The 116,905-nt window shown below is 42.8% G+C and overlaps 4 protein-coding genes and 1 pseudogene across 4 annotated transcripts; 4 read left to right on the top strand and 1 right to left on the bottom strand.

The window, feature by feature from the left end:
* Positions 1-42,975: 42,975 nt before the first annotated feature.
* Positions 42,976-45,260, top strand: LOC139378510 (parathyroid hormone-related protein-like). Its single transcript, XM_071120738.1, has 2 exons — positions 42,976-43,127; positions 44,807-45,260. Exons 1-2 carry the CDS (start codon positions 42,976-42,978, stop codon positions 45,258-45,260), a joined length of 606 nt encoding a protein of 201 aa, XP_070976839.1.
* A 2,259-nt stretch (positions 45,261-47,519) lies between these two features.
* LOC139378501 (melanin-concentrating hormone receptor 1-like) lies at positions 47,520-50,779 on the top strand (annotated as a pseudogene).
* A 4,780-nt stretch (positions 50,780-55,559) lies between these two features.
* Positions 55,560-64,401, bottom strand: LOC139383096 (cytosolic carboxypeptidase 2-like). The gene is made up of 16 exons (XM_071127410.1): positions 64,303-64,401; positions 64,016-64,171; positions 63,540-63,722; positions 63,201-63,308; positions 62,809-62,956; positions 62,470-62,602; positions 62,137-62,316; positions 61,190-61,428; positions 60,268-60,495; positions 59,973-60,132; positions 59,527-59,653; positions 58,808-58,908; positions 58,528-58,695; positions 58,337-58,420; positions 58,149-58,199; positions 55,560-55,786 (listed from the first exon to the last, which is right to left on the bottom strand). Exons 1-16 carry the CDS (start codon positions 64,331-64,333, stop codon positions 55,673-55,675), a joined length of 2,211 nt encoding a protein of 736 aa, XP_070983511.1. The 5' UTR covers positions 64,334-64,401; the 3' UTR covers positions 55,560-55,672.
* A 21,321-nt stretch (positions 64,402-85,722) lies between these two features.
* LOC139383089 (shaker-related potassium channel tsha2) lies at positions 85,723-89,312 on the top strand. The gene is made up of 2 exons (XM_071127400.1): positions 85,723-88,085; positions 88,661-89,312. Exon 1 carries the CDS (start codon positions 86,591-86,593, stop codon positions 88,040-88,042), a length of 1,452 nt encoding a protein of 483 aa, XP_070983501.1. The 5' UTR covers positions 85,723-86,590; the 3' UTR covers positions 88,043-88,085; positions 88,661-89,312.
* Positions 89,313-93,551: 4,239 nt separating this feature from the next.
* Positions 93,552-96,862, top strand: LOC139383078 (potassium voltage-gated channel subfamily A member 1-like). The gene is made up of 2 exons (XM_071127389.1): positions 93,552-93,602; positions 94,034-96,862. The coding sequence occupies exon 2, from the start codon at positions 94,290-94,292 to the stop codon at positions 95,766-95,768; it is 1,479 nt and encodes a 492-aa protein (XP_070983490.1). The 5' UTR covers positions 93,552-93,602; positions 94,034-94,289; the 3' UTR covers positions 95,769-96,862.
* The last annotated feature ends 20,043 nt before the right edge of the window (positions 96,863-116,905 follow it).

Raw genomic sequence — 116,905 nt, 5'->3', positions numbered from 1 at the left:
GATCCTGGACTTCCTGACGGGCCACCCCTAGGTGGTAAGGATAGGCAACAACACATCCGCCATGCTGATCCTCAACACTGGGGCCCCTCAAAGGTGTGTGCTTAGTCCCAAGCACGACTCCAACAACATCATTAAGTTTGCTGATGACACAACAGTTGTAGGCCTGATCACTGACAACTATGAGACAGCCTAGAAGGAGGCGGTCAGATATCTGGCAATGTGGTGCCTTTCCCTCAATGTGAGCAAGACAAAGAAGCTGATTGTGGACTACAGGAAAAGGGCCAAACACACCCCATTCACATCGACGGGGGTGTAGTGGAGCAGGTCGAGAGTTTCAAGTTCCTTGGTGTCCACTTCACCAACAAACTATCATGGTCCAAACACACCAAGACAGTTGTGAAGAGGGCACAACAAAACCTTTTCCACCTCATGAGACTGAAGAGATTTGGCATGGGTCCCCAGATCCTCAAAAAGTTATACAGCTGCACCATCGAGAGCATCCTGACCGGTTGCAGCACCGCCTGGTATGGCAATTGCTCGGCATCTGACCGTAAGGCGCCACAGAGGGTAGTCCATCACTGGGGCCAAGCTTCCTGACATACAGGACCTATATACTAGGCGGTGTCAGAGGAAGGCCCCAAAAAATTGTCATAGACTCCAGTAACCCAAATCATAGACTGTTTTCTCTGCTACCGCACTGCAAGCGGTACCGGCGCGCCAAGTCTAGGATCAAAAGGCTCCTTAACAGCTTCTACCCCCAAGCCATCAGACTGCTGAACAACTAATCAAATGGCCATCCTGACTATTTACATTTGTTTCTGTACTGCTGCTACTAGCTGTTTATTATCCATGCGTAGTCACTTTACAAATTACCTGGACTAACTGTACCCCTGCACGGTACCCCCGTATATATAGCCTCGTTAATGTTATGTCATTTTCTTGTGTTACTTTTAGATTTAAAAAATAATAATTTAACTGTAGTTTATTTAGTAAATATTTTCTTAACTCCATTTCATGAACTGCATTTGTCAGTTAAGGGCTTGTAAGAAAGCATTTCACGGTGAGGTCTACACCTGCTGTATTCAGTGAATACAATGCACACGATAACATATGCACTATACACACACATACACATGGATTTAGTACTGTAGATATGTGGTAGTGGTGGAGTAGGGGCCTGATTGCACACAGTGTGTTGTGAAATATGTGAATATATTGTAATGTTTTTAAAATGGTATAAACTGCCTTCATTTTGCTGGACCACAGGAAGAGTAGTTGCTTCTCTGGCAGCAGCTTATGGGGATCCATAATAAATACAAATACAAATTGTGTGTGTGGTCATCGGGGTAAACCTCTCTATTAGAGCAAGCACATCCACAATCATAATCTAACTTACTTGGTTGATTTCTTCACTGTCTTTCAGATGTCTCTAATTCACTGACCGAGCCCTTCAATGAGGATAATAGGTCCTCTCTTGTTATGATCGTTGTTCTCTCTCTACATCAACAGTTTAATAGTAAGAATCTCTATTTTAAACCTGCACCTCATTGCCCTCTGAGACTCTTAACACAACATCACAGATCATATGATCAAAAACATTTCTGTAATATTCATATTTTTAAAACGCAATACTAAACCTGTACTCACACACTCAAACAGTGTTGACTTTGTCCACAGAAAAAAAATAACAGCGTCTAAGAGACATCGCAATAAATATTTGCACATTAAAAAAACCTTTGGGACTTCACTTGAAATTTCCAATCGTTATAATGCACGGAGTGAGCCAAGTGTACTTCAGCAGCTCCAGGCTGATCCGTTTACTGTAAATGAGCTTTGCCTGCGAACGGCTTCCTGACCAATTACTGTACAGTGAACTTAGAGCTCTGTATTTAATTATCCATAGGTTATTTTAAATGGCCGCCTTTCAACGCACATACAGGCCATGTTGAGCTGAGCTGCCGAGCTGTGCGGCCGCCGGCCTTGTCCTTCCAGCCTTCCAGGTGTGCGTCCCAAAAAGCACCCTACGGGCCCTAGTCAAAAGTAGTGCACTACAAAGGGAATAGTGTAATTTGGGACGCATTCCCAGCCTGCCCTGGGACATGCAAGGTGAGCAGCGTTTGGCAGACAGAGACGGATGCTGAAGCTTGAAGGGAACGCAGGGATAGGGAGACTCTGAACAGCTTTACCACGCAGGGCCAATGGGAAAGGTCACCTGCGAGCCTCCCAGACCGGGGAACCAGTGTTCTGACTGGTAGAGCTCTGTCCCAGACCGGGAGCCCAGGGTACTGACTGGCAGACCTCTGTCCCAGACCGGGGAACCAGTGTTCTGACTGGCAGGGCTCTCTCCCAGACCGGGGAACCAGTGTTCTGACTGGTAGAGCTCTGTCCCAGACTGGGGAACCAGGGTTCTGACAGAGCTCTCTCCCAGACTGGGGAACTAGGGTTCTGACAGAGCTCTCTCCCAGACTGGGGAACCAGGGTTCTGACAGAGCTCTCTCCCAGACTGGGGAACCAGGGTTCTGACAGAGCTCTCTCCCAGACTGGGGAACTAGGGTTCTGACAGAGCTCTCTCCCAGACTGGGGAACCAGGGTTCTGACAGAGCTCTCTCCCAGACTGGGGAACCAGGGTTCTGACAGAGCTCTCTCCCAGACCGGGGAACCAGTGTTCTGACTGGTAGAGCTCTGTCCCAGACTGGGGAACTAGGGTTCTGACAGAGCTCTCTCCCAGACTGGGGAACTAGGGTTCTGACAGAGCTCTCTCCCAGACTGGGGAACCAGGGTTCTGACAGAGCTCTCTCCCAGACTGGGGAACCAGGGTTCTGACAGAGCTCTCTCCCAGACTGGGGAACCAGGATTCTGACAGAGCTCTCTCCCAGACCGGGGAACTAGGGTTCTGACTGGCAGAGCTCTCTCCCAGACTGGGGAACTAGGGTTCTGACAGAGCTCTCTCCCAGACTGGGGAACTAGGGTTCTGACAGAGCTCTCTCCCAGACTGGGGAACTAGGGTTCTGGCAGAGCTCTCTCCCAGACTGGGGAACTAGGGTTCTGACAGAGCTCTCTCCCAGACTGGGGAACTAGGGTTCTGACAGAGCTCTCTTCTTGAACCACTTCAGTTTTCACCTCTCACGTTACTTCTACATTTACAGTGTAATGGCATAACACAACAGATTAGATAAATTGGAATGACACTTTCACTCACACACATACGCACGCACGCACGCACGCACGCACGCACGCACGCACGCACGCACACACACTCACACTCACTCATTCACTCACTCATTCACTCACTCACGGTTGCACAAAAAGAGCTGTGAGCAAGCCACACCCCAAAATATTCTACTGAGCTACCGCCCCTACATTTGAACTATCAGAGAGGAAAGAGCACTTTTCTGAACTACATACTGTACAACCATCACCTTTCCCAAAAAAACTATTTTCCTACTGTCTGCTGTTATCTTTCTCTTCTTCTTCTTCTTCTTCTACAATAAACTGTACTGTACCTGCACTGAAGCTATATTACAGAGGTGTCCAGTCATGCCCAAAAGAAAGGAATTTGCTTGAGCTTAATTGTAGCCTAGTTAAAAAGCACTTAACCAAGGAATAACCCACTGCTTGATTGAGGAACTTTGCTGGACTTGTGTGATTGATTACCTAGGCCTCCATTTTCCATGTACTAAAGTGCAGTTCACTGTTAAGTCCCCTGTTGGAATAACAACGCTCAATAAGACTGACATGAGAAGGACGTTTTGAGGGCAAAGGCTAATAAACTCATTTTTATAAATCAACAAGTAAAAACAATATAATAATTGTACCCTGCCTTACGGAGGTCTTGGACATATTAAAGGCGGTATAAATATGATGCATATTGCTGTTACTCATTTGAGGTAACTATGGCAACATTTTGTTTTGATACACTGTTGACAAATGCATTTTGTGTCAACTACAGGGCAGTCCCCCAATACTCAATACAATGAAGAGTCTGTTGAGGAAAGAAAAAATGTAAATCTTGGCTCTTTGGATAGATGAGTAGTATGCTATACTTAAGAGGTGTAACACAATTCCAATAATCGTATTAGGCTTCAGGGTGGTTATTAGGAAAGAGAAGTGGAAGACAAGATGAGCACAATGCTTGACAACAGTTCATGACAGAACCTGTCCATTACAAACAACAGTGTGCCTTGTCAAGACAACAACATTTGTATGGGAGAGATTCTGAGAAAAATCCCCCCACCCCCTTTTAAGGATCATAGCATAATTATTTACAAATGATAGGTGGTGTAAAACTGTACTTATCCTCAGGTACTGTATAACTTATCCATATTGAGCAATAAATAGATACAGTTCAACGGAATCTATTATTCCCTGTGTATTATATTATTCCCTGTGTATTATACCCTGTGTATTATACCCTGTGTATTATACCCTGTGTATTATATTATTCCCTGTGTATTATACCCTGTGTATTATACCCTGTGTATTATACCCTGTGTATTATTCCCTGTGTATTATATTATTCCCTGTGTATTATATTATACCCTGTGTATTATACCCTGTGTATTATTCCCTGTGTATTATACCCTGTGTATTATACCCTGTGTATTATACCCTGTGTATTATACCCTGTATATTATACCCTGTGTATTATTCCCTGTGTATTATATTATTCCCTGTGTATTATATTATTCCCTGTGTATTATTCCCTGTTTATTATACCCTGTGTATTATTCCCTGTGTATTATATTATACCCTGTGTATTATACCCTGTGTATTATTCCCTGTGTATTATATTATTCCCTGTGTATTATTCCCTGTGTATTATTCCCTGTGTATTATCCCCTGTGTATTATACCCTGTGTATTATACCCTGTGTATTATACCCTGTGTATTATTCCCTGTGTATTATTCCCTGTGTATTATATAATTCAGTGTGTATTATACCCTGTGTATTATTCCCTGTGTATTATTCCCTGTGTATTATACCCTGTGTATTACTCCCTGTGTATTATATCCTGTGGATTATATTATTCCCTGTGTATTATACCCTGTGTATTATTCCCTGTATATTATACTCTGTGTATTATTCCCTGTGTATTATTCCCTGTGTATTATACCCTGTGTATTATATCCTGTGTATTATATTATTCCCTGTGCATTATACCCTGTGTATTATTCCTTGTATATTATTCCCTGTGTATTATTCCCAGTGTATTATTCCCTGTGTATTATTCCCTGCGTATTATACCCTGTGTATTATTCCCTGTGTATTATATTATACCCTGTGTATTATTCCCTGTGTATTATACCCTGTGTATTATTCCCTGTGTATTATATTATTCCCTGTGTATTATTCCCTGTGTATTATTCCCTGTGTATTATCCCCTGTGTATTATACCCTGTGTATTATACCCTGTGTATTATACCCTGTGTATTATTCCCTGTGTATTATACCCTGTGTATTATACCCTGTGTATTATATAATTCAGTGTGTATTATACCCTGTGTATTATTCCCTGTGTATTATTCCCTGTGTATTATACCCTGTGTATTACTCCCTGTGTATTATATCCTGTGGATTATATTATTCCCTGTGTATTATACCCTGTGTATTATTCCCTGTATATTATACTCTGTGTATTATTCCCTGTGTATTATTCCCTGTGTATTATACCCTGTGTATTATATCCTGTGTATTATATTATTCCATGTGCATTATACCCTGTGTATTATTCCTTGTATATTATTCCCTGTGTATTATTCCCAGTGTATTATTCCCTGTGTATTATTCCCTGCGTATTATTCCCTGTGTATTATTCCCTGTGTATTATATTGTTCCCTGTATAGTATTCCCTGTGTATTATTCCCAGTGTATTATTCCCTGTGTATTATTCCCTGTGTATTATTCCCTGTGTATTATACCTTGTGTATTATTCCCTGTGTATTATATTATTCCCTGTGTATTATTCCCTGTGTATTATATTATTCCCTGTGCATTATATTATTCCCTGTATATTATTCCCTGTGTATTATTCCCAGTGTATTATTCCCTGTGTATTATATTATTCCCTGTGTATTACTCCCTGTGTATTATATTATTCCCTGTGTATTATTCCCTGTGTATTATATTATTCCCTGTGTATTATTCCCTGTATATTATTCCCTGTGTATTATTCCCAGTGTATTATTCCCTGTGTATTATATTATTCCCTGTGCATTATATTATTCCCTGTGTATTATTCCCTGTATATTATTCCCTGTGTATTATTCCCAGTGTATTATTCCCTGTGTATTATATTATTCCCCGTGTATTATATTATTCCCTGTGTATTATACCCTGTGTATTATACCCTGTGTATTACTCCCTGTGTATTATTCCCTGTGTATTATTCCCTGTGTATTATACCCTGTGTATTGTTCCCTGTGTATTATTCCCTGTGTATTATCCCATGTGTATTATACCCTGAGTATTATTCGCTGTGTATTATACCCTGTGTATTATATTATTCCCTGTGTATTATACCCTGTGTATTATACCCTGTGTATTATTCCCTGTGTATTACTCCCTGTGTATTATTCCCTGAGTATTATTCGCTGTGTATTATACCCTGTGTATTATATCCTGTGTATTATATTATTCCCTGTGCATTATACTCTGTGTAATATTCCCTGTATATTATACTCTGTGTATTATTCCCTGTGTATTATTCCCTGTGTATTATTCCCTGTATATTATTCCCTGTGTATTATTCCCAGTGTATTATTCCCTGTGTATTATTCCCTGTGTATTATATTATTCCCTGTGTATTATATTATTCCCTGTGTATTATACCCTGTGTATTATTCCCAGAGTATTATTCCCTGTGAATTATTCCCAGTGTATTATTCCCTGTGTATTATTCCCTGTGTATTATATTATTCCCTGTGTATTATACCCTGTGTATTATTCCCAGTGTATTATTCCCTGTGTATTATTCCCAGTGTATTATTCCCTGTGTATTATTCCCTGTGTATTATATTATTCCCTGTGTATTATTCCCTGTGTATTATACCCTGTGTATTATTCCCTGTGTATTACTCCCTGTGTATTATATTATTCCCTGTGTATTATACCCTGTGTATTATTCCCTGTGTATTATTCCCTGTGTATTATACTCTGTGTATTATACCCTGTGTATTATCCCATGTGTATTATACCCTGTGTATTATTCCCTGTGTATTATACCCTGTGTATTATACCCTGTGTATAATACTCTGTTTATTATACCCTGTGTATTATTCCCTGTGTATTATCCCATGTGTATTATATCCCGTGTATTATTCCCTGTGTATTATACTCTGTGTATTATACCCTGTGTATTATTCCCTGTGTATTATACTCTGTGTTTTATACCCTGTGTATTATTCCCTGTGTATTATACTCTGTGTATTATACCCTGTGTATTATTCCCTGTGTATTATACCCTGTGTATTATTCCCTATGTATTATACCCTGTGTATTATACCCTGTGTATTATACCCTGTGTATTATACCCTGTATATTATACCCTGTGTATTATTCCCTGTGTATTATATTATTCCCTGTGTATTATATTATTCCCTGTGTATTATTCCCTGTTTATTATACCCTGTGTATTATTCCCTGTGTATTATATTATACCCTGTGTATTATACCCTGTGTATTATTCCCTGTGTATTATATTATTCCCTGTGTATTATTCCCTGTGTATTATTCCCTGTGTATTATCCCCTGTGTATTATACCCTGTGTATTATACCCTGTGTATTATACCCTGTGTATTATTCCCTGTGTATTATATAATTCAGTGTGTATTATACCCTGTGTATTATTCCCTGTGTATTATTCCCTGTGTATTATACCCTGTGTATTACTCCCTGTGTATTATATCCTGTGGATTATATTATTCCCTGTGTATTATACCCTGTGTATTATTCCCTGTATATTATACTCTGTGTATTATTCCCTGTGTATTATTCCCTGTGTATTATACCCTGTGTATTATATCCTGTGTATTATATTATTCCCTGTGCATTATACCCTGTGTATTATTCCTTGTATATTATTCCCTGTGTATTATTCCCAGTGTATTATTCCCTGTGTATTATATTATTCCCTGTGTATTATTCCCTGTGTATTATACCCTGTGTATTATTCCCTGCGTATTATACCCTGTGTATTATTCCCTGTGTATTATATTATACCCTGTGTATTATTCCCTGTGTATTATTCCCTGTGTATTATATTATTCCCTGTGTATTATTCCCTGTGTATTATTCCCTGTGTATTATCCCCTGTGTATTATACCCTGTGTATTATAACCTGTGTATTATACCCTGTGTATTATTCCCTGTGTATTATTCCCTGTGTATTATATAATTCAGTATGTATTATACCCTGTGTATTATTCCCTGTGTATTATTCCCTGTGTATTATACCCTGTGTATTACTCCCTGTGTATTATATCCTGTGGATTATATTATTCCCTGTGTATTATACCCTGTGTATTATTCCCTGTATATTATACTCTGTGTATTATTCCCTGTGTATTATTCCCTGTGTATTATACCCTGTGTATTATATCCTGTGTATTATATTATTCCCTGTGCATTATACCCTGTGTATTATTCCTTGTATATTATTCCCTGTGTATTATTCCCAGTGTATTATTCCCTGTGTATTATTCCCTGCGTATTATTCCCTGTGTATTATTCCCTGTGTATTATATTGTTCCCTGTATATTATTCCCTGTGTATTATTCCCAGTGTATTATTCCCTGTGTATTATTCCCTGTGTATTATTCCCTGTGTATTATACCTTGTGTATTATTCCCTGTGTATTATATTATTCCCTGTGTATTATTCCCTGTGTATTATATTATTCCCTGTGCATTATATTATTCCCTGTATATTATTCCCTGTGTATTATTCCCAGTGTATTATTCCCTGTGTATTATATTATTCCCTGTGTATTACTCCCTGTGTATTATATTATTCCCTGTGTATTATTCCCTGTGTATTATATTATTCCCTGTGTATTATTCCCTGTATATTATTCCCTGTGTATTATTCCCAGTGTATTATTCCCTGTGTATTATATTATTCCCTGTGCATTATATTATTCCCTGTGTATTATTCCCTGTATATTATTCCCTGTGTATTATTCCCAGTGTATTATTCCCTGTGAATTATATTATTCCCCGTGTATTATATTATTCCCTGTGTATTATACCCTGTGTATTATACCCTGTGTATTACTCCCTGTGTATTATTCCCTGTGTATTATTCCCTGTGTATTATACCCTGTGTATTATACCCTGTGTATTATTCCCTGTGTATTATATTATTCCCTGTGTATTATACCCTGTGTATTATACCCTGTGTATAATACTCTGTTTATTATACCCTGTGTATTATTCCCTGTGTATTATCCCATGTGTATTATATCCCGTGTATTATTCCCTGTGTATTATACTCTGTGTATTATACCCTGTGTATTATTCCCTGTGTATTATACTCTGTGTTTTATACCCTGTGTATTATTCCCTGTGTATTATACTCTGTGTATTATACCCTGTGTATTATTCCCTGTGTATTATACCCTGTGTATTATTCCCTATGTATTATACCCTGTGTATTATACCCTGTGTATTATACCCTGTGTATTATACCCTGTATATTATACCCTGTGTATTATTCCCTGTGTATTATATTATTCCCTGTGTATTATATTATTCCCTGTGTATTATTCCCTGTTTATTATACCCTGTGTATTATTCCCTGTGTATTATATTATACCCTGTGTATTATACCCTGTGTATTATTCCCTGTGTATTATATTATTCCCTGTGTATTATTCCCTGTGTATTATTCCCTGTGTATTATCCCCTGTGTATTATACCCTGTGTATTATACCCTGTGTATTATACCCTGTGTATTATTCCCTGTGTATTATATAATTCAGTGTGTATTATACCCTGTGTATTATTCCCTGTGTATTATTCCCTGTGTATTATACCCTGTGTATTACTCCCTGTGTATTATATCCTGTGGATTATATTATTCCCTGTGTATTATACCCTGTGTATTATTCCCTGTATATTATACTCTGTGTATTATTCCCTGTGTATTATTCCCTGTGTATTATACCCTGTGTATTATATCCTGTGTATTATATTATTCCCTGTGCATTATACCCTGTGTATTATTCCTTGTATATTATTCCCTGTGTATTATTCCCAGTGTATTATTCCCTGTGTATTATTCCCTGCGTATTATACCCTGTGTATTATTCCCTGTGTATTATATTATACCCTGTGTATTATTCCCTGTGTATTATTCCCTGTGTATTATATTATTCCCTGTGTATTATTCCCTGTGTATTATTCCCTGTGTATTATCCCCTGTGTATTATACCCTGTGTATTATAACCTGTGTATTATACCCTGTGTATTATTCCCTGTGTATTATTCCCTGTGTATTATATAATTCAGTGTGTATTATACCCTGTGTATTATTCCCTGTGTATTATTCCCTGTGTATTATACCCTGTGTATTACTCCCTGTGTATTATATCCTGTGGATTATATTATTCCCTGTGTATTATACCCTGTGTATTATTCCCTGTATATTATACTCTGTGTATTATTCCCTGTGTATTATTCCCTGTGTATTATACCCTGTGTATTATATCCTGTGTATTATATTATTCCCTGTGCATTATACCCTGTGTATTATTCCTTGTATATTATTCCCTGTGTATTATTCCCAGTGTATTATTCCCTGTGTATTATTCCCTGCGTATTATTCCCTGTGTATTATTCCCTGTGTATTATATTGTTCCCTGTATATTATTCCCTGTGTATTATTCCCAGTGTATTATTCCCTGTGTATTATTCCCTGTGTATTATTCCCTGTGTATTATACCTTGTGTATTATTCCCTGTGTATTATATTATTCCCTGTGTATTATTCCCTGTGTATTATATTATTCCCTGTGCATTATATTATTCCCTGTATATTATTCCCTGTGTATTATTCCCAGTGTATTATTCCCTGTGTATTATATTATTCCCTGTGTATTACTCCCTGTGTATTATATTATTCCCTGTGTATTATTCCCTGTGTATTATATTATTCCCTGTGTATTATTCCCTGTATATTATTCCCTGTGTATTATTCCCAGTGTATTATTCCCTGTGTATTATATTATTCCCTGTGCATTATATTATTCCCTGTGTATTATTCCCTGTATATTATTCCCTGTGTATTATTCCCAGTGTATTATTCCCTGTGTATTATATTATTCCCTGTGTATTATATTATTCCCTGTGTATTATACCCTGTGTATTATACCCTGTGTATTACTCCCTGTGTATTATTCCCTGTGTATTATTCCCTGTGTATTATACCCTGTGTATTATTCCCTGTGTATTATTCCCTGTGTATTATACCCTGTGTATTATACCCTGTGTATTATCCCATGTGTATTATACCCTGAGTATTATTCGCTGTGTATTATACCCTGTGTATTATATTATTCCCTGTGTATTATACCCTGTGTATTATACCCTGTGTATTATTATTATTATTACCAGCATCACCACCCTGGATGGTTCCGACCTTGAATATGTGGACATCTATAAGTACCTAGGTGTCTGGCTAGACTCTAAACTCTCCTTCCAGACCCATATCAAACATCTCCAATCGAAAATCAAATCAAGAGTCGGCTTTCTATTCCGCAACAAAGCCTCCTTCACTCACGCCGCCAAACTTACCCTAGTAAAACTGACTATCCTACCGATCCTCGACTTCGGCGACGTCATCTACAAAATTGCTTCCAACACTCTACTCAGCAAACTGGATGCAGTTTATCACAGTGCCATCCGTTTTGTCACTAAAGCACCTTATACCACCCACCACTGCGACTTGTATGCTCTAGTCGGCTGGCCCTCGCTACATATTCGTCGCCAGACCCACTGGCTCCAGGTCATCTACAAGTCCATGCTAGGTAAAGCTCCGCCTTATCTCAGTTCACTGGTTACGATGGCAACACCCATCCGTAGCACGCGCTCCAGCAGGTGTATCTCACTGATCATCCCTAAAGCCAACACCTCATTTGGCCGCCTTTCGTTCCAGTTCTCTGCTGCCTGTGACTGGAACGAATTGCAAAAATCGCTGAAGTTGGAGACTTTTATCTCCCTCACCAACTTCAAACATCTGCTATCTGAGCAGCTAACCGATCGCTGCAGCTGTACATAGTCTATTGGTAAATAGCCCACCCATTTTCACCTACCTCATCCCCATACTGTTTTTATTTATTTATTTTTATTTTTCTGCTCTTTTGCACACCAATATCTCTACCTGTACATAACCATCTGATCATTTATCACTCCAGTGTTAATCTGCATAATTGTAATTATTTGCCTACCTTCTCATGCCTTTTGCACACAATGTATATATAGACTCCCCTTTTTTCTACTGTGTTATTGACTTGTTAATTGTTTACTCCATGTGTAACTCTGTGTTGTCTGTTCACACTGCTATGCCTTATCTTGGCCAGGTCGCAGTTGCAAATGAGAACTTGTTCTCAACTAGCCTACCTGGTTAAATAAAGGTGAAATAAAAAAATAAAAAAAAATAAAATAAATATTGCTCCCTGTGTATTATTCCCTGAGTATTATTCGCTGTGTATTATACCCTGTGTATTACCCCCTGTGTATTACTCCCTGTGTATTATATCCTGTGTATTATATTATTCCCTGTGCATTATACTCTGTGTATTATTCCCTGTATATTATACTCTGTGTATTATTCCCTGTGTATTATTCCCTGTGTATTATTCCCTGTATATTATTCCCTGTGTATTATTCCCAGTGTATTATTCCCTGTGTATTATTCCCTGTGTATTATATTATTCCCTGTGTATTATACCCTGTGTATTATTCCCAGTGTATTATTCCCTGTGTATTATTCCCAGTGTATTATTCCCTGTGTATTATTCCCTGTGTATTATATTATTCCCTGTGTATTATACCCTGTGTATTATTCCCAGTGTATTATTCCCTGTGTATTATTCCCAGTGTATTATTCCCTGTGTATTATTCCCTGTGTATTATATTATTCCCTGTGTATTATTCCCTGTGTATTATACCCTGTGTATTATACCCTGTGTATTACTCCCTGTGTATTATATTATTCCCTGTGTATTATACCCTGTGTATTATTCCCTGTGTATTATTCCCTGTGTATTATACTCTGTGTATTATACCCTGTGTATTATCCCATGTGTATTATACCCTGTGTATTATTCCCTGTGTATTATACCCTGTGTATTATACCCTGTGTATAATACTCTGTTTATTATACCCTGTGTATTATTCCCTGTGTATTATCCCATGTGTATTATATCCTGTGTATTATTCCCTGTGTATTATACTCTGTGTATTATACCCTGTGTATTATTCCCTGTGTATTATACTCTGTGTTTTATACCCTGTGTATTATTCCCTGTGTATTATACTCTGTGTATTATACCCTGTGTATTATTCCCTGTGTATTATCCCATGTGTATTATTCCCTGTGTATTATACCCTGCGTATTATACTCTGTGTATTATTCGCTGTGTATTATACCCTGTGTATTATACTCTGTGTATTATACCCTGTGTATTATCCCCTGTGTATTATACCCTGTGTATTATTCCCTGTGTATTATACCCTGTGTATTATCCCCTGTGTATTATACCCTGTGTATTATACCCTGTGTATTATTCCCTGCGTATTATTCCCCATCTTTAAAAGCACAACTCCAATCTTTGGGGATACATGTTTTGCACGTCTTCGTGTCTCCCTAGTGTCAGTGATTGATGAGTGAAATCTCTAGCTTGTCATGTTTGAACTTTTCTTCCGATTCAATTAGACTTTATTAATTCCCAAATTGAAATTAGAAAGGAATTGTCGGTGCATGACTTGAAACTTGAACTTGATTATCCAGTGATGTCCCTCACCTGGTTAATCATGCAGGCTACAATTCAGTCTCTGATCAAAAGTCAAGCACACTGCAGCACTACTCTCTATAGAATGGTGCATGACACACCTCTACTTCAGAGCAGAAATATATGAGTCAGATGACTAAATCTAATAAAAATACCCATTGTGGTGAACAATGACTTAATGTTATTTTACCCTAGGCCATAAGGCCATATATCATTTTGTTACTGAAGACTTTCTTCACATTTAACAAAGACAGGGAGAAAACCACAGTCTCCTTTTCAGTTTTTCATACATTTTTCATAAATCCCATGTTCAATCAAAACAACAACACTGTTAGACAGAGGAGGTAAATACAACATAAACAGAGAAGAAACGTTCAAATTGAAAGGTTATCTTTTTATCTTTTTACATTTTGGGAGTGCTCTGTTTGCAAGTGGTTTGAAAGTTTTTCAGTCAAACTGTGGTCTGTTATTTGACATGACAGTTTCATGTCTGTGTGATTGTGCTGGATGGGGACAAAGTGCTGTGGCTTCAGGTAGTCTTTCTATAGAAACATGGTTGGCTTGAGCATACTGTACTGTATGCTTTTAAAAAACACGTCCACTACGGAAAATGTCCATTGGGGAAAATGACATGATTCAAACAGTGAAATCATCCAGCTAATTTGAGTTGGAGTACCAATCATCCCCCCCTAGATTAGAATCTCACATACAGTGGGGAGAACAAGTATTTGATACACTGCCGATTTTGCAGGTTTTCCTACTTACAAAGCATGTAGAGGTCTGTAATTTTTATCATAGGTACACTTCAACTGTGAGAGACGGAATCTAAAACAAAAATCCAGAAAATCACATTGTATGATTTTTTAGTAATTCATTTGCATTTTATTGCATGACATAAGTATTTGATACATCAGAGAAGCAGAACTTAATATTTGGTACAGAAACCTTTGTTTGCAATTACAGAGATCATACTTTTCCTGTAGTTCTTTAACAGGTTTGTACACACTGCAGCAGGGATTTTGGCCCACTCCTCCATACATACCTTCTCCAGATCCTTCAGGTTTCGGGGCTGTCGCTGGGCAATACGGACTTTCAGCTCCCTCCAAAGATTTTCTATTGGGTTCAGGTCTGGAGACTGGCTAGACCACTCCAGGACCTTGAGATGCTTCTTACGGAGCCACTTCTTAGTTGCCCTGGGTGTGTTTCGGGTCGTTGTCATGCTGGAAGACCCAGCCACGACCCATCTTCAATACTCTTACTGAGGGAAGGAGGTTGTTGGCCAAGATCTCGCGATACATGGCCCCATCCATCCTCCCCTCAATACGGTGCAGTCGTCCTGTCCCCTTTGCAGAAAAGCATCCCAAAAGAATGATGTTTCCACCTCCATGCTTCACGGTTGGGATGGTGTTCTTGGGGTTGTACTCATCCTTCTTCTTCCTCCAAACACAGCGAGTGTGGTTTAGACCAAAAAGCTCTATTTTTGTCTCATCAGACCACATGACCTTCTCCCATTCCTCCTCTGGATCATCCAGATGGTCATTGGCAAACCTCAGACGGGCCTGGACATGTGCTGGCTTGAGCAGGGGGACCTTGCGTGCACTGCAGGATTTTAATCCAGGACGGCGTAGTGTGTTACTAATGGTTTTCTTTGAGACTGTGATCCCAGCTCTCTTCAGGTCATTGACCAGGTCCTGCAGTGTAGTTCTGGGCTGATCCCTCACCTTCCTGATGATCATTGATGCCCCACGAGGTGAGATCTTGCATGGAGCCCCAGACCGAGGGTGATTGACCATCATCTTGAACTTCTTCCATTTTCTAATAATTGCGCCAACAGTTGTTGCCTTCTCACCAAGCTGCTTGCCTATTGTCCTGTAGCCCATCCCAGCCTTGTGCAGGTCTACAATTTTAGCCCTGATGTCCTTACACAGCTCTCTGGTCTTGGTCATTGTGGAGAGGTTGGAGTCTGTTTGATTGAGTGTGTGGACAGGTGTCTTTTATACAGGTAACGAGTTCAAACAGGTGTAGTTAATACAGGTAATGAGTGGAGAACAGGAGGGCTTCTTAAAGAAAAACTAACAGGTCTGTGAGAGCCGGAATTCTTACTGGTTGGTAGGTGATCAAATACTTATGTCATGCAATAAAATGCAAATTAATTACTTAAAAATCATACAATGTGATTTTCTGGATTTTTGTTTTAGATTTTTGTTTTAGATTCCTTAAGCTCCACTGAATCCAGTAACATTGATGTGAAATTTATCCAGTAACACGGATGTGAAATTTATCCAGTAACACTGATGTGAAGGATAATTTCCTTCATACTTTGCAGCGCCCTTTAAAGGTGCAATCTGCAGTTGAAACAACAACAAAGTGGCCACCCCGTCACTTGTTTTTGTAAACAGCTGAGGGATGGGGTTGGAGAAATTGAACCAATCTCAAAGTGAATGTAGCAATCACAGATTGCCCCTGTAATGCCTTCTAGTGCTTCTCTTCTGTTCTATATGGCTCGTTGTTTTACCATTAAGCTAATTGGGTCTTTCAGCATGTTTCAAATACAGTTACATTGCAAGACTGGTAATATTGTTTTTAAAAGTTAGATCGATTTCTCATAACCTGTCAACAGTTTTCTCATTCTAACAGAGGGCCAAGGGTTGGAGTTAAGTCGGTTTGTGTTGGCCTTTGGTGGAGTGAATACTGGATATAGAATAGAATCCTTGTCAAGATGTCACACACAGTCAGAGAAAAATTCCACACCTCACTGCCCCAAAAACAAAAATAACGTATTAGTACTAGTTTAAATTGAAAGCACATGTCCAGCATCAGTGATGTAAATGTAAGAATGTGTTAATTCACTAATGAACAGTGAATTCATTAGACATTTGATTACACATTCTGGGCAGCAGATAAATCAACACGCAGTGTTGTCCAAACACACGCCCTCGCCAGACAAACTTGTTTTCTGTCCGACTGTGGTTTTCCAACAGTCTAAATCCATGAAACCGAGTTTCGTTCAAAACAAACCAGCATATTTCTCAAATCTGCGTCCCCTCGTAAAGAAGCCGGGGCCGGACCGGGGGGAAGGAAGGCTGGAGTGGCTAGAGCTAACTGTCTGTTTTGTACCGCCCACGCTCTCAGGCCTCTGTCTCATCCATTCAAGCCTCTACATAAGGCCAGGCTTTCATTAACTCTACGGCAATTCATGAGCAAGAGGGGATTAGGTTTTTAAAAGTTTGTTTTTAAAGGGCTGTAAATAAAGCTGTACTGATTCAGAGTTCATGGCTCCTCACAAGACTTGTGGAGGTGGATTTGGAAATATTGAGACATGTAGGGTATGTTTATAATACAATGTCCCAGGGGCAGCTGAGCTCGTGGCACAGATGTATTACAGACGGGGGGGGGGGGGGGGGGAGGAGAAGTGTCACTGGCTATTAAAGTGAATGTTACTAGGAGGAACCTCCTCTATATTTAAGTGGCTGAGTGGGTGTGATCTGTCATTCCAGTTGCTGCTGTCAAGGATGCTGTGTTAGCGTAATGTTATCTGACTTCTGTCTGTGTAAGAGTTATTGCTGGTTAGGTGGCCCTATTCACCGATTTGTTTTTCACTGATTCATGTTTCATAACAGAAGAAAAAACCTAATGGAGTAAAACATTTAAAACATTTGGTAAATTTCCAGTAACGTTTTGTAAAATAGCCTTAAAATAGCCAGTCTACTTATGCGGAGAGTAGGGGTTTCCTAAGTCAGCACAGAGCATGTTTCATTCAGACGGAGTTCAGAGATGGAGAGTTACAGAGCTCAGAGATGGAGAGTTACGGAGCTCAGAGATGGAGAGTTATAGTACACTGGTGCAGCTGCTTTGAATGTAAGATGGTAGAGTTGGGGTAGGAGAGGTGGGAAGAAGGGAAGAAGGGAGGAAAAGAGGGTGGAGAGAGAGAGAGAGAGAGAGAGAGAGAGAGAGCGAGAGAGAGAGAAAGAGAGAGAGAGAGAGAGAGAAAGAGAGAGAGAGAGAAAGAGAGAGAGAGAGAGAGAGAGAGAGAGGAATATACTGTAGGTAGAGAGGTTGGGTGTCCGTTTCTCATTTCTTTTCAGACACCTTTTACAAGCTATAAATATCTGTTCCCAATCACCCCCTTTCCTGTAAGAGCACACCTTGGATTACACCCTCTCTCACTGTAATTAACCGCAGAGTGCCTTGCCTACTACTTCTGTATGGATCTGAATGTGAGTGCAAGTGTGAGGGTGTGTGAGTGTGAGGGTGTGTGAGTGTGAGAGTGTGTGAGTGCAAGTGTGTGTGAGGGTGTGTGAGAGTGAGAGAGAGAGAGAGAGAGAAAGAGAGAGAGAGAGTGCATGTATGTGTTAGAGTGCATGTATGTGTTTGAGTTTGTGTGTGTGTGTGTGGTGTGTGTGTGTGTGTGTGTGTGTGTGTGTGTGTGTGTGTGTGTGTGTGTGTGTGTGTGTGTGTGTGTGTGTGTGAGTGAATGAGTGAGTAAGAGTGTGTGTGGTCAGGCATGCCTGAGGTTGCTGAGACTCTGCCTTCTCTCTCAGCATTAATGACAACTTCCTTCCTCCCAGACAGTCAAACACCTGATCACTTACTGTACTGAGGTGGACATGCCCACGCATCCCTCAGAGTCTACAGTAGCTCAGACCTGGCAGGCTCACACAGTGTCTAATAAGGACATTGACCTCTTGCAGTGTTAAAGTGTCCATCTGCGATTGGTACATGCATTGTTTTACTTTCAAATTAATGACATACTGTATACCCACTTGATTCTTGAAAAATATACCCCGTGAGCTTAGATTAGTTTAAGTTGTACTCCATCAGAACTTAAAATATAAGCTTGTTTTACTTCAATGTTTGTAAACAATGTAAATGTAAACAAACACTGTATAGCCTCAAAACATGGTTTCAACTATAATGGTGAGATCATGGACGGTCAGTCCTTGAATCTATAGCTCTGTCTATGAATCTGGGAATGGTTACTTTTCTCCAGCCAGGGAAGAGAGTCGGTTGGCCAGGACAGGAGCGGGAAGAGAGGTGGTTGGACATTGGGACTGGCTAGACCAGGCATGTGGACAAGTTAATGATTGTAATTTCTTCTTAACCTTTTTCTTGAGGAAAAACATTAGCAATAGCGCAAGAACATTTCCAATAACCTTTTTGAGGGATAGCAACTTTGCTTAACTTTCTTCTTAAGTCTATAGTTAAGGGGGAAAAAGGCAGTGAAGAAGAAATATCTTCTTAAGAAGGTTTTCTGAATCTGGGCCCAGGTGATCCAGAAATCCTGGTTGGAGGATTCCGGATTTTCTGCTTAATCCCTCCTGATTTCAGAAGCCATCCAGCTTCTGAAAAACAATGGAAATTGGGGGACATTTACCGGATTTTTGCAACCCTAGTCACTAAAAGCTATCTAGGGGTCAAAGGTTACAGTAAGAAAGGAAGTAAGGGATACGAACAGTAATGTCGGTTTTGTTAGAAGACAAAACGTTCCTAAGGCAGGACGTTCCTAAGGCAGGGTGTTCCTAAGGCAGGACGATCCTAAGGCAGGGTGTTTCTAAGGCAGGACGATCCTAAGGCAGGGTGTTTCTAAGGCAGGACGATCCTAAGGCAGGGTGTTCCTAAGGCAGGACGATCCTAAGGCAGGGTGTTCCTAAGGCAGGACGTTCCTAAGGCAGGACGTTCCTTAGGCAGGGCGTTCCTAAGGCAGGGCGTTCCTAAGGCAGGACGATCCTAAGGCAGGGCGTTCCTAAGGCAGGACGATCCTAAGGCAGGACATTCCTAAGGCAGGATGATCCTAAGGCAGGGTGTTCCTAAAGCAGGACGATCCTAAGGCAGGGCGTTCCTAAGGCAGGGCGTTCTTTTTAAAAATAAAATAAACATATAGGACAAAACACATCACAACAAGATTTAACCCACAGTGTAGTTTTACAGACCAGACGAAGTGTTCAGATGACGCGGATGCTACACTATACAGGAATGTTTTACTATTACAGACTGGAATATGTTCTGGGATTCATCCAATGGCATTGAGGAGTACACCCCCTCAGTCATCGGCTTCATAAATAAGTGAATCGATGACGTCGTCCCCACAGTGATTGTACGTACATAACCCAACCAGAAGCCATGGATTACAGGCAACATCCGCATCGAGCTAAAGGCTAGAGCTGCCGCTATTAGGAGCGGGAGACTAATCCGGACGCTTATAAGAAATCCCGCAAGCTGCCCAGTGCCTACAAGACGAGCTAAATGTATTTTATGCTTGTTTCACGGCAAGAAACATTGAAGCAGGCACGAGAGCACCAGCTGTTCTGGATGACCGTGTGATAACGCTCTCGGTAGCCGATGTGAAAAAAACTTTTAAACAGGTCAACATTCACAAAGCCGTTGGGCCAGACGGATTACAAGGACATGTACTCAAAGCATGCGCGGACCAACTGTCAAGTGTCTTCACTGACATTTTCAACCTCTCCCTGACCAAGTCTGTAATACCTACATGTTTCAAGCAGACCACCGTAGTCCCTGTGCCCAAGGAAGCGAAGGTAACCTGCCTAAATGATTACCGCCCCGTGGCACTCACGTCGATAGCCATGAAGTGCTTTGAAAGGCTGGTCATGGCTCATATAAACAGCATCCTCCCGGACACCCTAGACCCACTCCAATCGCCCCAACAGATCCACAGATGACGCAATCTCAATCTAATTCCACACTGCCCTTTCTCACCTGGACAAAAGGAACACATACAGCATGTGAGAATGCTGTTCATTGACTACAGCTCAGCGTTCAACATCATAGTGCCCAGGTAGCTCATCACTAAGCTCTGGGACTAAACACCTCCCTCTGCAACTAGATCCTGGACTTCCTGATGGGCCGCCCCAGGTGTTAAAAGTAGGCAACAACATGTCTGCCACACTGATCCTTAACACTGGGGCCTCTCAGAGGTGTGTACTTAGTCCCCTCCTGTATTCCCTGTTCACCCACGACTGCGTGGCCAAACACGACTCCAACAACATCATTAAGTTTGCTGACGACACAACAGTGCTAGGCCTGATCACCGATAACGATGAGACGGCCTATAGGGAGGAGGTCAAAGAACTGGCAGTGTGGTGCCAGGATAACAACCTCTCCCTCAATGTGAGCAAGACAAAGGGGCTGATCGTGGACTACAGGAAAATACGGGCCGAACAGGCACCCATTAACATCGATGGGGCTGTAGTGCAGCGGGTCGAGAGTTTCAAGTTCCTTGGTGTCCACATCACCAACAAACTATCATGGACCAAACATACCAAGACAGTCATGAAGAGGGCACGACAAAACCTTTTCTCCCTCAGGAGACTGAAAAGATTTGGCATGGGTCCCCAGATTCTCAAAAGGTTCCTCAGCTGCACCATCGAGAGCATCCCGACCGGTTGCATCACCGGCTGGTATGGCAACTGCTCGGCATCTGACCGTAAGGCAATACAGAGTGTGGTGCGAACGGCCCAGTACATCACTGAGGCCAAGCTTCCTGCCATCCAGGACCTATATAATAAGCGGTGACAGAGGAAAGCCCATAAAATTGTCAGAGACTCCAGTCACCCAAAGTCATAGACTGTTTTCTCTGCTACCGCACGGCAAGCGGTACCGGAGCGCCAAGTCTAGGACCAAAAGGCTCCCAACAGCTTCTACCCGCAAGCCATAAGACTGCTGAACAATTAATCAAATGGCCACCCGGACTATTTACATTGACCCCGCCTCCCTTTTGTACACTGCTGCTACTTACTGTTTATTATCTATGCATAGTCACTTCACCCCTACCTACATGTACAAATGACCTCAACTAACCTGTACCCCCGCACACTGACTCTGTACCGGTACCTGTATATATCCTCGTTATTGTTATTCTTATTGTGTTACTTTTTATTATTACTTTTTATTTTAGACTACTTGGTAAATATTTTCTTAACTCTTCTTGAACTGCTCTGTTGGTTAAGGGTTTGTAAGTAAGCATTTCACAGGAAAAGTCTACACTTGTTGTATTCGGCGCATGAGACAAATACAATTTTATTTGTTCTAGAATAGATATCATCTGAGCACATATTAAAGATCAGTGTACAAAATCCTTTCATTAACAGTGACTGACTGGTTCAATGTAATAAGATTTTGCCATTCTATCAGCGGCTAGATGTCTCCATCTCTTCATTCAAAGACTCAATCATGAACACTCTTACTGACAGTTGTGGCTGCTTCTCATGCTGTATTGTTGTCTCTACCTTCTTGCCCTTTGTGCTGTTGTCTGTGTCCAATAATGTTTATACCATGTTTTGTGCTGCTTCCATGTTGTGTTGCTACCATGTTGTTGTCATGTTGTGTTGCTACCATGCGGTGTTGTCATGTGATGCTGCCATGCTATGTTGTTGTCTAGGTCTCTCTTTATGTAGTGTTGTGGCGTCTCTCCTGTCGTGATGTGTATTTTTTGTTGGTAGTCCGTCATTGTAAATACGAATTTGTTCTTAACTGACTTGCCTAGTTCAATAAAGGTAACAAAAAAAGAACAACTATAAATTTAAAAAATATACAAAAAAGCATTACACATTAAATACACATAATGTCACAGCACATGGGCCATGCAATAACCTTCTAAGGGCTTACGTTGGCAGGGACGGTAAAGGCTGGCATTCAGCCTAACACACAATGTAGGAAACCTTCACTGGAGAATATTTTTGTTTGTTACAGTGGCACATGAAGCCCATATTAAATAGTATGATTACTCAAGACAATGATTACTGGATGAGATAAAAAAAAACAAGCTTCAATTTTAATTAAAGGGTGCTGGTTTTGCAGTGCAGGAACTAGCATATTATGTGAATTCAATTTTCTGAATTTGTGAATTGCAGGTTTACTTTTTTTGACTCTGACCCTAAAGTTTCATACAGCTATTCTATCAGGTTCTCCCACCCTGTTTGATTAGGGACTAACACACAGGAGGTCCTGCAACCACACTGTTTTCTTTCCCTGGGCCCATAACTCTTAAAAACACACAAACACTTGGGTTGTAAATGACCTGTTCATCAGGCAATGACAGGAGAGGTGATTCTGGACTCTAGGTGGGCCAGGTGTGCAGATCAGGACAGGCCAGTGGCTTGCCAAAGCCTTGTTGGCATGGCGACACAGGACCATGGAAAGTTCTGGAATCTGTCACTGCTGGCAGGGTGCTCTCAGAGTGGGACTAGTGTTGGCTTTGCCTCCAGCTGTTTCTTTACAGACAAGCTGAACGCCAAGCAACAGCCAGGGGCCAAGATCAGCCTAGAGATGGCTGCTGAGCCCAGCCCACTGGCCACACACAGACCATTTATACACATACACAACCTCTCTCTCTCTCCCTCTCTCTCTCTCTCTCTCTCTCTCTCTCTCTCACACACACATACATGCACACACACACACACACACACACACACACACACACACACACACACACACACACACACACACACACACACACACACACACACACACACACACACACACACACACACACACACACACACACACATACATACTTCGTATGAAATAGTAGGTCACAACCAATCGGTCACAATAGGTGACCTCAATCTCTTTGTGTGAAACCCATTTCACCAGCTCCCTGGTACAGTTGACTGCTTTAAGATCTACATTTTGCAGACTGGTAAAATGGGAATCAAAACATAATTCTGCAAACTGCAAATTTCGTAAGAATATAATCTTACTTATCATTTATTTTTCCACTTTTGACAACTGTAATCAATGGTGCTTGAAAACCGTTGATTGAAGCAGCCTTGAAGGTGCTGTGGGTGAATAACCTCACTTAAGAAAATGGATAAAACCACACTCAAATCAACTAGACCCCTTTATTTTCCTTGCGTGGTTGATGGTATTTCATTGAAGAAAGAAAAACCGAAGATAATTCTTATTTTCTTTTTGAGGCTTTTTGTTCATTACCGTTCAGGTAAATGGTGGAAAGACGCTGCGGAAATTAAAATGTATTGAAATCTATTTCAGTGGTAAAGTTGGCTGTGTTTCTTGGCGCGCTTCGCAATTTTTTTTTTTCTTGAAAACTTCAACAGCCGTGTATTGGTCAAGGAGGGGTGAACTCCTTTTGTGGCTTGACTCGGAGGTAAGAGTGTTTAGGTTTGCGGCCTGTGGAGCCTGCGGATAGAATAATTGGTGGAATTGGTGATGGATGGCCCAGAACAACGTAGGTTGAAGTATAGTACAGTAATACTGTACAACATTATACAGTATAATTCATGAAAGCCTGGCTGGAATGGTGTACTAGAAGAATGAATGGATGGTGGATTGGATTTGATTTATTAGCATCCCCATTAGCCGATGCCAATGGCGACAGTTAGTCTTACTGGGGTCCGACACATAATTAAAAACACATTACAGACAAAAGACTACCATTTACATACAGTACATTATAAAAACATTAACGTGTAGTGTGTGCATCTATCCGTTACAGCGCATTCGGAAAGTATTCAGACCCCTGGACTTTTTCCACATCTTGTTACGTTACAGCCTTATTCTAAAATTGATTAAATAAACAATTTTCCTCATCAATCTACACACGATACCCCATAATGGCAAAGACAGGTCTTTAGAAATTGTTGCGAATGTATAAAAAATAAAAAAACATAAATACCTTATTAACATAAGTATTCATACCCTTTGCTACGAGACTCGAAATTGAGCTCAGGTGCATCTTGTTCCCATTGATCATCCTTGAGATGTTTCTACAACTTGATTGGAGTCCACCTGGGGTAAATTCAATGATTGGACATGATTTGGAAAGGCCTGTTTATATGATGTCCCACAGTTGACAGTGCATGTCAGAGAAAAAACTAAGCCATGAGGTTGAAGGAATTGTACATAGAGCTCCGAGACAGGATTGTGTCGAGGCACAGATCTGGGGGAAGGGTACCAAAACATTTTGCAGCATTGAAGGTCCCCAAGAACACAGTGGCCTCCATCATTCTTAAATGGAAGAGGTTTGAAACCCCCAAGACTCTTCCTAAAGCAGGCCGCCCGGCCAAACTGAGCAATCGGGTGAGAAGGGCCTTGGTCAGGGAGATGACCAAGAACCCAATGGCCATTCTGACATAGCTCTAGAGTTCCTATGTGGAGATGGGGGAACCTTCCAGAAGGACAACCATCTCTGCAGCACTCCACCAATCAGGCCTTTATGGCAGAGTGGCCAGACGGAAGCAACTCCTCAGTAAAAGCACATGACAGCCCGCTTGGAGTTTGCCAAAAGGCACCTAAAGGACTCATCTCTGGTCTGATGAAACCAAGATTGAACTCTTTGGCCTGAATGTCAAGCGTCACGTCTGGAGGAATCTTGGCACCATGGTGGTGGCAGCATCCTGCTGTGGGGAGGTTTTTCAGGGGCAGGGACTGGGAGACTAGTCAATATCAAGGGAAAGATGAACGGAGCAAAGTACAGAGAGATCCTTGATGAAAACCTTGTCCAGAGAGCTCAAGACCTCAGTCTAGGGCAAAGCTTCACCTTCCAACAGGACAGCAAACCTAATCACACAGCCAAGACAACGCAGGAGTTGCTTCGGGACAAGTCTCTGAATGTCCTTGAGAGGCCCAGCCAGAGCCCAGCCGTGAAACTGATCGAACATCTCTGGAGAGACCTGAAAATAGCTGTGCAGCGACGCTACGAATCCAGCCTAACAGAGCTTGAGAGGTTCTGCAGCGAATAATGGGAGAAACTGACCAAATACAGGTGCGCCAAGCTTGTAGCGTCATACCCAAGAAGACTCAAGACTGTAATTGCTGCCAAAGGTGCTTCAACAAAGTACTGAGTAAAGGGTATAAATACTGTAAATGTCACAAAAAAAAAGTAAAAGAAATTTGCAAACATTTCTAAAAACCTGTTTTTGCTTTGTCATTATTGGGTATTGTGTGTAGATTGATGAGGGGGAAAAGACTTAAACATAACACAATGTGAAAAAGTCTAGGGGTCTGATTACTTTCCGAATGCAGTGTACATGTCAGTACATACACACAACCAGTAGGTCACATGTCAGTACATACACACAACAAGTAGGTCACATGTCAGTACATACACACAACCAGTAGGTCACATGGGGGAGAGGCGTGATGCCGTGAGGTGTTGCTTTATTTGTTTTTTAAAAAGTCAGGTTTGCTGTTCAATGCAAATAGTCCGGGTGGCCATTTGATTTACTGTTCAGCAGTCTTATGGCTTGGGGGTGGAAGCTGTTAAGGAGCCTGTTGGACATAGACTTGGTGCTCCGATACCGCTTCCCGTGTGGTAGCAGAGAGAACGGTCTATGACTTGGGTTACTGGAGTCTCTGACAATATTTTGGGCCTTCCTCTGACATCGCCTAGTATATAGGTCCTGAATGGCAGGAAGCTTGGCCCCAGTGATGTACTGGGCCGCATGCACTACTCTCTGTAGCGCCTTACTGCTGAGCAGTTGCCATACCAGGCAGTGATAAAACCAGCCTTTTCCCCCTCTCAATGGTGCAACTGTATAACTTTTATAGGATCTGTGGACCCATGGCAAATATTTTTAGTCTCCTGAGGGGGAAAAGGCATTCTTCATGACTTTCTTGGTGTGTTTCGACCATGATAGTTCGTTGGTGATGTGGACACCAAGGAACTTGGTCGATGTGAATGGGGGCGTGTTCAGCCCTCCTTTTCCTGTAGTCCACGTCTTGATCACTTTGAGGGAGAGATTGTTGTCCTGACACCCCACCCAGGTCTCTGACCTCTTTCCTATAGGCTGTCTCATCCTTGTCGATGTTGCCACCTGGGGCGGTATGCAAATTGGAGTGGGTATAGGATTTCCGGGATGATGGTGTTGATGTGAACCATGACCAGCCTTTCAAAGCACTTCATGGCTACCAACGTGAGTGCTACAGGACGGTAGTCATTTAGGCAGGTTATGTTCGCTTTCTTGGGCACATGGACTATGGTGGTCTGTTTGAAACATGTAGGTATTACAGACCCGGTTAGGGAGAGTTTGAACATGTCAGTGGAGACACATGCTCTGAATACACGTCCTGGTAATCTGTCTGGCTTCGCGGCCTTGTGAAAGTTGACCTGTTTAAAGGTCTTGCTCACATGGCTACAGAGAACGTGATCAAACAGTTGTCCAGAACAGCAGGTGCTCTCATGGATGCGTCAGTGTTGCTTGCCTCGAAGCGAGCATAAACGGCATTTAGCCTGTCTGGTAGGCTCGCTTCAATGGGCAACTCGCGGCTGGGTTTCCCTTGTAGTCCGTAATAGTTTGTAAGCCCTGCCACATCCGATGAGCGCCAGAGCTGGTGTAGTAGGATTCAATCTTAATCCTGTATTGAAGCTTTGCCTGTTTGATGGTTCAACTGAGGGCATAGCGGGATTGCTTATAAGTGTCCGGATTAGTGTCCCGCTCCTTGACAGCGGCAGCTATTTAGCTCGTTGCGGATGTTGCCTGTAATCCATGGCTTCTGGTTTTTGATATGTACGTATGGTCACTGTTGGGACGACGTTGTTGATGCACCTATTGATGAAGCCATTGATTGAGGTGGTATACTCCTCAATGCCATTGGATGAATCCAGGAACATATTCCAGTCTGTGCTAGCAAAACATTCCTGTAGCGTAGACTCCTCGTCATCTGACCACTTCCATTTTGAGCGAGTCACTGGTACTTCCTGCTTTAGTTTTTGCTTTTAATCTGTAGGATAGCATTGTTATCAGATTTTCCAAATGGATGGCGAGGGAGAGCTTTGTACGCGTCTGAGTGTGTGGAGTTAAGGTGGTCTAGAGTTTTTTTCTCTCTGATTGCACATGTGACATGTTGGTAGAAATGATGTAAAACGGATTGAAGTTAACCTGCATTAAAGTCCCTGGTAACTAGGAGCGTCACTTCTGGATGAGCATTTTCTTGTTTCTTTATGGCCTTATAAAGCTGGCCGAGTGCGGTCTTAGTGCCAGTGTCGGTATGTGGTGGTAAATAGACCGCTACTAAAAATATAGATGAAAACTCTCTTGGTAGATAGTGTGGCCTACAGCTTATCATGAGGTACTCTTCCTCAGACGAACAATTCCTCGAGACTACCTTAATATTAGACATTGCGTACCAGCTGTTACTGACAAATAGACACACAAACCCACCCCTCCTCTTACCAGACATAGCTGTTCTGTCCTGCCGATGCACGGAAAACCCAGCCAACTATATATTATCTGTGTCGTCGTTCAGACACGACGCAGTGAAACATAAGACATTACAGTTTTTAATGTCCCGTCGGTAGGATAGTCTTGAACGGAGCTCATCCAATTTATTCTCCAGTGATGGCATGTTGGCCAATAGAACGGATGGTAGAGGTTTGTTACCCACTCGCCGACAAATTCTCACAAGGCACCCTGATTTCCGCCCCCTGTATTTCCTTATTTTCTTAATGCGAATGACAGGGATTTGGGCCTTCTCTGGGAGCAGCATTATATAATTTGTCAGACTCATTAAATAAAAAAGTTTTGTCCAGTTCGAAGTGAGTAATCGCTGTTCTGAAATCCAGAAGCACTTTTCGGTCATAAGAAACTGTAGCCTCAACATTATGTACAAAATAAGTTCCAAATAATGCAAAAACACACTCAATAGCCCATAAGTAGTGCGTAAAACGGCAGCCATCCCTCGTCCAACGCCGTTCTTTCAATTTAGTCTTCTCAACTTGTTCAACATTCACACCATTAATTCAGCTGAGGTCTAGAACTTGGGTTATGATTTGTACCAAATACAATGCTCTTAGTTTGAGAGATGTTCAGGACCAGTTTATTACTTGCCAACCATTCCAAAACAGACTGCAACTCATTGTTAACTTCATTAGCTGTGGTTGCTGATCCGTATATGGTTGAATCATCTGCATACATGGACACACAAGCTTTGTTGAATGCCAGTGGCAGGTCATTGGTAAAAATAGAAAATAGTCGAGGACCTAGAGAGATGCCTTGCAGTACACCACACTTGACATGTTTAACATTAGAGAAGCTTCCATTAAAGAAAACCCTCTGTTCTCTTAGATAGATAGCTCTGAATCCATGATATGGCAGAGGTTGAAAAGCCATAACGCATAGGTTTATGGTCAATAATATCAAAGGCTGAACTGAAATCTAACAGTACAGCTCCCACAATCTTCTTGTTATCAATTTCTTTCAACCAATCATGTCATTTGTGTCAGTGCAGTACATGCTGAGTGCCCTTCTCTGTAAGCATGCTGAAAGTCTGTTGTTAATTTGTTTACCGAGAAATGGCATGATAGGTCTGCTGTTAGAACCAGTAAAGGCCGCTTTACTACTCTTGGGTAGCGGAATGACTTCCCGGAATGGCTTCCCTCCAGGCCTGAGAACAAAGACTTTCCTCTAGGCTCAGATTAAATATATGACAGATAGGAGGGGCTATAGAGTCAGCTACCATCCCTAGTTGGAAGAATGGATGGATGGTGGATTGGAAGAATGGATGGATGGTGGATTGGAAGAATGGATGGATGGTGGATTGGCGATTTTTAGGGTGAGCAAATTGCTATAAAATTAAAAAATTTAAAAAAACATTGCCCATGGATTTCAGTTCAGCTGAAAGAGAGAGATTGGATTGAGAGAGAAGAAAAGGAAAGCGAATGACCAGAGGAAACACCAGCCCTTTTACTGTTCCCCATAAAGCAGCAGGGAGGGTTTAGCTCAGGAAGGGTTTCAGCTCCTGTGCTGTGAATCCTTCAGTGGTAACAGCCTGATAGCCTGCTGAGATGAGCTACGGTCTGACTAACCGACTGACTGACTGTACGGCTTCCTTCCTCACTCTGCCATGTCCCAGTTCACTGCACAGTACAGTGTGAACAGCCACTGACTGGGTGGAGAGTACATTATTAACTATTATTCAAAACTGGCTACTTTTTAAAAATGAGCTTGTCTAATGACAAGCGTGGACTCATTGAATGGCTGGCATAATTTTCCAATCCAAGCCATGTTGGTGATTTTTTGTCCAACAAAGTGGTTGGCCTTGCAAAAATGCATGGGTGGATGGGTGTTTTTTTGACCGTACAGGTGAAAATGTAAATATTCTAATCGTATAACATTGATAATACTTAATACCAGCTAAATAGAGTTAATAACGAAACCTTTTAGGCTACTACTACTTGTAGGAATCAGACGAGAAAGGAGAAGGAGTATTCTAGGCAGGAATACTATTATCTTAACTATAGCCTACTCACTCATAACCAAACGTTTTACAGGCAAAATGTCCCATGTCAGATATTTCCAGCATAGAAAATAATGATATAATGTACCTGCCTGGGTTTCCTGGGTTCTGGACTGGTTCTGACTCTGAACAACGTGCTTTTGTCCCACTAAAACCTCCTCGGATCACTGTCTCCAATAGCCTGACATTTATGACAATTTAAAATAAATTCATCTACAAGTTAGACATGAGGGATTGGCCTTCGAGGATTGACTTACATACAACTGATCATTTATACTTCAAATGGCAAAGACAGAAATGGAGAAACCGCAAAACTCATTCTCAGCTACCGCAGATCAGTAGAATGAGTTACAGAGGAGTGCATGGATGTGTCTCAAATGTCAACCTATTCCATTCACAGTGCACTACTTTACAGAGGGCCCTGGTCAAAAGTAGTGCACTATATAGGGAATAGGGTGCCATTTGGGATGCAGTCCATGTTATGGTAACCCTGAACAGGCATTAGGTAATGTTCAGGATGTACGGTTTTCAGAGTTTCAGAGTGAGACTTGAAGAGTGACCTGTTTTTTAAATCCTGGTCTGCCAAGCCAACCCATTGTGTATTGTAACTTGTTGGAGTCTTTGGTAAAATACACACTGAAATCAATGACATTCTGTGGAAGTTATATCCATCGTACTAAAAGCAATTCATTAAGATTGTGTGTAATGTGTGTGTGTGTGTGTGTGTGTGTGTGTGTGTGTGTGTGTGTGTGTGTGTGTGTGTGTGTGTGTGTGTGTGTGTGTGTGTGTGTGTGTGTGTGTGTGTGTGTGTGTGTGTGTGTGTGTGATCGAGAAAGACTGCAGTATTTTCAAAGTGCTACAGTATCTTGGAATATCTTCGAATGGTCTTCCTTAAAATTCTGATATAAACAGCAAACGTAAGGACAGAATAGTTTTTCCTATTACAGTGAGTAAAATGCATTGTTTAATATATTGTTTTTTTAAGGTGGTTTTCTTAGAAAAGGAAGAGAAAGAACAGAAACATACCCAGGTTTTCTCATTCCAACAACTCCCCGTCTAGTTTAAACAAAGAAAAACATTTCAAAAAGTGGTCTATCAAAGAGATAATGAGAAAGGTTTAGCACACTGCATCCTTTACTTCTGAGTGGCACAGCAGTCTAAGGAACTGCATCTCAGTGCAAGAGGCGTCACTACAGTCCCTGGTTCGAATCCAGGAAGTATCACATCTGGCCGTGATTGGCCGGTGTAGGCTGTCATTGTAAATAAGAGTTTGTTCTTAACTGAGTTGCCTAGTTCAATAAAGTTAAATGTTTTTTTAGTTTTTTTTTTAAATATACACTGTAATAGTTAACACTGCTGAGTATTTCCTTTCTCTGCTGAGAAAATGAAAAGTTACTAAACAATCATATTCTCGATTAAAAATAAATACATCTGGGTGTTCAATGACTTTGCTGTTTCTCCTAAAACGCTGCCAGGGAAAGTTGAAACATGTCAAAGTAGGATTTGTATTCACATTTTGCTATCCTTGAATATGTGGACATCTATAAGTACCTGGCTAGACTGTAAACTCTCCTTCCAGACTCATATCAAACATCTCCAATCGAAAATCAAATCTAGAGTCGGCTTTCTATTCCGCAACAAAGCCTCCTTCACTCACGCCGCCAAACTTACTCTAGTAAAACTGACTATCCTACCAATCCTCGACTTCGGCGATGTCATCTACTAAATTGCTTCCAACACTCTACTCAGCAAACTGGATGCAGTTTATCACAGTGCCATCCGTTTTGTCACTAAAGCACCTTATACCACCCACCACTGCGACCTGTATGCTCTAGTCGGCTGGCCCTCGCTACATATTCGTCGCCAGACCCACTGGCTCCAGGTCATCTACAAGTCTATGCTAGGTAAAGCTCCGCCTTATCTCAGTTCACTGGTCACGATGGCAACACCCACCCGTAACACGCGCTCCAGCAGGTGTATCTCACTGATCATCCCTAAAGCCAACACCTCATTTGGCCGCCTTTCGTTCCAGTTCTCTGCTGCCTGTGACTGGAACGAATTGCAAAAATCGCTGAAGTTGGAGACTGTTATCTCCCTCACCAACTTCAAACATCTGCTATCTGAGCAGCTAACCGATCGCTGCAGCTGTACATAGTCTATCGGTAAATAGCCCACGTATTTTTACCTACCTCATCCCCATACTGTTTTTATTTATTTTATTTTCTGCTCTTTTGCACACCAATATCTCTACCTGTACATGACCATCTGATAATTTATCACTCCAGTGTTAATCTGCAAAATTTTAATTATTCGCCTACCTCCTCATGCCTTTTGCACACAATGTATATAGACTCTCCTTTTTTCTACTGTATTATTGACTTGTTAATTGTTTACTCCATGTGTAACTCTGTGTTGTCTGTTCACACTGCTATGCTTTATCTTGGCCAGGTCGCAGTTGCAAATGAGAACTCAACTAGCCTACCTGGTTAAATAAAGGTGAAATAAAAAAATAAAAAAAATATCCACTTAAGATTTAATCCATACTTTAGAACATATACTATAGATTAAGTACCACAGTAAATCTTTTGTCATACTCGTGATATATTGTCTGATATACCACGGCTGTCAGCCAATCAGCATTCAGGGCTCAAACTACCCAGTTTATAACATAGATTAAGTACCACAATGCCAATATATCTGCATAAACATGTGGAGAAATGGTGACAACAACGTTGAAAGGGTTTAGGATAGAGAACAGGCTGTTAGGAGAGACCAGGGGGAATACAGTACAGGCAATTATTTTATATTTCTAAAAAAAGAAAAGATTTTGCTGGTTGAAGACTAAGATTGATGGGTGTGAATGATTTGTAGAACAACAGCAGCAAAACGATATTCTTACTGCCTATAGTGAGACGTTGTACAGTAGAGCAGCATACCTCAAATGAACTAAGTGCAGTTGCCTGTAATTTACTTCTGAGAGACCACAGAGAGGGAAAGTAAAACTCTGCTAAAACCCATTTATCACCTTTAAGGTTTTCTAAACTAACAAACCAAGAATTAATATGCTTAGAAATGGCCAAGCTATCCAAGCACTGGCTAAACCATAAAGAAACCTTAATCAAACACATCATAACCCCTTTATGTTGTTTTTCACAGTATAGGCTATGTACACAGTGGTTAGATTAAACATAGTTTAAATACGGTGAATGGTAATCTTTTGCTTTTTCATAGACAGACTGACAGTCATGTTTTACATGCAAGCCAACTGTACAGCTTTATGATTAGAATAATTATAATAATTATCATTATAAGAAGAAGAAGTAGAAGAAGAAGTAGAAGAAGAAGAAGAAAAAGTAGAAGAAGTAGAAGAAGAAGAAGAAGTAGAAGAAGAAGAAGTAGAAGAAGAAGAAGTAGAAGAAGAAGAAAAAGTAGAAGAAGAAAAAGTAGAAGAAGTAGAAGAAGAAGAAGTAGAAGAAGTAGAAGAAGAAGTAGAAGAAGTAGAAGAAGAAGAAGAAGAAAAAGTAGAAGAAGTAGAAGAAGAAGAAGTAGAAGAAGAAGAAGTAGAAGAAGAAGAAGTAGAAGAAGTAGAAGAAGTAGAAGAAGAAGAAGAAGAAAAAGTAGAAGAAGTAGAAGAAGAAGAAGAAGTAGAAGAAGAAGAAGTAGAAGAAGAAGAAGTAGAAGAAGAAGAAAAAGTAGAAGAAGAAAAAGTAGAAGAAGTAGAAGAAGAAGAAGTAGAAGAAGTAGAAGAAGAAGAAGAAGAAAAAGTAGAAGAAGTAGAAGAAGAAGAAGTAGAAGAAGAAGAAGTAGAAGAAGAAGAAGTAGAAGAAGAAGAAAGCTGCCCATGTCAGCCTCACAACAAAATGTGGAATATAGAACGGTTGAAATGAGCAAAGCCTGGATTTACTGAAGGATAATGACATGATGGGTGTTCCAAATATAGGACTGTGCAGGGGATGTATACAAGCGTAGAAATATATTCCAGATTAGAACAGGTCCTAAAATCAAAACATGAGGGAGTCTGGATTTGTGATGAATAAAACGAGGGTGTTACTTTGGCTTCAACATGGGGTATGAGCTGTTTTGGAAGAGCACAGTCTGTAGGCCTAAGTGTGTGACGTTCAACAACTGTAGGTAGGATGAAAAACGGACAACTAGCTAATGTTGTTCTGTGTTGAGAGAGCAATTTAGCATGAATCAAAAGCAGCTTTCCTGGCTCGGATTCTGCATGCTGGTCTGAGCCTGCCAGGAAATGGGGGGATTTTTTTCTTTTTGCAGGTAAAAGTCGGAATTTACAGAACGGAATCAAATTTGGTATTTTTTTCCTACCGAATGTGAACGTGTTATTAGTTAGCATTGGGGACGCAGACCAGCTGGAAACTATAGCAAGCAGATTTTGGGGACGATGAGAGGGGGGGGGGGGACCTACTCCCAAACTCAAGGCACTTTACAGTAGGACCCCTTGCTGAATTGGTTGCTTGTAAACTGCATTAAGAACTCCACCACCCACCAACCCTCCTGTGTTCCTTTACTAAGGTCTGCTAAGCTACAGCACTTAGAAAAATCTGGTTTCTGAGTTTTATTCATGAAGAGAGATGCACGTTATTAAATCCAGATTTTGCGTACTCTCGGGTTGCACAGTGACATATTTCATGCTGTGTTTTATATGGCCAACTAGTAATATACAACATACAGAGCATTCGTAAAGTTTTCAGACCTTTTCACTTTTTCCACATTTTGTTGCATTACAGCCGTATTCTAAAATTGATTCAATTAAATGTTTTCCTTATCAATCTACACACAATATCCCATAATAACAAATCGAAAACAGGTTTTTCGAAATGTGTGCAAATTTATAAAAAAAATACCTTATTTACAGTGGGGGAAAGAGGTATTTGATACACTGCCGGTTTTGCAGGTTTTCCTACTTACAAAGCATGTAGAGGTCTGTAATTTTTATCATAGGTACACTTCAACTGTGAGAGATGGAATCTAAAACAAAAATCCAGAAAATCACATTGTATGATTTTTAAGTGATTAATTTGCATTTTATTGCATGACATAAGTATTTGATCACCTACCAACCAGTAAGAATTTCGGCTCTCACAGACCTGTTAGTTTTTCTTTAAGAAGCCCTCCTGTTCTTCACTCATTACCTGTATTAACTGCACCTGTTTGAACTTGTTACCTGTATAAAAGACACCTGTCCACTCACTCAATCAAACAGACTCCAACCTCTCCACAATGGCCAAGACCAGAGAGCTGTGTAAGGACATCAGGGCTACAATTGTAGACCTGCACAAGGCTGGGATTGGCTACAGGATAATAGGCAAGCAGCTTGGTGAGAAGGCAACAACTGTTGGCGCAATTATTAGAAAATGGAAGAAGTTCAAGATGACGGTCAATCACCCTCGGTCTGGGGCTCCATGCAAGATCTCACCTCGTGGGGCATCAATGATCATGAGGAAGGTGAGGGATCAGCCCAGAACTACACGGCAGGACCACAGTCTCAAAGAAAACCATTAGTAACACACTACACCGTCATGGATTAAAATACTGCAGCGCGCGCAAGGTCCCCCTGCTCAAGCCAGCGCATGTCTAGGCCCGTCTGAAGTTTGCCAATGACCATCTGGATGATCCAGAGGAGGAATGGGAGAAGGTCATGTGGTCTGATAAGACAAAAATAGAGCTTTTTGGTCTAAACTCCACTCGCTGTGTTTGGAGGAAGAAGAAGGATGAGTACAACCCCAAGAACACCATCCCAACTGTGAAGCATGGAGGTGGAAACATCATTCTTTGGGGATGCTTTTCTGCAAAGGGGACTGGACGACTGCACCGTATTGAGGGGAGGATGGATGTGGCCATGTATCGCGAGATCTTGGCCAACAACCTCCTTCCCTCAGTAAGAGCATTGCAGATAGGTCGTGGCTGGGTCTTCCAGTATGACAACGACCCGAAACACACAACCAGGGCAACTAAGGAGTGGCTCCGTAAGAAGCATCTCAAGGTCCTGGAGTGGCCTAGCCAGTCTCCAGACCTGAACCCAATAGAAAATCTTTGGAGGGAGCTGAAAGTCTGTATTGACCATCAACAGCCCCGAAACCTGAAGGATCTGGAGAAGGACTGTATAGAGGAGTGGGCCAAAATCCCTGCTGCAGTGTGTACAAACCTGGTCAAGAACTACAGGAAACGTATGATCTCTGTAATTGAAAACAACGGTTTCTGTACCAAATATTAAGTTCTGCTTTTCTGATGTATCAAATACTTATGTCATGCAATAAAATGCAAATTAATTACTTAAAAATCATACAATGTGATTATCTGGATTTTTGTTTTAGATTCCGTCTCTCACAGTTGAAGTGTACCTATGATACAAATTACAGACCTCGACATGCTTTGTAAGTAGGAAAACCTGCAAAATCGGCAGTGTATCAAATACTTGTTCTCCCCACTGTATATAAGTATTCAGACATGATTTTGAAAGGCCTGTTTATATAATGTCCCACAGTTGACGGTGCATGTCAGAGCAAAGACCAAGCCATGAGGTCGTAGGAATTGTCCGCAGAGCTCCGAGTCAGGACTGTGTCGAGGCACAGATCTGGGGAACGGTACCAAAACGTTTCTGCAGCATTGAAGGCCCCCAAGAATGCAGTGGCCTCCATCATTCTTAAATAGAAGAAGTTTGGAACCACCAAGACTCTTCCTAGAGCTGGCCACCCGGCCAAACTGAGCAATCGGGTGAGAAGGGCCTTGGTCAGGGAGGTGTGAAGATGGGAGAACCTTCCAGAAGGACAACCATCTCTGCATCACTCCACCAATCAGGCCTTTATGGTGAAGTGGCCAGATGGTAGCCCACTTGGCGTTTGCCAAAAGGCACCCAAATGACTCTCAGACAATCAGAAGCAAGATTCTCTGGTCTGATGAAACCAAGATTGAACTATTTGGCCTGAATGCCAAATGTCACGTCTGGAGGAAACCAGGCACTACTTATCACCTGGCCAATACCATCCCTACGGTGAAGCATGGTAGAGGGAGCATGTCACACCCTGATCAGTTTCACCTGTCCTCGTTATTGTCTCCACCCCCTCCAGGTGTCGCTTGTTTTCCCCAGTGTATTTATCCCTGTGTTTCCTGTCTCTCTGTGCCAGTGTATTTATCCCTGTTTTTCCTGTCTCTCTGTACCAGTGTATTTATCCCTGTGTTTCCTGTCTCTCTGTACCAGTGCATTTATCCCTGTGTTTCCTGTCTCTCTGTGCCAGTGTATTTATCCATGTGTTTCCTGTCTCTCTGTACCAGTGTATTTATCCCTGTGTTTCCTGTCTCTCTGTGCCAGTTCATTTTGTTTTCCCCAGTGTATTTATCCCTGTGTTTCCTGTCTCTCTGGGCCAGTGTATTTATCCCTGTGTTTCCTGTCTCTCTGTGCCAGTTCATCTTGTTTTCCCCAGTGTATTTATCCCTGTGTTTCCTGTCTCTCTGGGCCAGTTCATCTTGTTTTCCCCAGTATATTTATCCCTGTGTTTCCTGTCTCTCTTTGCCAGTTCATCTTGTTTTCCCCAGTTTATTTATCCCTGTGTTTCCTGTCTCTCTTTGCCAGTTCATCTTGTTTTCCCCAGTGTATTTATCCCTGTGTTTCCTGTCTCTCTGGGCCAGTGTATTTATCCCTGTGTTTCCTGTCTCTCTGGGCCAGTGTATTTATCCCTGTGTTTCCTGTCTCTGTGTGCCAGTTCGTCTTGTATGTTTAGTCAAGTCAACCAGGGTGTTTCTCCCCTTACTCCTTTTCTATTCTCTTTTGCTAGTCTTCCCGGTTTTGACCACTGCCTGACTCTGCCTTTGCTATTCTCCTTTTTCTAGTCCTCCCGGGTTTCTTTCTGGACTCTGTAACTGCCTGCCTGGCCATTCTGCTTGCCTTGACCTCGAGCCTGTCTACCACTCTGTACCTCCTGGACTCTGAACTGGTTTTGACCTTTGACCTGTCCACGACCATTCTCTTTCCTACTCCTTTTGGATTATTAAACATCTTAAACTCCAACCATCTGCCTCCTGTTTCTGCATCTGGGTCTTGTGTCATGATACAGCATCATGCTGTGGGGATGTTTTTCAGCGTCAGGGACTGCGAGACCTGTCAGGATCAAGGGAAAGATGAATGTACAGACAGGTCCTTGATGAAAACCTGCTCCACAGCACTGAAGACCTCAGACTGCGGCGAAGGTTCACCATCCAACAGGACAATGACCCTAAGCACACAGCCAAGACAATGCAGAAGTGGCTTCGGGACAAGTCTCTGAATGTCCTTGAGTGGCACAGCCAGAGCCTGGACTTTAACCCTAGCGAATATCTCTGGAGAGACCTGAAAATAGCTATGCAGCGACGCTCCCCATTCAACCTAACAGAGCTTAAGAGGATCTGCAGAGAAGAATGTGAGAAACTCCCCAAATACCGGTGTGCCAAGCTTGTAGCGTCATACCAAAGAAGACTCAAGCTGTAATCGCTGTTAAAGTGCTTCAACAAAGTACTAAGTAAAGGTTCTGAATGTAAATGTGATATGTCAGGTTTTTATTTGTGATACATTTCTAAAAACCTGTCTGTAACGTAACAAAATGTGAAAAAAAGTGAAGGGGTCTGAATGCCTTACGAATGCACTGTATATACAAAAGTATGTGGACACCCCTTCAAATTAGTGGATTTGGCTACTTCAGCAACACCCGTTGCAGCATAGACAAACATTGACAGTAGAATGGCCTTACTAAAAAGCTCAGTGGCTTTCAACGTGGCACCGTCATAGGACGCCACCTTTCCAACAAGTCAGTTCGTCCAATTTTTCCCCTGCTAAAGCTGGTCAATTGTAAGTGCTGTTACTGTGAAGTGGAAATGTCTAGGAGCAACAACGGCTCAGCCATGAAGTGTTAGGCCACACAAGCTCACAAAATGGGACCACCAAGTGCTTTAAAAAATCTATATATATATATATATATATATATATTTAACTATGCAAGTCAGTTAAGAACAAATTCTTATTTACAATGACGGCCAAACCCAGACGACGCTGGGCCAATTGTGCGCCGACATATGGGACTCCCAATCTCGGCAGGTTGTGATACAGCCAGGATTCAAACAGGGTGTCTGTAGTGACACCTCTAGCACTGAGATGCAGTGCCTTAGACCGCTGCGCCACTCGGGAACCCAGTGCTGAAGTCCTTTGCGTGTAAAAATGGTCTATCCTCCATTGCAACCCTCACTACCGAGTTCCAAACTGCCTCTGGAAGCAACGTCAGCACAAGAACTGTTCGTCTGGAGCTTCATGAAATAGGTTTCCATGGCTGAGCAGCCGCATACAAGCCTAAGATCACCATGCGCAACGCCAGGCGTTGGCTGGAGTGGTGTAAAGCTCACCGGCAGTGGAAACAGTCCAAAGGACAAATTTTGGTTTGGCGGATGGCAGGAAAACGCTACCTGCCCGAATGCATAGTGCCAACTGTAAAGTTTGGAGGAGGCAAAATAATGGTCTGGGGCTGTTTTCCATGGTCCGGGCTAGGCTCTTTAGTTCCAGTGAAGGGAAATCTTAACGCTACAGCATACAATGACATTCTAGATGATTCTGTCCTTCCAAATTTGTGGCAACAGTTTGGGGAATGCCCTTTCCTGTATCAGCATGACAATGCCCCCCGTGCACAAAGCGAGGTGCATTGAGAAATGGTTTGTTGAGATGTGTGGAAGAACTTGACTGGCCTGCACAGAGCCCTGACCTCAACCCCATTGAACACATTTGGGATTAATTGGAATGCCGACTGTGAGCCGGGCCTAATAACCCAACATCAGTATCCGACCTCACTAAAGCTTTTGTAGCTGAATTGAAGCAAGTCCAAAGTCTAGTGGAAAGCCTTCTCAGAAGAGTGGAGGATGTTATAACAGCAGAAGGGACCAACTCCATATTAATGCCCATGATTTTGGAATGAGATGTTCGACGAGCAGGTGTCCACATACTTTTGGGCATGTCGTGTATTTGGGACTTGCTGACCTTAAATGTATACTGTTCATCTAAATCATCACATGATCATTCTATTTGTATCTGGTAAAATATACTATCTATGTTTAACGAAGGTCTGTATATTTAGATCAATACGTTTAGATAATATAATCATACACTCATGTTTATGCAGTAATAAAAAATGTATTGATTATTACACTGTTGCAATATTTCAATGCAGCGGTCACGAGCCTTATTAAGCTTCTGATTAATGCTGTCTTTGAAAGAGACTTGTTATCCCCTATCGGCTCCATAAAAACATATTTATGTTGTAGTTGAAAACATTTCTGACAAGAGAAAACTGTATACCGTCCTACATTTTATTTTACATGTATCCAAATCTTCAAACTCTCTGAGAATCCCTCATGGCCATCTACTGGCTGTATTATTGACCAGGGTTGGGGTCAATTCCATTTCAATTCAGTCGTTTCAGAAAGAAAACTGAAATTCAGTGAATTGAAATGGAATTGACTCCAGCCCTGTGGTCTAACTTTACTCTATTGAATAAAGACTAGATTCTTCTCTGGCCACTGTGACCATTACGTGGCAGCCTGGTTGACTGAGGTGGTCAAGGTTACTGTAAGGCCTGTAGTGTGGGTTGTGTGTGGTTGGGTTTCTCTGAGGTTTCGGTCACGTTCCCAGGGGACGGTGGTGAGGCTCTGAGACCTGTTTACCTCGGAGGCCAAGGGGAGCTCCTGCATGGATGGGGGCTTTTGTTTGGTGGGCTGGACACTTGTCCTTGAGACGATTATGTCACTATAAACTAATGCAAAAGGTGTCATCAGAATCCATATTATTTCATACTGTTTACATGCTGTACCTGTTTAGATGCCAAGGGACAGAGATGACAGGGCTTTGTAGTCATGGTGATGTCATATAACACAATTACATTCTCTTCTGTATTCTTTGTTACAGTGTTGCTTGGGCGCCACCTTCTTGTTAGTGCTGGTCTGTGTGTGTGTCTGTGTGTGTGTCATCAGGACTGGACTGAGATGGGCAGGGGGAGGGGTGGGTGGGGGGGTTGGGGGGGGGGGGCAGTGTTTGCAGCTTCACCCACTAACTAGGGAAGGGCTGTACTCTCACTTACTCACACATGCTAACACACAAACATATGGTCGCTTGGAGTGGTCAGACAAGGCAGCAGCGTGCTTCACACTCTCTCACCTCCCCCTGCTCTTGCTCCAGCCATACAGACATGATGCTACAGGAGAGCACTTCACAAGACTGTTACAGGAGCTATCGGCATAACAGAAGCTGATGTGCTGCAGTCTGATGTGCCTCACTTTTTTTCTTCATTTTATCGTTCCTTTTTCATTGGGATTTGTGAGATAAATAATTACCTAAATATACGGGAGATATTGGGAAGGTAGCTGGCTAGACCAGTCTCAAGGGGGTTTCCCCATGTTACCCTCTCGCTGAAGGTCTTACTCTGAACCAATAAATACGAGTTTCTTATTTTTTGTGAAGATATCTCTATTTTGGATTTTAGAACGTTTGGAAAGAAACCTCTATTTGGGATCTTTGGAAAGTTTGCAAAGATATCTATTTTTGGGGAATTTGCAAACTGGAGAAAACCTTTTTGTGGATAACTTGTTTTGGAAATCTACTCCATGTGAGTATTTTTCATTGGGTGTATTTGATGTTTATTTGGAAGTACCAGAAAAGCCTCTCTCTGCTTCGATAAATTCTTTACTAGGTATTTCAGTATTAGCCTAGGTATTTCAGTATTAGTCTAGGTATTTCAGTATTAGTCTAGGCATTTCAGTATTAGCCTAGGTATTTCAGTATTAGTCTAGGTATTTCAGTATTAGTCTAGGTATTTCAGTATTAGGCTAGGTATTTCAGTATTAGTCTAGGCATTTCAGTATTAGTCTAGGTATTTCAGTATTAGTCTAGGCATTTCAGTATTAGGCTAGGTATTTCAGTATTAGTCTAGGTATTTCAGTATTAGTCTAGGTATTTCAGTATTAGTCTAGGTATTTCAGTATTAGTCTAGGCATTTCAGTATTAGTCTAGGTATTTCAGTATTAGTCTAGGTATTTCAGTATTAGTCTAGGTATTTCAGTATTAGTCTAGGTATTTCAGTATTAGTCTAGGTATTTCAGTATTAGTCTAGGCATTTCAGTATTAGTCTAGGTATTTCAGTATTAGTCTAGGTATTTCAGTATTAGTCTAGGTATTTCAGTATTAGTCTAGGTATTTCAGTATTAGTCTAGGTATTTCAGTATTAGTCTAGGTATTTCAGTATTAGTCTAGGTATTTCAGTATTAGTCTAGGTATTTCAGTATTAGTCTAGGTATTTCAGTATTAGTCTAGGTATTTCAGTATTACCAGGTGGTCTTGTTTAGTAGACAGAATTGGTGTCGGGCACGGGAATCAAAGGTGGCTCAGAAAGTTGTTGAGTTGGTCAGCAACCAGATTCATGCTGCCAAGTAAAAACCACCTGATAAGTAGCAGTAAGGTAAGCTGCAAACTTCTGAGGGGGTTTTCTGTACCACTTACAGTACTGCATAAAATATAATTTCTCAACACATCATCCTCAACAAATGAAACGGGCTTTAAGTGTTCCATTTAAATATTTTTATTGTTGTTTTCAATTCATGTTTGCAGGGGGCGATTTCAAATAAATAATTGGTATTACGTATTTTACAACACCTTAATAAACCATGCTATGTACATAGTTGATACTGTACATACTTTAGTTCCTGGTGAATAGCGATACAATGAAGGATGGAACATTGTCTGTTGCGTGTTCTAGAGTTCCAGACTTCCAGAATGCTGTGTTCCAGAGGCATGCTCCAGCAGTGGAGTCTAGCTGTGTTCCTGCTGTACTCTTCTGTCCCTCTCTACGGGAGACCCATCGATGCTCTCACTAACAGAATGTAAGTCTCTGTTTTTCACTAGTTTACAAACTGTAGTTTCTCTCCGTTTCACTCTCTATTCATTATCATATTACCTCCTTTTCGAATATTAAATGGTACAAGAAAAGGTAGATCAATCAATGACATCTTTTAAACAAATCACTGGAATCGCATCTAAGTTTGATCAAACACAGGACTGCTTCACTCCATCCATTGTTTGTTGATTTGAGAAAAGAGGTCTAGATATGCGGACAAGAATAGATCCACTGTACAGAACAACAAATGACATACTAGATTTAAGTGGTACAACTTGAAAATAAATGGAACAAGCAAATATATTTTTATTCAATACATGATATATTTTATGGAACATATTTGATGGAATATAATATGTTTATGGAATATATTAAATCATTGGTCAATTGTTTGCATATTAGACCTGCATGTAAAGTATTTGAGTTGTCTCATGTAAAAACAAAAGTTTTCATGAATTCACGCCTACATAAATCCTAACTCCCTGCGTTAAAGTTTGGATTGACATTGTTGGTGAGGGTGACATGTTTTGTGGTTAACAGGATCCGCCCCATTTCTTCAATTTTTGCCTAAAATGACATACCCAAATCTAACTGCTTGTAGCTCAGGACCTGAAGCAAGGATATGCATATTCTTGGTACTATTTGAAAGGAAACACTTTGAAGTTTGTGGAAATGTGAAATGAATGTAGGACAATATAACACAATAGATCTAGTAAAAGATAATAACATGAAAAAACCAACAGTTCTTTTGGTTTTCTTTTGTACCATCATCTTTGAAATGCAAGAGAAAGGCCATAATGTATTATTCCAGCCCAGGTGCAATTTTGATTTTGGCCACTAAATGGCAGCAGTGTATGTGCAAAGCTTTAGACTGATCCAACGAACCATTGCATTTCTGTTCAAAATGTTGAATCAAGACTACCCAAATGTGCCTAATTTGTTTATTAATAACTTTTCATGTTCAAAATTGTGCACTCTCCTCAAACATTAGCATGGTATTCTTTCACTGTAATAGCTACTGTAAATTGGACAGTGCAGTTAGATTAACAAGAATTTCATTTTTCTGCAAATATCAGATATGTTTATGTCCTGGGAATTTTTCTTGTTACTTACAACCTCATGCTAATCGCATTAGCCTACATTTGCTCAACCATCCCGTGGACGGGACACCGATCCCAAATAAGTTTTAAATATATGCCTCATAGCATTGTCTTTTCATACATTATAGTGTTCACATAGAACAGCTCCCAGCTTCCACTGTACATGTCTTGTTTATGCTGCCACCTATTGAGGTCTACTGGAACATGACCTTGGCTGCCATTCAACAATCAACACCTCACAAGTAGGTAGTTTAGAGTCACTATACTGTACAGTAGGTTGGTACCACTGTACACAAGACAGCTGTAAGAGAAAGGGATAGGTTGATAGGTAGGGTTGTAAATACTATCTCTGCAAAGAGTCAAGTCTCCTACTGAGACTCAATTAGTAAGTTACTGTGAGCTCACTATGGAGCTCCTGAAGGGGTATTGCAAAGAGACCAATTCCATTTAATTGACTTAATTGAAATGGAACTGTCCCCAACCTGTGATTATTTTCCATTGCCATCTACTCTTAAAAGGAGTGTGAGTCCAGTTGAAACAATCTCCTTCTCCCCTCTCCATTCAGGAGGAGGTCAGTGAGCCACGCCCAGCTGATGCACGATAAGGGCCGTTCCCTGCATGAGTTTAAGAGACGGCACTGGATCCAGGAACTACTAGACCAAGTCCACGCGTCCGACAGCGAGCGAGCCCCGGCTCCCCAGAGCAGGACCGGCGCCAATGAGTGTCACAGCACCTTCAGCGGAAGCGCCCTATCCCCCCCCAAACCCTCTGGGGGGACCAAGAACCTCCCCCTGAGCTTCCGGCTGGGAGGGGAGGGGAGCAACCTCCCCCAGGAGACCAACAAATCTGTGGCCTACAAACACCAACCTCTGAAGGTGGTCACCAAGAGGAAAAAGAAGGTGAAGGGGGAGAGAGGGAGACGGAAGGAGAGCGAGAAGAGGAGGAGGAGGGCTCGCTCTGTAGTCACAAGTCTTACGACACAAAGAGAGGAGTTACAGAGGACACAAGACACTGTGTGACAAACATACTTCATGATGTAGCCTTTGGGTGGCGCTGCACTAAGGACTCTGACTGACAAAGATTCCAGCATCACTGACTGAGACTCAGCCTAATGTCTCAGACTCGAAACAACTGGTCTCTCCATACCATGGCCATTGGTCTTTGCTTGTATTGTTTTAATCTGCTGCTTTTTCCTTGTGCCTTGATATACAGTAATATGTTGCTACTTTTATTATAACACATAACTTCTGTATACATATTTATTAGGTAAATAATATGAAAATCATCAGCCATGTTAAATTAATCTTTAACTCATCCCTAGTTAGATAACAATGTAAGATATGGGCCCTTCAGGAGCAATTTACTGTATCTCCCTAATACCCTTTAAATCCCCTAATACCCTTTAAATCCTCAATCAGATGGCCATGTGTAAAGTACAACATAGGCAACACAGTAAACGTTACGCATAAAATATTTATTGTTTGTAAATATTTAAATTCACAAAATGAGGGAGGATCATTCTTTCTTTTTTTTTACTGCCTGGTAGCTTTTTAGATAGTCGATATTGTGAATATATAATTTCTTATCTGTAGTTAGTATTATTAGATCCATAACAAATGTTTTTACCATAATTTATTTCATTTGAACGGTATATTTATTTTGTGAATGTATTACCGCGCTGCTGATTTTTAAATATTTTATAATAACATAAAATGCACTTTAGATATAATGATGATATGATATGTTTTGTTAAGTTACATTGTTATAAGTGTTCTCATTTGTGGTTGATTTGAATTAAGAAAGAAAACGTTCCTTTGTTGATAAACCCTTTATTTTTTATTTTCTTCTTGGTTTCTAATATTACCCAATCATCTCATTGACTAGTAAGTTATTGGATCGTCCATCAAATTCTCTCTAGTTTTAAAATATATATATTTTTTATAAAAACAAGCCAGAGTTTAAACTGTTGGAATGATTACAGACTTGTTAAGATTCATGTCATGTTTAGCATTTGCACTGAGAGCACAATCATTAAAATAATAATAATAATAATCAAACCAAAGATTAAAATCTTCATGAAAACATTGTGTTCTCTCTTTATGTGATGCACTACAATCAAATACTCTATCTTAGTATTCTCTCTCATTGAACGTGGAGTTATGAAAGAGAAATTCATCTATGTATTTGTTGACTGTTCACAAGGTACCTTACAAGGTTGTTCATGTCACACTAGAGAACCACGTGGTGTATTTTAACAGCCTCTCTCTGACTGAATGGACTGTATATTATGGGCTTGCGTCCCAAATGGCACCCTATTCCTTGTATAGTGCTGGGCCCTGGTCAAAGGTAGTGCACTGGATAGGACATAGGGGGCCATTTGGGACACAGGCATGGATCTGCTGGTAATGGAGGAGAGGAGAGAGAGTACCAGGCAGCAGAGTTAGTAGACTAGCTACATCCTGTCCTAAGAGCCTCGGGCACAGGCAATTAGCTGGACAGTCATAAACATAGCAGAATGTCCTGATAAAGACTCCGTCAGAAGACTATAGCTCCACAGCTATGAAAAAAATCAATGTAAGAATGGACAGAGGCATTAATAACTCACTCACTGAGAGAGAGAGAGAGAGAGAGAGAGAGAGAGAGAGAGAGAGAGAGAGGGAGGGAGGGAGGGAGGGAGGGAGGGAGGGAGGGAGGGAGGGAGGGAGGGGGAGAGATAGGAGGGAGGGAGGGAGGGAGGGAGGGAGGGAGGGAGGGAGGGAGGGAGAAAGAGGAGGGAGGGAGGGAACAGACAACAGAACAGGAAGGATCCTTGTTCTATGAAAGGTCGGAGAAGGTCTGTGATAAGACCTCTCACTTTATCACTTCCATTCAGCCACAATAATAGCCTACAGTAATTGCCATAGAAACTGCCAATGTCAACAACAAAAAATATGAAAATATACATTCATACAGTCATAAACCTCTGTGGAATTCAAAACACTGGAGTGTGAGTCTGTGTGAGTCTGTATCTTTAAACTCAGTCGACCAGAATCAATTTGACCTGTGAGTGGTGTTCGCTTTTCTTTGCTCCATAGGCCACAATCAAAGTTTAATACAGAGAGTCAAGGATCAAATCAAATCACATATTTATTCTCACACGAAATACCGTTTTCTTAAACAATTTTCATCATTATGGGGACCTTCTAAATTAAATTCACGGAGTGGCTGCCGAATTCACCCATGTCGGAGAACTGCAATTTATCTTGGTACACATGAACTTCACTCAATAAACTAAGAGTATGGCGAGTACCCCACAAGAGCAGAACAGAGTCATCCAAACTATTATTTCAGAAACAGAACATGTCCACCACTAACATTGAGTGGCTGCTGCCAACACACTGACACTGACACTGACTCAACTCCAGCCACTTTAATAATGGGAATTGATGGGAAATGATGTAAATATATCACTAGCCACTTTAAACAATGCTACCTTATATAATGTTGCTTACCCTACATTATTCATCTCATATGCATACGTATATACTGTACTCTATATCATCGACTGCATCCTTATGTAATACATGTATCACTAGCCACTTTAACTATGCCACTTTGTTTACATACTCACCTCATGTATATACTGTACTCGATACCATCTACTGTATCCTGCCTATGCTGCTCTGTACCATCACTCATTCATATATCCTTATGTACATATTCTTTATCCCCTTACACTGTGTATAAGACAGTAGTTTTGGAATTGTTAGTTAGATTACTTGTTGGTTATTACTGCATTGTCGGAACTAGAAGCACAAGCATTTCGCTACACTCGCATTAACATCTGCTAACCATGTGTATGTGACAAATAACATTTGATTTGATTTGATTTAGTTTTAAATACTATAATAACAGTGATTTTGTCAGTTTTTTCAGTTATTTGTGGTTATAAAACCTAAATCAAGCTAATTATATTCCAAGTATATAAAGTGTATTTCGTTTTCACCAAAAAATAGGCCTGATTTTGCAGTGTGAAATGGAACTATCCCAAACATTAACTAAGCCTTCCCTGTATCTCAAAACAGGCTGTCCCCAACATGTCCTCCCTGATCTTCTCCTGTAGCTGGAGGGGTGATCCTGGGCATCGGTTTCAATGCCAACCTGATGGTGTTCTCTCTTTGCCAAGTAAAACACCCCGAGGAAGAACCGGCTGGATATCCTGCTGCTCAGCATGGCCTTGGCAGACTTCCCCGGCATGCTGCTCATCCCCTTCACAATGCACTCAGGTAGGTTATTTATCCCTTATTTTACCAGGTAACTTGACTGAGAAGAACTTCTAATTTACAGCAACGACCTCGGGAACAGTTAAAGGGGAGGGGGGATGAATGAGCCATTTGGAAGCTGGGGATAATTAGGTGGCCATGATGGACAAATTGGGAATTTAGCCAGGACACCGGGGTTAACACCCCTACTCTTACAATAAGTGCCATGGGATCTTCAGTGACCACAGAGAGTCAGGACACCTGTTTAATATCCCATCCCCATCCCACAGCACCCTACACAGGGCAATGCACTGCCACGGGATATTTTTTTTAGACAAGAGGAAAGAGTGCCTCCTACTGGTCCTCCAACACTACTTCCAGCAGCATCTGGTCTCCCATCCAGGACCAACCCTGCATAGCTTCAGAGGAAATCCAGCATGGGATACAGGGTGGTATGCTTCTGGCTGTTAGAGGTCAGAGAGCATGGCTCTGGCAGACCTCCTCACCTTGCTGCTCATCCCCTTCACCCTGTAGTCACGTAGGTTGCCGGTTCGAATCCCAGGTCTGACTGGAAAATTGTGGTGGGCCAGCAACCTGAGGGTTGCCAGTTTGAATCGAGGAAAAAAAACACACATAAAAAACTGTTGAGATGGGTATGTGAGCTAGTTACTATACTGGAGGGTTGGGATGTGAGCTAGTTACTATACTGGAGGGTTGGGATGTGGGCCAGTTACTATACTGGAGGGTTGGGATGTGGGCCAGTTACTATACTGGAGGGTTGGGATGTGGGCCAGTTACTATACTGGAGGGTTGGGATGTGGGACAGTTACTATACTGGAGGGTTGGGATGTGGGCCAGTTACTATACTGGAGGGTTGGGATGTGGGCCAGTTACTATACTGGAGGGTTGGGATGTGGGCCAGTTACTATACTGGAGGGTTGGGATGTGGGCCAGTTACTATACTGGAGGGTTGGGATGTGAGCCAGTTACTATACTGGAGGGTTGGGATGTGGGCCAGTTACTATACTGGAGGGTTGAGATGGGTATGTGAGCCCCTAAAGCCTGTGAGCTGTGTCCATGACGCCAGGCCATGATCAACATCAACCCCTACTACCATGGACCTGGTGATCCTGATCTGGGCATCAGACATCTTTATCAGTCTGCCTCTCAGGATCTTTGGCACTAAGGATAGCTTTGGGGCCTGGCCTGGCTGATGTTACTATCTATCTGTCCAACATGCAAGAGAACCACTACCAACAATGGCTTGGTTTGATACTGTACCCTATTTGTTATATGGTAACCAACTTTTTACCTGGTCCACTTCATTTTTTATTTAGCCTTTACTTAACTAGGCAAATCAGTTAAAAACAAATTCTTATTTAGAATGACGGCCTAGGAACAGTGGGTTAACTGCCTTGTTCAGGGGCAGAACAACAGATTTTTACCTTGTCAGCTCGGGGATTCGATCTAGCAACCTTTCGGTTACTGGCCCAGCGCGGTAACCACTAGGATACCTGCCACCCCAGGTTTTTGGGAATAGAGTGCAATTTCAGATAAACATAATGTGTGACAAGAAGCCTTATGTTTAATTCAAAGAATGTCACTGGAAGTAACCAGGTCTGTTTTGAAAAATAAATAATAATTGTACTGTTATTTAATTTTCTAAAACAAAATGGTGTCAAATGTTAATATGAGAGCACACAAACATTCAAATCCAACAGGCGGCCCTGAGCCAGTACATTCTCTACCTCTTTGTCCCCATGCTGTTGATCGCTTTCAACTACACCCGCCTGGTCTGCTTCCTCCACAAGAGCCCTGTCATATCTGTAGTGCCCGACAGCACGCGGCGAGCCTCCCTCATGGTCTTCCTGGCAGCCGGAGCCTTCTCTTGTCTGCTGGCTGCCCGGGTATGATGATGATGATGATGATAATGACTTCATTTCTCCATTAGGAAATTATTTTTGCATCCTTTTCTTAAATGGCATCTTATTCCCAATATAGTGCACTAGATTTGACCAGGGCCCATAGTGCCCTAAAGAGTGAATAACTATTCTGATGACTCTTCTTTATTAGGTACATCTTGGAGCTGTGTGTGTACGTCTCCATCGCCACGGCCAGTCCTGGGAGATTTCTACTTCACCTGCAGCGTGCTTCGGTACCTCCACCCCTGTGTTAACCCTGTGCTGCACGTGCTGCTGTCTGAGAGGAACAGCCACTGCAGCGGTGCCTGCCTGTTTAACTGCAGCAGGAACTGAGTGCAGCCGCAGGTCGTCGGCCTCACCACAGAGACCATGTAGACCATACACACACTGGCCACCAGGGGGAGCTGGCTTTGCTTTGGCATGGGGCTAATCTCTAGTCTGGCTACCAGTCTGTTTAGCTATCATTACACTCCTTACCACAACTGTCACGCTAAACTCGTTGGCATATGACACTGAGTACAAACAGTGGAATGTTCTCTAAACAGACTGGTACCCAGGATAAACCAAGCAGTAGAATGTTCTCTAAACAGACTGGTACCCAGGATAAACCAAGCAGTGGAATGTTCTCTAAACAGACTGGTACCCAGGATAAACCAAGCAGTGGAATGTTCTCTAAACAGACTGGTACCCAGGATAAACCAAGCAGTGGAATGTTCTCTAAACAGACTGGTACCCAGGATAGACCAAGCAGTGGAATGTTCTCTAAACAGACTGGTACCCAGGATAGCAGCATACCACCCTGCATCCCACTGCTGGCTTGCTTCTGAAGCTAAGCAGGGTTGGTCATGGTTGGTCCCTAGATGGGAGACCAGATGCTTCTGGAAGAGGTGTTGGGGGGCCAGTAGGAGACACTCTTTCCTCAGGTCTAAAAAAATATCCCAATACCCCAGGGCAGTGATTGGGGACACTGCCCTATGTAGGGTGCTGTCTTTCGGAGGGGACGTTAAACGGTCACTAAATATCCCATGGCACATATCGTAAGAGTAGAGGTGTTAACCCTGGTGTCCTGGCTACATTCCCAAGCTGTCCCTCATACCATCATGGTCACCTAATCATCCCCAGCTTACAATTTGCTCATTCATCCTCCTCTCCCCTGTAACTATTCCCCCTAAATAGCAGCCTTAGCAGCTGTTGTCTATTCTCTTGTGACAGATGATACATAAATATACCATACATTATTTGAGTAGCTGGCTGTAAATGAGAATGTGTTTTCAGTCAACTTACCTGGAAAATAAATGATAGTGGAATTCTTTAAATAAATATTGTGTGTGTGCTGGCAAACTACTCAGCCAGCTACTCAGCCAGCTACTCAGCCAGCTACTCAAATAATGTATGGTATATTTATGTACCATCTGTCACATGAGAATAGACAACAGCCTGGCTACTATTTAGGGGTAGGGGAATCTTTTTTTATCTTATTTTAATTTTCTCCCCAATTTCGTGGTATCCAATTGTTAGTAGTTACCATCTTGTATTATTGTTTGTACAGATGAACATGGCACCTTCAGGAGTTTTGGAAATTGCTCCCATGGATGAACCAGACTTGTAGAGGGCTACAATTTTTTTTCCAAGGTCTTGGTTGATTTCTTTTGATTTTCCCATGATGTCAACCATCGAGGCACTGAGTTTGAAGGTAGGCCTTGAAATACATCCACAGGTACACCTCCAATTGACTCAAATATTGTAAATTAGTCTAGCAGAAGCTTCTAAAGCCATGACATAATTTTCTGGAATTTTTCAAGCTGTTTAAAGGCACAGTCAACTTAGTGTATGTCAACTTATGACCCACTGGAATTGTGATACAGTGAATTATAAGTGAAATAATCTGTCTGTAAACAATTGTTGGAAAAATGACTTGTGTCATGCACAAAGTAGATGTCCTAACCGACTTGCCAAAACTATAGTTTGTTAACAAGAAATTTGTGGAGTGGTTGAAAAACTAGTTTTAATGACTCCAACCTTTAGTGTATGTAAGCTTTCAACTTCAACTGTAATTATTGTGTGATGTTTTTAACACTTAAAATAACTTCATACGGTCTGAATATGAATATTGATTCAGTACATAGTATTACATTACAATGCAGTACATTAGCTCACATTCATCGATGAGGTTCCTGATGTGGTCTTGTTGTGTTGATGATGTACCGATCTGTTTCTTTTCATTTCTTCAGTTACTTTCCGCTTCTTCTTGTTGTGTGTCATTCTCGCCGGATCAGAATGACATGTGCTGTATATAGGATAAAAAGGGGGGTAACATATTATTGTTTTAATGTTAAACTTGTTTTATTGTCAGGCACTAACAGTATTCTGTACTGACTATTTATATATTGTAAACTGGAATTAAAATTCCATTGTGTTCAGACAGGAATGTGATTGAAATTTCATTACATTAATTTGATTAATCGATTTAAACTTTTTGTTTGATTCAGTTGTTTTGTATGCTGAAGTTACTTTTGGAACCCAAACAGACCTGGGATCAGGCTAATGAAATGCCACTCACCTTTGGAAACAGGCTCCTGAGTCTGAGTCGGTCCCCAGGTGGGTGAATATGGGGCATAGTGGTCGCAGAAACAGCCATTCCATCCCTGCTGACATGCTGGGTAGCTCCTCAGGCTCAGAGACAAACTCCCTCACAGGAACCGGAGGCAGTGGAGGGAATCTATGAACAGAGATTCAATACATCCATCCTAAGGTAAAATGGGTTTGGCATGTCACCAGGGTTGGGATCAATTACATTTTAATTTAGGAAATATTCAGGAAGTAAAATTAAGTGAAAAACAAATGGAGAATTGGAATCAGATTTTCATGCTTATTTCCTCAATTGAAATGGAATTGACCCCAAACCTGCATGTCAACACATGGTAGTGAATATACTGTTAATGAAATGTGTTAATAAATGTTTATTTCATCCTCAGCCTCCTGTAATGTACCTGTACCTCCTAACTCTTCACTCACTTTGGACAAGCGCCATCTATGTTTTATCTTGTGTGGCAATGTGTGTACGGATAACAGCCGCTGTTGTGTTAGCCCGTTTTTCTGTTAGGAATATGGAGACCGTCTGGTGTCTGTCCAACTGTCGCTTTATCTCTTTGTACTACCGACTCTTGGACAGTGTATTGTACCAGAGTACTCTAAGAGCATCTTAATGTGAGAGGAATAACATATCAAACAGGCTTCTGTTGGTGGATATTTGACTGTCTATTTGAGATAATCTATTGAGATACTAAACTGGGTGAAATTAAATAAGACATCAACAGATAAAGCTTGTAAACATGATTACAACACACAAATGACAGCACGTTTAATGAGTGATCTTGGACAGGTAGAGCGAGGGTTACTGTGTGAGGTCTGTCTGTGGAGAATAAAAGGCTATGTATTTTCTAGTGGCTGCCACTGATATCCTTGGTCTTCCTGAGTCCTGTTGTTGTCCTCCCGGTCCTGTCCTCCGTCAGTCCTAGACCGTACCACAGCTGGCACTTACACTGGTGTCCCTGAGCTATGCTGCACTTCGCCTGACTACACACACACACAGACACAGACACACACACACACACACACACACACACACACACACACACACACACACACACACACACACACACACACACACACACACACACACACACACACACACACACACACACACACACACCTATAATGTCTACTATTGTATGTTTACTGAAGGTACGTCAACATTTGCACATCTACATATCTATATTTATGTATATCAATGGGTAACTATGTGTCTTTACCTGTTGGATGGGAGTTGCAGGCTGGATGGGGCGGTGTAGGATGTGGGTCCTCTCCCTGTTGAGAGAGAGATAAGAATTTAGAATAAATAGAATGCCTTTCACATACAGTATGTCAAAGAGAGCAGGGAATGGCAATTTCTAAAAAAACGACAACAACGTCTCAGACAATGGCAATTTGACTGGTACGCTTTGAATTCAATTGCAATGCCCTTTCTAGTCATTTTGATTCTATGGCTGTAACAGTTCCATCTACCACTCTCTGCTTACACTGGACTGGGGAGAGCCTTCTGATGGACTTGTCTCCTACAGGCAGATTAGGAAGGCCGGGCAGTCGCTCCCCGTCTCTGTTGTCCCGGGGAAGCTGTGAGTGGGGCAGGTGGGTGGCCTGGGGGCACTGGCAAGGACCCCAGTCGTAGCCTACAGTGCAACATGGACAAGATGGGATGGATGGATACAGATTACTAATGAGAGGCAGGTATGTGGTGTTACAGAGAGAAGTATTGAAGGCAGAGAAGAGAAGCAAAGAGAAGAGAGGAAAAGAGAGGAGAGGAGAAGAGAAGAGAGGAGAGGAGAAGAAGGAGGAGAGGAGTGGAGAGGAGAGGAGAGGAAAAGGGAGGAGAGGAGAGGAGAAGAGAGGAGTGGAGAGGAAAAGGGAGGAGAGGAGAGGAGAAGAGAGGAGAGGAGAAGAGAAGAGAAGAGAGGAGAGGAGAGAGGAAAAGAGAGGAGAGGAGAAGAGAAGAGAAGAGAAGAGAAGAGAAGAGAGGAGGAGGAGAGGAGAGGAGAGGAGAGAAGAGGAGAGGAGAGGAAAAGGGAGGAGAGGAGAGGAGAGGAGAGGAGAGGAGAGGAGAGAGGAGAGAAGAGGAGAGTAGAGGAGAGGAGAGGAGAGGAAAAGAGAGGAGAGGAGAGGAGAGGAGAGGAGAGGAGAGAGGAGAGGAGAGAAGAGGAGAGGAGAGGACCTTGAAAAGACCTACTCTACCATTGAGGGTCAACTGCATCCTGCTCCTCACATAATCAGCCATCAGGTGCTGCAGGTACTCCGACTGTAAAATCGAAACCAAGACAAGCCGATCCTTCAAATAACGTACTGTAGTGTAAAACAAAGTGTTGTCGGCTTTGACTTGTCAATAAGAGTTCTACCTTCGATGTCATGGCCGGCTTCTTTGTGTCAAAGACAAGGTATAGGACAGATACCTGGAGGAAACACGCAGGGAGGACGGTGATACATGCTCTGAACATGTATCATCATGATAAAGGAATAACTGAGGGATGCAGAAATAAACACATGCTTAAGAGGAATGCTTATTTACATGCACAACAGGAGAAAACAGACATTCAGTGGTTCAAATGAATATCATGTTGTGAGTGCGAACGTGGGAACGCAGTATTCTCCTACACCACTTGAGGGGGGTAAGAGAATGATGAAAAATATAACCAGTGTAACAGTCTTTCTCTCCGTTCAGAAGGAACGATAGACTGCCTTCTTATCTGTAGGACTGGGCTCAGGGGGGACCAGTTGTCTCTCCCTCCATTTTGGAGGTTCCCTCCTGGGCACTGCTGGAGGAGCCTTTAACTGGAACACAAACAGAGGCCCCATACACACTCAAGTTCTACAACTGACGTACAACACATTTGACACAATGGTTGTAGCTAATACAACAGATAATTTCTGATGAACTTGACTGCACAAAAAACGTTAACATAACCTTAGAGGAGACACCACACAATGGTTGTGTAAGTGACACCACACTCTCTACACTCTTAGAAAAAAGGCAGTGGGGGGATATTTTGGAGGGTTCCATGTAAAATCCTCTGTGGAAAGGGTTCTACATGGAACCAAAAGGGTTCTACCTGGAACTAAAAAGGGTTCTTCAAAGGGTTCGAAATGGCACCTTTTTTTCTAAGAGCGTAGCCCTCCCTCGTACATCTATCCACCAGTTCCTGTTTCACCTGACATGCTTTCCTTTTCATCAGATTGGTGAGCAGGGTCAGGGTCAGGGTCAGGGTCCGGGTCAGGGCAGGGTAATGGTCAGGGTCAGGGTCATGGTAATGGTCAGGGTCATGGTCAGGGTCAGGGTAATGGTCAGGGTAATGGTCAAGGTCAGGGTCAGGGTAATGGTCAGGGTCATGATCAGGGTTAGGGTAATGGTCTGGGTAATGGTCAGGGTAATGGTCAGGGTTAGGGTCAGGGTTATGGTCAGGGTAATGGTCAGGGTCAGGGTAATGGTCAGGGTAATGGTCAGGGTAATGGTCAGGGTAATGGTCAGGGTCAGGGTTATGGTCAGGGTAATGGTCAGGGTCAGGGTAATGGTCAGGGTAATGGTCAGGGTAATGGTCAGGGTCATGATCAGGGTTAGGGTAATGGTCAGGGTCAGAGTAATGGTCAGGGTAATGGTCAGGGTCAGGGTAATGGTCAGGGTCAGGGTAGGCTGGCAGAGGAGAAGGACTTGCTAGCTCCATGTCAGTCACACTAACAAGTGCTAATGGCCCCAAGTGGTTAGCTGATTATGGCCTTTGTCCTAACATATTCCACATATTCCATCCATGCTATACACATGTTCAGGTGTGCACATTTATCAATATGTACAGTGCATTCAGAAGTATTCAAACCACTTGACTTTTTCCACATTTTGTTACGTTACAGCCTTATTCTAAAATGGATTCAATTGATTTTTTCCCTGATCAATCAACACACAACACCCCATAATAACAAAGCAAAAAATAATATACAAAACTGAAACATCACATTTACATAAGTATTAAGACCCTTTACTCAGTACTTTGTTGAAGCACCTTTGGCAGCGATTACAGCCTCAAGTCTTGGGTATAACGCTACAAGCTTGGCAAATCTGTATTTGGGAAGTTTCTCCCATTACTCTCTGCAGATCCTCTCTGCTCTGTCAGGTTGGATGGGGAGCGTTGCTGCACAGCTATTTTCATGTTGGATCGGGTTCAAGTCCGGCCTTTGGCTGGGCCACTCAAGGACATTCAGAGACTTGTCCCGAAGTCACCCTTGCATTGTTTTGGCTGTGTGCTTGGGGTCGTTGTCCTGCTGGAAGGTGAACCTTCGTCCCAGTCTGAGGTCTTCAGTTCTCTGGAGCAGGTTTTCATCAAGGATCTCTCTGTACTTTGCTCCGTTTATCTTTCCCTCGATCCTGACTAGTCTCACAGTCACTGCCTCTGAAAAACATCCCCACAGCATGATGCTGCCACCACCATGTTTCACCGTAGGGATTGTGCAAGGTTTCCTCCAGACATGATGCTTGGCATTCAGGCCAAAGAGTTCAAACCAAGCGGGCTGTACTCTAACATAAAGGCCTGATGCTGCAGACATTTTTTGGTACCCTTCCCCAGATCTGTGCCTCGACACAATCCTGTCTCAGAGCTCTATGGACAATTTCTTCAACCTCATGGCATGGTTTTTGCTCTGACTTGCACTGTCAACTGAGGGACCTTATATAGACAGGTGTGTGCTTTTCCAAATCATGTCCAATCAATTGAATTTACCACAGGTGGACTCCAATTCAGTTATAGAAACATCTCAAGGACGATCAATGGAAACAGGATGCACCTGAGCTCAATTTCGAGTCTCATAGCAAAGGGTCTGAACACTTATGTAAATAAGGTATTTCTGTTTTTTATTTGTAATAAATGTGCAAAAATGTCTAAAAACCTGTTTTCACTTTGTCATTATGGGGTATTGTGATGTCATTATGGGGTATTGTGATGTCATTATGAGGTACTGTGATGTCATTATGCGGTATTGTGATGTCATTATGGGGTATTGTGTGTAGATGGATGAGGTAATTTTAGAATAAGGCTGTAACTAACAAAATGTGGAAAAAGGGAAGGGGTGTGAATACTTTCCAAACGCACTATACTTGGGAGTTCCTCTTCATTTTCATTGCCTGTGATGTTAAAAGCATGGGACTTACAGGCTTCAATACATATTTGCTTTTCTTCAACGTCTTTTTGACACCATTATCCTGTAACGTAAAAGGATAGCAAAAATCAAGCATACTAAGATGAACTAACAAAGGAAACTGATCCGTAAGGACAAATCTGACAGTGTAGTCCATATTGAGAGAGAGAATGACACAAACATTCCAATGATGATACTCACCCCATTTTCCTCTCTCTCCCTGGCTCTGACCAGGGGAGATCTGTTCCTCTCCTTCTTGGACTTCAGCTTCTTACGGGACGTCATCTGTGTTATAAAGAGAATACAAACAGTTATTAGTCACCTCGAAAAACACCTACCCAGAGACAAAAACTTTTTGTTAGCGAGACAGTAATAAATACTACTGTTACTACCTTGTTGAAGGCCTGGAGGTGAGTAGGAGGCCCATCCGTCGGGGAGCTGTTGGATCCACTCGTGCTGGCCTCGTGGTCGGTCAGTGAGGTATCTGTAGGCTTGTTGTCTATTGGCAAACCTGCCTCCTGTCTCATGATCTCCTGTAGCTCTCTCAAACACGCGCTGTACTGCAGAAACAACACACCAGTGAGATCTGTTTCAGTATAGCCACTGTGCTTACACTGTGGACAAGCAGATATCGGCAGGACTACAGACAGTTGTGTCCGATTCTGGTCCCACCTTTGTCCGGTCCGGGTCACAGTAGTCCAGTAGTGTGTCACAGAACTGAGCCCCCAACATCTCTAGGTCCTGAGTGCTGAAATGGGTCCCCTTCCTCTTACCTGGAATCCAACCAAAAGTGAACATCTTTTGGTCTGAATCTGACTTGTAAACTCTGAGACGTGCAGAGTTCACTCTGAATCAAGTACTTTAGTAATAATACGTCTATGAAATGTTTATTTTCCATTCACTCACTGTATATAGACTTTTTGTTTTATTTTGTTCTACTGTATTATTGACTGTATGTTTTGTTTATTCCATGTGTAACTCTGTTGTTGTTGTACGTGTTGAATTGCCACGCTTTATCTTGGCCAGGTCGCAGTTGCAAATGAGAACTTGTTCTCAACTAGCCTACCTGGTTAAATAAAGGTGAAATAAATAAATAAATAAAAATGTAACTAACGTTTGGTAGTCTCCACTGTCTCTCTCTCTCTTCTGCTAGAGAGACATGGTAGAGATGCAGCTATCCTTTTTTTATTTTACCTTTATTTAACTCGGCAAGTCAGTTAAGAACAAATTCTTATTTTCAATGACGGCCTAGGAACAGTGGGGTTAACTGCCTTGTTCAGGGGCAGAACGACAGATTTGTACCTTGTCGGCTCGGGGATTCGTTCTTGCAACCTTTCGGTTACTGGCCCAACGCTCTAACCACTAGGATACGCTGCCGTGGATATCCTTACCGATGTTAGAGCCACAGAACGATGTCTCCAGGGTGAAGGAGTTGAGGACCCCCAGCCTCCACAGAGACACTCTGCCTGTTCCCTCCTTACTGCGCTGTACCTTGAACTTACAGCTCCCGAACGAGAACTGAGGACACACAAGATTAGCTGAATCTTGGAAAACACCAACAGCCAACATGAGAAAGAACTAGGCAGTTCAGATCAAGCTAAATTCTGTTTAAACTGTGTGATCTTATCTCAGCCATTTCATTTCATTGGGGCTGTGGTTCATAAAGTGTCTCAGAGTAGGAGCGCAGCTCTAGGATCAGATTAGCCTTTTAGATCAGAATGAATAACATTACATGGACAGTGGGGGACCTGATCCTAGATCAGCACATACTCTGACACACTTTGTGGATACGGAACCTCGTCTTGACTAAAACAATGAGTGAGGAAGAGTAATGAACCATGTCAGGGCAATTCTTGCTGAGCATCAGAGGGAAGACTCGTTCGTGAGGGTGTCTGTCAGCGGGCCGGGGGTTCTCACAGCCGTAGGTGAAGACGTTGTGTTTACGGCTGTGTCCATGGAGATCACAGTACAGCAGCACCTTACGCTCCTCACACAGTCTGGAGAACATATGTGGTATTATTGTTTGATCAAATTGTCTGACTGATTGGTTAACTGATTTGATTGTTTAACTGATTTATGGATAGATTGGTTGATTGTTTAACTGATTGATTGGTTAACTGATTGATTGGTACCTCTGGACCATGGTGTGTGTGGCCCACACGGTAGGGAAGGAGTCTCTGAGGATGGACTTGTAGTTGCGGTTGAGGTCACGTCCGGTCAGCGAGCAGCGGTAGTTTCCTACTATAACCCCGTCCGGGTTCAGCATGGGCACCAGCTTGAAGACGAAGGCATCTCGGAGTAGCGCCGCATCCGGAGAGTCCCCCAGCAGGAAGTTCAGGATACCCCTCATCACCCAGGAGCTGTTGGTCGATTGTATATTTGATGTATAGTATGGCACTCTATCAGAGTTATCCTACCATACTTTACGGAATGAAAATAAGACTTCACTTAGATTGCGTGGCAATAAAGAAATCAGGACTCTGAATTTGGTCAAAAGCAGTGCACTATACAGAGACCTCAACCTCAACTCTGGGCCTGGAAGCAGTGCACTATACAGAGACCTCAACCTCAACTCTGGGCCTGGAAGCAGTGCACTATACAGAGACCTCAACCTCAACTCTGGGCCTGGAAGCAGTGCACTATACAGAGACCTCAACCTCAACTCTGGACCTGGAAGCAGTGCACTATACAGAGACCTCAACCTCAACTCTGGACCTGGAAGCTAGTTCCACTGCATTTTCATTGTTCCCCTCTAATCAGGGACTGATTTAGACCTGGGACACCAGGTGGTTGCAATTAATTATCAGGTAGAACAGAAAACCAGCGGGCTCCGGACCTCGTAGGGTCAGAGTTGAATAGCCCTGATATACAGAATAGAGTGCCATTTCAGAAACGTCCAAAGCACTACCCGTTGATCTGTACCCGTTGGTCTGTACCCGTTGGTAACTAACTGCCTGTTGGTCTGTACCTGTTGGTCTCTACCCGTTGGTCTCTACCCGTTGGTCTCTACCCGTTGGTCTCTACCCGTTGATCTGTACCCATTGGTCTCTCTACCTGTTGGTCTCCCCGGGGTGTATCCGGGCGGTCAGCACCACAGCAGGCTTGTGAATCCTGTCCTCACGATGGGATGGGTTGGTCACCGTCAGCACCGGAACCAGGTTACCCGCCAGCGACCGGCACAGAGTCCGCACCTTACAGAACCGCGAGCGGTGGGGGTCCTGCTCGATCTCGGACAGGTGGGCCCACAGGTTGGAGTAGGTGTAAGGGAAGCAGTGGGCCAGGTAACAGGTGTCCTGATCAAGGTAACAATAATAACAACTTCACTCTATTGTAAATACAATGTATTATATTGTGTATTTGAAGAGAAGTATAATATATATTGATATATTGTAACATGTTGCTTAAATAAGCCAAAGAAAATGACAACAAAATCATCATTTATACCTGGTTCTAACATGCATCCTTTGATCTGATCTTGTCCACATTTTGATTGGGCCCACATTTTTAGACAAGTGTAGACAATTAAAAGATGCATTGTGATCAGATCTTCCTGACCACCTCAGGAGGTATTCAGACAGGCATTATGTCTGGATATCTTACAAGTGTAAACAGATCTGGACACACCATTTAAATAGTGATTATCCCTCCTTCTAAAATCATTGACAGGTGCCACTATTGACTTAAGGCATCAATATGTAAAATGTAAATAAATACATTCATATCATTTTTTAAATAATACTTGTCGAATAATTTGCATACAGGGACGAACCAGGAAATCTATTCACAATGCGGACACAGTGGATGGATATGACATATTTTAATACCATGTGTAGACATATTTCTCAAACTGTGGGTACAATCAGAATGTGGACAAATGATTAAAGTCAGAGCTGGCCCTTTTCCATTTAATGATGTGATTGATTGTTGGCTCCAAGCACCGTTTCATTGATTTACACAAGACAAGAGGATAAGAGTTCAGCACTGTGGTTCTGTCCCTTTACCTGGTCATAAGGGAAGCAAAAGGTCCAGGAGAGGGAGTAGCAGGGCTGGTCGGCGTGGTGCCGTCCGTTACGTTGGTAGGAGACCTGTTGGCCCACGCGGTGCCAGCCCACCCCCTGGATCCGGGCCTCCTCCTCAGAGTAGAACAGAGGCAGCTGCCCCTCTTCATACAGACTGGTCACCTTCAAATCAACATCTATTCATTATTGTTACTTATTAAGTGTTAAGCTACTGTGTGTCATATGAACATGTTGTAAAATACTTCACGACATAAAAAGAGAAGAGAATAAACGTGAGGGAAAAGAGTCCCAGTAAAAATGGTAATAACTACCTACCTTCAGCAGGTTGGTGATGGTGAAGCGGTAACGAACCCCCGCCCTCGTGTTCCTCACCCGGAAGTAGAACCACTGAGTGTGCTTCTCTGTGTACAGGTCCGTCCGCAGGGAGAGCTCATAATCAAATTCACCACTGGAATGAAATTAAATAAGATTATACAGAATGAAAATGACTGGGGACATTCATTCACTCAGAACTAGGATGTGTGACAACATACGAGGATTGAAATCGAATCACACAACACAGAAAATAAGTTGTAAGTGAGTGAACATTCATTCACTCATAACCTTGAATGACAGTGTGAGGGTTTGCAATACTTATGGATGCTCTGTACTCACACCCTGGTTGCTTTCAGCAGGTTGCCACTCTCGAAGCGTCCTTCGAACAGCAGAGTGATGTCATCAGGGCCAGAGAGAGACACAGCAGCAGCGGTCAGGGAGGAGCGACGGCCCCCCACACGAGAACCCAGGAAGTAGTTTTCTTTATCTGCACAGACATGGACATTTAAAACAAAGAGACACATGACGTGTCCTGGGGATGAGCATTTGTTTCTATCCACGTGCACTTGATTTGTCTTGACTGGAGAAATGGAATCAGTGGAGTACCCGTCCCCCCCCCCCCCCCATCTGAAGCTCCAAACAAAACAAACAGCCTTCTATTTGTACCCAGGCAGGTGTGTGGAAGAGCTCAGTGATTGACAGAGTGGACATTTGATTTTATTTGAGTTTACTTCTCTGTGTGTCATACACAACGGTGCCTTCCACTTCAGACTCTGGTCTCAGCCACTCGCTGGTGTTCTTCTGAGCACACAGCGGCTCTGGGAAGGGAGGAGCCCACTCTGACAACAGACAAGAGACAAAATAGGGAGGGCTGCTTTGCTTGTAAAAAAATATATAAATAAAAAAGGTGCTCTTTGGATCTAAGATTGAGAGAGCTTTTCCTGAATCTCTTTTCAGTACATGAAGTGCTCTTGTAATGTGATATTGACTGGCCTAAAGTCTAGCTTTCCTCTAAATGATTAGACATCTCTTGAGACCTCCCATTTCTCTTTAATCTGTAGTATTCTCACCAATATGCTGAATTTCCCCCGGGATGACCTCCCACTCGTGGGGCCAGCGTGGCAGTGTTTGGGACACATGTCCAGACACACCGTACAGGTGTCGGGGCTCCCTGAGGCGAGGCACAGCCCTTCCCGACTGGATCTCAAATACCACCTGGGTGGTTCTGGGTAGTGGAGAAACACGTGACACATCTGTGTGGGAAGAAGTTTGGGTTTTAGCCAATATGGTGAGCAGTTTGGGAAGCAGTTACAATACCTGTAGCTTCACGACTAGTTTAACTACAAGTTCCATTGGTTTGGTGAAAGTTAGTTAGTTTAACTAATTTCCAAACCATGTAGTTAATTCAGTGATTTCATTGTTCTTTGAAACTTTAATGATACAATAGACTTAAACATTTCTTACAGCTCTACCTTTGACAGTGAAAACAAAACAACCAAGCTATGGTTGGTGCTATGTACCATCCTGTTCTTGGATTCTATCTCACCTTCACTCTTGTGGGAACACTCCTCCTCCGCAGGTGCCTTCACCTGTTCTTCATCCTCCAACTCCTCTTCATCATCAAAAGATGAGTAGCTGAAAGAACTGTGACATGTTCTTCTATGAATGTTGTCCCTCATCTCATTGTCATCCCCTGTAAATCCTGTGGAATGGCAGGATAATTTATCTAATTTTGAACGTACATCAGGGTAATCTCACTCACCGCGAGACTGCAAGCTTTCATAAACATGCATGAATCTCATGCCATGATCTCGGTGTCAAGATCATACCAACCCTCATATTGCCTGTTGTAGAGAGGATACATCGTAGATGCATGTCCTTATAGAACGGTTTCTACGTCTGTGTCTTCGTATTGTTGCCCATGGAACTGTTGGTATCATGAATATAGTTTTCTGAAATAGTCACACATAGGTTATGATTGTGAAGTCTGCTTCTAAAAAGCATAATAAACATGAGTCAGGTAAACCCAGCAGAACACCATTTTTTGTTGTTTACAGTTGCAATATCAATTTCCATAGTGGTTTGAGGGCAGATTTCCAAAATACCTCTCTTTGGAATCCTGCAGCCAGTCAACCAGACTGTAATTCAATCTGACTGCACAGAAATTCACCCCATCACTTAAAACTTGCTGGCCTGATCTCATTTAGCAGCGTTGTACATTCAAAAAGATGAGACACACACTCCAGAAAGTCAGAGGCCAGCTAAATGAATTAGAATCTGACAGACGTTTTCCTGTGACATCACCCATCGTGGTTTGGTTTCATTGACTGATGAACTAAGCAAAAATAAACTTCTACAACAAAAACGTGTATTAAATCCAAAACATCAAAAAATTGGTGGTTTAATTGGTTCAGCCAACAATTATAATTTATAATTATATATTTATAATATAATGCTGACGTTTTATTCATTCAAGGTCAGGATTTGATCAACATCAGGAACACAAGCATTTCGATACACCCGCAAAAACATATTCTAAATATGTGTATGTGACACATTTGATTTGATCAACTCACACACATTGTCACCTGTGAAAGAACAAAACACAACACACACCAGTCAGTGGGCACGTTAACGTTAGCTAGTTAACGTCTTTGTTACTGTTTGGTTTAGGTAAAACTACAATAGCTCGTTATCAATATACTTCCTCGTTATCAATATACTTCCTATGCAATTATTGAGTGAGTGCATTCGCTACCTACCGCATAGTAAAAAAGCATAATCCGCAGCGTGTTGTTTCCGGTGAAGACAGCAGAGCGGAAAATGCACCGTACACGGTCACCGTGACAACTAACGTGGCGCGAGATCCCCCACATTCTTCTACTTGTTAGTTGAAAGATACAATATTTTCTTAGGACGAACGGCTACACTGTATCACATGTATCACAAGTATACCAATCAGTATGTTACATATAAACAACAAGTGTCTAATTGTTGTTAATGTATACAAATGTATTGATAGCCTCATTAAAAATATATCGAGCACCGGACCGAAAATCCTCCTGCATGAGCGCACTAACTTTTTCTTAACTGATATGTGAAGAAAGGCATTCTGTTAAATTCCAATATTATTTATGGTTGTTCACAATTCATTATTTCTGCTTTTTTTTTTTTTTAAAGAAGGTGTTATCTCATGTAAAACATGCCTTGTGGTGACAACAAATGACTGATTATCTGGCAGTAGTAATTTGATAGGAGGACCACAATGGAAATAAGTCCCAGACTTTGTGAGTTATCCTCAATTCATGTACATCTATGTTATTTTCAAGTTTTATGTGTGCTTGTTTTTTTATTTTTAATGGTTGAATTAGTCCTGGGGAGGTTGTCCACCCAAGACGACCATTGTTGCAGAATAGTATGCCTTCACAATATATATTTCTACTGTTGGGCAGACCTAAAGCGATGATTCCCTTTCCCAAAACATACTTTCATTGAGTTATTTGCTGTAGTTGTGGTCAATTCTCAACCACACTATAAAAATGAGCCTCGTGGCCAGCCAGTGAGATAGGCCTACTTGAAACTGTCAGAGATCCAAGAGGATAGTGTCAAGTGTCAATGAGGCTAAAGAGATAAGGTCAATTACTACAGACAAAGAAGGGTAACGTTAGAATTCTCATACCATCATCATCATTATCTTCATTTATCTCTTACGTTCATTATCTCTTGCGGTGTGAGGCCTTCCTGTTCATCAGACACTGCTGCTCTCACAGTGTTCATTTGGTAATGGTATGTAATGGCCTGCCAGGTGTCAGGGAAGAGGTGGTTGTTATCAGGGGTCCTGAGCCAACAGCAGATAAAGAGACTTTGACACACGCACGCACCCCTGCGTTGTATGTAACTTGCACCACTCTAAATGATTGATTGGTTGATGTTATTCATTTTATTTGTAACATGATCTACCTCTTCTAGGAACACTAAACCCAGGGTTGGAAACATATATTTCCAGGTATTTACTTGTATGGCACCTGGTCAAACGCTTATCACAAAGTTATAGCCTATGAATTAGGCTACTTGTCATTTGGTTTTGTTTAGAGTTTACAACCATGAACATTATAGTATGGACCCAAACTAAATTGCTTCACGACGAAGAGAAACGGAACAATTCTGTTAGGATCCAGACTATAGATACATCCTAGAGGATCAGAAGAAGCCTGGTGCCATGAGCTCATAGCTCCATAAAAGCCACTAGAATGTGTGTCTGTTTATTTATAGGTGTTTCTAAAGTTCCCTAGCAGTGGTTTGCCTCCTGAGCTGGTTTCAGTTACACCTACTGCTCTGGAAAATGTATCTCTCGCTCTCTCTCTCACACACACACACACATACACACACACACACACACACACACACACATACATACACATACACACACACACACACACACACACACACACACACACACACACACACACACACACACACACACACACACACACACACACACACACACACACACACACACACACACACACACACCATGAGATCTTTCGGTGAGATTCCATAAGACTTTCTGTGCCCGATATTCTAAGATAAAAGTATGGTAACTGATGTCATGTAATATACATGACAGTACATGCATGTATAGGTGGTGTTACTATGCAGACAGCATGCACGGCAAGAAATAGTGTTGCCAGACAACAGTACACTTACAAAAAAGTGTGCAATTAACCCACTGTTTGCACGTGGAGAAACTAGACATATATAAATAATTGAAGCAACATGGTGGAAGCAACAGGCACAGGTGCTACTCAGACTGGGGCAATATTATAAAAGGTCAATCGTGACCTGGATGTTAACCCTTGACCACATTCATTACACAGGCCAGCTTGTGACACCCGTGGTGGTAGGTTTGGGATTGTATCTTCTATTTAAAATTGTTTAGAATAAGGGAATGTAGAGTACAGTCGAGCACAAAGTAAATGTCGGTGCTATACAAGAACAATATTGTCTATTCAGTATACAGTGCATTCGGAAAGTATTCGGACCCCTAGACCCCCCCCCCCCCAAAAAAAAACCAGCCTTATTCCAAAATTTATAAAATAAAATCTACAAACAATACCCCATAATGACAAAGCAAAAAGTCAATACATTTTTTTAATTGCAAATGTATTACAAATAAAAACTGAAATATCACATTTACATAAGAATTCAGACCCTTTCCTCAGTACTTTGTTGAAACACCTTTGGCAGCGATTACAGCCTCGAGTCTTCTTGGGTAAGACACTTACAAGCTTGGCACACATGTATCTGTGGAGTTTCTCTCATTTTTCTCTACAGATCCTCTCAAGCTCTGTCAAGTTGGATGGGGAGCGCCGCACTCGCTGCACAGCTATTTTCAGGTCTCTCTAGAGATGTTCGATTGGGTTTCAGTCAATGCACTGGTTGGGCTACTCAAGGACATTCAGAGACTTGTCCCGAAGCCATTACTGCGTTGTATTGGCTGACCTTAGCGTCGATGTCCTGTTGGAAGGTGAACCTTTGCCCCAGTCTCAGGTCCTGAGTGCTCTGGAGCAGGTTTTCATTAAGTATCTCTATTTCCTTTGCTCCATTCATCTTTCTCTCGATCCTGACTAGTCTCCAAGTCCATGCGGCTGAAAAACATCTCCACAGCATGATGCTGTCACCGCCATGCTTCACCGTAGGGATGGTGCCAGGTTTCCCCCAGACGTGACGCTTGGCATTCAGGCCAGATAGATCAATCTTGGTTTCATCAGACCAGAGAATCTTGTTTCTCATGGTCTGAGAGTCCTTTAGGTGCCTTTTGGCAAACTCCAAGCCGGCTGTTATGTGCCTTTTACTGAGGAGTGGCTTCCGTCTGGCCACTTTACCAAAAAGGCCTGATTGGTAGAGTGCTGCAGAGATGGAAGGAAGGTTCTCCCATCTCCACAGAGGAACTCTGTCACAGTGACCATCGGCTTCTTGGTCACCTCCCTGACCAAGGCCCTTCTTGCCCGATTGCTCAGTTTGGCCTGGCGGCCAGCTCACTCTGGGTGCTTCCAAACTTCTTCCATTTAAGAATGATGGAGGCCACTGTGTTCTTGGGGACCTTCAATGCTGCAGACATGTTTTGGTACTATTCCCCAGATCTGTTCCTCAACACAAAAAGTCTCGGAGCTCTACGGACAATTCCTCCGACCTCATGGCGTGGTCTTTGCTCTGACATGCACTGTCAACTAAACCTTATATTTAACCTTTATTTAATTAGGCAAGTCATTTAAGAACACATTCTTATTTACAATGACAGCCTACCCCGGCCAAACCCTCCCCTAACTGGGCCAATTGTGCGCCGCCCTATGGGACTCTCGATCATGGCCGGTTGTGATACAGCCCGGGATCGAACCCGGGTGTGTAGTTACACCTCTAGCACTGCAGTGCCTTAGACCGCTGCACCACTTGGGAGGCCCTTACATGTTCGATTGGGTTATATAAACAGGTGTGTGCCTTTCCAAATGTGCCTTTACCACAAGTAGACTCCAATCAAGTTGTAGAAATATCTTAAGGATGATCAATGGAAACAGGATGCACCTGAGCTCAATTTCAAGTCTCATAGCAAAGGGTCTGAATACTTAAGTAAATAAGGTATTTCTGTTTTTTATTTAATTCATTTGCAAATATCTCTAAAAACCTGTTTTCGTTTTGTCATTATGAGGTATTGTGTGTAGATTGATGAGGAATAAAAAATATTTAATCCATTTCAGAATAAGGCTGTAACATAACAAAATGTGGAAAAAGTTGAGGTGGCTGAATACTTTCCGAATGCTCTGTAAATTCTTCTGTGGCTTACTAACGATACAGTTAATCTGGAGTCACATCAGCCACATAGTGGAATAAAGTACATCCCGCCAACCATAGTTACTTTAGGTCAAGTATTTATAGTACATTACTGAACCATCCAGATGAGATGGGCTAGCTCGCAGATCATGATCCATAAAAGTTAATTAAAGTGACACAATCAAAATGTCCTTTACGACATTATACGTTTTCAGTTTCTTAAAAACTGAACTATATACAAGGGGTGCAATTTTGGTTTAATAAGTGGGTGGGTACGCAAAACTGCCCCCCGTCATCAAGCTAGGAAAGTGATCGATAAAACTAGATCAAAGGTAATTCAATAATCAATATTGTGCTGTACCTTTAGCCAATAGCCTAACAAATCTAACAACACTGAAAACTGTGTTTTATTAAGACATCCTCTATATCAAATTTCAGCCTCTCTCCCCACAAAAATGTCCCTCAACTTTTTTATTTGTTTTTACTCACACGGGAAAGGTTTGAAAACAGAAGTAAATTTGTTTACCGCCCCAATAGATCCACAGACGATGCAATCGCCATCACACTGCCCTATTCCATCTGGACAAGAGGAATGTAAGAATGCTGTTCATGGACTATTGCTCAGCCTTCAACAACATAGTACCCTCCAAGCTCATCATCAAGCTCAGGTAACTAGGTCTGAACCCTGTAATGTGCAACTGGGTGCTGGACTTCCTGATGGGCAACCCCAAAGTGGTGAAGGTAGGAAACAACACCGCCAATTTACTGATCCACAACACAGGGGCCCCGCAAGGGTGTGTGCTCAGCCCCCTCCTGTAATCCCTGTTCACCCATGACTGCGTGGCCACACACACCTCCAACTAAATCATAAAGTTTGCAGATGACACAACTATAGTAGGCCGGACTACCAACAATGACGAGACAGCCTACAGAGAAGAGGTGAGGGTCCTGGGGGATTGGTGCCAGGAAAATAACCTCTCCCTCAATGTCAACAAAACGAAGGAGCTGATGGTGGACTTCAGGAAAAAGCAGAGGGAGCATGCCCCTATCCACATTGACAGGGGAGAAGGTAGAAAGCTTCAAGTTCCTTGGCGTACACATCGCTTACGATCTGAAATGGTCCACCCACACAGACAGTGGGGTGAAGAAGGTGCAACAGCACCTCTTCTACCTCAGGAGGCTGAAGAAATTTGTCTTGGCCCATAGACACTCACAAACTTTCACAGATACACAATTAAGAACATCCTGTCGGACTGTATCACCGCCTGGTACGGCAACTGCACCGCTTGCACATTTTCTGGGTGGCCATTTGATTAGCTGATCAGGAGTCTTATGGCTTGGGGGTAGAAGCTGTTTAGAAGCCTCTTGGACCTAGGCTTGATGCTCCGGCACCGCTTGCCGTGCGGTAGCAGATAGAACCGTCCATGACTAGGGTGGCTGGAATTTTTAAACATTTGTATTGCCTTCTTCTGCCACTGCCTGGTATTTACGTCCTGGATGGCAGGTAGCTTGGCCTCGGTGATGTACTAGGCCGTACGCACTACCCTCTGTCGTGCCTTTCGGTCGAAGGCCGAGCAGTTGCCATACCAGGCAGTGATGCAACCCGTCAGGATTTTTTAATTTTTAAACATTTTTATTTCACCTTTATTTAACCAGGTAGGCTAGTTGAGAACAAGTTCTCATTAACAACTGCAACCTGGCCAAGATAAAGCAAAGCAGTGCGACAGAAACAACAACACAGAGTTACATGGAATAAACAAGCGTACAGTCAACACAATAGAAGAAAAAAGAAAGCCTATATACAGTGTGTGCAAATGGCATGAGGAGGTATGGCAATAAATAGGCCATAGTAGCAAAGTAATTACAATTTAGCAGATTAACACTGGAGTGATATATATGCAGATGATGATGAGCAGATGATGGTGTGTAAGTAGTGTTACTGGTGTGCAAAAGAGCAGCAAAGTAAATAAAAACAATATGAGGATGAGGTAGGTAGATTGGGTGGGCTATTTACAGATGGACTATGTACAGCTGCAGCGATCGGTTAGCTGCTCAGATAGCTGATGTTTAAAGTTAGTGAGGGAAATGTAAGTCTCCAGCTTCAGCGATTTTTGCAATTCGTTCCAGTCACTGGCAGCAGAGAACTGGAAGGAAAGGCGGCCAAAGGAGGTGTTGGCTTTGGGGATGACCAGTGAGAAATACCTGCTGGAGCACGTGCTGCGGGTGGGTGTTGTTATTGTGACCAGTGAGCTGAGATAAGGCGGAGCTTTACCTAGCATAGACTTGTAGATGACCTGGAGCCAGTGGGTCTGGCAACGAATATGTAGCGAGGGCCAGCCGACTAGAGCATACAGGTCGCAGTGGTGGGTGGTATAAGGCGCTTTGATAACAAAACGGATGGCACTGTGATAAACTGCATCCAGTTTGCTGAGTAGAGTGTTGGAAGCTATTTTGTAGATGACATCGCCGAAGTCGAGGATTGGTAGGATAGTCAATAAGTTTGGCGGCGTGAGTGAAGGAGGCTTTGTTGCAAAATAGAAAGCCGATTCTAGATTTGATTTTGGATTGGAGATGTTTGATATGAGTCTGGAAGGAGAGTTTACAGTCTAGCCAGACACCTAGGTATTTGTTGTCCACGTATTCTAGGTCAGAACCGTCCAGAGTAGTGATGCTAGTCGGGTGGGCAGATGCAGGCAGCGAACGGTTGAAAAGCATGCATTTGGTTTTGCTAGCATTTAAGAGATGTTGGAGGCCACAGAAGGAGTGTTGCATGGCATTGAAGCTCGTTTGGAGGTTAGTTAACACAGTGTCCAAAGAAGGGCCAGAAGTATACAGAATGGTGTCGTCTGCGTAGAGGTGGATCAGGGAATCACCCGCAGCAAGAACGACATCTTTGATATTTACAGAGAAAAGAGTCGGCCTGAGAATTGAACCCTGTGGTACCCCCATAGAGTCTGCCAGAGGTTTCGGCTCACAGGCCCTCCGATTTTACACACTGAACTCTGTCTGCTGTCTGTTTTTGTGCTGGTCAAGGGCAGTCAGGTCTGGAGTGAACCAAGGCCTATATCTGTTCTTAGTTCTAGATTTTTTGAAAGGGGCATGCTTATTTAAGATGGTGAGGAAATTACTTTTAAAGAATGACCAGGCATCCTCGACTGACGGGATGAGGTCAATATCCTTCCAGGATACCTGGGCCAGTTCGATTAGAAAGGCCTGCTCGCAGAAGTGTTTTAGGGAGCGTTTGACAGTGATGAGGGGTAGTCGTTTGACCGCGGACCCATCACGGATGCAGGCAATGAGGCCGTGATCGCTGAGATCCTGATTGAAAACAGCAGAGGTGTATTTGGAGGGCAAGTTGGTCAGGATAATATCTACGAGGGTGCCCATGTTTACGGATTTAGGGCTGTACCTGGTGGTTTCCTTGATAATTTGTATGAGATTGAGGGCATCTTGTTGGACTGCTGGGGTGTTAATGGCTTAAGGACAACAAAGTAAAGATATTGAAGAGGCCATCACTAAGCCCTGACCTCAACCTATAGAAAATGTGTGGGCAGAACTGAAAAAGCATGTGCGAGCAAGGAGGCCTTCAATCCTGACTCAATTACACCAGCTCTGTCAGGAGGAATGGGCCAAAATTCACCCAACTTATTGTGGGAAGCTTGTGGAAGGCTACCCAAAACGTTTGACCCAAGTTAAACAATTTAAAGGCAATGCTAAATATGCCAAATACTAATCGAGTGTATGTAAACTTCTGACCCACTGGGAATGTGATGAAAGAAATAAAAGCTGAAATAAATCCTTCTCGTGTCACGTTCGTCATAGTGAGGAGACCAAAGCGTGATATGAATACATCTTCTTTAATTCCCAAAGATCACCAATCAAACTAACAAAATAACAAAGACGTGCAACTACACATAGACAATAACCCACAACAACCAAAATGGAAAAAGGCAACCTAAATAGGATCCCCAATCAGTCAACAATAAACAGCTGTCTCTGATTGGGAACCAACTAAGGCCACCATAGACCTACATATACCTAGACATACTAAAGCCCCATAGATATACAAAAACCCTAGACAGGACAAAAACATCTAGACAATACAGAACTAAACCAACCACCCTTGTCACACCCTGACCAAACCAAAATAATAAAGAAAACAAAGATAATTAAGGTCAGGGCGTGACATCTCTCTACTATTATTCTGACAATTCACATTCTTAAAATAAAGTGGTGACCCTAACTGACCTAAACCAAGGAATTTTTACTAGGATTAAATGTCAGGAATTGTGAAAAAAGGAGTTTAAATGTATTTGGTGTATGTGTAAGGTGTATGTAAACTTCCGTCTTCAACTGTTTATACTGTATTCTATTCCACTCTATTTTAGTCAATGCCACTACAACATTGCTTGTTCTAATATTTATATATTTCTTAATTCCATTATTTTACTTTTAGATTTATGTGTATTATTGTGAGTTGTTAGATATTACTGCACTGTTGGAGCTAGGAACACAAGCATTTCGCTACACCCGCAATAGCATCTGCTAAATATGTGTGTCACCAATAAAATTTGATTTGTGTACTGATGGTGCACCATGACAGTGAAGCCTGTAGAGCTGTTTAACACTGTGTCAGTGTGAAAAGTAGGGAATTAGGTAGGATAACGGACAAATCAATAACATTACATTGCTATACTGACTCTAATAAATACTCACAATGCACAAAAAAAAACATCTGAATTATCGCTTAATTTGGCCTCTGGTTTAATCGTTTGATTCAGGGCTAATGTGAATGAAAAGAATACCTACTTTTTGCCAGCTCTCTCTCAAACGGTACATCAACTGGCGAAAGCTAGCTAAGTTCATTTACTTCTGCTGAAACGGGACAAAAAGGATATAAACAACAGCTGTTTGATAGTAATAATGGCCACTTCATATCGTTATCTGACAGACAGGCTGGAGCTGAACTGGTTGTGGTAGCTACTAGCTAGCTAATTCATTCACCTCAGTCAAGAGGGGATGAAACATTAGCTAAAGTTACATCTCAGTTACACTACTAGCTCAGCACTGGGAATAAACACCAGTTTAGTTTTTTTTTTGTTAAGTTAAACAGCAGTTACCTTACCAGCTACATCAGTCAACTAAAGAGTAGCCAGTTTCTGCTCTGCTGGCTTTTACAACTTGGAGAATGAGCACAACACATACACACTGACAGCAGCTGCTTCAGTTCAACTCTCCTGTGCTGGTCCAGCCAATCTTTCAGAAGCTTTGCCTTCACACAGCCTGTCCGGCCACTCTGAGACATCCGCATGGTCCTAAAGCACATCAATGCCATTTTTGGTATCACAGTGCAAAAAATAAAACTGGGGGGACCAAAACTGCAATTTCAGAATGTGTGTGGGGGGGGATCATAACTCCCCCCCGTCCCCAATGAACATTGCGCCCCTGCTATATCCTATACATAACATGAGTTATTACTAAAATAAAAATGAATGTTCCAGAAGAACATTGATGTCGTTCCCTGATTAACAACCGTGAAGAGGACAGCGTCTCAGTCTTGGAATTGATCCCTCTATAGATGCCAGGCAGGGCTTGGATTCACACCTGGGTTCAAATACCATTTTAAATCATTCAAACACTTTAAGCGTTTGCTTTTGCCTGCCTGGAGTGTAGGTTGGTGCAGGGTTTGCAGTTTGGGAGTATTATGTTGGTCGATTAAAGCCAGGTAAGCTCAATCAAGCACAGAGAAAGTATGTTCAATTATTTCAAATACTATTTGAACACAGGTATGTTTGGATTGGAAGCTGCCGTCCGCCATTGCTGTCTACTAAAAAAAGGGCTTGATGTGATCAAGCAGTGAAATCATTCTCGGACAGAGCATGAAGGGGAGCCGAGGAGATAGAATGTAGAATGCAGAAGAGGATATTCCGAGGAACCCACAGCCTTCCGGAACTGGAGTGTCAGGTTTCAAACCCTCTTGCCCCATGCCTAGTTGGTTAGCTACGTATCTGCAAAAACATCGACATCAACTTCAGATGACGGCCTTTTAAAATGGATGCGTGGCAATCAAATCCTTGGCGGACACAGAGGGTGCCTCCTTCCCCACAGAGTAAGCCACTGGCTAGGAGAGACACCCTTTTGCTTTAGGGTGTTTGAGTGCCAGGTGGGCTGGGTTTGCACTTTTGGGACTTTTCCCATTGGTTCCATTACATCTGCCAAACTCAGTCAAGCACAACTAAAGTATTTGAAATGACTGAACTCAGGTCTGGATGCCTGGCGGTGTCTCCGGCCCCCTCTGATTACGTGCTCACATACATACACGGGGGCTAATGGGGATGGCATATGAACATCTTATCGTTGATTAGGCCAACACTTTCATACTCCTAATGAGAAGGGATTGCACTCAGTCTTGGCATGTCAGACATATTTATAATACACCAGGGAGATGAAGGACAAAATGTTTGACAAGATATAGCCTACTGTAACTCATTTTAATTACTGCCATATCGTGAGATTTTATTCTAACGTTGTTGTGTGACGTTAACTCTAAATTAACAATGTAGCTAAACCCTTAGGTCCCCCATAGGACCTTGTTCCTGACCTTACAAAATATGCTTGCTAATGAAACAGAGGTGATTCTCCTTTCTCAAAATGAATAGCAATACACAATAATCTCACAATAGCTGGATATTCCCCACATCCTTAGATATCATTTGTATCTCACCTGCTGGCTGTGGTATTGTGTGAGAATAGTCTAAATGACTAAACCCTTATGGTCTCGAGACCAAACTTAAGACTGCTGTGTAAAAAGGAAACCTGTTTAAATATGAAGCATCCAAGTCAAAGACCCCCTACTTCATATCCAACAACATAGTAGGAACAAGAATGAGCTGTTGACTAGTGAGACTGACCTGCTAAAAATCTGATATACAGAGGGGTCCAAAATTATTGACACCCTTGATAAAGATGAAAATAAATAAATAATTCAAATACTGAGCTATATTGTACGCGTAAGAACATTTGGAAATTAGATAATTTTATACTAATGCAATTTGTTTGTTTTCAGTGGGTTTCAAGTCCGGAGAATGAGATGGCCATTTCAAAATGTTGATTTTGTGGCCAATTAAAAAACAGAAATGTGGATTTTCATGTCTGCGCCGTGTTATTGTCTTGCTGGAAGATCCAGTTGAGGATACGTTTCAGTCTCCTGGAAGAGGCAACCAGGTTTTTGGCTAAAATGTCCTGGTTCTGGGTAAAATTCATGATGCCGTAGACCTTAACAAGGGTTCCCAGGACCAGTGGAAACAAAATAGCCCCATAATGTCAAAGATCCACCATATTTGACAGTAGGTATGGGGTTATTTTCTGCTCATACATTCTCATCCACCATATTTTACAGTAGGTATGGGGTTATTTACTGCTCATACATTCTCATCCACCATATTTTACAGTAGGTATGGGGTTATTTACTGCTCATACATTCTCATCCACCATATTTTACAGTAGGTATGGGGTTAGTTACTGCTCATACATTCTCATCAACCATATTTTACAGTAGGTATGGGGTTATTTACTGCTCATACATTCTCATCCACCATATTTTACAGTAGGTATGGGGTTATTTTCTGCTCATACATTCTCATTTTAACACCGAACCCACCACTGGTGTGCTCTTCCAAATAGCTCTATTTTCCCATTTCATTTGGCATGTGTTAATTTGTGGATGTCCATCATCCATTTAGTGTGATACACTTCATGACCAAAAGTATATGGACACCTGCTTGTCGAACATCTCATTCTAAAATCATGGGCATTAATATGAGGTTGGTCCCACCCCCCCCCCATTGCTTTTATAACAGCCTCCACTCTTCTGGGAAGGCTTTCCACTAGATGTTGGTACATTGCTGTAATAACAGCCTCCACTCTTCTGGGAAGGCTTTCAACTAGATGTTGGAACATTGCTGCGGGGACTTGCTTCCATTCAGCCACAAGAGCATTAGTGAGGTCGGGGGCACGGATGTTGGACGACTAGGCCTGGCTCGCAGTCGGCATTCCATTCGGGCAGGTAGAGTTCTCCTGGCATCCACCAAATGGGGCGGCAGGGTAGCCTAGTGGTTAGAGCGTTGGGCTAGTAACCAAAAGGTTGCAAGTTCAAATCTCTGAGCTGACAAGGTCTGTTGTTCTGCCCCAGGCAGTTAACCCACTGTTCCTAGGCTGTCATTGAAAATAAGAATTTGTTCTTGCCTGGTAAAATAAATTTAAAAACAGATTAATTTTTGAGTGTAAAATCACTTGGTGTAAATATTTTTAGTACGCATTCACCATCACATTTACTTGAAATTTATTTTCATTAATGCTATTGAAAATGTAAAATGATTCCAATGGCTCGAGTAACATTTACATTTTTATGAAATTGAGCACATTGATAAGATATTAAGGCAACTTTGAACAAGACCTTAATTGAAACTGTAAAGCCTACGGACTTTGTTTCGATGTCTTTTGTCATTGGAGACTACCTGTGCTGGAGGACATCTGCAAGATGGTGCTGGCAGACTTAAATAATAAATTAATGTCAAATCAGTTGCATTAAGTTGTTGTTCTTTTTTGTTTGCTGTCAAACATAAGGTCTACAACAAAAATACCCAAAAATAGTACTTTTCTCACCGGATGCATTTAAAAAAAACTTTTATTTGAGTCGTTTCTTAAGAGTGTTATTTATTCAAGTAAAAATAAGCATCTTATTTACAGAACTTTTATTGAAGTATAGATTTTCAGTACTCTATCCATCTGTGCAAATTATACATAGCCTAACTATAACATATGGGCGAGCATCCACACTGGAGTTAAATGTATCATTCTGCCGTAGAACTACATCTGTTAATCAACTGAAGGCCCAAATCAGCTCATCAACTCAGCCAAAATGCAACCTATTTGAATATAATCAAAATAACAAGGGGCCTATTGCAACCATCAATGGCACTAGATTATCGGCAGCTGGTGTCTAGTTAAATCATCAATATGCGCTAAATTCACCAGCACAGCTGATCTTAAATGCAACCATGGGAGCAACCATAACAATGGGAGTCGTTGTCCCAAAGGCAGGAAGGCAGGCAAGAAGTTTAGCTCTTCATATTAAACCCATAGAAACACATTTGGCTTATTCTGGACAGATTTTGGCAAGAGTGAGCCTTCTCGCTTCGGTATGCTAAATCCGGAGAAATTATGGACAATGTAAAATGTAAATGTAGCTAGAATGAAAAAGTAAAAACAATTGGCTGGTATGTCCTCACTGATTGGTTTACCCGCTATAGTGCTGTCCGGTTAGAACATGATGTTGAGGCCCATCACTGTCCTCCTGATAGTCAACACCACACACAGACACAGCTGTTTCCATTTGAGGATGTTTATATGATTTTTTGTAATCCGAATTATTTGGAATCTTATTGTTGTGGTTATTTAGATACAGGCACAACATTCAGACATTCGTGTTCCTGTCGACAATAAAAAACAGTCCTCAGAAACATGGCGTCTTCTCCCTTCAGACGACGATAACGCTCTGACCTGAATGGGCGGGTGCAGTGTCCAGATGCTCATTTCCAAGCGCTCTGATTGGTTGGGAATGGCAGGGCTATGATGGGTGAGGGATAACTGAGGTAGGCTGAGCAGCCAAACTAACTTAAGGTAAACTGAAGGGATAGTGAGGGGAAGTTAGGTAGAGAGGAGAGGAGCAGGACGGCCTTTTTTAAATGGAAATATTAACATCCACAAAAAGGCTCTAACCTAAATGGCACAGTCTCTAATGGGGGCCACAGTATTGAAAGGACAACAGTCTCTGAAAAGCCACAGGCCTCGAGGGGATGCTTACTGCTAGCATGCCAAATCTTACCCGGCAGGACAGGCAGGGCTCAGGGGCCACCCCGTGAGGGCGGTACACAGATACGCAGAGATAGTCTTGGGCCACCCCATGGAACACCACGTGGGTGGGGGGGTGCCCTCTAACTGGGCTGGTGCAGGGCAGCTGGGCCCCATCCTTAGACGCTGAGTGCAATGCTGGAGGCTGGCCACGGCTGAAGCAGGTGGCTCGCCTCCTGCGGCGGAGGAATGTGGCATAGCGGCCACAACTGTCGTTGGCAGCTCACTGGCTGCGGCTGGTGACACTTTCCCCACTGCTGAAAGCAATGACTGTCATGGTGGAGCATGTGGGGACCCCTGGGTGAGGATCATCAGGGATCTGAAGGCAGGGGCCGGCTGTGCCCAAGAGACAAGGTCAGGTGGTCTCCCATGTGGGAAGGGCTAAGAGTCGTCCAAGGCTGGAAGCAAGCCACCCCCCAGAACTAGAGACAGCAGGCCCTCCGGGTCAGGGAACGGTGTTCCCCAAGGTCAGGGAACGGTGGTTCCCCCAGGTCAGGGAACGGTGGTTCCTCCAGGTCAGGGAACGGTGGATCCCCCAGGTCAGGGAACGATGGTTCCCCCAGGTCAGGGAGCGGAGGGCCTAGCAGGGCAGGGGACTTGGAACCCCGTACTAAATCTGAGTACTGCAAGTTAGGTATAGTGGGAGGCTGCAAACCTAGCCAAGCAGGGAACATATAGTCTAGTATAGTGACTGGGTGAGGGCTGAGGGCTGTGAACAGGCTGAGTGACAGGCTGAGGGCTGTGAACTGTCTAACTGCACATCTAGAAGAGCAGATAACTCTGGGTCTAGCAGGACAGGAGACCCAGGGACTAGAACTAGGGCAGGTGGTTTGGCATGTAGCACTGAGGGAGCTGACTGTTGGCGACTGAGACTGGAGGCTGCCGACCAATTGAGGGCAGATGCTGCAAACCTAGTGGGGCAGAGAACCTGTAGCCTGGCGGAGCAGTGGACTGAGGACCGACTAGAGCTGGAGACCGCAAAACTAGAACGGCTGAAGGCTGGGGGCCTAATGCTGATAACTTTAGGCTTGACACGGAGAACGTGTCTGGACCCGACAGGGAAACCGACTCTGGACCCGACAGGGAAACCAATTCTGGACCCGATAGGGAGAAAATGACTCTGGACCCGACAGGGAGAAAATGACTCTGGACCCGACAGGGAGAAAATGACTCTGGACCCGACAGGGAGAAAATGACTCTGGACCTGACAGGGAGGAAACGAAGCTGAAACTGACAGGGAGGAAACAAAGCTGAAACTGACAGGGATAATGACTCTGAACTTGACAGGGAGAATGACCCTGGACATCTCAGGGAAACTGATGCTGGACCTGCCAGGCAGAACGACTCAGAACCTGACAGCGAAACTGATGCTGGACTTGGAGAATAGTAGAGCTCTGGGCCTACTAGAGAAACTGGTACCTTTGAGCCTAGCGGGAGCTTGTTGACCCAAACTGATGCTGGACTTGGAGAATAGTAGAGCTCTGGGCCTACTAGAGAAACTGGTACCTTTGAGCCTAGCGGGAGCCTGTTGACCCACCTGGGCTAGGGACTGAGGGACGACTAATGCTGGAGACAACAGACCTCGTGCAGCTGGAGACAACAGACCTCGTGCAGCTGGACACAACAGATCTCATGCAGCTGGAGACAACAGACCTTGTGCAGCTGGAGAAAACAGACATCGTGCAGCTGGAGACAACAGACCTAGTGCAGCTGGAGATCAATGACCTATTGCAGCTGGAGACCAATGACCTATTGCAGCTGGAGACCATTGACCTAGTGCAGCTGGAGCCCAATGACCTAGTGCAGCTGGAGACCAATGACCTAGCACTAGGGACTGAGGGTAGATGAGGGCTGAGGACTGAGAACCTAGCACAGGTAACTTGTGGCTTAGCAGGGCAGGAGGATCTATGCCTGGCGGGCTAAGGAGCTGTGGGCTGACTATGTCTGGAGACTGCGAGCCTAGTACAATGAACTTGGGGCCTTGTAAGACTGGGGGCTCTAAACCTGGTGGGATAGGCCTAACAACTTAGGCAGGGGGCAGGGCAGTAGAATGCAGAACTGCAGATGGGGCATCTAACTTATGGCCTAGCAGGGCAGGGGGCTCTAAGCTTGGCAGGCTAGGACGCTTTGTACACAACAAAGAGGGGGTATGCGGTCCATGCAGGGCAGGATACACTAGACCTACTTGAGGGTCAGGACAGACTTGGCATACTGGGAAAACAGGGAACTTTAAACCTGACCCTACCGGGATGAAGGACACTCTGACCCTGTCGGGAGGAAATGGATCTCTGACCCTACAAGGAAGGAAGGGAACTCTGACCTTACTGGGAAAGAGGGGAACTCTAACCGTACCGGGAAGGTTGAGAACTGTAACTCTACCGGGAAGCAAGGGAGTTCTAAACCTGACCCTACCGGGAAAGAAGGCAACTCTAGACCTGACCCTACCGGGAAGGAAGGATACTCTAAACCTGACCCTACCGGGAAGGAAGGGAACTCTACAACTGACCCTACGGGAAGGAAGGAAACTCTAAACCTGACCCCACCGGGAAGGAAGGAGACTCTAAACCTGACCCTACCGGGAAGGAAGGAGACTCTAAGCCTGACCCTACCGGGAAGGAAGGAAACTCTAAACCTGACCCTACCGGGAAGGAAGGAGACTCTACACCGGACCCTACCAGGAAGGAAGGAAACTCTAAACCTGACCCTACCGGGAAGGAAGGAGACTCTTAACCTGACCCTACCGGGAAGGAAGGGAACTCTAAACCTGACCCTACCGGGAAGGAAGGGAACTCTAAACCTGACCCTACCGGGAAGGAAGGAGACTCTAAACCTGACCCTACCGGGAAGGAAGGAAACTCTGAACCTGACCCTACCGGGAAGGAAGGAGACTCTAAACCTGATCCTATCGGGAAGGAAGGCAACTCTAAACCTGACCCTACCGGGAAGGAAGGAGACTCTAAACCTGACCCTACCGGGAAGGAAGGAAACTCTAAACCTGACCCTACCGGGAAGGAGACTCTAAACCTGACCCTACCGGGAAGGAAGGAGACTCTAAACCTGACCCTACCGGGAAGGAAGGAGACCTCCTTGAGGGGCAGGACACTGAACGCCTGGTTTCTTTACACTGAACGCCTGGTTACTTTACACTGAACGCCTGGTTACTTTACACTGAACGCCTGGTAACTTTACACTGAACGCCTGGTAACTTTACACTGAACGTGTGGTTAATTTAGACTGAAAGCCTGGTTACTTTACACTGAACGACTGGTTACTTTACACTAAACGCCTGGTTACTTTACACTGAACGCCTGGTTACTTTACACTGAACACCTGGTTACTTTACACTGAACGTGTGGTTAATTTAGACTGAAAGCCTGGTTACTTTACACTGAACGCCTGGTTACTTTACACTAAACGCCTGGTTACTTTACACTGAACGTGTGGTTAATTTAGACTGAAAGCCTGGTTACTTTACACTAAACGCCTGGTTACTTTACACTAAACGCCTGGTTACTTTACACTGAACGTGTGGTTAATTTAGACTGAAAGCCTGGTTACTTTACACTGAACGCCTGGTTACTTTACACTGAACGTGTGGTTAATTTAGACTGAACGCCTGGTTACTTTACACTGAACGCCTGGTTACTTTACACTGAACGTGTGGTTAATTTAGACTGAACGCCTGGTTACTTTACACTGAACGCCTGGTTACTTTACACTGAACGTGTGGTTAATTTAGACTGAAAGCCTGGTTACTTTACACTGAACGCCTGGTTACTTTACACTGAACGTGTGGTTAATTTAGACTGAAAGCCTGGTTACTTTACACTGAACGCCTGGTTAATTTAGACTGAAAGCCTGGTTACTTTACACTGAACGCCTGGTTAATTTGGACTGAAAGCCTGGTTACTTTACACTGAACGCCTGGTTAATTTAGACTGAAAGCCTGGTTACTTTACACTGAACGCCTGGTTACTTTACACTGAACGCCTGGTTAATTTAGACTGAAAGCCTGGTTACTTTACACTAAACGCCTGGTTACTTTACACTAAACGCCTGGTTACTTTACACTGAACGCCTGGTTACTTTACACTGAACGTGTGGTTACTTTCCACTGAATGCCTGGTAACTTTACACTGAACGCCTGGTTACTTTACACTGAACGCCTGGTTACTTTAAGCTGAACGCCTGGTTACTTTACACTGAACGCCTGGTTACTTTACACTGAACGCCTGGTTACTTTAAGCTGAACGCCTGGTTACTTTACACTGAACGCCTGGTTACCAGCAGGTCCCACCAGGCTGTGACTGGAGAGGCCTCAACGTCTGGGCTGTACTTGACCTCTGCAGTAGCTGCAGGCTGTGGCCTTTTTTACACTTACACTTCTTCTCTGCCTTAGTCCTGCTTGCAACCAAAGTATTTTGTTATCAGAACAACTTAGTCCTTTTTTAACAGACTAAGGAAAATGTATCTATTTGACAAGCATTCTGTACAATATAAATAACTTGTTAACCACAGCAAATCTAGTGTGGCAATTTACCCGACACTATGAATGGAAACTAATGTTGGTGTAGCCTACTGTTATTATTTCATTAGTTTCCTATTTATGTTATCGAACATTGTCTGGTATGATAATTTCTTATCAAGATCGGGGTAAAATATCCCTTGATTGTCCATTTTGTAATGTGACCTTAAATCAAGTCAACGGGAGATTGAGTTATTGTGCCAGAAGAGCGTGCACTGGAATCGAACCCATGACGACTTGGTATGTCTATATGTGTACAAGGAAGGCAGAGGCCCTAACAGCTCTGAATATATTCAGACTTGTGCACTGTGTACATGTGAGCCCTGTGGAACCTGGCATCGACCTCTATGTTGCCTTACATTCTTGGTGTGAATGACTTGAGGATATCCTGTTGACATGAGGGTCTCCTGCACCCATGTGTGTGTGTGTGTGTGTGTGCCCCACAGCAAACTGAATCATATTTTCAGCACACCTATAGTAAACCATGTCCACTACATTACAGTTACTGAGTTTATTTACTGATTCACATATGCCATATTTACTCTGTGAAAGAAGTGAGTCTTTCAGAGGCAAATGAGGTGACTGGTCATCACTTAGGGCTATTTTTCATCTTCATCACCAATGGGGAAAAGATGACAAGTGAAAAATGATGGAGAAATTCTACAACAGAATTCCTAACAGTAATGATGAAAGTGGCATTCTTAGAACCTTTTTTAAATTCGAACCCATTTATCAGCCTGCAGTAAAGCCATTACTCTGACTGTTTGTTTACTGTTTGTTTCCGTGGAGACAGAAGCCCCTGACGACTTGGCTTGACCTAGACGGTCGTTGGGTAACAGATTATCACAGGCGGCACAACGTCCTTACACTGACATTTAACTCTGACATCCAACCCTGGGTCTGTATAGATAGAGGGGGCAGTTAAGCTGTGTCCACTATGTTCATGTTCATGATCACCACAAAAGTGAACTTCATTGGCCATCAATTAGAAAGCTGTGATAGCATGGGTTGGGTACATAGGCTACTGCATCAAAAACTGGTTCCCTTCTGGAGTGTAGATGCATAGCCTATCTTGGGGTTTGGTGCTTCAGTTTTGACACAGACATTAATCAACTGTGTTCCTAGGAAAGATTGTTGATCTTGTTTCGGATTATTTCTCACAGTCTTCAAAGTAGATCATGTGTGAAGCATATGAAACCGGAGCTCCAAGTTGGTGGGCAAGGTTGTGTAAGAGAGAGATTCATTTACAGAGTGGGCCTACCCTACAATCATTTTTTAGGAACATGGCACAAACAAAAGAGAAAAGAAAACTCTCCCTTAGAGGGTTGTAGCCAGTCTTAATTGTACAGGTATGTAATGCTACTTACCACATGTTACTTACAGCACATATTAAACTGCAACATGGTGGACTTTAGTGCACAACTGCTTTCGACTTAGGCCTACATCCAATCTCAGGGGATAATAAAATCTAAATTTGGGGAGCTAAACTCTTGACTAGTTCTTCTCCTCTTACAGGCCTCGTCTATTCAATTCAGAACCAGTGGTTCTTATTTGAACGACATGGGCACCGAAAGCAGTACGGAAAGTGTCATTCAACCTTTCTCACTCTCTCTCTCACCTCTCTTACAAACCACTGCCGAGCAGTTGCAGGCCTACTGTTACGGAGGCAACAGGACCTGAGGGGAGGTTACATTATAATTGGGGTGAGTGTACACGTAGCTGTTTTTTTACACCCCAGTCTCTCTGGGACCCCGAATGCTAGGTCACATTTCTGCGAGAGGCGCCCTGTTCCAAGTTGTAAAATGGAACCCTTTAAGTGCTGAGAATAGGGGGGGGGGGGGGGGGGGGGGGGGGTATTTTGGCTGAGGTTTCCTGAAGACGTTATCCACTGTGGGTGCTCAGGTGTCAGTCAAGCTAGCAGTTTCCACTGGTCCGGTCCAGGAGGGCCCCTGGTTGGATATGTGAAGCTGGTGCTTTACACTCTGCTTTCTGCTTTAGTTTAGAGATCCTAGTAATCTGCTTTAGTTTAGAGCTCCTAGTAATCTGCTTTAGTTTAGAGCTCCTAGTAATCTGCTTTAGTTTAGAGCTCCTAGTAATCTGCTTTAGTTTAGAGATCCTAGTAATCTGCTTTAGTTTAGAGCTCCTAGCAATCTGCTTTAGTTTAGAGCTCCTAGTAATCTGCTTTAGTTTAGAGCTCCTAGTAATCTGCTTTAGTTTAGAGATCCTAGTAATCTGCTTTAGTTTAGAGATCCTAGTAATCTGCTTTAGAACCCTTGTGGTTATTTCAGATTGGTAACAAACATTCAAAATGCAACAGGAAAAAAAAACATTGTAAAATCTACAGAGTTATGATTTGTGTAGGCAGGGGCTACAGTTTATAAGGTTAACTAAAGGACACTTGGACAGTCCTTTAAAAAAAAATTATGGCTGTGATTTGTTTCTCTGAAATATGATACTAGAGAACTGGTCAACACTGCAAGTCCTGAGTTCAGGAAACTTTAAGAAGTGTAATAGGTGTTTACTAGTTGAGTTAGATTTAACAACATGTCACAGTGAGTGAGCAGTGAGTGAGCAGGGGACAGTGCAGCAAGTGTCATCACGTCAGTCAACCTGGGGAGGGCATCTGGTAGTTTAAAATGGTGTGAATATGATCAGCATCAGTGTAGACAGCCAACGGTAGCAAGTAGACTGCCTGGATTACATTTCAGTACCTTCTGCAACTAAAAAAAGTGTATGCATTTAAATGGAGGAAACCATCAAGAAGCAAACTTTTCCTGGGCAGTAAAAAACTACCGAGAAAGTGATAGTTGGGGCCGTGGAGGTGAGTGAAGCCCTTACCCTTGAGAAGGGTAAAAGATGACTGTTGTGTCCTGTGAGATCCAGGACGAGACTGTGGTCGTTTCTCCCCTCTACCAAGATGATTGCGACGAGGAGCGGGGCGATCAGGAGTGCAACGAGAGGGTCGTCATCAACATCTCGGGACTGCGCTTCGAAACTCAACTGAGGACCCTCTCGCGCTTTCCCACCACGCTCTTGGGAGACCCACGTAAAAGGATGCGCTTTTTCGATCCGTTGAGAAATGAGTACTTTTTTGACAGGAATAGACCCAGCTTTGATGCCATCCTCTATTATTACCAGTCTGGAGGAAAGCTTAGGAGACCTGTCAACGTTACCATGGACATTTTCATGGAAGAAATGACATTTTATGAAATCGAAGAGGAAGCAATTGATATGTTTAAAGAAGATGAAGGTATGATCATAGAGGTGGAACGTGCGATGCCTGACAACGAGTTTCAGCGCCAGTTGTGGCTGTTGTTTGAGTACCCGGAGAGCTCAGGGCCTGCCCGGATGATCGCTGTCGTTTCAGTCAGTGTGATTGTAATATCCATTGTGATCTTCTGTCTAGAGACTTTACCACAGTTCAGGGAAGATACCAGCGCAAACCTACCATTAAGTAATCACCATACCACGAATGGGACTACTCTCCATAAAAAACCCAATCTATTCACAGATCCGTTTTTTATGGTGGAGACACTTTGCATCGTGTGGTTTTCCTTTGAGTTTCTCGTGAGGTTTTTATCTTGCCCGAGCAAACCGGCATTTTTCAAAAACGCAATGAACTCCATCGATATCTTAGCGATAGCACCTTATTTCATCACCCTTGGCCTTGAACTAGCAGAGCAACAGGAAGCAGGAAGCGAGCAGGCCATGTCGTTAGCCATTCTCAGAGTCATCCGTTTGGTTCGAGTGTTCAGGATTTTTAAACTTTCCAGGCACTCCAAGGGTCTCCAAATCCTGGGTCAGACACTCCACGCCAGCATCAGCGAACTCGGGCTTTTGATATTCTTTCTTCTCATAGGGGTTATTCTGTTCTCCAGCGCAGTTTACTTTGCAGAGGCAGACGACCCTGAATCGGGATTCTCAAGTATCCCCGCCGCGTTCTGGTGGGCGGTGGTGTCCATGACTACGGTTGGATATGGAGACATGTGCCCGGTTACTATTGGTGGCAAAATAGTGGGATCTATGTGTGCCATCGCAGGAGTGTTGACCATAGCCCTACCTGTCCCTGTTATCGTGTCCAATTTTAACTACTTTTATCACAGAGAGCGTAATGACGAGGAAACCGCTGTGTATACCCACGTGACTTGTGGTCAACAGAACGCTTCATTCGGAGAATTCAAATCGACCAGTGACAGCAGACAGTCCCTCACCAAATCAGAGTACACGGAAGAGGATTCTTGCGAGACTATCAGATTAACAAACTTCAACCCGTTTGAACATTACACTGGCAAGCTGACGGATGTATGAAAAACAAGCATCGCCCTAGTTGAGCAGGGAAAAAACCGTCTCCGTGAGTAGCCCCCGAGTACTTTATTACGCGCGCTTTTACGCACGCTGTTAGTTGGCATGTAAATCTTCAAATATCTTGAATTAATTTGTTGGATACCTACAGTAGGCTTATAGCTTCGTTACAGTAATGGCAGGTCAGTGCCAGCTCTAAGTGCATGTTTGAATAATTGCGCGCGTTTTTACTCACGCTATTACTCAGTGTTTGTTGTCATATGATCTTCAAAAAACAGGAATTCATTTGTTTGACACCTTCAGTAGGCCTATAGCTTTACCCCCACAACAATTTTTAGAACTGGGTTTCTTTTGCATAGCCTATAGAATTTCTGAACTCGGGGCGCCACCGTGTGGTTGAAACGCAGTCGTGCAGCAGACGCTTCTAAGGCAAAAAAAATCTAACCGCTATTTCGGTTATCTGAACAGTGTGCAAGAAATTGCTGATAATCAAAAGTGTGTGTGTGTGTATTATTTACTCATGACTATACATACATTGTCACTAACAAGCTTGTTAGGAACATTCTGGATTGAATTGATGGAATATAACCGCATGAAAAAGCATTATCTTCTTTCTACTTGCAGAGTACAAGATCAAAGACCCTTGCCTTTCTGCTACACTTGAAAGAAAATGCAAGCAATTCCATATATATTTGTAACTGGAAAAGTCAAGATAGTGATCAAACGTCACACACTTGTCCCATGAACTACTGGCCAGTAATGTGAGATGACAGGTGCTGCTGCAGCATCCTAGGGAGAGCCCCTTGAACAAACTACCAATCTGAATGTTCAACGACCCTTTCAATGTACTTTGCAATGTATTCGATGAACTGAAATGACTACTGTGTAGATATCCGGTAATGTATGGTTGTAAATATGCCTTTTTTTTAATGCTATCCTTATGTTCTCAGCTCAGAATCTAAATGTGAACATGCCTTGCTCTGTGTGCCTTTGTAGAAAGTTTTGAAGGAACTACTTGTGTAGTCCTTTATTTTATATAACTATTTATTGTACACAAATTCAAATTTAGCTGTAAATGGTCCTTGGGAAGGAATCACTGGTGTTAAAATAACTTGCCCATAGGAATTAGAATTATGTCTGCATGTAAAGAGAAATCAATAGTTCTCTAAAATGTTAATGAAAGGTCTATTTCTATTTTTCTAAGATTGCAAAATTGTATGTGAACTTTTGAACTATATTTTTTAAATAAATAAATCCTCATTATTTTGTTTTAATATTAACTACCGTTCCTCCCAATGGGGGGGGGGGGGGGGGGGGGTCTTCTCATTCTTTGTTGATTTCAAAAAAGCTTTTGACTCAATATGGCATGAGGGTCTTCTATAGAAATTGATGAAAAGTGGTGTTGGGGGAAAAACATACGACATTGTAAAATCCATGTACACAAACAACAAGTCTGCGGTTAAAATTGGCAAAAAACACAAATTTCTTTCCATAGGGCCTAGGGATGATACAGGGATGCAGCTTGAGCCCCAACCTCAACATATATATCAACAAATTGGTAAAGGCACAAGAACAGACTGCAGCACCTGGCCTCACCCTACTAAAATCTGAAGTCAAATGTCCACTGTTTGCTGATGATCTCGTGCTTTTGTCCCCAACCAAAGAGGGCCTATAGCAGCACCTAGATATTCTGCACAGATTCTGTCAGACCTGGGCCCTGACAGTAAAAATTGTGTTCCAAAAAAGGTCCAGTTACCAGGACCACAAATACAAATTCCATCTAGACACCGTTGCCCTAGATCCCACAAAAAAAACATGCATACCTCGGCCTAAACACCAGCGCCACAGGTAATTTCCACAAAGCTGTGAATGATCTGAGAGACAAGGCATGAAAGGCCTTCTATGTCATCAAAAGGAACATAAAATTTGACACACCAATTAGGATGTGGCTAAAAATACTTGAATCAGTTACAGAATCCATTGCCCTTTATGGTTGTGAGGTCTGAGGTCCGCTCACCAACCAAGAATTCACAAAATGGGACAAACACCAAATTGAGACTGCAAAATTATCCCCTGTACACAAAATAATCACTTGACACATTGGAAAGAATTAACAAAAAAACTGAGCAAACTAGAATGCTATTTGGCCCTAAAAAGAGAGTACACAGTGGCAGAATACCTGACCACTGTGACTGTCACAAAATTAAGGAAAGCTTTAACTATGTACAGACTCAGTGAGCATAGCCTTGCTATTGAGAGAGGCCGCCGTAGGCAGACCTGGCTCTCAAGAGAAGACAGGCTAGGTGCACACTGCCCACACAATGAGGTGGAAACTGAGCAGCACTTCCTATCCTCCTGCCAAATGTATGACCATATCAGAGACACATAATTCCCTCAGATTACACAGATCCACAAAGAACTAGAAAATAAACCCAATTTTAATAAACTCCCACATCTATTGGGTGAAATACCACAGTGTGCCATCACAGCAGCAAGATTTGTGACCTGTTGCCACAAGAAAAGGGCAACCAGTGAAGAACAAACACCATTGTAAATACAACCCATATTTATGTTTATTTTTTTCACTTTTGTACTTCAAACATTTGCACATCGTTACAACGCTGTATGTAGACATAATATGACATTTGAAATGTCTCTATTCCTTTCAAACTTTTGTGAGTCTAACGTTTACTGTTAATTTAAATATTGTTTATTTTCACTTTTGTTTATTATCTATTTGACTTACTTTGGCAATGTCAACAAACATATGTACACCGTGCTAATAAGGCCCATTGAATTGAATTGAGAGAGAGAGAGAGAGAGAGAGAGAGAGAGAGAGAGAGAGAGAGAGAGAGAAAGAGAGAGAGAGAGAGACCAAGAGAGAGAGAGAAAGAGAGAAAGAGAGACCGAGAGAGAGAGAGAGAGAGAGAGAGAAAGAGAGAGAGAGAGAGATAAGGAGAGAGAGAGAGAGAGAGAGAGAGAGAGAAAGAGAGAGAGAGAGAGAGATCCAGAGAAAAAGAGAGAGAGAGAGAGAGAGAGAGAGAGAGAGAGAGATCCAGAGAAAAAGAGAGAGAGAGAGAGAGAGAGATCCAGAGAAAAAGAGAGAGAGAGAGAGAGAGAGAGAAAAAGAGAGAGAGAGAGAGAGAGAGAGAGAGAGATCCAGAGAAAAAGAGAGAGAGAGAGAGACAGAGATCCAGAGAAAAGAGAATAGTGTAAAAAACAAACACCTGGCTTCCCTCTGTAACATTACTAATGTACTTGGAGTGTTATGCACAATGGTACCCAGACAGCTGAGCTTTACAGGGAGTGGGCTTGATCCCTCCCAGTTCCATTCTCATATGTCACATACAGTAATGCTGTTGTCAGATGTGTGCTTTGTGCTTCATAACAACCACAAGATAAGCTGTAATACAATGTATTATACATCTGTCTGATCATGTAATACTACGTCAGTGATTAGGTAATGGTAATATCACGGAGAGAGTGTCATGGAGATGTGTTGCGCAGAGAGGGAGGGTTGGGAATACGGTTCATTTCTTATTAATGATATTCGAGCTCACTACAATTGATGTTTTCCTTAATGTCTATCAATGGATTGTCAATGGATCATGTCCATAGCTGCCTTCCCTATTGCTGAGTGCTCGGTTGACTGTAACGTCTTTAAAAATAATATTGTTGATTTGCAATTGTAATTTCGAATGAAATAGGCGGCCTAACTCACAAACCGAATTTTACATTTTAATGCTAGGCCTACAGAACACTATTTGAGTTGTAGCATTAATCCCAGACTCGTTCCTAATGGATATATCGATAAAGCAACACATATGTGATGAAATTACAATGTGTGGTAATAAATATTGAGTTGTGGGATATTGATACAATTAGCTTCATCTGCTGGCTACATTGGCACATGGCCATTGGTGTATTTATGCCTATAGGCCTACTTCTACAGTATGTGCAATTAATCATGCTTTGTAAATTATCATATATTTTTTGTTTATTCGGTTTATTACATCCATAAGATCCAAAATATATTTTTCGAATTTGGTATGTTAATTAGATCAATTTTAAAAAATACACATATCAAAAGGCAACTTCATAAAATCATCGAGGGTGACGCGAAAGAGTTAGTTATTGGCTTATTAATGATAAGACACCTAACATTCACTAATGCAGGCCTTCTAAAAAAAGTTAATTAAATGAACTCACTGCAACTTGAAACAGATATATCTTAAATCAGTAACATGCCTGTTTTCAATTGTCCTATCGATTAGATTGACAGTAACAACAACATAATACTGCGCCATGCACTAGGAAGGGCAGGGGGTAGGTGGTCAGGATAATGGTCGAGCGCGCTCTGTTCGGAGACGCGCTGCTCGAGACCGCTGTCCATGGTGCTGAAACAGGCACTCCTGCTGAAATGGTCTGTACCGCAACCGCTCTTTCCGGTCAGTGGCCACTCACAGAATTGAGCTGAGAGGAGAGTATGAACAACTGCGAAGTTGAGAGAGAAACATGTAAACTGTATGAATTCATTACTGTAGTTTAAGTTAGTTTATCAGTAGCCTATCATTAGGACCATTGTTGATTGGTTGGGAAATAATTATTAAGGTACTAGCTGGCTCATAACCCTTCCTTCAGAAGAGCAGATATTACGCCAATGCTGGCACACACAATGCTCTTGCTTTTGTGGTGTAGAGAGAACTCGTGGCAGCGTGCTTTAGTATAGCCGGTCTGCATTGCGTCGAACCGCGCTCTCCTCCCTCCCTCCTTCTCTCTCCCTCTCCCACGCTCACCCCCGCCCCACCACCCTGAAACTCAAACACACACGCACACATACTCCACTTTCTCTCCACCTCCACTCTCCTTGCATGTGAAATACCTAACAACAATATGCTGAACCATTATTAAGAAATTATTCTCTCTTCACATAATCGATGCCTCCCTCTTTTTAAGCACCTCCAGTCTCCATCCCCTCTCAACAGTGTGCCGGCTCGAGGTAAAACACATCCCAGAATGCCCGTCATCTTGTCTAGGCTACTCGTAACAGGACATTTCTGCTGATGCGGTAATGTCTGAAAATGGTAAGGGTTCGCTTATTGCCCCTTAATGTATCTCCCCCCTGAATGGCAGAATAATACTTTCTCCTGCGGTATAAGCTGTTCAGTCCGAAGTGCCCAACCGCACAAGCGGCTACAGACGTTGCGGTTTACAGTTACTTTTTCTCCGTTTTTTCCATCTTCACGTTTCTCCTCTGACTCCCGCGTGATTTTACATCGAATGTGAAGAAGAGACGACAGGATCAAGATGTAGACAAATAAGACGTTTAAGTTATCCGAGACGAACGGCTCAGACAGTGATGCCTTGAGAGTTTTAGCCTACCAGGGCGATCTGACGCTGCACAGAGGAAAGCTCCAATGTGTCGCGGTGGGGTGCAACGTAAAGTGTTAATGTATTAACACATGACAACAACTCTCCGGATGTCCAGGATGTCCTAGCGTTGAATGACTGTGCTGAGTCGCGGACAAGACGCATTCCGTCAGGATTCCTTCACGATCATCCTGAGGTAAGCCTTGAAACTGGTGCACTCTGTCTGTCTGTCTGTCATTTGAGGTTTAGGGTCAAGAGGAATACTTCCAAGGCTATTGTTATCTATTACTATTAGGCCATTTACAGACTGTTAATTTTGGTGTATTTAACACTTCATTATTTGCGCGAGGCAAGTTTCAAACAGTGTTATGTGACAAAACATGCATATAAAGTGGTGCAATTCTATGACATTTAACCCTGTCAAATACAATATGCATAGTCGATTGCTTTGTCTAGATTATCACCAACAAAACAATATAGTTTTCCCCTTTAAACGCTGATAAATAAACAGTGTAGCCTAGAGGCCAAATAAATAAATAAATGGCAGAAATTGCTGAGCCAGCATACATCTCCACTGCTCCTAAGATCCATTATTTTCTCTTTTTTTTCTCTCTGACTGTGTGACAGAGGCAGCAGCAGCAGATGCAGCGGAGAGCAGCAATGGTTGAGTCAGCCAGAACCGCAGTGGAGCCGCACTGAGGCAAAGCAAGTTATACCCCCCCTGTCTGGGGACTAGCACAAGAAATAGGGGGAGAAGAAGAAGAGAGGAGAAGGAAATTGTATACTGCCAAAACCTGAATGCCGCCTGTTCAATCAGATTAACCGGGAAACCCGGAATTCCACAACTCCTGCTGCAACAGAGCTCCCGAATTCGAGCTACAAGATGACCGTAGTGGCAGGAGATAACATGGACGAGACCGTGGCAGTGCCGGGGCACCCGCAGGACTCGTACCCCCCCGACCACGAAGACCACGACTGCTGCGAGAGGGTGGTCATCAACATAGCGGGGATGCGGTTCGAGACACAACTCAAAACTCTCTCCCAGTTCCCCGAGACATTGCTAGGCAACCCCAAGAAGAGGATGCGCTACTTTGACCACCTGAGAAACGAGTATTTCTTTGATAGAAACCGTCCCAGTTTCGATGCCATCCTCTACTATTACCAGTCTGGCGGTAGGCTGAGAAGGCCCGTCAACGTCCCGTTGGATATGTTCTCGGAAGAGATAAAGTTTTATGAGTTGGGAGTGGATGCCATGGAGAAATTCCGTGAGGATGAGGGCTTCGTTAGGGAGGAAGAACGTCCTTTACCTGAGAAAGAGTTCCAGCGTCAGATCTGGCTGCTTTTTGAGCACCCAGAGAGCTCCGGTCCAGCCAGAGGGATTGCTATAGTATCTGTTATGGTCATTCTGATTTCTATAGTCATCTTTTGTTTAGAGACTTTACCTGACTTGAAAGAAGACCCTAGGGGTCGGTTTAAGACTGTAGGGAACCATACTTTTTACTACAAACCAAACATCCTAACCGATCCCTTCTTCATTATTGAAACTCTTTGCATTATCTGGTTCTCGTTTGAGTTGTTAGTGCGTTTTTTCGCGTGTCCAAGTAAGGCGGTCTTCTCCAAAAACATGATGAACATTATTGATATAGTGGCCATCATTCCTTACTTCATCACACTGGGAACGGAGCTGGCTGAGGACCCCGAAGACCAGGACGAGGGCATGGGGGAGCAGGCAACATCTCTGGCCATCCTCAGGGTGATCCGTTTGGTCAGAGTGTTTAGAATCTTCAAGTTGTCACGACACTCCAAAGGATTGCAGATCCTGGGACAGACCCTCAAGGCCAGTATGCGCGAGCTCGGATTGCTGATCTTCTTCCTCTTCATTGGAGTCATCCTGTTCTCCAGCGCGGTGTATTTCGCAGAGGCAGAGGAGAAAGGGTCGCACTTCGGCAGCATCCCAGAAGCCTTCTGGTGGGCCGTGGTATCTATGACAACTGTGGGCTATGGGGACATGGTGCCTGTCACTATAGGGGGTAAGATAGTGGGCTCCCTTTGCGCCATAGCTGGTGTGTTGACGATTGCGCTCCCAGTGCCTGTCATTGTGTCCAACTTCAACTACTTCTACCACAGGGAGACCGAGGGAGAGGAGCAGGCCCAACTCTTAAACGTTAGTGAACCAAACATTAGTGAAAGCAATTCTAGTCGCCGTAGCTCGTCCACTGTCAGCAAATCAGAGTACATGGAGATTGATGGAGATATAAATAATAGCATCGACAACTTTAGAGAGGCAAACCTCAGAACTGGCAATTGCACTATAGCCAACCAAAACTGTGTAAATAAAAGCAAGCTGCTCACAGATGTGTAGAATTAGACACCACGGGACTTAAATGATGCCGTCACATGTTAACTGCACTAGACCATCAGGTCTGAAAGCTTCATTCGCCTCCTTTAAGCGTTCTAGCATTACAACAACCATGCGCAGCAATTTGAAAGTAATTATTACAGGGGGGAAAGAAAATGAAGCTGTTACTAGAGAATATAACATATAGATAGAGTAAATTAATTATTCTAAAATGATCCTTTAAATAAGTATTGAAAAATGAAAAAGAAACAACTTCTATTTAACAAGCAAATGCGGTCGTCCTTGGAGGAACACTAATCAACAGCACTCACGAGGACATATCTGTCTTTATCAGACGAAGCCAGGCGTCGTAATTAAAATGTAATGCATGGATTACAGATAACATTTCAGCAAGTTGCACAATGCATCAAGGAGAAAATGCATCAGAAATATGCTCTGCTGCCTGCAGAGAGAGAGAGAGAGACGCAAGTCAGCATCTGTAGCAGTCAGACAGTGGTTGGATCGAGCGACGCCTCGCCCGAAGTCAGAGAGGCTACTCCTCTACCCCTCTGTCATCAAAGGATTTACTATCCAGCAAAGCGCCCAGGAAAAAGACTGATCGCTGATCTCCTGGTTTGGATGATGACGAGGAGGATCTAGGATACGGACATCCGCAATGCTGCTATTTTCCAGCAGTAAGATGCTGTAATTATGATATCACTAAGTGATTCAATGGGATTTTAGCCCTTTAAATGCAAGACAGCACAATTATATAACAAAAGAGCTTCACATGAGCATGTTTAGAAACTCTCCATACATGTTGATATTGGCATGCGTGATGATGAGACATAACCTCATAATAATGGAGAAAAAAATATTTTGGATATTTGCATCCCCCTTATGCCTTCATTCGATTCTTCCACCCATTTATGCTTTTGTTTCACTGAGAGTGCAGTACTGGTTTCAAATAGGTTTTTCATTTCAAAATGCTAATCGTTTAGAAGTATCTAGGGAGTGAATGTTAAAAATCGTAAGGGAAACAGTAACTAAACTAAGATCATAGCATGAGAAAAATCAACCTGCATTACGGCCTATCGACTAGATACTGTGTATACTAGTATATCTAATGCATGACGTCAGTATTCAGCTTGTTGCAGTTACAGACACTGAATAGTGTCTCATACTGTCATGGAAACGAAACGTGGGTAATTTTTTTTTAAAAATCCCTGAAACGTTTCTGAAATGTGACAAAATACAGTATATCCAAACCCAACTCCGGGGTTCAGACTTAAAACGTTCTCGATCAAAGAAGCAGAATAAATACCTATTATCAAAAATGCATATTCTCCTAAACACGCAACAAGTATTACAGTATTACTTCAATAGTGCAGTGCATGGACCTTCTTTGAACAAAGAAAAAGTAAACATATTATGAGTCATGTCTTCCATTTCACCACTAAATTTAGGGACGTTTGTTTATTTTCACAAACAAAACAAACGAAATTGCTCTAATTTGAATGAAATTAGCGTTTGTTTAATAAATATTGCAAATCATTATTTTGCACTTTAGTTGCTAGTGCCTTTACCCCTCTCACCATGCAACAGGTTCAGTGAAAGTGCCTCTGTGTATATAGCCTACAACATAAATACATGTTGAACAGATCAGGTGCAAAAGATCTTGTTTCCGCAATATGCTGTTATTAATGCTGTTATTAATGCTGTTATTGATGTGGATGATGATGATGGTTATTAATACAGTGAGAGAATGTTCAGTGAAAACAACCATGGAAGTCCATTACCAACATAAACCAGGATTGAGTTTACCCAAGATTCTAGAACAAGATTCTAGAACAACTCAACATTGTTGTCCTCATGATGCACTTATGCTCTTACTGGAACCAACCATCCTCCTGTGCTTTATGTTTCTTCACCCATGCACCACTTCAAATCCAAAGGGAATATCCATTGCTTTGCATTGCATTGTTGCTATTGATTTATGTGCCATAAGTCTTGCGTGTCTACCTCAGTAAGGTTACTGCAGAACTCACTGCAGAACTGAAGCCAGACTCCTAGCCAGGCAGAGCTGCAAAGCAGGCTATATCGATGCAGAGCAGAGCTTACTTCTTCCACAACATGAAAAATTGCCTTTTAGTGGACTAGGCTGTGGTCATCAGCATCTGGGCCTGCACTTACAAAGTGCCTCAGAGTAGGAGTGCAGATCTAAGATCAGGTCTCCCAATGTCCATGTAATCTTATTCATTCTGATCTAAAAGGCTAATCTGATCCTAGAGCTGCGCTCCTACTCTGAGACACTTTGTGATTATAGGCCCAGATGCTGAATTGTTAGAAGCACTTAAAATATCCTCTAGCACCCTTAACCCTATCCCTTTTCCTTCCAAGCTATGCATAGTCAAAAAAGAAAAGAAACAAACATTTCTATACAGATGTAGGATCTTAATTTGATCCATCTTTTGTTGATGATAATTTTCCTGCATGGCAGGAAATGCAAACTTGTGGTGTATTCAAGGTTTAAAAAGGCTTTTAAAGTTTGTAATTTCTGCTTTAAAAATGTCAGATTTGATTTTCCCTAATGTAAAATGTATCAACCCTTACAAAAAATGCCAATTAATTATAATCCACATTTCCTGTTGCTACAAAATTATTTCCTGCTGTAGAAAACTAGCTCAAATTAAGATCCTACATCTGTAGTAGCAGAGTAGACCAGAGCATAATGATATAGACTGGCTGATTCTCGAAAAACATGTTAATACAAGTGGTTTGGTTTCAAATCAAATCAAATTGTATTGGTCACGTACACATATTTAGCAAACGTTATCGCAGGTACAGCGAAATGTTTATGTTTCTATCGCCAACAGTGCAATATTACCTAGCAATGGTGTGTATAGACAGTATGGACAGTATATGAATAGAAAAGGTGTGTTCAGCAGTAGTTATACAGAATGGTGTGTATAGACATGATTAAAGTGACCAGTGTTCCATGACTATGTAGATAGGGCAGCAGTTTCTGAGGTGCAGGGTAACCATTTGGATTCTTTGGTGTGACAGTTGAGAACCAATGCAGGTTTGATACTATTACGCAGTGGTGGAAAATGTACCCAGTAGTCATACTTGAGTAAAAGTCAAGAAACCTTAACAGGAAATGACTCAAGCAAAAGTGAAAGTCACCCAATAAAATAATACTTGAGTAAAAGTCTGAAACTATTTGGTTATAAATGTACTTAAGTATCAAAAGTAAAAGTATAAACAATTAAAAATCACTTATATTAAGCAAACCAGATGGCACAATTGTTCATGTTTTTTTTTAATTTACAGATAGCCAACACTCAGACATCATTCAGAAACAAAGCATTTGTGTTTAGGGATTTCGCCAGGTCAAAGGCAGTCGAGATGACTTAAGGATGTTCCCTTAAGAAGTACGTGAATTGGAACCTTTCTTGTCCTGCTAATAATTCAAAATGTAACGAGTACTTTTGGGTGTCAGGGAAAATGTATGTAAAAAGTACATCATTTTCTTTAGGAATGTAGTAAAGTTAAAGTAGTCCAAAAATATAAATAGTAAAATAAAGTACAGATACCCCCCCCCCCAAAAAAACGACTTTAAGTAGTACTTTACACCACTGCTATGACGTCATAGAACTATCCTGTCCAATTATATCTGTGATTGCCTGAAAAGTGTGCCACACTTCATTGATGAGAAATGCCCATTCTAGTAATTATATTTCTGTGTGTATCTGTCGCAGAAGGACAATGAAGTACCCAGGGAGTTTTAAGTCCAATTTTTTTTAAGCCACCCTGGGCATTATAAGCAAATTATAAAAGGCTCCACAGTCTTTGCTAGTTCAATTTGCTCAATATCTACATATTGTATTTCATCATTGTGTCTTCCAGCTTTCAGCAAAGCTTACGGATGCTTTGTGAATGCTCTTATGTTGTTTAAGCAACATTTTGGCTGTCATAATCCAAATCCATTTAGAATCAAGGCATGACACTGATATCACTCCAGGAAATGTTTGTGCCACTGAAGTCGAGGGATGACACACAACAGACGTAGTGACGCCCACACATCAACATAGCTAAAGATTTATGACTGGATGTTACCTGGAGGAAAAGGACTGGACCGTGTTTCCTTTCGGGTCTCCACGACAGTGTGACAAGGGTCTTAGTGGACTAACAGCAAGCTGGCAAAGCAGGCTAATGTACACATTGTTTGGCGAAAAGGCTGCATACTTAGAATGTGTCTGTCTAGCAGAGAGCCTTCGTAGATGTCACTTCAGTTCACATATCAGTTCAATATATACAATAAGTGTTACTTCTGTGTCAGGGATTTTCAGGGTTTCTGACCAAGAGAATGTCATCACGTCTTAAGAACAGACACGGAATCTCCCAAATACAGCCAATACAAAGTGGCTATCCCATCTCAAGTTTCAAGTGTCAATGTTTATCTGCCACTTTGACAAGATACAACCGCTGTAAAACAGTATAGTAAAATTCTCACCTTGAGAGCAATTTCCCAATAACACGGTGATAATAATAATAGATACAGTAGATACTAATAGAATGAAACATTTAAATGATAATCCACACAAGAACTACGATGTGAGTTAAAGAAACAAGAGAATGCAAGTATATACAGGCCACTGCCAATACCTTATTCAATGTGCAGGGGTACTGGAGTGGTTGAAGTGGGTTTATACATCAAAAGTATATCTACCATGTACAGTAGCTAGCTGACCATCAGGTAAATGATATGTTTTTACCATATGTGGTTTCTCTTATGACCCAGAAGAGTGGTTGGACAAAATATGTCCTGTTCCACCAAATACCCATGATGCAACAGTTCACAGTGAGGTTGAGGGCCGTCACTAGTTACCCCAGCCACATAGTCATAAGTATGGCTAAACCTTTGAATTTGTGGCTGTGGTAGCTAGTGACATCCAAGTTTGAGGGAACCCATGCGAAACCCCTCACGTCACGATACCAGTACATCTGTTGCTCTTGCCGTGAGGGAAATCTATGCATGGCGCTATGCATTTAACTATTCTATAAAAAACTATAAAAAACAATGCATTCTTATAGCAATAGAATTACAGGTACCTGCTTCTTAGAAACTTTTGTAAAATAAGATATTCATTCATCTATTTTAAAAAGATATGGAGAAGGCAGATGGTCTCGATCTCTTTACCGATATTTACAACATGGCTGTCTGTGTATGTTGTTTGTTGTATTCTTTGATTTCATGAAGGTCAGTGGGGTCAAAGGTTAAAGATCAAAGTTAACATCTGGGTCATGTTCATTAGGGAAAACTTTTTAAAAACATTTTGCAACAAGAACATTTTGAGTTTCTTATTGGACAGAGAGTCAATCCCCAGTCAATCTCCCCATTTCACTCCGGGTTTAGAGCGGTTTATTCTATTTGGTGCCTAATGAACATGACCCTGTCCTAACACTAAGCATAGAAAACCTATGAAATGGCCAAATATAGGTATTGTACAGTGGCCATCCAATCCCCGTCAACCTCATAGGTTTACCTGGAGTAGTTTTCCAGCAAGGAAGTTGTGTTGACAAACAGAGCAAAGTAGCCGGTAGCACCCTCCCACAGGATTGAAGGGCTGTGTATTTAGTGTGAATTTAGTGTGAACGAGAGTCTGAGATGGTGCCTATATAGGTTTGTTTGTATAATGTATGCTATTCAAAAGAAAAACGAGGGAGGTCTATTAAAAATACCATTCAGAGAAACTCAAGTAAAAGTAAACTATATCTAAAACGAAGAAAGAAACACCATCAAATAGAGAATTGCAAGCAACTTTATAGAGCAACATGTCAAAACCAATCATATCTATGTTTTTTATTGTGTATCTTATATTTTGTTTTCTTTGTCACTACACTACGATTGATTCCCGCTGGGCACAGACGTCAATTCAAGGTCTATTCTACATGGGTTCAAAGTAATTTCATTGAAATGACGTGGAAACAATGATGATTCAACCAGTGGGTGCCCAGTGGATTGTATTTAGGAAGAACATGACAGAATATCCTGAAATATCAAAGACAATAATAATGTGTTCCGTTGCCAAGCCATGATGATTAAACTGAAGTACTATTGTTATCAATTTACTCTACTGACAATTCACTGCACTGACAATTCACTGCACTGACAATTCACTGCACTGACAATTCACTATACTGTCAATTTACTGTACTGTCAATTTACTGCACTGTCAATTTACTGCACTGACAATTCACTATACTGTCAATTTACTGTACTGACAATTTACTGTACTGACAATTTTCTGTACTGACAATTTACTATACTGACAATTTACTGTACTGACAATTTACTATACTGACAATTTACTGTACTGTCAATTTACTGTACTGACAATTTACTGTACTGACAATTTACTGTACTGTCAATTTACTGTACTGACAATTTACTATACTGACAATTTACTGTACTGTCAATTTACTGTACTGACAATTTACTGTAGTGACAATTTACTGTACTGACAATTCACTGCACTGACACTTCACTATACTGTCAATTTACTGTACTGTCAATTCACTGTACTGACAATTCACTGTACTGTCAATTTACTGTACTGACAATTTACTGTACTGTCAATTTACTGTACTGTCAATTTACTGTACTGTCAATTTACTGTACTGACAATTTACTGTACCGGACAACAAACTACTGCGTTAGCATCAAGATGTATGGATAGTCTTTTAATTTAATTTAAAGAAACACGGGAAAACCCATCCAAACAAACCACACCATTTAAGAGAGTTTCCAAACTTCCATCACTGAAAACCAACTGATAATGTATAGATAATGAATACATATCTCTATGGCAACCAGAAACTGCATGGTTAACAGAAGACTGCATGAGCTTTAAAACCTTTCCAAACTGTAGATCAATTATAATAGCAGTTGCATCTTTTAAAGAAAACCCTTGCTTTCATCTAAACCAAAGGCTTCTATATCAAACATTGTCCTTTATTTTGAATGTATTTTAGACATTTTTTATTGTATGCTAAAGAAACGTTTTCTTCTCAGACCAGACGTGCGTTCTGATTGGTGCTTGCTACAGTATGGCAACACTATGTACTGAATCTGATCAGTTCTGATGTAAGTGTTAACATCACTCCATGTTCAAACTAGCCTGGTCTCAGATCTGTTTGCGCTGTCTTGCCAACTATATGCTCATTGTCAGGCCAAACACGGCAAATTACCAATGACAACAATCATGGGAGTTGGCTGTACAGCACAAACAAACCTGTGACCAGGCTTTACGTTCAAACCTCTCTTTACTAACATGCTGAGCGAGCGTGTGCGAGCGTTACAAAATAAATGTACACATACATGTTATTCAATCATTGCAGACACACTGCACACACGCGTCAACGAGCGTCTGCGTAGCCAGGCTCTAAAATAGATCTTGGTTCCATTTGTGACGCTTTGATGCGCTGCAAGTCCCGCCTCTACCATCTTCTCATTGGTATTTAGAATCATATACCCACGTGGGTGATTGAAAGATGAACTGAGGTCCACACTCCAGTCGGTGGTGGTAATGCACCTTAAAGTTGGTTGCCAACCCCCATATAAAGTCCAAAGAAGAATAAGAAGCCTGAAGGAGGAGAGATTAGTAGAACAAACTCGGTTGACCGTTTTATCTGTGGATTAATTGTCGGAGTAGAGGACCTTGTGCATTTCAGGTAAAATAACAACTCAATGTTTATATCCCAGGACAAATTAGCTAGCAACAGCAAGCTAGCTAAATTGGCATATATGTTTAATGCTTTTCGACATGTCCCCAAAAATGATGTCGTTGGTTCAGAATTCGTTTTGATATTTCAACCTGCGTGTCCTGAGGCACGCGCCCGTTCTAGTCAGCGTGTTAGAATGGTGATGAGAGGTGACTAGTTCCTGTTTGATGACAGGCAGTGATGTCATTGATACATGTTTCTCTTACCGTCTGTCCGTCAGACATTATTTGTGTCTGAAATGGCACCCTATTCCCTCTATAGTGCACTACTTTTGACCAGAGTCCTATGGCCCCTGTAGTAGTAGTAGTGCACTAGAGTCCTATGGCCCCTGGTGGTCAAAAGTAGTGCACTAGTCCTATGGCCCCTGGTGGGCAAAAGCACTGCACTAGAGTCCTATGGCCCCTGGTGGTCAAAAGTAGTGCACTAGAGTCCTATGGCCCCTGGTGGTCAAGGGTGCCTTTTAGCATGCTACCATTGTTCATCTATATAAGAAATGTGATCCTATAAGATATCTATAACAACCGATAGAAAACCTATTGGACGCTATGGGAATGTGACCGAGCATCTCAGAGACAAGAGAGACTGTTAAATCAAAATCCAATCCAATGTTACTTGTCACATGCTTGGTAAACAACAGCTGTAGACTAACAGTGAAATGCTTCCTGATGGGCCCTTCACCAACAATACAGAGAGAAACATAGAAAACATTATAGAAAGATAATATTATAGATATATAAAAATGTTTTGTCTAGATCAGGTATGTTTGTCATGTAGAACGGAGTCCTGTCAGTTCTACTCGTTACATTTCTACCTGAAATGTTGTTAACGTTTAACCTCGTCGAATACACCCCTGCTCTTTATATTTGTATTATAAGTCATCCATTTGCCTACTTTCCAATGTCTGTCATTTTTTCCACATTGTCTATTGAGGATTACACTATGACATGTTGGGCTTGTCAGATGTCAGAGGAAAAACATGGTCTGTGATATATGCAAGGGTATTTATTTTCTGACTTACTGTATGACTTCATCGTTCATCAAATTCAATAAATGTTAAGGATCAGATTGTGTGTTGTCGTTAGTTACTTGGAAAACAAGGTCATTTTGGGTGTCTAGTCAAGTCTACAGCTGCTGAATGTTTGTGTACTTGTGAGCCACTAAGGGTGTAAGTTTCTGATTCCGCTTCTATCAAACCCCAATGGGGACGTTCCCGAGGACACGGTAAGTGGACCACATTCTTTATCGATGCTACAAACATCTTAGTACTTCAATATTGATTAACACCTGCATTAAATCATTTGGATTGAAAACTACGTACCCTACCTTCAGTACCTGGCTATAGTACCTGACTATAGTACCTGACTATAGTACCTGGCTACAGTACCTGGCTATAGTACCTGGCTACAGTACCTGGCTACAGTACCTGGCTACAGTACCTGGCTACAGTACCTGACTACAGTACCTGGCTACAGTACCTGGCTACAGTACCTGACTATAGTACCTGACTACAGTACCTGGCTACAGTACCTGGCTACAGTACTTGACTATAGTACCTGACTATAGTACCTGGCTATAGTACCTGGCTATAGTACCTGGCTACAGTACCTGGCTATAGTACCTGACTATAGTACCTGACTATAGTACCTGACTATAGTACCTGGCTACAGTACCTGACTACAGTACCTGGCTACAGTACCTGACTATAGTACCTGGCTATAGTACCTGACTATAGTACCTGACTATAGTACCTGGCTACAGTACCTGACTACAGTACCTGGCTACAGTACCTGGCTATAGTACCTGACTATAGTACCTGGCTATAGTACCTGGCTACAGTACCTGGCTACAGTACCTGACTACAGTACCTGGCTACAGTACCTGACTATAGTACCTGGCTATAGTACCTGGCTACAGTACCTGGCTACAGTACCTGGCTATAGTACCTGGCTATAGTACCTGACTATAGTACCTGGCTACAGTACCTGGCTACAGTACCTGGCTATAGTACCTGGCTATAGTACCTGACTACAGTACCTGGCTACAGTACCTGGCTATAGTACCTGGCTATAGTACCTGGCTATAGTACCTGGCTACAGTACCTGACTATAGTACCTGGCTATAGTACCTGGCTATAGTACCTGACTATAGTACCTGGCTACAGTACCTGGCTACAGTACCTGGCTATAGTACCTGGCTATAGTACCTGACTATAGTACCTGGCTACAGTACCTGGCTATAGTACCTGGCTATAGTACCTGGCTATAGTACCTGGCTACAGTACCTGACTATAGTACCTGGCTATAGTACCTGGCTATAGTACCTGGCTATAGTACCTGACTATAGTACCTGACTATAGTACCTGGCTATAGTACCTGACTATAGTACCTGACTACAGTACCTGACTATAGTACCGGACTACAGTACCTGACTAAAGTACCTGACTATAGTACCTGGCTATAGTACCTGGCTATAGTACCTGGCTATAGTACCTGACTACAGAATCTGGCTATAGTACCTGTCTACAGAATCTGGCTACAGTACCTGGCTTCAGAATCTGGCTACAGTACCTCGCTACAGAATCTGGCTACAGTACCTGGCTACAGTACCTGCCTTCAGTACCTGGCTACAGAATCTGGCTACAGTACCTCGCTACAGAATCTGGCTACAGTACCTGGCTACAGTACCTGCCTTCAGTACCTGGCTACAGTACCTGCCTTCAGTACCTGGCTACAGTACCTGGCCTGCTCTCTCTGCTACTGGACCTCTCTCTCTGCTACTGGCCCTCTCCCTGGCCCTGGCCCTCTCCCTGGCCCTGGCCCTCTCCCTGGCCCTGGCCCTCTCTCTGGCCCTGGCCCTCTCTCTCTGTTCCTGGACCTCTCTCTCTGCTCCTGGCCCTCTCCCCGGCCCTGGCCCTCTCTCTGCTCCTGGACCTCTCTCTCTGCTCCTTTCCCCCTCTCTCCCTGGCCTTCTCTCTCTGCTCCTGGCCTTCTCTCTCTGCTCCTTTCCCCCTCTCTCCCTGGCCTTCTCTCTCTGCTCCTGGCCCTCTCCCCGGCCCTGGCCCTCTCTCTGCTCCTGGCCCCCTCTCTCTCGCTCTCTAGCCCTTTCTCTGGCTCTCTCTCTCTCTCTCCCTCCCACCAGAGCTCTGCTGTACTGTAGTACAGAATACAGACACTGATATCAGCCAGGCCTGTCACACACATACACACAAAACAGCTGTCTCACACCATGTGATTGCTAAAAATGTGTCATCCTGAGGGCAGTGTCTGAGTTATACAAACAAGAAGGGAGTGGGTGTTGTGTTTCTGTGGGTGTGAGTTGCATACCCAAACAGTGTGTAGACCCAAGCTTTCGCTGTGTGTCCAAGCAGGGAGCTGTAATGACGCAACCTACTGTACAAATAACCACCCCACCACATCCCTAGCTATCTCTACCGTGCGAGTCCGCGAGGAATGAGTTTCAATATTTAATTGAAACTGTGGTGGAAGCCGCTGTCTTGGTAATCCCTCTCAGTCTGTCTGCTACAGCAATTGAGGGACTGTGGGTCAGGTCAGTGGTACAACAGTAATCCGTCCCCTAGTGTCTATCTCATATTTGAATGGTACTGCATATTTGAATGGTACAGTATATTTGAATGGTACAGTATATTTGAATGGTACAGTATATTTGAACTGGACAGTATATTTGAATGTTACTGCTGCTCACATCGGTTTTTATCAGAGTGCTAATAACCACACAAAAACAAATGAGTGCACAAACAAGCATGCACAAACCAATAAACACACACACACACACGCACGCTGTCGTTTTCCCTGAGTCAGGCTTCTGGCTCACTGGATATTCCTGATCGATTCCCATAAAGACTCTCACCCTATATACCTTTTAGACAGGAAAGCCCATGCAATTCCCATAAAGACAGACTCTCACCTCATATCCCCTTTAGACAGGAAGCCCATGCTATTCCCATAAAGACACTCTCACCCCATATCCCCTTTAGACAGGAAGCCCATGCTATTCCCATAAAGACAGACTCTCACCCCATATCCCCTTTAGACAGGAAGCCCATGCTATTCCCATAAAGACAGACTCTCACCCCATATCCCCTTTAGACAGGAAGCCCATGCTATTCCCATAAAGACAGACTCTCACACCATATTCCCTTTAGACAGGAAGCACCTGCTATTCCCATGAAGACAGACTCTCACCTCATATCCCCTTTAGACAGGAAGCCCATGCTATTCCCATAAAGACAGACTCTCACCCCATATCCCCTTTAGACAGGAAGACAGACTCTCAACCCATATCCCCTTTAGACAGGAAGCAGTTATGATGACATCTCTGAAACCATACAAGTATTTAGTCATTGACCAAATATTTTCCAGTGAGGAGTATATAATTTCATAGACACAGAGAAAAACTATCCTGGCTTGATTTGTTTCCCACATTTGACAATGCTGGCAAAGCACTTCCTTAACTGCCAAAATAAAGGAAACACTTGAGCAAATGAGGGATACAAAGTACACTACATGACCAAAACTATGTGGGAACCTGCTCGTTAAAGGTCTCATTCCAAAATCATGGGCATTAATATGGAGTTGGTCCCCCCTTTTCCTGCTATAACAGCCTCCACTATTCTGGGAAGGCTTTCCACTAGATGTCGGAACATTGCTGCGTGGACTTGATTCCATTCAGCCACAAGAGCATTAGTGACGTCGAGCACCAATGTTGGGCGATTAGTCTTGGCTCGCAGTCAGCGTTCCAATTCATCCCAAAGGTGTTCGATGGGGTTGAGGTCAGGGCTCTGTGCAGACCAGTCAAGTTCTTCAACACCGATCTCAAAATATAATTTCTGTATGGATCTCGCTTTGTGCATACTGTGTCACACTGCATTCAGGCAGGTAGCGTTCTCTTGGCATCCACTCAACCCAGATTCGTCAGTTGGACTGCGCTGTAAAGGCAAAAATGGTGGTCACACCATATACAGACTGGTTTTCTGATCCACGCCCCTACGCTTTTTTAAGGTATCTGTGACCAACAGATGCATACATGTATTCCCAGTCATGTGAAATCCATACATTAGGTAGCAAAAGTAGCAACCTTTTGCCTTGATGACAGCTTTGCACACTCTTGACATTCTCTCAACCAGCTTAATTAGGAATGCTTTCCCCACAGTCTTGAAGGAGTTCCCACATATACTGAGCACTTGTTAGCTGCTTTTCCTTCACTGTCCGGTCCAACTCATCCCAAACTATCTCAAGGGTGGGTGAGATTGAGGTTGAGGTTGGGTGATTGTGGAGGTCAGGTCACAATCAGCTTTGTCAGCGACAGTGTAGTAATTCCACTTCCAATATGGCCCTAATCAAGGGCTCTCCAACCCTTTTCCTGGAGAGCTACCCTCTTGTAGGTTTTGGTTTCAACCCCAGCTGTAACTAACCTGATTCAGCTTATCAACCAGATAATTATAAGAATCAGGTGCGCTTGAATCGGGTTGGAGTGAAAACCTACAGGATGGTAACTCTCCAGGAACAGGGTTGGAAAGCCCTGCTCTAACTCCACCCCATTCACCCTTAGGCCCTAACCACACCCCATTCACCCTTAGGCCCTAACCACACCCCATTCACCCTTAGGCCCTAACCACACCCCATTCACCCTTAGGCCCTAACAACACCCCATTCACCCTTAGGCCCTATCCCCAACCTACCACATTATCCCTTAGACCCTACCCCCAACCTACCCCATTATCCCTTAGGCCCTATCCCCAACCTACCCCATTATCTCTTAGGCCCTATCCCCAACCTACCCCATTATCCCTTAGACCCTATCCCCAACCTACCCCATTATCCCTTAGACCCTATCCCCAACCTACCCCATTATCCCTTAGACCCTATCCCCAACCTACCCCATTATCCCTTAGACCCTATCCCCAACCTACCCCATTATCCCTTAGACCCTATCCCCAACCTACCCCATTATCCCTTAGACCCTATCCCCAACCTACCCCATTATCCCTTAGGCCCTATCCCCAACCTACCCCATTATCTCTTAGGCCATATCCCCAACCTACTCCATTATCCCTTAGACCCTATCCCCAACCTACCCCATTATCCCTTAGGCCATATCCCCAACCTACCCCATTATCCCTTAGGCCCTATCCCCAACCTACCCCATTATCCCTACAACCCTATCCCCAACCTACCCCATTATCCCTTAGGCCATATCCCCAACCTACCCCATTATCCCTTAGGCCCTATCCCCAACCTACCCCATTATCCCTTAGGCCATATCCCCAACCTACCCCATTATCCCTTAGACCCTATCCCCAACCTACCCCATTATCCCTTAGACCCTATCCCCAACCTACCCCATTATCCCTTAGACCCTATCCCCAACCTACCCCATTATCCCTTAGGCCATATCCCCAACCTACCCCATTATCCCTTAGACCCTATCCCGAACCTACCCCATTATCCCTTAGGCCATATCCCCAACCCTACCCCATTATCCCTTAGGCCATATACTATGGATTAATGTATGAAATTGCTTCTTCCAATCATTGATAAACATGTACCTGTTATGAAACTGACGGTTAGAACTGTTAAGGTTCTGTGGATTGATGAGGAATTGAACAACTGTATGGTTGAAAGAGATGGGGCAAAAGGAGTGACTAGTCTGGCTGCACATCTGACTGGCTGACTTACTGCAAATGTAGAAATGATGTGACTAAACTCAACAAAAAGAAGAAGAAACTGTACTATGAAGCCAAGATCAATGATATAAAGAATGATGGAAAAGAACTTGAGTACTTTAAATTAAGGGCAGTATTCAACTCCATATTTAATCGAATCAGATGGCATATGCATCACAAAAAACATTTGATGTTGCCAATTATTTTAATGATTAATTAATTGGTAAAGTGGGCAAACTTAGCCAGGAAATGCCAACAACGAACAGTGAGCCATCGTACTCATGCATTAAAAAAAATATTTATTATTAAGAATTTTATAAAGTAAGTGTGGGAGGGTTGGAAAAAGTATTGTTATTGATCAATAATGACAAGCGTCCTGGCATTGGCAACTTAGATGGAAAGCTACTGAGGATGGTAGCTGACTACAGCCATTCCTAACTGTCATATCTTTAGTCTGAGCCTAGAGGAAAGTCTTTGTCCTCAGGCCTGGAGAAAAGCCAAAGTCATTTCGCTACCCAAGAGTGGTAAAGTGGCCTTTACTGATTCTAACAGCAGAACTAGCAGCTTGCTGCCAGCTCTTAGCAAACTGATGCAAAAAATGTGGTTTGACCACATAAAATGCAATTTCCCTGCAAACAAATTAACAACAGACTTTCAGCATGCTTATAGAGAAGGGCACTCAATACTGACACAAATGTCTGATTATTGGTTGAAAGAAATTGATAAGATTGTGGGAGCTGTACTGCTAGATTTTAGCACAGCCTTCGACAGTATTGACCATAACCTGTTGTTGAGAAAACTGATGTGTTATGGCTTTTCAACCTTGTCCATATCGTGGATCCAGAGCTATCTTTCCAAGAGAACTCAGAGGGTTTTCTTTAACGGAAGCTTCTCTAATGTCAAACATTTAAAGTGTGGTGTACCACAGGGCAGCTCTCTAGGCCCTTACTATTTTCACCAATGACCTGCCACTGGCATTAAACAAAGCATGTGTGTCCATGTATGCTGATGATTCAACCATATACGCACCAGCATCCACAGCTTATGAAGTCACTGAAACCCTTAACAAAAGAGTTGCAGTCTGTTTTGGAATGAGTGACCAGTAATAAACTGGTCTGTAACATCTTGAAAACTAAGAGTATTGTATTTGGTACAAATCATTCCCTATGTTCTAGACCTCAGTTGAATCTGGTAATGAATGGTGTGGCTGTTGAACAAGTTGAGACTAATTAACTTGGTGTTACCTTATATTGTAAATTGACATGGTCAACATACAGTGGGGCAAAAAAGTATTTAGTCAGCCACCAATTGTGCAAGTTCTCCCACTTAAAAAGATAAGAGGCCTGTAATTTTCATCATAGGTACACTTCAACTATGACAGACAAAATGAGAAAAAAAAATCCAGAAAATCACATTGTAGGATTTCTTATGAATTTATTTGTTTCAAAAAACAGATCCCCCTCATCCATCTACTCACAATATCCCATAATGACAAAGCAAAGACTGGTTTTTAGACATTTATGCATTCATCAAAAATAAAAAAAGGGAAAAAAGGGAAGGGGTCTGAATACTTTCCGAATACACTGTATGTGCGAGTATGCATGCTTAAATGCCGGTGTGTGTATGTGTGTGTGTACCCCTCCTCACGCTTCTTTCTGCTCTGACCGAATTTATCTTTGCTTTACCTCCATCAGTGAGAGAGTAGAGGCAGGCTACTGCTGCTGTGTTGCTGCTGACACACTTGTTTAATTATTAAGAACACTTCCATAATTACCTTCCTTTGTCCTTCTGGAAGTCCACAGAGATCACGCCCCAAATGGAATCATATTCCCTATATACTCTCGTGCACTACTTTGTGGAGCTTTCAGTGGCCAGAGGTAATAGAGCAGGGTGGCATTTGGGATGCAACAGCCCACAAATGGTCTTTGTTGGAAGTCAGGGAGGCAGGCCGGGTAAATGTGCCTGCTCTTTACCTCTGGCCACTGACAGCAGAAAATGGATGAGAGATTCAGGGCAGGCCAGGGGAAAACTATCAACAAGGCAGGTCCTACAGGCCCTAGTTTTGACACGCCTTGACTACTGTTCAGTCGTGTGGTCAGGTGCCACAAAAAAGGACTTAGGAATATTGCAATTGGCTCAGATCAGGGCAGCACGGCTGGCCCTTGGATGTAAACAGAGAGCTAATAATAACATGATGCATGTCAATCTCTCCTGGATGAAAGTGGAGGAGAGATTCCTATGCATACCCCACAAGACGTGCCACAAGAGGTCTCTTCATGGTCCCCAAGTCCTGAACAGACTATGGGAGGCACACTACATAGAGCCATGACTACATGGAAATCAATTCCACATCAAGTAACTGACGCAAGCCGTAAAATTAGATTTAAAAAACAGATTAAAAAACACCTTATGGAACAGCGGCGACTGTGAAGCAACAAACACTGACACACACAATAACATATGTACTATACATACACATGGATTTAGTACTGTAGATATGTGGTAGTGGTCGAGTAGGTGCCTGAGGGCACACAGTGTGTTGTGAAATCTGTGAATGCTTTGTCCAGGTGGGAAAGGGCAGTGTGGAGCGCAATAGAGATTGCTTCATCTGTGGATCTGTTGGTGCGGTATGCAAATTGGAGTGGGTCTAGGGTTTCTGGGATAATGGTGTTGTTGTGAGCCATGACCAGCCTTTAATTGCATTTTAAAGCATTTAATTGTTACAGACGTGAGTGCTACGGGTCGGTAGTCATTTAGGCAGGTTACCTTAGTGTTCTTGGGGACAGGGTCTATGGTGGTCTGTTTGAAACATGTAGGTATTACAGACTCAGACGGAGAGGTTGAAAATGTCTGAAGACACTTGCCAGTTGGTTAGCGCATGCTCGGTGTACACGTCCTGGTAATCCGTTTGGCCCAGCGGCCTTGCGAATGTTGACCTGTTTAAAGGTCTTGCTCACGTCGGCGTGATCACATAGTGATCACACATCTGGAATAGCTGATGCGCTCATGCATGTTTCAGTGTTACTTGCCTCGAAGCGAGCATAGAAGTTATTTAGCTTGTCTGGTAGGCTCATGTCACTGGGCAGCTCTCGGCTGTGCTTCCCTTTGTAGTCTGTAATAGTTTGCAAGCCCTGCCTCATCCGACGAGCATCGGAGCCGGTGTAGTATGATTTGATCTTAGTCCTGTTTTGACGCTTTGCCTGTTTGATGGTTTGTCGGAGGGCATAGTGGGATTTCTTATAATCTTCCGGGTTAGAGTCCTGTTCCTTGAAAGCGGCAGCTCTACCCTTTAGCTCAGTGCGACTGTCGCCTGTAATCCATGGTTTCTGGTTGGGGTATGTACGTACAGTCACTGTGGGGATGACATATTCCAGTCTGTGATAGCAAAAGTCCTGTAGTTTAGCATCTGCTTCGTCTGACCACTTATTTATAGACCGAGCCACTGGTGCTTCCTGCTTTAATTTGTGCTTGTAAGCAGTGTAAAAACAAATGGGGGGGGGGGGTCAATGTAAATAGTACGGGTGCCATTTTATGAATTGTTCAGCAGTCTTGTGGCTTGAGGGTAGAAGCCGTTAAGGAGCGTTATGGACCTAGACTTGGGGCTCCGGTACCGCTTGCCGTGCGGTAGCAGAGGGAACAGTCTATGACTTGGGTGACTGGAGTCTTTGACATCCTTGCTGGGTCAACAAACCTGTCTTGAATTTGTCCATGTTGATACACTTTACTGTATATCCCATCTTACAGTTTCAGGCTGTTCATCATGCATTGTCAGGGGGTCTGTCTGGGGGAGAATAGCTGAAAGTTAGCAGTTAGCATCATTACTTATCATCCATCCAGTAAACCAGTCTAGAATGTGTCCTTGTTGATATCCAGGGTTAGATACACTAAATGACCAAAAATATGTGGACACCTGCTCGTCGGACATCTCATTCCATAATCATGGGCATTAACATTGAGTTGGTCCCCCCCTTTTCTGCTATAATAGCTTCCAGCCTGTCATTGTATGCTGTAGCGTTAAGATTTCCCTTCACTCTCACTAAGGGGCCTAACCTGAACTATGAAAAACTGTTCCAGACCTTTATTCCTCCTCCACCAAACTTTACAGTTGGCACTATGCATTCAGGCAGGTGGCGTTCTCCTGGCACAGATTTGTCCTTCGGACTGCCAAATGGTGAACGTGTTTCCACTCCTTCAGAGTCCAATGGCTATGAGTTTTACACCACTCCAGCTGATGCGTGACATTGCCACGTCACATGGTGATCTTAGGTTTGTGTGCGGCTGTCCGGCCATGAAAAAAAAACATTTTCTTAAACTCCCGATGAACAGTTCTTGTGCTGACTTTGCTTCCAGAGGCGGTCCCGTTCTGTGAGTTTGTATGACCTACCACTTCACAGCTGAGCCGTTGTTGGAAAGGTGGCATCCTATGGCGGTACCACATTGAAAGTCAATGAGCTCTTCAGTAAAGCCATTCTATTGCCAATGTTTGTCTATGGAGATCGCATGGCGGTGTGCTCAATTTTATACATCTGTCAGCAATGGGTGTGACGGAAATAGCCGAATCCACTCATTTGAAAGGGTGTACACATACTTTTGGTGATGTAGTGTATCTCATTTTACAGTCATCATGCAGTGTCAGCAGACCTGTCTGGGGAGAAACGCTGAAAGTTAACAGTTAGCATCATCCCATCCAGGAATATATATGACCTTACCGATTAGATTACAGTACATCACTGCACAGGACACTGCACCACACAATGGGTTAGCCAATAGAAACCACAGAGGAAAGGAAAGTCTGAGTGCAGAAACGAATGCTGATGTAGCTATACAATGTCCACAGGCATACTGTAGATTTACAGTACAGTAGAAAGCTTGGCAAACACATTACAATCTTTCTCATTGGTCAAGGCACTTCATTGATGAACACTATGTACAAAAGCATACTGTAGATAACCTATGGTAAAATTCAACTGCATTATTGGTCAACGGTTTTTAAAAAGTGCTTTTCAAAATAAAATGTGGGCTTGGTGCTTCGGAAAATTCCCTGGAGAAAAAACCCACAGCCAGTCACCTGGAGAAAAGACCTACATCCAGTCATCTCCTGACTCCCCTCCTTACCCCATATCAACCTCCACCCTCTACTCACCCCCCACTAACCCCTCACCTCCACCCTCACCCCCACTAACCCCTCACCCCCACCCTCTACTCACCCCTCATCCCCACTAACCCCTCATCTACCCCCTCTACTCACCCATCACCCACCCTCTACTCACCCCTCGCCCCAACCCTCACCCTCTACTCACCCCTCACCTTCGCCCTCTACTCCCCCTTCGCCCTCTACTCCCCCCTCACCTTCGCCCTCTACTCACCCCTCACCTTCGCCCTCTACTCACCCCTCACCTTCTCCCTCTACTCACCCCTCACCTTCGCCCTCTACTCACCCCTCACCTTCGCCCTCTACTCACCCCTCACCTTCGCCCTCTACTCACCCTTCGCCCTCTACTCCCCCTTCGCCCTCTACTCCCCCTTCGCCCTCTACTCCCCCTTCGCCCTCTACTCACCCCTCGCCCTCTACTCACCCCTCGCCCTCTACTCACCCCTCGCCCTCTACTCACCCCTCGCCCTCTACTCACCCCTCACCCTCTACTCTCCCCTCACCTTCTACTCACCCCTCACCTTCTCACCTTCTCACCTCCACCCTAACCCCTCACCTCCACCAAACCCTCACCTCCACCCTAACCCCTCACCTCCACCCTAACCCCTCACCTCCACCTCCACCCAACCCTCACCTCCACCCAACCCTCACCTCCACCCAACCCTCACCTCCACCCTCTCACCTCCACCGTCTACTCACCCCTCACCTTCACCGTCTACTCATCCCCACATCTCCACTAATCCCTAACCCTCTCACCTCCACCCTAACCTTCGCCCTCTACTCACCCCCTCACCTCCACCCTCTACTCACCCCCTCACCTCCACCCTCTACTCACCCCCTCACCTCCACCCTAACCCCTCACCTCCACCAAACCCTCACCTCCACCCTAACCCCTCACCTCCACCCTAACCCCTCACCTCCACCTCCACCCAACCCTCACCTCCACCCAACCCTCACCTCCACCCTCTCACCTCCACCGTCTACTCACCCCTCACCTTCACCGTCTACTCATCCCCACATCTCCACTAATCCCTAACCCTCTCACCTCCACCCTAACCTTCGCCCTCTACTCACCCCCTCACCTCCACCCTCTACTCACCCCCTCACCTCCACCCTCTACTCACCCCCTCACCTCCACCCTAACCCCTCACCTCCACCCTAACCCCTCACCTCCACCCTCTACTCACCCCAACCGTGGTTCACCGCCTTCTCCTAGCCCCCTCTCCTCTTCCCCTCACGCATTGATAAAAGCAGGCAGTCCCATCAGCTCAGTTTGCTCTTAATTCATTTAAGGTGTCCTCTCCTACACTATAGACTTTGTGTCACTTTACATACTTCTGTGGAAAACCACCGCATTGGGTGACTTTTTACCAGAGACCTTGGTCTTGACTTCTGAGAGGAATATCTACAGAATTAAATATAACACATTATCATGTATCTCTATGGGATTATATTTTCTATGGGATTATCTTTGTTGTTACACTACAACTCTGCTGTTTATCTCCCGTAACAGTTGTATTTAGCCAAACATTGTGATGT

Source organism: Oncorhynchus clarkii, chromosome 2 (genome assembly GCF_045791955.1).
Source record: "Oncorhynchus clarkii lewisi isolate Uvic-CL-2024 chromosome 2, UVic_Ocla_1.0, whole genome shotgun sequence".
NCBI classification, from domain to species: domain Eukaryota; kingdom Metazoa; phylum Chordata; class Actinopteri; order Salmoniformes; family Salmonidae; genus Oncorhynchus; species Oncorhynchus clarkii.
The sequence above is the reverse complement of the archived record's forward strand: the minus strand, read 5'-3'. Positions and strand labels throughout refer to the sequence as shown.

Bases quoted from the DNA above. Each gene is read 5' to 3' on its own strand.
- LOC139378510 (XM_071120738.1), top strand. From the start codon at position 42,976: ATGGAACATTGTCTGTTGCGTGTTCTAGAGTTCCAGACTTCCAGAATG. The intron at 43,128-44,806 runs GTAAGTCTCTGT...CTCTCCATTCAG, and splicing joins GATGCTCTCACTAACAGAAT to GAGGAGGTCAGTGAGCCACG.
- LOC139383089 (XM_071127400.1), top strand. From the start codon at position 86,591: ATGACTGTTGTGTCCTGTGAGATCCAGGACGAGACTGTGGTCGTTTCT.
- LOC139383078 (XM_071127389.1), top strand. From the start codon at position 94,290: ATGACCGTAGTGGCAGGAGATAACATGGACGAGACCGTGGCAGTGCCG.
- LOC139383096 (XM_071127410.1), bottom strand. From the start codon at position 64,333: ATGTATCCTCTCTACAACAGGCAATATGAGG. The intron at 63,723-64,015 runs GTGAGATAGAAT...CTTCCCACACAG, and splicing joins GTGTTCCCACAAGAGTGAAG to ATGTGTCACGTGTTTCTCCA. The intron at 62,957-63,200 runs GTAAACTCAAAT...ATGTCTGTGCAG, and splicing joins TGTGTATGACACACAGAGAA to ATAAAGAAAACTACTTCCTG.